Raw genomic sequence first — 144,179 nt, 5'->3', positions numbered from 1 at the left:
AGCCGACGAAGAGCAGGCTAAGAAGAGCGCATCAGGTGACCTTGCCAGGAGTTGTATCTCGAGACTCTCTGTGACCGCAAAGTCCCCTGGGGAATGTAGTTCTTCTTCTCTTCCAGGCAGGTACCCAGAGCTTGAGCACCAACAGTTAAACTCCCACTGCCCCACATGATGTTATGATGTGGAATACCGAAAACCAAAAATCACAAAACCATGACAGTTTCTCTCCAGAAAGTCTGCTGTCCAGAGCGAGAACACATACTAGAGCAAGGGAAAAGGCTGAAGAGAAATGAACTGCAGAGATGAGCTGTTATGGACTGACTGCAGAACTCTTAGAAAAGAGGAGGCAGAGTGTGATGTGGTGAGATAGGGAAGGAGAGCAGGATGACATTTTAGTTTCTGCCCAGTTGGTCATCATACTAATTTATTCTAATTAGTATGGAAATTCTAATTAGTATGGGAAAAAAAAAAAAAAAAAAAAAAAGTCATGCAGTCCAGAGAATCTGTGCACTCTCTGTTCATGGAGGTTTCCAGAACCTCTGGATAGAGACCCGAACAACCTGATCTGACCTCAGATGGCCTAGCTCTTATCATGAAATGGACTAGCTGTCCCTTGAACCTGAATTACTCTCTACTCCTATAAGTGATTAAAAGCAAAGACATCTCATTACAGATTGGTCTATTAGGTTATATATCATTTGCCACAAATAAACTTTCAGACATCCCCTCTTCTGGAACCATATTATAAGATTCCGTACCATATTATAAGATTCTGCCCTTCAAAGAAAGTATTTCATTTTCAAGCAGTATTTTTCTGAAACCTTTTTGAAAAGTGCATTTCAGTTCTCTTTTTTGTGCACTAAGCATGAAAGATAGCTTTTATTTAATTTTAGCACTCAGTGAGCTCCATGCAGTTTTTATCACTGGCTTAAAAAAAAAAAAAAAAAAAAAAAAAGGAAGCAAGCTTATTCTAAAGCTAATTTATTGTTTATGGAATTCTGTTATTCTGTTAGCAGTTGTTAGTCGTCCTTCACTGACTTGAAAAGGGGATAGTTAATGCATTTAAAATTGTACAGGGGAAAAAAAAAAAAAGGAAAAAAGTAAAGAAAGTAAATAAAAAAAGCTTGTCAAGACAGAATTCTCCAGTAATTTCACTTAGTTGAAACACAGTTGAAATTTTTCAATCAAAAATATTCTAAAATAAATTATTCAATCAAAAATAAATTCTAAAATAAATTTCTAAAAGAAATAAGTATTGTCTATTTAATTCATATACATAACACACAGTGTAAATGCTCTGGCACTTTCCAATTGTTTCTTGCCATTGCACTGGAGTCCTATTCAACTAACTAAAGGCAGCACTGAGGTAAAGGAAACAAATTCTGCCAACTCCTCTTGAACATCCCATTTATCATTACATTGCAGCTAAATTTCTCGTTTATATTTTTAATTCATTAAGATCAAAAGAAAAAAAAAGAAGAAGAAAAAAGGATATAGATAGTTTAGAACAATGCAGAAGCCTTCATTCTTTGCAGAACTCTCTGGTGGGTGCAGATTTATTTTGAATTTTGGAATGAATTATCTCAAATACTTTTTATGCTTCTGTCAATAAATTTCAAAAATCATACAACATTTCCCCAGCTTTAAAGCAGCTTTGTACTTTTGAAATCATTTGTGATTTGGATAATATGAAGTAAATCAACGGTGCTTTTTTTCCCCCATTCTTAGCAAATCTGACTTTTTTTTTTTTTTTTTTTTTTAACATAGATAAGTAGGAATTAATGACTTAATGAAATACAGAATATTTAAAGCTTCAGCACATTTGTGATATAGTATTCATTTAAACAAGAAAGTAAGGAGAAAAAATATATATTTGCTTGTCTGAGACTAACAGTCTTTGTTGTCTTGTGTACCATATATCAGCTGATAAAATGGAATGACTCTGTGTCTGTAGAATTAAATTGTTCCTTAGCCCTTTTTTTGTGAAAATTCTGCACCTGCCCTGAACAATGAAACCATTTCCATAAAGAATGAGGTTTTGGTGCCTTCTTGGAAGATCTCTCTGTATTAATCTACTTCTTATTCCACACAGCACATGGACTACTTCTTGGCTGTTCAAAGTTATTGCTTTTACGTTTTGAGCCATATTTTTCACTCAGCCTAGGACAAAGGTAAAAAGACCTTTCCTTTTTCAGGAATTAATATTCTACGTCTCATTACTTATTTCCATTAGGTGTTTTTTGAAGGTCTACTCTCCAGAAGTCTTTTTGGACATAAAACCTCAGGTATCTAGTAACATTTAACTCTGCCAGTTGTAAAATCAACATGTATGTTATAGGCAAATCTGGTTGCGTTAATTCATCCAGCATGGGTATCAGTGAACGTGGTCGTGTAAACTATTGAACTTATTCTCACATTTTTTGAAATTGAACAGCTGTTGGCAGACAGCATGCGTTGACATCAATCAAAAAGAATAGTATCCATTCGAGATACTATTATGCACTCTGCTCTTAGTACTCCATACATGATAACATACCATGCCTGAATATTATCAAAGTCAAACTTTCCTGGCACTTCTACAGCTTGTTGTCCTACCCAATCCCTCCTGGTACTGTTACCAGCGATGTTTTCATCTCACATTGCAATCTTGAATGAGTAGTATCTTTACCAATTTCATTTTTGAATGCAGTATGTGACCAGAGCTAAAACAAATCATAAACTTACTGAAAAAAAAGGTTATTAAAGTCTAAGGTGTGTGTGATTTTGCCTTTTGTCCGTAATTTTAGTGGAGTAAGTGCCATGTTTTGTGTGCCTGCTAGTTCAAGATCTTCGTGAACAGAGGACCACACAGGGTTTAAAACTGTGACCATGGAGAGATTTTTATTGCTTTTGCTTATTAATGAAAATCAGTAGTATGTTTATAAAAGCTTTTCTTTTTCCAATCAGAATTGGAAGTAGAACTTCATATATGTATTATGTCATAAAATAGAGTTTTATGTGTTACATTTATATGTTGCTAATATATTAGTTTTATTTAGAACTGAATAAATTTCACAGGAGTTAATTCTTCTGTGGCTCATTTTACAGTTCATAAATTACAACACGTGAGGTGCTAGTCTCCAATAACAGAGATGAATTTCATAACAGAGAAAAAACTGTTCTAGTTAACTGTGATAAGAAAAAGCAAGTCCTCTATTTCTAAATGTAAGTGCTCAAAGGGAGCAATTCTGTATCCCTGCTTCCTGTCTGCCTTTAAATGTCAACCAAATGTGAGCATTCCTTTTGCTTATAATATACAAATCCTCTCTTCAGGGGCTGTAGGAATTCCCAAATCAGAAGGTCAAATTGTCATATTGTATTGGCCTGCAACAATTCAGAGTGGCTACTGATGTTTTTCATCACTGCTCTGAGTGTCCAGGCTTTTTGGGATCAATGAGTCAGAAGGTCAGAATGCCACATTGCCTTGACAAGGTGCAATTCCTAGTAGTTTCTGATGATTTCTGCTGTTCGCTCTTTGAGTCTCTAACTCCTGAAATAGTTTGTCAGATTGTGAAGGTCATCCTGTCAGAAAGCGCTTATGATTTTAGAATTTCTGTACTTCATTGCAAGGCTTTTCCCTTGTGCCTAGATGAACTTGAACATCAGTGCAATCACTGAGCTTTGCAAAATGCTTTCTTTAGTGTCTCCTAAAAGCATCTGTGATCACAAGAGAAAAGTTGTTGTACTAAATGATTACATTTGTTCTAGCCCTCATTCCTTGTTAATGCCTTGTGAAAATGGATTCATTTTGTTCTATCTTCTGTACTCATTAGAGTTTGCCAATTGGGAAAGAGAACTGGGAAACAAGTATATTTTAGCCTTTAAGTTACATGAAAAAGGTCACAGACAAGTGGTTTCATAATGTATGTCAAACAGTTGAAGATAAATGTATGCCAAGGTTCTTAGAAATCATGTACTTAGTGTTCAAATCACTTTGGGTCCTCTTTCCAGATGCTGACCTTTTATAGCAAGAAAACACAGCACATTTGAGAGATGAAAAAATAAAATCTAAAAAAAAAAAATAAAAGCAATATTGCATGTGTGAAATACAGTCACAAAAATATATATGTAACTGGAAAAATATTTGCTGAATTCTACTTCACTTTTATAGTTGTATGATCTCCTTTGCAAAAACAACAATTTGTACAACAGATTTTTTTTCATTAGAGATGTGAATTATTATTGACATATAGTAATAAAATAATAAACAAGGAAACAGATACTAATTGTACTGTAGGATATCCATTATAACTGTTCATTTCATTTGGCTCACCAGTCAGAAAGCAGTCAGAAAATAGAACATGTTTACTGGACTAATAAAAACTTTCCAGATTGTATTGTCTTGGAGATATAGTTCTTTATGCGTATCCAGCCTGTCTGTTGTACTACAAGTTTAGATAAAAAGTATGTGACAGATACTCAGAATAGTGAAAAAAAAAAAAAAAAATTGTTTAATTAACATTCTGTTAATCTGCTGTTTAACCAAAGTCTCCTACATTATCTATTTAGGCTTCCTATTCTTAATGAAAGAAAAAAAAAAAAAAGAAAGTGATTTTAAATTGATATTAAGAGATATATATTAAGATCATATTAGTTTCCAGAAAACAAAACAAAACAACAATGAAAACAAACAAACAAAAAACATGTTGACAGCAGTGGCAACAGATCTTTTAAGGAATTTCATGAAGGGAGGATGAGAAGGGCAAATACTAGAGATCACAGAAGCTGTAGGTAGGTAGGTATATTGCATGACTTCGTACCAATGAAATTAAAGTGATGTTAGTACAATTAAAATCAAGATAATGTCAGAAAGGGTGATAATGTGCACTAATTAATTAGTTAATTAATAATATCTTCTTTACAAGAAGATATTTGGCCTGCCCAAATAAACAAAGGAAAAAGCCAGCCTAGGAACTCAAGTCATCCAGACTGAAGTTTTTCATTGAAGTGCATCAAAACTGTTCTCATGTGGGAGTTAAATGTACACCGAATTTTATTCTCAATTTTGGGCCAACATACCTTCAGAAAGGACACGGCTCTGCTCACAGCTGTCTGGCACCAGCATAAAACACAAACGATAGAAAGAAACTAGTGACCAAAATGACTTGCATTACCTCTCTTGCACAAACATTTGCATAATGAAGTGCTGGAAATCCCTGAAAACAGCTGTGCTACCAGACTGTGTCAAGGCTGTTTCCTACTCTAGTACAAATGGCAAATTAATGTAGCTCCTCAGAGAAGCATACTGAAATATAGCTAAAATACTATAGTTACCACTTTCTGCAAACTTTCAAGGTGAGATCTTGGAATAAATAAAATAAGACAAGGAAAACAAAATCAAATCATTTGTTTTCTGTTGATATCTTAAATTACTTCACCAAAGACAGGAACTCAAGAGAGAGTGAGCAGATGACATCTCAAATTCCTCCATGCACCTTCTGATACACTGTGGTTTCATAACACAAGTTTGTGCCTAAAAGCTACGACTGAATGACTGAACTCTGTATTGCTTTTCTACCATACTGCCAAAGTGATTGCAACTCCTTCCTGGAATTTATTGTTGTTAATTTACTCTAGTTTCTGAGAGTTCTGATTTCTCAGCTGAGTATGACCAAATAGAGATCTACCCAAATGGACAAAGGAAAAATTCATATATTAATAATTATGTAAAGCTCAACTGCTTAGTTATAGAGTAGTAAACCATTCCTCAGGTGTTACCTGTGTGGGTTTTGTCTGGAAACCAAAAAGGATAGTGTTGGCTAGTTGGTTGATTGGTAAATCTGTTCTTTTCTAGACAGATTCAATGTCTCTTTACTGACCTACACACAGACTGGGGTGCTATATATTGTAACAGTTATTCACAGAGGGACCATGCAGATGCAAAGAGCTTTATCGGTATGCAAATTTTACACAATCTGTCTCATTTTTAGTATGGAGATATAGGTCCTGTTTTCTATGCAATAACAGAATTTCAAAGACCAGATTTCTGTTGCTGAATTGTATGCCAGAAACTATGACCAGAGCAGCAGAAGTACTTATCTCAGGAAACTGGAAAGTTTGGTATCCCAATATTGATAATATGAATAATTCACCTTACTGCAAAGTTAGCTGCTGATAACTTGTGGTTAGAAAGTGGGGACCCTGGAATAATTTCTCTGTCTATAGTGTCACTGACACTATCAAGAAATAATGTAATTGGATGTATAACAAACAAAACAAAACGAGAGAGAGAGAGAGAGAGAGAGAGAGAGAGAGAAAGTGGTGATCATATGATATGTCATAGATTCTGCATTTAATTCCTTCTGCATCCCAGTGAATACTGAAGAGACTGGCATGTGTTGTGTATAGCAGATGGATGTGCCATGGCATACACAAATTCTTAGTGCACTTCTGTCACACATATTTTATGCAGAATTTTCTAGCTATCAAGGACTCCAGCAGCAGCTGTTTCATGGAAAATGTTCAGTGTCTCTATATTGAAATTAAGTAGGCCAGAATGAATCAATGAAATGAAATAAGAATTGAATAAAACTTACATCAAGTTGGGTTACTATTTTTGATACATATTTCCACACCTTGTTTGTGTTTTATTTTAATTGTTGATGTATTATTGACAGAAAGAAATTCAGTTCTTATCCTGAATCCACTACTAATGTACTTACCCAACAACTTACTCTCTTTGGAAATAGCTGTAGCATCCCTGATAGAATTTGCCCAAGTTGGAATGGCAGTAAACCCTCCTGGTAAATTCAAATAACTTTTCTCATTGTTGTGTCTTATCTATACTGAGTAATTTTTATTTTATTTTATTTTATTTTTTTCCTAGTCTAGACTATCACTAAGTGATTTAGCTTGACAGATCTTGTCTTATTTTCTTTTTTACACATACTGATTTGAAATCTCACGTTATGTTTTTACTTAGCATTACTAATATAATCAAAAAAGATAAGAGTGACATTTGCTGATATACACACATTCTTATTGAATAAAAAAAGTAAAAAATGAGTGGATACTGTGGGTGGTCTTTGATTTACCCCATCCTTTCTTGCTAAAAGTGGGTCAGTGTGGGGCAGATTAAAAAGACTAATTTCTTGTACTAAAACCTTTTGTTACTCCAATGTTATCTGAAAGGTAGATTGACTGAAATAGGAGCAGGTAGTAGATATATCTTCTCCCTTTATTTCCTTCCTCCTTACATGCAGTAACAGTCATCTAATTCTCTCTCATTAGATTGTAATATTTGTTTGGTTTTACAGTGTCATGGTTTTGCCTGGGATAGAGTTAATTTTCTTTGTAGATGCTCATATGTTGCTGTGCTTTGAAATTGTGATGAAAATTGCATTGATAACACACCAATGCTTTAGTTATTGAAGAGCAGTGCTTACACAGAGCCAAGGACATTTCAGCTCATCATGCAGCCCTCCCACTGAGGAACTGGGGGAGCTAGGAGGGGACTTAACCAGGACAACTGACCCAGACTGACCAAAGAGACATCCTATGCCATGCAGTGTTGTGCTTAGCAATAAAAGTGTGAGTGAAGAAGGAGGAAGTGGGGAGAGTGTTGTTTGGGCTTATGGGATTTGTTTTCCTAAGAAAATGTTACATGTGATAAGCCCTGCACTTCTGAAAATGGCTGAACCCCTGCAGGCTGATGGGAAGTAGTGAATTAATTCCTTATCGTGTTCTGCTGGCATGTGCAGCTTTTTCTTCACCTAGTAAACTGTCTCAATTTCAGTCCATGAGATCTCTCACACTTCTACCTTTCCCATTCCCTCCCCCATCCCTTCCTGGTTGTGTGGGATTTAACTGCTCACTGAGGTTAAACCACAACATGATCAAAGGTTAAAAGGATGTTAAAATTTCATCATCAGATGCAATGTAGCCCTATGTTTTTAACTTCAATTCATTACCACTGCAATTTCTCACTTGCAACATGTCAGGATTGACCCTCAGTTTAAATGCCTGCTATGCTGCTAATTTTCTGGATGATTAGCAGCCATGTACCAACTTCCTGACAGTAAATCATAGTAATAGTACAAGTTCACAGCTATTCTCTTAAACACTGATTTTTTTGAGATTTATTAAAAAGGAGATAAACATGATTGCTCTGGTGCTTGTTGAATAATATCTACTCATTAACTACAAAGATTTCAGGTTTAATTTCTTAATGAATATCAATAACCCCCCAAAATAACAAAGAAAATGAAAAAGTAAGTACTCTGAATTTAGGGTTAAAGACAAGCATTCCAGCATTAAAATTACTGCTATTAACAGTAGTTTCTGTAGTTTCTCAGTGATCTTTCTTTGATTTCTCTAGTTAATACCACTGCAGGCTTATTGCTTCTAGAACTGCTGATTGTCATACAAATGAAAGAATCTTTAATGCACCTGATATTCTCTTCTGTTCTTTTCTAATGGCAAGATTGAGATTGTACTTCTTATTCGAAGCTGACTTATTGACCTCACTATTATTTATGTACCTGTTACCTGTGTAAACATCTGCAAAGAAGTCTTGTTTATTATCTCATGAAATTGCAAATTAAAAATTCCACTTGTCAATGGCTTACGGACTGGTTCAGCCCAGTTCCGTGACTAGCGGGGCGGAGGGATTTCACAAAATCCGCGTCTCTGGAAAAAGGGAACAGGGGACCCCAAAATAATTAAAAACAGTGGCAACGATCTGAGGATAAACAAACTAATTTGCTAAATATATTATCAGAATGCAAGATAACACACTATAATACAATATAATTAAAATTGAAGCTAATAAATCAAATATAATGAGAGAATGTCCGAAAGGTGGATAGGCCTCACCATAACACTGAGGTGAGATGCGCAGTCCAGTTGAGCAGCAGGGAGACGGGAGGAGAGACGACGAAGACGAGCAGACGGAGAAGAACCCATCAGGTGACCTTGCCAGGAGTTATATATCCTCTCTGTGACCGCAAAGTCCCCTGAGGAATGTAGTTCTTCTCCTCCGGACAGGAACCCAGAACTTGAGCATTAACAGTTTAACTCCCAGTGCACTGCATGATGTTATGATGTGGAATACCGAAAACCAAAAATCACAAAACTACGACACCACTGCTTAGATTTGTCTTTATGGAGTCTACTTGTACTATAGTTCTGCACCAAAAAAAGTATTTCAGGATTTGACCTTATATATATTTCTTCTTTTGTTATGTCAAGAATACTTCATACTAAATATACTTTCCCTTAAGTACATATATTCAGTATGTTTATTTTTTCATACAAGGAAATGGGTAATAACCAGATTACTGATTTGCATTAATGCATTTATTATGAAAAAAAGATTCTAAGCTGTACAGAATTACTCATATTTTTGTTCTCTACTTCACTAATGAACACAGATTTGTTCCTTTATAAATGACTCTATGCTTAAATGAATTGCTTAAATGATTTGCTTTCTGTTGACCCCCACCTTGTGTGAAATTCTTTGAAAATCTGTAGTGGTATTAAATATTTCTAATATCAAGGTCTGTTTATTTGCAGCTGGTTGCTGGGCTGCTTGTATGTGAAGCTGTGCAGAAGAAATAGTATTGATTTGCACAAGCAGAATGATTTAATTTTCACCTAAATTAACATATCCATTTAAAAGACATTAGCACGAAGACCAGAAGGTGAAAGCTGTTAGTTCAGTAAGACTTAACAAAGCAATAACTTGATTAGCAGGTTCATACTTGACCTGAGTGAATTACTGTATATTATGGAGGCAAGAGGAGGCAGCTGCATGCAGGTTGGTAACTGAGTGAAAGAAAAAATTGGTTAACACTCCTCAAATGCAAACTAATCTCTGTAGCTATAGAACAAGATCTCCTTATCATTATGCAGATATTTCACTCTATATTATTTTTATATAGCAAAAAGTTGTCTTTTTTCATTGTTTTTCTTTTTGAAAACATGCAGAATGGCACCACAGATGGGGTAACTCACACTTCATCAGTTTGCTCCTTAAAAATTATTTCCCAGATCTGGATGCACATCAGTATTTCAGGAGCTATTGTAACTACTTATCACAACTGCCACAGCCTTGTAGCGTTAACTGAAGTACAACTACAGTACTAAAGTATAATTCCCACACTTGTCAAGATGAAACAAAATACTTTAAGATTGTAGTTGTCTACCTTCCTTTCAACAGCAGTGTATCCAGAGTTTAAAGAAGGCTTTGTGCATAAGATTTATGCCATATGACAAAGCAGACCATATTTTCCTAGGAGTTCTGTAAGCATAGCTAAGCACAGAAGCATTAAAGATAAAGAAAAATGCAGCTAGATGGCCCCAGGTGTAATAACAACTACATCTCTCAAGAAATAAATTATCTAAATGCCATAGCAGACTATGGGAAATGAATAGGAGAGAATATATATCAGTAAATCAGCAGAATTTCAAATGGCTTTATGCTGCGTATCTAGTAGAAACAAAAGTATCTGTCTCACCTATTTTCTACTCACCTCTATTTTCAGCTAGTGCCAAAATGATCAAAATGATCCCCTCTTTTTTTTTTGTTTTTTTTGGAGGTGGTGGTGATTTTTTTTTTTTTTTTTTTTTTACAGCAATATATCTTGTGTCATTAGAGTGACTTAATGGAAAGGTAAATAGAATTAGGGATGGGATGAGAAAGCAGTTTTACTCTTACCTCTGTAACAGGCTTCCAGTGTAACCTTGGTAAAACACCTTCCTGTTCCATAACTCACAATGTTCATCTGAAATCCTATCTGTTACCTTGGATGATTATGATAAATTAATTCTGCCCAGCTTAGCAATGGCACAGACAGCAAAGTTTAATTTCAGTAAGAATGTAGTCTTTGATGATTTCTAATTTATTAATTTCCAGAGTTTGTAAGTTACTTAGAATTTTTTCTCAAAAATGGTTTCATTATTTGGAGAGTATTTACAGAACTTCAGTTTTATGTCATAAAAATTTTGGAAAGTAAAATAAATTTGTTCTGGTTTTAGATATTTTACAACCACTATCTTATCTATAATTTTGAGATATATTCTAAAACTTTTAATTTACTCGTCTCTTGTAAAATCTGTTTCCAAGTGGATATATCTGTTAACTGCAAGGCTATTGCTGCACTTTCCCATTTGAAACAACAAAAAATTGCTGTAAATTTTCAACTAAGAACTCAGACAATTGATCTATAACTTATTTTGTGTTAATAAATTTAACATAACTTTTTATAATAATTTAATGTTACTGTATAGAGTTGCTGAGGTCTAGAAAAATTCCATTGATGTAATGCAAAATAGCTGTTCAAATTAGTCCATAAAAACAACAGCAAAAAACTCCAAAATCTTCCAATTGGAAGCATTTGATGAGAAGCAGGAATCTAATATAGACTTATCTTTTCTGATGAAAATAAATAAATAACAGCCTTGCTCTCAATATTTAATCTTTTAAGTTATCATGGTGGAAATGATTTTAAATTAACTATGTAGTAAGTGATTCCAACAGAAAAATGATATTTTTCTTACAATTTTCTAATTTGTTCATTTGCAATGTTTAATAAAAAAACAACTCAGAATTCATGAGTATTTCACTAAAACTGTCAATTGTCCTATCATATATGTAAGGGGAAAAAAAAAAAAAAAGAAAATACAATGATATCATCTACTTAGAAACCAGCTTCTCCAGTTGAGGGTACTTGTTAAAGCTACAGCCAATGTTTTGAACTTTACCCTCCAGGTTAGTATCATATAATCTGTGATTTTATGATCTTTCTGAGAAAATACTGCAGATAGTCTGACTTGAGCAAAATGGCATCGTCAGAATTTTCCTCTCACTAAGTGGCCTCAGCATGTCATTTCTATCCTGAAGGGAATAGACTGGCTCCCTGTCAAACATCAAATTGATTTTCAAATTGCTTTGATGGCTTATAAGGCAGTGCAGTTTGAGAAGTGTATATTTATCAGAATTGCTTTCTCTGCATGAGCCCAGTCTCTCTTTGAGATCATAAATAGCAAGTAAATTGGCAATTCTGGAATGTACAGTGGGGTAAAAACTCCGAAACACAAATTCAGCTGTTTCACAACTCAAATATGTAATTGATTCTTTGACCAGAGTCTGTTATGTGTCTAGATCCATTCATATTTATGTAGCATTTCACACAGCTGTAAGTGATCAGTAGCTCTTCTTTTTCTCTTCATATGTATAGTCATCTAGACTAGTACATAGGAACTGCCCCTGTAGCATACTTTTAAGGAAAAGAATTTGAATGGAAGGAGGCCTCATATCTGAAAAGGAGCAAACCGGCTGCTGTTTGCACTGGAGCTTCTACACCTAGAGTGATCTATGCATGTTCAGATGATTTTATATCATATCAGTAAGAAAAAAAAAGACCACGAGACATGTCATGCAGAGTTCTTCATATATATTTATAATGCTGTATTTTCAGGTAATCACTCCAGTTTAAAATAAAACCTTGATCTAAATAATCTCTTTTTGGTACCCTTCAGCTCACAGAATTAACGTCAAAGCAACTAACTTCAGCACTTATACACATTTGAGATGCAGAATGAACGAATAAGAAAACTTTTTTTCAAATAAATAAATAAATAAATAAATAAATACCCATATATATATATATGCATATTTTTAACATTGCAGCAACAGCTGAATAACTATTTGCTCTAACACACTACGCTAGAAATTGTTGGCTGTATAATAAATGATAACTCAAACATTAAAGAGTATAAAATAAATACAAGATTCAGAGAGCAATAATTGAAAATAAATTACTGACACTCTGTCAGAAGTTATAAAGCTAAAAGCATTTTCAAACATATGGCTTCCTCTCAACAGAACGAGTGGCTCTTCAAAAAACTTTTTCCAAGCCTTTTATCAAAGCAGCTATTTGCTTTCAGTTTTAGATCTTGTAGAACTAGAGCCCAAATTCTCCTAAAAGTATATATTTAATTTTTTTTTTCAAAAAAAAAAAAAAAAAAAAAAAATTATGCTCACAAATTCAGGGTTTAGGAAATTATAATGAAATACCAACTGTACCTACATTCGAAGAAAAATATCGGTGATACTAAGAGATTTTAGAGATGAAAAACTGATCATGTCTGTTGCCTAAAGGAGTATGAAGTGACTGAGAGAGAAAATATTGAATAAAAAATAAAAAGGAAACTAATATTTAGTTTGGACATGTGTTAAAATTTTGTCAGATACTGGAATCCAACTACTGTCTACTTTCATTTTTATTACACTGCTATTCATTTATTCCATAACTACACTGCTTTTTTTCTAAAAAACTTTCACAAACTCTAAACCATCCATCATACATCAAGTTATTTCAAGGCATCTTGGAAATATCTTTCTATAGAAAACATGCTATAGTATTTCATAGGAGTCAAAGAAAGTATATGATCAGTAAAATGAATCAGTAAAAATGAAATGTTTGTGCGTAATTTTACATGGTAAATACAGATTTCCCCATTTCTATGTTTTGCACCTGGATATGACTGGTAGCCTCTGCACCCATGTTTATTTTTTAAAGTGAATTTCAGCCAGTTCCAGATGGCACATATCTGATGTTATCACATAACTAGGTTAAACATAGATCAGACAACTTCTTATTATGTACCAGTGTGCTCACAGGTCAAATATATAGCAAACAAAGGGTAAAAATAATCATGTTTATTTTTAATACTACAAAGCAATATCTCAATTCTGCTGTTTTATTTGGACAAATAATGTAACTGTAACCTCAGAATGGATTTTATTTATTCCTTTTAAATTAGGACGCCCTGTTGACTATATATGAACATTAATTCAATTTTTAAGGTTATTACTTTATCTTTTTTGGATACCATTTATTCAAGGGAAGTATGTTTTGGTGAAGAGAGTTTAACATAGTCACTTTCATTCTTTGTGTCAAAATAAAGTTCTCAAAATAGAAAACCTCATGTTAAGTATTTAAAATGTGTTTAAAACTAAGGTTAAGTAAGTAAATTAATTGTAAAGAATTTAGAAAAACCTTGAAGAGTTAGATTTATGAATGAGATCATATACCATCTCAGCACTTATTCTCTCAACAGCACTGAAGTTCATGTGATCAAATATGTTGAATTCCTATAGTTTTGCAATTGGGCATCTCTGTTTTATAATTTCTTTTCCCTCTTTCATCTATCCATTTGGAGTTGAAGAATGTAAAAAAAAAAAAAACAATTACACAGCTAGCACTATAATTGCAAGGGCGTCCATTTTCGTAAGAAAGCTTTTCCTAGTCAAAGTACTGAAATGAGTTCATAATCTAAATGTGGGAAAATATTTAAAAGGAGCTGAAATGAGCACTGATAAAAAAAGTTGAACAAGACTGACTTTAGAACTGAGCTCTGGGAAAAACGACTATTGTCAGGCTGCCATCCAGATTCAGTCCATTCACTACAACTCTTTAAGCTCTACAGTCAAGGCAGCTCATCAGCCAGTATAGGGTGAATCTATCTCACAGCACGACAATTTGTCCAGAAGTGTGTCATGAGGGATAATATCCAGGACCTTACTGAAATACAGAAAGATTACATCCACCACCTTCCATTCATCCACCAAGCAGGTGACTTGCTATGGAAGATCAAATTACTACAGCTGGAGTTTCTCTTGAAACTATGTTGACTTTATCTGATAATAGCTTTGTTCTTTAATTGCCTTTCAATATCCTTCAGAACAATGATCACCATAACATTTGAAGAACTGAATTTAAGCAGCACAGCTCTATAATTTAAACAAAAATATCTCAGGGCCTTGGCTCCATGTCCAATCTTTTAAGAGAAATCTTTAAAGTCTGAAGAAATACCCATTTGCTAAAACTGTCTATAATTAAAATGTAAAAATATCTAAAAGTATCCTATCAAAATGAAAACAGTGAAACAGAATTTGAATAGCACAGATTAATAGATAAAAACTTAATATACATTTCTAAATTATTTTCAAAAGAAATTTCAAAATAGTAGTGTTACATTATTATTTGACAATACTAAATAACAAACAATCACATTATTTCCAATCCTTTAAATAAAAAAATCTGCAAGAATATCACAAAATGTGTTGCTTCTGGTGTCAAAGTACTACACTAAAAACACTAAGAAAAAAACAGAAAAACAGATTCTTTCCCTATTCAATCCAAATGTTGTCCTTACACCCTTAAATACATTAAGAATGCTGAAGTAAGCAGGAAGGATATAGTTAATTTTAATGATAAAGGACTTATTACTCAGAACATACTATATGTATATGTAATCAACCCCAAAAAAATATGATTATTATTTTTTTAAAACTTAACTGGATATCGTCTGCTCATTAATTCAGATTAACAAATGGGGGCTCATGGCATTTGTTTGAGGATGACATATCTAGGGCATTTTTGAAAACAATAGTACTATCAACAGAGTAGGCATATGTTGAGTGTTAAGAAGGCTGGAACTGTCCCATTTTAGGAATAACATGGGTCATAAAACTGCCTAGGGAAATAACAAAAGTAGGATTTTCTTCTAGATATGTACACTCATTATTGTTGTACATATTGCCTTTCTTCCTTAACAGAACACAGAAACATTTGGTGACCAAATATACAATTTTAGTTCCATGTACTCTGATAACAAAACTTCACTTGACTTTAGTGGGGGAAGTCTCTATCATGAACATAAAAATCTGATTTAAAATAGTAATAAATTAACTCTGATTAATAGTTATTTATATATATCTAACTATTTTCTTACTGCAAATATTGAATGAAATGCAAATATTAAAGTCATGCTGTACTTTCTTAGTCTTAATTTAGGTTTTAAACGCACTCTGAAATCTTAATAGTTATTTTCCTCATTTTTGCAGCAGATGTCCTTCAGAGGTCTCACAGCTTACTACATCCATAGTTTTGAGCAAATAGAAATATTTTCATATGTAATTTTAGGGGAAGATCAAATACCTAAAAGTAGAGGAAACAAAGTCAAATCTCTACCTAAAGAGCAATCTACTATAGGCAAATAGGCTTCAACAGAGGAAACTCTGAAGAAAGTTAAAAGACAGGTTAAGTGAATAGATTCATAAACAAACTGAATGCCTATAAATCCATGATTTCATCATGCACCCTTGAGTGCTGAGGGAGCTGGCTGATATCATTTCATGGATACTCTCAGTAAGCTTTGAACCATCATGATGAATAGGAGAGATGCTGGAGAAATCAAGGATCAAGGATCTTATCTGTGTTTTGAGAGGTTTAAGAAATGCCTTTATTGGTTTGTCCAATGTTCTTATTTAATATACTTAATATAAGATCTTGCTTATATTATCACTCTGCATGTTATGTTGGTTTTTTTGTTTGTTTTCTTTTTTGCTAAAAGTAACCTTATAATTTAGATAGGTCAGAATGCAATATATAATATTAACTTCACACTGATGATTCTCAGATCCTGAAAGTAATAGTTAATTTCATAAAACCATGCAAATTTATACTGAGACAATATCTCATTTGCCTTAAATGCCTACTTTCTTCACGTGTCCATATCCAGCTGAGTGGAGAAGGTTAACATGTTATTTTCTGGATCACTATTTTTTTTGCTGGCAGATTTTTTAATTCCCTTATGCATAAATGAACATGGCAATACAAACTTCTCAACTTCACAATTCAGAATCTTCTATAGAGAGTACCTGAAATCAGCATTTTGATTATCAATTTTTTTTCAAAATATACTTTCAAAACATTAATGGTTTCCCCAGGTAAATAAAGAAGGGAAAGTTTTTATTCTTTTCTTCATGAAAAGGTTTAATTTATTGTAAAATATATTTTTTTAACATATGTGGATCTGCAGTTTGATAAAATGGCTAACAGGCTACAAATAACTTCCATGCTCTTTAAGTCATTTTTGATGACTAATATCTATTCTTAAGAATATAGTCCTACCATGTATATTTTTCTTGTACTCAAATAATAGAATCTCAAAGCAGCTTCATATCCTCATACATTTTCTACAGATATCTGGCATTTTCTTCTACTTAATCCTGTTGTTGTCTGTTGTCTTGTAAACTATAGCAGGGCTATGAATCTGCATCCACGTACGCCAGCCTTCTGACAACAATTAAATTGGCATGTAGAAGCATTCTGAGATAAAATCTTATGACTGACAAACTAATGCACTAGCCAAAGGGGCATATGCTTGGGTGGTCCCTGAGCTGAAACACTGCTGGTTTCTCACCCTCTGAAATTATTGGCAATCTCACAGCCCATATCTAGCAGCTGAGAGGATGCTGTGCCAACTGGTGGCAGGCATTAATACATTTATAAAAAACATCAGTGTAATTGTTATCTTTAATACTGAAAAGCGCTTCAATGCCTTTATGATGTGATATAAACTGTGTGAACAGTAAAGAGTCAGAAGAGCCTCAGAAAAGGCTTATTATGTTACTATGGTTAGGTTACTATGCATTGCTCCTCTGTACTACCTTTAACTAGAATGTTTATAACAACAAACAAGTGATATTTCATCAAGTCCAAACCATAATAGGAAAGAACAGTGAATTGTTCTGATTCCTTGTCCCACATCACTTCAGATAACTAGGATGAAGTCAAGAGGTGGCAGAAGTTGCTAGGATATGCAGAGGGAAAACTAGAAAGGTGAAAGCCTAGCAAGAACTTAATCTGTCTACCATTGTTAAAGATAATAAAAAATGGTTTTAAAAATATCTTAGTATCAAGAGGAGGGTCAAAGAGAATTTCCATTCATTTATTGGATGCAGTGGGGAACATTATCACTGAAAATGAGGCTGAAATTTTCAATGACTTCTTTACATGTCCCTTTAAGAGTTAGGCCAGTTATCCTCAGGATACTAAGCCTCCTGAACTGGAATACAGGGATGGAGAGCAGAATAAACCTGCCAGAATTCAGGAGGAAACAGTTAGTGACCTAACTCCACCTGGACTGTCACAAGTCCACATGGCCAGATGGGAGCCACCAGTGGGATACTGAGGGAGCTGCCAAAAGTGATTACCAAGCTGCATTCTAACCTGGTCAACTGGGGAGATCCTAGACATCTGGAAAATTACCATTATGATGCTCATCTACAAGAAGGGTCAGAAGGATGTTCTGGGGATTTACAGACCTCTACTGGGGCAGGTCATGGAACAGATCATCTTGAGTGTGATAACGGGGGTATCAGGTCCAGACAAATTGGATTCATGAAAGGCAGGTCCTGCTTTACCACCCTGATCTTCTATGACAAGGTGACCCATCTAGTGGATGAGGAAAAGGCTGTGGATGTAATCTACCTAGACTTTAGCAAAGCCTTTGACGCTGTCTCCCACAGTGTTCTCCTGAAGATGCTGGAAACCCATGTCTTGGATAGGTGTATTCTTTGCTAGGAAAAAAAATGGCTGAATAGCTGGGCCCAGAAAGCAGTGGTGAATGAAGTTAAACCCAGCTGTTGACCAGTCATGAGACCTGGTCCGCAGAAGTCAGCATTGCAGCCAGTCCTGTTTAATATCCTTACTGATTTTCAGGATGAGTGGAATGAGTGCATCCCCAGTAAGTTTGCAGATGACACCAGGCTATGGGGATGTACTGATCTGCCTGAGTGCAGGAAGGCCTTACAGGGGGGTCTGGAGAGGCTGGATAAATGAGCTGAGACCAATTCTATGAGCTTTAATAAGACTAAGCTGGGGTCCTGCACTTTGATCACAGCTCCATGCAATGCTACAGGCTAGGGGCAGAGATGCTGAAATGCTATAAGGAGGAAAAAGACCTGGGGGTATTAGTCAACAGCTGGCTGAACATGAGCCAGAAGTGTGGCCATGTGTGCAAGAAGACCAGCAGCATCTTGGTTTGTATTAGAAATAATACAGTCATCAGGAGTAGAGAATCACTGTTGAGGCCACACCTCAAGAACTGTTATAAACTTACTGGAGTCTTTTGTACAATTGGTATCTTTCTTTACTATGAACTCGTGTTCTCAATGTTTTCTGTAATTCAGAATGTCTTCCAGTCAAGCACAGATGCACTAAAGCTATGGAAGTCAGGCTGCGTGATGTTAGGCTTATTTACATTAGGCATTTCCATAAAATAAAAAAAATATATTTGAAGCAACTTAAGGAAGATGCGAAGTGATTACTCAAGACTGATGGTTAGGTCTCTTCACCAGGAACCTGTGAAGACTTCTGTATTTGAAGATCCGCAGCTTGTTCAGAGCCTAATCCATCAGTCAGGGAAGTCCAACCAACACTGAAGCCTAATCAAAAATCCCTTATATATTGAATCTGCACACAGTTCTTGTACTTTTCTTTAAGCACCTAAATATACTGAGGTGATCTATAGAATAAAGAACAGAAGCAGGGCTTTTCCTTTCCTACACTACAAATGAAGGGTCCAAAACTGAGTGAGTACTTGTTACTAAAATAAAATAAAAATAAAAAATAATAAATAAATAAATAAATAAACCTTAGAAATCTCATGTACAGAAAACCTGCCTCATTAATGTATCTTCATAATGAATCATTTAGGAATTCACATTATTTAAAAAAAAAAAAAAAAAAAAAAAAAAAGTGAAATAGTAAAAAAAAAAAACAAGAACAAAAATAGAATGTGTAGTTTTTAGAGCATTTTCAGCACTGCTAAGGAAAGGATGTTGTAAGATGTTATTCTGTTAGCATAATTGTCTCAAAGCTTGCTGAGGACACAGATGAACAACTTCGGGCAAGTCCTGGGCAGGCGTTGAGAAATCCTTTGTCTGGAGAACTTTGATGGATAAGTCCTGGACAAGGCTTGAGAAATTGTTTGTCTGAGGGACACAGATGGACAAGGCCATGGGCAATGAGAGAGAGATAAGCTGCAGCTTAATGGCCGTGAAGTGGTCTTTTGTGTGGGCTTATCTCAAGGATGATGGCCATTTCAGGGAGTACTCACATGACTCTTGCTCAAGCACCCAGCGATGTCATGTAGGCAGAAAGAGAAGAAGGATAAAATGGGGACCTACAATCATAAATTAGTACGTGAGGTTTTCTGGCAACAGATTCCTCATGAAAAAGAAAAGGTTTCTGCCATGAGAAGCCTCACAACCTGCTTCTCTCCCTCTTGGACTTGCTCTACGCTCTACCATGATGCTGAAGAAGAACAAAGGTGTCTGCCATCAGATTCCTCGCTACGGGATTCCTGCATGCTGACAAACTCTCCTGGGCCTGCTACCTGAGTCCTGCTGCTTCCTCCCGGATTGGCTCTGCAACTTCTTCCTGTTATCTGCTTGCTGCCCAAGGCCGGCCACGCTGCTGCTCTCCTTCCTTGCTGCTTCTGCCTCGGACCTTCAAAACATCGTGCAGCGGAACTGCTGCTGGATCCTGGTGGTGACTATTCGTACTTTATGCAATTCTTGCTTCTTTCCTATCTTTTCTGTTGCCCTCCTTCTCTTCCCCATCTCCCTGATTAGGTTTTATAATAAACTGGTTGGACTAACATATGAACCATTGTTTCTTAATCTCACACCGGATATACAGATATTAAAAGAACCTCATCTCCCTCCTATAAATTGGAGCGAGACATGTATACTTAGCATTTGGAGCCCTGGTATGACTTCAGCACAGGGTACCCCTTCAACTTCTGCTAATATTGCAGATAGCTGCAGTAACTAAATCATAAGTGTCTTTTTAATCTGCTTGGTAAGAAAAGGAAAGACTTTTCTTTGTACTCGTGTTCTGCCATGTATTTACACAATAAATGAAGATGAACAAAAGCATTATTAAAGTATCTAATTAATAAAATAAGAATTCAAACACAGCTGATTATGCATCCCGATTCAGTAAATAAGATGCACACTTTGATTACTTGGGGAGGTAAAGCTCATGCAAAATATCTCCTATTTCCTCAGAAGTAATTGCCATCAAGCACTAAGTGGTCATTTGGTATACACTTCAAAACAATAAAATGTCTATGCTAATGAACATGCAAATAATGTTTTTCATTTGTATTCACTTATAGGAGGTACCTGTATTGTTTAGTGCTTGTACTGAAAAACTAAAGTAGCTGGAGATTAAATTAGCCACAGGAAAATACTACTATAAAAATAATCCTACAAATTGTACTATACCTTTCTTGGTTATAGTCTTGGCTGATTATTGTTCACTGAAGTTGATCAATTTAAACATGACTGTTTGCCACAGAATGCACTGAATGAAAAGGATGAGTGAGGTTAACGCTTTAAATTTGTATTCAATACTAGGGATACAAGGATAATCACTTATACACTAAGGGCAAGACTAAAAGAGTCCTTTTGGTAGGGCAGCCTGCACACAGAAAACCTGAATGTTTTTCTGCCATGTAAATATTCAATAATAGAATATTAACTAAGACCCATTAGTTTAAAGATTTTCTGACCCCACTTTAAAGATTTTCCGATCTGATTATGCTGCTTTTATCTCCAAAGGTAGTTCTTCTGAACTTAGGTAATTCCGCACAGAACAGCCAGGCTCTGATTTTCATTGCAAAAATCCGTAGAATTATGTGGAAAATATTTTTTTTAATGTCCTGTTAAAGATCTGAAGTGATCAAAATGGAATGGATGTAATTTTTTCAATGCTTTTCATAATCATTATTTAAAACATTTTTTCTTCTCTTTACTGAATTTTCCTGGACTTTTTTTTAATGGAAATACTTCCCCTTGTTTGATTATCTTAAGGAAAAACAAACAAACAAATAAAAACCCATGCTACTCATAATTTAAATATTAATATGAAACCATAATAAGAAATACAGCTGTTATTGCTCTTCTGGGAGGCCCTAAATACTTCTACTCCCTCCAAGTGGAGATCAAGACTTTCTCAATTTCTTTAGTAGAAATTAGTAACCAAATATACATGAGGGAATGCCTTAATATCCTGTGCTGCAATAAATCAAGAGTGATATTTTCCTCTCCACAGTTCTATTAATAACTAGTATTTCATTTGGAACTATAAGGCAAAAGCACTTAAAATGCATATAAATGTACTTGAGGTTTTTTTATATTTTTTCATGGGTGAACTTGTGACGTTATAAGGAGTCTAAAAAATTAAATTATCTTAGAAGAATTTTGGAGATGAACTCTTCAATAAAAATAAAATCACTTTGAAAGCGTAAGATCTTGATTTAAAAAAGAACATAATTCCTTGGTCATTTCAAGGATTTTTTTTCACATTTGAAAAAATCTTTCTATAATGTCCTCAAAATGCTCATTCCATCTCTAAATTTACTGCTGAATTTCTGTCCTTGTTAAACTCTTCCTAACATCAGTCTTCAGAGGTGAGTGCCATGAAAACAGAAGATACTGAGAAAAGAGAATTACTGAATGTCTTCTTCAGTCTTAACTACTAACACTGTCCCTCAGGAATCCCAGAACCTGGAAGTAAGAGAAAGCATGTGCAGAAAGGAAGATTTCCGCTTTGTCAGAAAGGATCTGGTGAGATATTAACTAGACAAACTTGATCAGCATCAAATCCATAGGTCCCAATAAAATGTACCCACAAATGATGAGGGAGCTGGCAGAAGTGATCACCAAGCAGCTCTCTACCATTTTTGAAAGGCCATGGAAGAGGTACCTGAGGACTAAAGAAAAGCCTGTGTCACTCCAATCTTCAAAAAGGACAAGAAGGACGATGAAGGAAACTGCAGTCATCTTCACATCTGTCCCCGGAACGTAATGGAACAGCTTATGCTGGATGCTATCTCCTAGTGAGTGGAAGAAGGTTGTTGAAAGCAGTCAATATGGATTCAGCAAGGAGACGTCATGCTTGACTGATCTGGTAGCCTTCTATGAAGTAATGATTTCACAGAATGGTGAGGTGCTGGAACAAGTTCTCCAGATAAGCTGTGGATGCCTCACCCCTGGAGATGTTCAAGGCCAGATTGGATGGGGCCCTGGGCAGTCTGATCTATTGCAACCATACCCATGGCATAGGGCTTGGAACTAGATTATCATAGAATCATAGAATCACAGAATCATTGAATGGCCTGGGTTGAAAAGAACCACAATGATCATCTAGTTTCAACCCCCCTGCTGTGTTCAGAGTCACCAACCACTAGACCAGGCTGCCCAGAGCCACACCCAGCCTGGCCTTGAATGCCTCCAGGGATGGGGCATCCACAACCTCCTTGGGCAACCTGTTCCAGTGTGTCACCATCCTCTGAGTGAAAAACTTCCTCCTAATATCTAACCTAAACCTCCTCTGTCTCAGTTTAAAACCATTCCCCCTTGTCCTACCACTATCCATCCTTGTAAACTGTCATTCTCCCTCCGGTTTATATGCTCCCTTCAAGTACTGGATGGCCACAATGAGGTCTCCCCAGAGCTTTGTCTTTTCCAAGATAAACAAGTCCAGTTCCCTCAACCTTTCTTCATAGGAGAGGTGCTCCAGCCCTTGATCATTTTAGCGGTCCTCCTCTGGACCCATTCAAGAGCTCCACATCCTTGAATGTGTATGTGTGAGTATGTATGTATATGTGTGAATACTTGTGTATACATATACATACATACACATATATATATGCAACCATACATATATGCTTACAAATGAAACTGCTACTCACTGCTCAGTTAATGTGGAGAGCACTCTTTCAAATGTCACAATGACTTTTTTTTTTAAATGTGATATGCCAAGGTGTTTTTTTTAAATGGATATATAGCAATGAATGAATGAATGGATAGAATGCACCCTCAGCAAGTTTGCTGATGATACAAAGCTGGGAGGAGTGACTGACACAGTGGCTGTGCTCCATTCAATAAGACCTGGACAGGTTAGAGATTTGGGCACAGAGGAATGATCAGTTTTAAATATTCTATGACATTCACAGGGATTTACGATTCTTTACAGTGAAGGACTTGGGTGTCTGAGTAGACAACAGGTTGTCCATGAGCGAGTAGTGTGCCCTTGTGACCAAGAAGCCATCCTGGTGTGAATTAAAATGAGTATGGCCAGCAGGTGAAGGAAGATGTACTACAGATGATTGCAGTGTTATATGTTAATAAGCAATATTAATTTGCATGTAAGCATGCAAATATTGCAAAAATTATGTGTGTGATTCTCTTCTCTCTAAATATCTCTAATTCAGTACCAAACTTTTCAATTTTTATTTTTCTTATTTTTGCAAAAAGATATTTCCTGTGTAGTCTAGTGTCTTAAATATGTATTCCACATTAGATTCTTAGAGAAAAGGATTGCAAAATGTTTTCTTGCCAGTTTGATATATTTGCTGCTTTCATATAGAAATTTCAGTAGTTGTTTGAAAACGAAAAATGTATTTTTAATCATAACTTTGTACAATTGATCTTATGAGTTATTGTTCTACTAATCAAAGATATTAAAAAAACCCCACATCTATATATTGCAATTTTACTTGGAGAAGAAAGTATGCTTGTAGTTAAATAGTTAACTACATGTGTATTTAACTATTTAGTATTTATTTATATTTTAAAACCTCTCTAATTGCCAGACTGCTCCATTTGAACAGAATAAATAGTTCATTTTCCAATAATTTACCTTTATGAATATCTAATTGTGCTGATAAATTCAGAGTGTATACAATGAGATTTTGACAAGAGCAGCACTTTAGGGAAAGGGTGGTAGAGAGAGAAGGTGGGAGAGTTGGACCGCTGAGCTGACAACAGCACATACAGTCTCAGGCTCTCAAATGTCTGCAGGTGAATGCAGTGGGTTCACAAGATCTTGTATCACAAAAGACAGGCAACTTCATCTGTAGTATTATGAGAGTCTTCAAAAGTATGGTAAAAGTCTAGTTAACTTGTAGATTTTCATAGGATAGACACTTTACTCCAGTCAGCCTTAGGCATATTACACATACTAAGCTTGCCTGTTTTTGGAGATACAATGCCCTGAGGGATTTTCTAGATCCTAGTTTGTGGGAAAAGTTCTATATTTTTACCTAGCGATGAAAGTAATGTTGTAGAATGTGGCAGGCAAATTCCAATAATGAGTTTGTTCCAGGTCCAACTGGAGAGCTATTAATTTGAAATTGCAAAGCATCCCAACAATGTCCAAAATTTTTAGATGATTATATCTTTTCATCACTTCTGAACTGATTGGAAGATATGTATTCAGAAGACTCAGGTTAGTTCAAAATCACATCCTATTGTCTCAAATTTTTGGTATCACCATGCAGATTTCAATTAAGGCATGTAAAAAATGTAAGCTACTTTGCAAATATAATTCTAGCATAAACATGCAGGAACTTCAGTAGAAACATTTTAAATACTTGTCAAAGGTTACCTTAGAAACCAGGAATACCCAGAATTGAAAATCAAATCTGCTTACAAATCTATTTCCTTTTCTAAATGAAAAGGTTTACTTCTGATATTCTTTCCTAGTGAAGTAATGTGCTACTCATTAATTTTAAATAAAAAATAAAAACTCTGTGCTCCTTCATACTGTGACACAGAAAAATACAATCTAGAAAGTGAACATAAGATTAGAAGTAATGCTTCAGCCGCAGGGCTTTCCTTGAGTTGTCGAAAATATTTGACAATATTAGATTAGTATTTCTTCTAATGTATTAATTTCTTTCTTTTTCCTTTTTTTTCTCCTTTTCAGGATTTTTTAAAATTCCACTTTTAAATGTTTTAGAGTCTTAGTCTTTTGTGTCTGACAAAGAGTTACAGTTCTTTTAATAATACTATGCCTCTAACCTTCTACTCAAAAGTAATTTTAGTTTACATTTCAGTGTTCTTACCAACAAATCACATCCGTCTGATTTTCTTAGTATTTATTCATTCATCCCCTAGAAAAAGAATGTAAATGCATGCTGAACTTTGATTTACATATTAAAAAAAAAAAAAAAGCAAAAAACTAATCACTGAACTTCAGTTATTTATATTTGCTTGCTTTTTTTCCCATTGAAATTGGTATCAGGGTGCTTTGCTGAAAAACCTTATGAGACCTGCTATAATGTAGACAAGACAGAAGCTCCTGCTAAATTTTTTTAAAATAATTACCTTATGACTATTTCTAACTGGAAAAATAGTCAGTGAAAAATTAAATGTAACAGGAAAACAGAAGAAATTGCATAACTGCTTAGTTTTTGTGAAGTTTATGGATGGAGACTGATTATATGTGTGTATATGTATATGCTTATCCCGCTGAACTACAGATAGCTTGATGAAGACAGACAGATCTCGAGTTTCAGTGAAAGTTTTGCTCACACTTCTTGTCTAACCGTACATGTGCTAAAAAGTCTTCCTCCCAGTTTCCCTATTATTTTTGAGATGCGTTATTAGGAATTCTCTCTTAATTAATAACTTTTGTTTCTGCAACCTATGTTGACAAAATTATGAATTGCTATTGCAAGGATTGATGTTTTACCACTGTTGTGGGACTCAAGAATTAAAAAAAAAAAAAAACAAAAACAACAACAACAAAAAAAAAAACCAAAAAACAAAACAAAAAAAAAAAAACAAAAAAAACAGGGCATCTAAATCATGTTAGAAAGAATCATAAAAATGCAAAGCACATTTCTACAAAGATCAGATTTTGATTATAATTTCTAAACTGCTAAGTGCAAAAGGAGCTCAGTCATGATTGGTCTTCTAGAAAATATGAAAACACATTTAAAAACACATTTATAACACCGAAATGCATCTCTGCAGATGTATCATGCAATTTCTGCTGCTGCCAAGAGCACACTGAATTGAGAGTAAAATATTGAAAGTAATGTCAAACATGGATTAAAAATCACAGCTGTCTATATAAAAGTGTCCTTTTCCCTGAAAAGAAAATAAAGTTTTTGATGAAGTTTTGTTTGATGGGTCTCAATTAGTCGATTCTGCAAATAAGATAAACAGGTTTATAATAAATATCGCATTTCAGAATGAACACTTTTAAAAGTAGAGAACAGAAAGATAGAAGTAAACTTACTGGACAGGATTGAAGCATCCTATGTAATGAGCTATGGAAGATTTTCTCATTTTATCATCTAATCACGCAAACAATATGTTTAAGGCAAATGTGGACAAACTGAATTTTGCAACATGACAACTGAAAAAAAAGTGGAGATATAGAGAGAGGATATTCTTTCAATTAAAGACTGTATATTATAAGACTGTGGCAACAACAAAAACAAACAAAGCCCCACAAAACCCACAAATTCTGCATCTGCTAAAAAGAACTGTACTGTTGATTGCAACAGTAGTAACTATAGTTTTACTTAAAAGCTGTGTGTCTTCTCTGAATTGAATTCCTTATTATGACTAAAAGAAGCAGAAGCAGTGGGAAGAAATTTTCAAATCAGGGATAAAAAAACATTGAGAAGGTGTTAATAGTAGAAAAGAAGTAGTCTTTTCACTTTTTCATAATTTGTTCTCGTATAGCTATAATGAAGGAACAAAGAGCAAAATATAGATGATGAAGCAAGCCTCTTTCATGATTTTAGATGCTATATAAGATATTCATTAAGATGAGTAGTGTTGAGGACACTATATGCATTGTTAGTCCTACATTCATTTGTTTAGCTGTGATTTCTGTATTAGATTTCAGAAGACACTTAGAAGGTTATGTATTATGATTTCTTCCCCACCCTTTTATGTATGTATGTACGGCATGATATATATGAAATATAAGGTGCTTATTTTCTGTCTTTTAAAAAATTCCAGAGAATATGCAGTAAACATGTAGCTCTCAAAAAAGTTTTTAATAACTATGCTGTTTTTTATGTTGATACATAACAAGTATCTTCTTCGTTTTACAAAATATATTTTTGACCTGAAATTGCTTAATCTAACAATAAATAGATAAATAAAGAAATGAATAAATAAATAAATAAATAAAAGAAGGAAGAAGAGGAAATAATACACAGCCATTTATTTCTCAGATAGATATGCTACTAACCATTACATGTTAATTTTAGATGAGCCAATGAGCGTAACTTTAGAGTAATAACTACTGCTACTCTACTCCTTACAAGTGTCAGATGTTATCTATTGCAAGCCAGAGAAATAAAATAACAACAGTAACAACAGCAAAAGCACTCATTATTCGTGATGGTGGATAGGCAAAGATGAAGCACTCAAAAATAGAAAATTTTAGCAGAAGCCAGTATTTTATATGAAAAGGGAACATTGACAAACCTTCCATCAAATTAATTATCTGAAATTCATAAGTAAATTGCTTGAAATTACACAGCTTCTCTCCAGATTAGTGATGTCACTCCTTGGTATTCATATTTAGAATGTGGGGGTAATGACTTACTGCCAACTTGAAGTTGGAAGATAGTCTATGAAATCGGTGTCTTTTTAAGTGACTGGAAAGTCCATTCAATGAATGCCAAGTCAGAGCTAATTACTTTTTCTTTGAAAACCTACAGTTTTTTCCTGAATACTGTTTAACTTAGAATATGACATTAATAATAGAGCATCTACAGAAAAGTATATTCTAAATATATAGACATTTTATATTATGTACCATTTTAGCACAATTTTATTCCAATTGAGCAATAAATTAGTTTATTTTAAACCTGGTAAAGACATGCGAGTTGTTTCAATATTTTAGATAATAATAATAATAATTTTTAAAAAGTAAAAAATACGTAGCAGATAAGAAATCATTTACCCAGGTTTACTGTTTTACAGTGTCTTGGTTGTGGCTATGATAGATGTGTTTCTCATCATTTAATGATGTCTTGTGTTTTGGAATTTGGTTAAAGTAGAGACAATAACACAAGACCACTGTTTTGACTTATTGCAGAACAGTGCTTACACAGAGACAAAGACTGTTCTGCTTCTTATTCTGCCCTGTCAGTGAAGGGCTGAAAGTACACAAGGAGCTGAGTGTGGACTTGGACAGGAGATAAACCAGACTGATATCCCATATTGTATAACATCATGTTCTGCAATAAAAGCTGGAGAAAAGGAGAAATGTGGGGAACGTTTGGAGTAGTGGTATGTGTCTTCCCCAGAAACCATTACATGTGATGTGCTATGCTCTCTTGGCAGTGCCTAAACATCTGTCTGTTGATGAAAATAAGTGAATGAATTCCTTGATATGCTTTGCTTGTATGCAGCATTTGTTCTACCTAGTAAACTGTCTTTATCTCAACCCAAGAGTTCTCATACTTTTACCTTTCCTATTCTCTCCTCTGTCCCACCTGGTGAATGTGAATGGGCATCTGTGAGGAATTTAGCTGTCTGTTTGGGTTAAACCATAACATACAGACAGCAGAATCACACACACAGAATCACACACAGAATGACCTGGGTTGGAGGGGACCTCAAGGATCATGTAGTTCCAACCCCCCTGCCTAGCAGGGCCACCAAACATACACCTTTACTAGATCAGGTTGCCCAGAGCCTCGTCCAACCTGGTCTTGAACACCTCCAAGGACGGGGCATCCACAACATCCCTGGGCAGCCTGTTCCAGGACCTAACCACCCTCCTAGTAAAAAACTTCCCCCTAACATCCAACCTAAATCTTCCCTCTTTTAACTTAAAACCATTTCCCCGTGTCCTGCTATTATCAGCCCTTATGAAGAGTTTACTCCCCTCCTGGGAGTAAGTTCCCTTCAGATATTGAAAGGCTGCAATGAGGTCGCCCCGCAACCTTCTCTTCTCCAGGCTGAACAAACCCAACTCCCTCAGCCTGTCCTCATAGGGGAGGTGCTCCAGCCCCCTGATCATCTTCGTGGCCCTCCTCTGGACCCTTTCCAAAATCTCCATGTCTTTTTTGTACTGAGGGCTCCACACCTGAACACAGTACTCCAGATGGGGCCTCACAAGAGCAGAGTAGAGAGGGACAATCACCTCCCTATCCCTGCTGACCACCCCTCTCCTGATGGAGCCCAGGATCCCATTTGCTTTCCGGGCTGCCAGAGCGCACTGCTGGCTCATGTTAAGTTTCTCATCTATCAGGACCCCTAGGTCTTTCTCTGCCGAGCTGCTCTCAAGGACAACTCCCCCCAGCCTGTACAGGTGCCTGGGGTTCTTCCGGCCCAAGTGCAAAACCTTGCACTTTGCCTTATTGAACCTCATTAGGTTCACCCGAGCCCAGCTTTCCTCAGGCACAAGTACTCCTACAGAAGTTTGAAAATTCTCTTGGATTAAAGATAGCTGGTACTCTTCAACTTGGAGAAGAGGAGATTCAAAGGGATAATATCAATATCTGAATGAAGGATGTAAAGAAGATGGAGAAAGGCTCTTTACACTTGTGTCCGTTGACAGGACAACAGACAGAAACTGGAGCTCCCTCTGAACACTAGGCAGCAGTGGCACAATCTGCCCAGAGGCTGTGGGATTTCCTCCTTGGTGATCTCCAGAGGCTGTCTGGATGTGGGCCTGGGCAGTTTGCTCTAGGTGGCTCTATTTGAGCAATGGATTTCAACCAATAATCTCTAGAGATGCATTCTTTCACCATTCTATTGATGTTGATTAGAGGTCACAGAAGTCCTTAATGATGGCTTATGAAGAACTGGAGTGAACCTAGAAACTTTTCCCATAAAACATTTGATATGACAATATAAATTAGTGGCTAAGTAGTATAAGTCTCACAAGCAGTGCTTTGCATGGTTTTTATTCTGATGAATTAATTAAATAAATTTTCAAGGATTTTTTTCTCCCATTCTTCTTAGTAATTTTTTAACAAACAAACAAAAATAAGCAGCAATATAAGAAATATTCAGTATATTACTTATATTTTGAAATGTTTGATATTTAAATATTTTGCTCTTAAAATGTAAGGTTACTTTTAAAATCTAATCTCTTTTAAAAAGAAAATGAAAGAATACCAACTGCTTCAGCTGCTTCACACAGATGGTTGATAATATATAGCTGACCAAAAATATTAATGTCTTTTAAAAGCAATGTTAATAAAGGTGATAGACAGTCATAAGGGAGGAAGTTAATATTTAAACCAGCATTTGAAAACTTATGCTGAGTGGGAGAGAGACATAGATAAACATAGATTGAGAATGACTTGCTCTTCTCTGACCTTGTTCTGTATTCCATCATACAAGAAAATTTGAATGTCATGTCATTGTCTCAGATTTTCCTTATGAGTATAAATACAAACGTGGACACACACACACATATTATATATATGGAGCGGATATGATAGCTGCAAAACTTCTCAAAAAGTAAACCTCTGCAAAGAGGATTCAATTCAGTGAAACCAGTCATTTCAGTGAAACCATGATTCAGTCCCATCATCTGTGATGGCAAGTGATATAAATCCTATCACATACTGAACAGCCACATTTGTCAGTCCTACCTGGTGCCAACTCTCTGTCCTGGGATGCTAGCCAAGCTACCTGATGGACTCAATGGACCTTTCATGTACAATTTTGTTAAACATATTAAGGGAATAGGATGCCAACCATGTAGCAGCCACAGCTAGAATTGCCTTACAAGGAATTTTGGAATATTATGCAGTACTTTTGAATTTTTTATTCTCCTTACGTGATCAGTTACAAAGTACAGACAAAGTTCATGACACTTAAGAGCAATTATTCTGGAACAATGTTCCTGCTTGATAACTTTTGGTGTATTAGGTTTGGTTGGCTTAGAGTTTTTTGTATTTGTTTTGTATTTGTATTTGTTTACTTGCTTTTTTCACATAAATCATCAAGTCTAGCTTACTGTTAGCCAGGCAAACAACTGTGTAGGCACTGGGATTTATTAAGAAGGCCACACAGTCTTCAGACAGCTTGCGGTCACTAAGGCTAAATAATCTCTGCTTTTTCTTTCTAAGTTTGCTCTCTCATAAAGACTAGAGTAAGCCTCCTTAATGGGCAAAATAATATGCAAAAAGAAGCACAAATCTCATTTTTTATCTGATAAATAGTAAAAATATATATATATTTTCACGTACTAGCTACAAGGAAAGATAAGCAGTGTTTTTCATACAGTGCACAAATATCAAAACATTAAAAAGTGGGTTTTTTTTACTTCTCCAATAAACGTGAAGTCTGTCACTTCATAATGAGTGGCAACGTGTTACTATCATGTGCCCCCTAGTGATGTAGAACTTGTATTTGCTTTCCAAACTGATGGTGCTGCCGAGGGTAAGACGTTGCATGTAAGATCAGACTTCATCACCATCGAAGAGGATGAGATGAGTACTTCTTGCCACTACTAAACACTGCCTCCTTTAAGAGGTTATCTTACCTGATTATTTCATCTACAGCTCACATTCTCTGGCCTCTGCCTCTTCTATAGAGATCACTGTGGTTCCACTTCAGGACAGCTGCTGTGGTGGAGAAGTTGCAGTGATGAAAGCTCATTCCATAACCTTATTTTATTTTATTTTATTTTATTTTATTTTATTTTATTTATTATTATTATTATTATAAGAATCTTTTTTTTTTTCCTCTTAGGTTTTTATTTATTTATTTATTTATTTTTAATAATACTTTCCCTTTGTTTGATTGCTCAATTTGTGCAGCATTTCAAAATTCTTCATTCATATCATTAACATTTCCCTATTGGCTTGCATCTCTTATTCTTCATTCTTGTTTATAACAACAATAGTGACAAAACAAAAGAAGCATCTACTTAGCTACAGTAAATAATCTGCCTTGACATGCTCTGTGCTGAGTAAAAATAGCTGAAGTTTATTTCATAAAGTGAATGTTTTCAGGCTATAGTCTATCCAATATAAGTACTGCACAAAGGTAGAATTTAACTTTAGTTCTTTTATGGCTGATTTGAAGTACTCAACTACTCTCCCATAATTTTCTGCAATTTGTGACCTCGAGTTTCTGCAAGCCTTTTATGACCAATTAATTAGAAAACAGAGCACCACTTGGAGAAACAAGTGATTTATAATGGAAGGTCCACTTCTCCAATTTGCAGTATTGTTGGATGTTCTTAAAATAGTTAACTCACAAAATACTTATGTCTGTTCCCTAGGGAACATTTTTTTGTTGTTTGTTTGTTTGTTTGTTTGTTTAAATTTGACTTCTAATAGTATGATAATCCTCACAGAATAAGTTAGGGATAGACTAAAGTTATTGTACCTCTCTACAGAAAAATGCAGGCAAGCAGGATAGATTTTTCAGGATGGCCACTTGTAAGTAAGTTACAGTTCTGAGGCTGTCCACTGTAGATGTGTTTAGACCAACTTAGCATATGTACTTAAATAAAAGTTTATTTTTATGCTAGAGCATCCTACAATATTCTTTGTGCTGCATTTGGTATAACTTTAAACCGCATTTTTTGGTGCACTTGTCAACCCTTCCCAGGCCCTTGCACAGAAGTCCTTATTGTCACAAATGCATTAAGGTAAATAATATCTAACTGTTGAAATGTGTGGATCAATATCTACAGGCCAAGAATTTGTTCTTGCACTTAGTTTTATCATGATCGTAATTTTAGTACTTGGTGGTGAAAGTAGCTCATGTGGTAGATGCAGGTGGCACTTGGATAGATAGAAAGAGGATGTGAGTTTGAGTAAGCTATAATTCAATCAAATGGATGAGTGTTTCTGAGACAGAATAACTTATCTAGGTGGAACAGTTTTGGAATACATAGGTCTTAAGAGCTCTACAGTAGACCTATATCTATTTCAGGGAGAATCTGAAAAAAGAAAGCTTCAAATACTTTAGCAAATCATAGTAATAAGAAGAAGAATAAAAAGTAAAATCACTGTTTCATAACCAGAGAGCTATCATGTTTTACAGACTGAATAACACAGGCAGTTGTTGGATGATGACTAATTGGTCTGCTTGGGATTCAAATGTTAACACTTAGAACTGGATAGGTAGGCTTTTTCTGAGCTTGATTGCTATTATTTCACTAATATCCCTAAATTAATAATAGGTTTTAAGCCAGCACGTTTCTAAAACTTTGACAAGACCTTTACTGTCTTTTAGGTCCTTGTTATTTATCATTTTGCTCCTCTTTCCCCCCAAGATGGACATATACAGAAAGAGCACAAACAGGCTTGATTTGTTTAACACTGGACAAAGCATTAACAGTTACGTGTGATTCAAGAGAAAATTCACTTGATGAGAAAATGAATTGTGAATACTGAAGTTTGAAATCCTTGGGTGAGTTTATTTTGGCATGAACCCTTTAACAAAGAGTAGGAAATATTCAAAGAATTGGTTTATGGGAATCTGAAAAAACAAGAAGATGTAGAATGAAGACATTTCATGTCGGAGCAGTGAATTTCAAACCAAAGCATTCAACTGATAACTGACATAAACTTATTAAAACCTAGAATTAAAAATCCCATCCTTCTGCCACTGAAAAGTTAATCGCAGTGTGAAGCTAATCCTGGATATCAGGACTTTCCCACCAATAAGCTCTGTGATATATAAAGCATATACTACAGTAGCACATTTATGCTTTACATGCTATGACTTGAACCCATATGAACCATCTTAAGGTAAAAAAAAATAAAAAAAGAAAAAAAGGAGAAGAAAAACTAAAGAAAGAAAATGAAAAAGAACTACAATAATCAGCATTTAAGTTAATATAGGAGCATGAAAGGATCTATATAATCATCTACTTAGTGGAAGCTGCTTGTGCAGTAAATCTCAGTAATCACTGGCTCTTCAGGTCTCTTGTAAAGCAATAAAAAGTCACTACTTAAGTAGATGAAAAAAAATGTTTTCTGCATTCAGCAGAAAACAAAACAAAACAAAATTTAAAAAAACCTCAGCAGATATAGTTTATTAGGATTGTTTCAATAACTTTGCAACATACATTCAGTCCATGAGAACTTTCAGTGCTGCAAATAAGCATAAGACAACAATGAGCAGAGGTTCAAAAAGCCAAGAGCTTAGTCTTAGGGCTTTACTTTGATGTTATGCAATGAGGTACAGAAAACTAATAGCCAACTAATAGGGTTCTCAATAAAGCTTTTAGGATAGTTCAGCAATGCAGAATGACATCAGAATGAAAGGGTTGGACAGATAATTTCAGATTTATATCAGTTGTGTAGCAGTCTATAAAACTACTTAGTATGGAAGAATGAATATAGTCCTAATGACCCCGTGTGCTTCTTAGATATTCAGAATTTCCAGTACTGTAACTATTTATTGTGGGTCTTTTTCCCACTCAATAATCTAAACAAACCTGCATGAAACATTACCACCAGTAATACTTTTTAAGGAAGTTAATACTTCCTTAAAAAATCATTTTAATATCCCTACAATTACATTATTTTAAGGACTTTCTTAATATGTTCCTTGTTGTATAGGTAATTAATTGTCCCTACCTGACAATCCTATTTTACTAAAAAGATAAGTACTTTCTAATCATTAGGAAGCTTATTACTATTATTATTATTGTTATTAATTTATATTTGTTTTGCATAGGATAGGACTAAGAATGCATTGGGACAGCAAATAAGTTTCAGATTATGCCATTTAGAACAAGTATTTAAAATATGTGTTGCAAACTGGATTATTAGCTTTTTAATGAGGATTTATATATGACTCAAAAAAAGAAAAAGAAAAAGAAAAAAGAAAAAAAAGAGGACATCTAAGACCAAAAGAATGAAGTTTTTGTAAGCTATAATGTCAAATCAAGATGAACTACTGCCTGGAATATGACACTGCTCAAAGATTAGCTTTAAAAAGAACCTGAAGATAGTATTAAAGAAAATTGTTGTCTATCAGAGAATGATGTTTTTCTACATCTCCGTGTACATACTTTTGAAAGCTTAGAATATGGGTCAGGGGTGTAGTATCATTTCAAAACAGTCACAGTCAAAAGGAAATTGATGTTTGTGTCTCAAATTCATCTCTAAAGCTTACCTTTGTGTTTTCCAGATCTGTAAAAGGTTCTTTGCTTGTTTATTTTTACTTTTTGTCCTCAAAAAAGGCTTATTACAATTTCTAGTTTTGTTTTTAAGTTGCATACATACCTTCTGTTCCTTTCATTTCTTTCTACGTTCCTCTCTAACATACAGGTTTTAGGGTTTCCCCTTAAATAGCTAATAAGGGATGCAGTGTTAAGAAGTAAGAGCACAAAAAGCCCTTCAGATATAGCTGGATCCAATCCAACTTTTTTTAAGGTATGCCAATTTCTGAAAAATGGCTGGAAGTATTAAATTCCCAGCAAATCAGGAAATTTACATGTTTTATTGCTTCTAACTGTGAAAAAAAAAAAAAAAAAAAAAAAAAAGCTAGAGTTGTTGGTTTTACGATGACATTTTTTATCTGTGAAAACAGTTTGTATACTTTATCTGTCTACGTATACATGCTATGGTGTTGGCAAAAAAAAAAATAAAATTGTTTGCACTTCTTAAAACAACAAAAAACAAAAAACAGAAAGCTAATACTTTGAGCCCATCTGTGTACTAACAGCTTTCTAGGTAAACAGATGGTTACGTTATTTATTGTGTACCTGTTCTTTCTCCAAGCTAGAATATTTCTGAATGTAACTATTTGGCAAATATTATCACAAAATTGTCTAAGGCATTACTTTTCTTACCTAGTTAGCTAAGCAAAAGAGATATCTGAAAATCATATTAGCATGAGAAACTCTACACTCAAACAGTTTTTGAAATTTGGAGATATTTGAAGATATCTACAAATCTGCTAGTGATATTTGCACACCTCTGGCGTTTTGTTTTGCTGTTTTGTTTTATTTTAATCTTTATGTCATTCTACTATTCATACGAATAAGTGATATTGTCATAGCAAGTCACCTACAGTCGTAGAGCAACATTTCCCTACTATTTCAACATAATGCAGAAGCTCAGTTGTACATCTGCCGATACCCCTATCTTTGTCAGGTGCCTTTTGAGGGCATTCCTTCCCCTCAGCATACTGACTGTTCTTCACAGTTTGCTGTTTTCCACTTTCTGAAGGTCCACTCTGTATCTTTTCCAGGGCATTGATGAAGATGATAAGCAATATGAGGCTCAGTAAGGACTCCTAAGGAACACCAGTAGAGTGTGTATAGTGTGCATACATATGTACACTATGAATAGTGTGTAATAACTCATTGAGTACAGTGAACCACTCAGTTTTTGACACAGAGTGTAGTTCACCACAATGATCTTTATCTTCTTGGAGAGAAATAGATGTCTCTCTCTCCAAAATCTGCCACTAAATCTAGTTTATTAGAAAGCCTGACTGCTGATCTTGCCTATGAAGAAGGCTTTAGGCAAACTGGTCATATGTATGTCCCTCAACACAGAACTGACTTCTCATTCTTCAGTGAACCCACATTTTAATTGTTTTACTTTTGTAATCAGTGTGCTACAAAAGGCATTCTTGTTGACTTTAACATCCTTCCTGAGTTTCAATTCTTCTTTTCTAATTACATTTGGGTACGCCTGAACAGTGGTTTTACATTCTTCCTACAGCATGTTTGTGCTTTCAACTTCTTCAAGGTTCTTTTTGTGGCAGGAGTTCTCCACTGAGCCAGCAGAGCCATCTACTATGTCTGATTTGTTTGATCTTTAGTTTTATTTATGAGACTATCCTTGATGATCAGCTAGCTCTTTGGGACCTAGTCTTCATAGACTAAAGAGAATTTCTCTTCAGAGAAATATCCCAGCATGTAACACTTACCATTGTACTGAATAAACAGACATCTACTCTCTCTGTCACTTGCTTGACTCATTTGCCCAGGAAACTTTGAGTCCTTAAATGGTGATATTAAAATGGTTTCCATGAATTAGCAGGTCTCTTCCCTATTAACAAATGCCTTATTTAGCACAGTATCTCTGTTACTGGTTCATCAACTTGTACATCAATGATTTGCCACATGGCATGCCAGAAATATAGATTGCTTTTGTAGCCTACTGTGTCAGAACAGGTGTTGGGGTAGTTGAGGAGCTTCCAATGAGAGCCAATAGGATTTCTGTCCTTTTAAATTTTTTATTTTTATTTCTTCTGTGCAAATTTATATAAACATTTGATTATCTTTTCCTTAAAATTTGCTCTTAGAAATTAAAAACAACAACAGCAACAACAAAAAAACTGTCAGAATTCAACTGAAAAATTGTTAAAATTATTAAAAGTGAAATAATCAAAAAACAGGTATGAGAGAACTGATCATCTGTATGTTAACATTCCGGTAATGTCTATCTTAGAAATATCTTTCTCATTGTCATCTCTCTGCTAAGGGTTACAAACTGAGCTTAAGAGAACAAGAAGATAGAAAACATCTCTGACGTTTTAGTCCTCTGTAACAGCTGGAAAATTTTCACATGTCTACGAAAGTACTTTGTTCTCCCTGCAAAAGGAGAATAAAGATTCAAATTCTTCCTTTATTCGAGCTTAAGTTGTAGAAATCTTGGTAAAAATCTATTTCATATCTAAAACAGAATTTTACAGTGGTATTTCTACCTGTTGGAAAATGCTCAGCTGTCAGAATCCTACAGTCTGGTAGTTCAGCAAGGAAAAGTAATCTGGAAAGCTAAACTTGTGCTGTGTGGTCTCTGGAGTAAACCTAAGAGTGAGAATTTCACAAGGCATTTCCAAAACAGATTTGTTTCCTAGATTCTGCAAGGGAAAATTAGAAAGTACAGACAGAATGGACTTCTCAATGTGCAAAAGTATTATTCCTATTCATTTAAACTGTTACTTGGTTTTCATCCATGACAGCAACATTACTAATTGCATCCAAATATCTGCTTCAACTCCAAATATTGATATGGGACTCCACAGTGGTCTGCTATAACAGATGCACTGTTCCCACAATGATTCATGTTGCAAAATTCTCTTCCTGAACAGTAAAAAAAGCAAACAAGAAGGAACTAAACCAGAAGAGTTTTCTCTGATTTCTCCTATTAAAAAAGAAACTGTAAATTTATAGCAGAAACATTCACTTTGTGGATAATTTTTAGAATATTTTCTCTATAACGATCAGACCTAATTAAATTTCTCTCCAATGGCAATGGAAAAATAACACAAACCAGATATACTAAGTATTGCTTGTGATAGTTTTTTTGTTTGTTTCATCATCTGATTTTTGATTTTTTCTTTGGTGTTGTTGGGTTTTGTTGTTGTTTTGTTTTGTTTGACAGTTGTCAATTGAGAATTTTGTGAATATTTAAACTATCTCATTCATTTTTGTTTTTCCATGATTAGCTCTGGAATCTTCGTTATGGATTGCTGTTTCCAAAGTATCTGTAAGAAAGAAGAGACACCTCCATATACTAAGGCTTTCTATTCCTTTTACAGCACAACAGGGGAAAAGTATAACTAGATAAGTTATACAAAATGGAGAGGACAAGAAAATGTTTACGTTAGCATGTTCAAGATTTTTTTTACTGAATGATGCCCTAAGTTTTTTGTCTTTAAGCCATTCATGTACTTCCATTTACTTCTGGGAAAAAAGAAAAAAAAAAACAAAAAAAAAAACAAAAAATAAACAAACAAACAAAAAATAAATAAACAAGAAAATAGCAGTTGCATTACTTTCTCCTTGTTTGTCAGCGGCCACATACAAAAAATTATTCCAAGTCATCTACACAAACAGAACAGGTGAACTCAAGTGTCCAGAGCATTTTATTTTAAATTATTATTCAAATTTATGAATAAGAAAGCACAAAAAGAAAAAGCTTCAAAAAGAAGCACAAGTAGAGCTGAAAAACAAAACAAACAATCAAAAACAAACAACAACAACAACAACAACAACAAACCAAAATAACAAAAGATAACCTAATACATGTAGTCCAGGGATTACAGCAGAGGACTGAATGAATATTTCAGAATTTACAGCTTGTTTCCAGCTCAGGTGATGACCAGGTACATGAATCACTTGACCTCTATTGGCCTTGAATTTTTTTCTCATTTTCTGCATTTCCTGATATATGTGATTGTGAAATAGCTATCTCTACCAGAGCTGACTTGGAAATATTTAGCTTTTAGGGGAATACTATAAAGAAATATTAATCATTTAAGGCTGACAGGCAGTATTGTCAAAGAAAAATATTTATTGGGTTGCTAAAAATAATCCCAGCCATATAGAAAGGCAAGAAGACAAAGCAAGAACCTTATATAACCATCAGACTGGGGAAAGCAGACAAAGCTTTGCAAGTGATTTATCATGGATTGGAGTCCTTAGTGATATGATAGAGATGTGTTCACAGGAGTTCTTCAGTGTATAATGTTTACTATGTGTAAGCTGTTTCCATAAGGAAGGATGCTGCAATCATCCTTTTCTGGAGTATGTCCAGCATGTCTAGCCTATCTCAAACTTCTGAGCTGTTGACAGGATTGGCATACTGAATTCACAGCAAAAAAAAAGGGAACACAAGATAGAAAAAAAGACTTTGAGCTTTAGTATTTTTCAGTCTTCTGCTCTAGTCAAAACTATTCAATACCATGAGTCTGGCAATTCCAGACAGAGATTATGAGCAGTAATTTTTAAATGATTCAAGTTAGGTGAGATTAAATGCAGTGGATGCAAACATTTTGAGATGATAATTAGGGTGCTTCTAGATTCAGTAATGGTGGTAATGGGATAAAATTTTTGTGAGGAAAAGCTGTTTTGAGAACTTCAGTGAAGTATTGCTGAAGTTGCAATAATTCTTAATGATTCACATAAAATTAATTCTCATTGATTAACATAAGTCTCAAGCTATTTGAAATGATATTTTGAATTCGAGTGTAATGTAAATAAAGTGTCATTTGTAACAAAATAAATGAATTAGACTATAAAAGGAGATGTTTAAGGATAGCATCTTGTATCTCTCTCTCTCTCTTTTTTTTTTTTTTTTTTACTGTTATCTTTTATTGGGCACCATGTTTGACTTTGCCAGAGAGTACTCTGAACACTTATTAACAATAACTAATATTAGAGCTAATATTTGGTTTTCTGTTTATGTGTGCGTGTGACTGTCAGAGACAATATTAGTGTGATTGGTCATTCAGACAAAAGAGAAGAATGAAATGTCAAATAATTGAAACATCAGATAATCAATCTTAATATAATTTCATGGTCTGCACTTTCTTTTGCCTATTTTATTTTTTATTACAGCTTTGGTATATATTTTATATTTTATATATTTCTTGAGTTGCATCTTTTTGGCTATTCATTGTAAGTTTAGGAGCTAAGATATCCTTTGTCATGCTTAATTAATCTAGATAAATGTCCAGTATAAAACTGATGTTTTTTAATAGCTATTACTAGAGTAGATGATCTCGTATTTTGTGCCATCAATTTGTATCTATTTTCTATTCTTCATTCTTCAAAACCATCTAGTTCTTGCCTTTATCTCATGCATCCTCAGAATATATGTGTTTTTTCTATCACATTGGTAAGGCTAACATACAGAATCAATACTGCAGCTCACAGGCTACCAAAACTGTTCATGATATCCTTTGTGAAATCAATAATTTTCTGTGGAATTTTAATGGCAGAAATGAATTTACTCATAACAATGTCAGAAGTGGTACATCATATATCTGTGCATAGATTTACATACTTCTATGTTTTAATCTAATAACTTGGGTTTTTTTTGTTTTGTTTTGTTTTGTTTTGTCATACGTATGCAAATATTGTTTCTCTATAAACCAGTGTTACTTGAATCCCTACATATAGAATGCTAATCAAATTGTAAACCTCAATATTATTAAAACACATTCTAAGTCACAATTAATCCGTCTGGGCATATATAAAACTGCCATTTCTTGAGTCATGCATGTTTTTGCCTATTGTTACAACCTATCTGCCATGGGTAAAGTGTTTCACACTTATCTAAGTAATTTGTCTGTACATATATTGTATCCTATCTATAGCTTACTGTTCTTTGGACTCTGTATGAGACATAGGGCTGATTTAGACATATATATGAAGATTATTATTTTTTTTTTAAGAGTAAAGCTACTGTTACAAAATGCATCAACTTTTTCAAAATATTTACCTATTTTATTTTACTTCATAAATTTCTGGTGGAGAAATCTTTGTAAGTAGCTACTGACATTCTTCGTATAATTTCTTCTATGTTTGTTTATATTCTGGATCAAGGATAAATATATCCTTTGCCAACATAATCACATAATCTCCTTCACCTTCTGCTCCTAAGAGAGCATACATTATATCTGACTTTAAACATAAAATTCACACTCTCTTGTCAAAAATATTTTATTCTCATCTGACAGGTTACTCCCTTACTCCCTACAGTTAAGAATGAGTGTTAACCACTTTTCCAATGTTAATTTTCAAAGCAAAGCAAGAAATGTAATGACAGTGTCTGTGAGAAGACTATAAAAAAATTATGAGAACTAAAGACTGAGGTTGTCTGGTGTGACAAGCAGGAGAGCTTCCAATGTTATAATAAAAAAAACCCTGCATCCTGATAAACAAAATGAAAATTAAAAGTAGCCATTATATTTTGGATGAACCAACAAACAAACCCTTCCTTTTCCAGTCACAGTAATAAGTATGAAACTGCAATCTGGTAGCAAGTGATTTTGGTTTTTTCTTACCATCAAACAGATGAACATTATTTATTAAAGTATGCATAAATTTCATTTCCTTTAAATAATAAAACTAATAACACATAATTAAACCCCTATGAATGAGGACTGAAAAAAAGGAAAATTATCTTTAGTCATGTATTTTACCTGCTCTTAACCTGTGACAGAAAAACAAAAAACAACAACAACCCCCACCCCACCAAAAAAAAAAACCAAAAAAAACCAGGAAAATTTCTCCAGAATATTTGTATAGAAGACAGTTTGTATGATCTTTATGTATGATCTTTGACCAGATAACACTTAGATAACACTTCTTTATATTTGCTCAGGCAGGTCAAGAACACAGAATATATATTTATCTTTTGTTACCACACTTTCACTCTTCACTTCAGCCCATATTGTGGCTAATCTTAGTTACTGGTGAATTTTAAACAGTAATGGAAGATTCCCCTAAGAACATAGTTTAATAGATCTCATCAAATACTCCAGATTATAACTTGTCCTTTATTAATTTCATACTAGTAATTGTTTGAATCTCTCAAATTTTTTATTTCCCATGAGTAATCAGAGACTTCTATACAACATTTCTGCAGATCTTTTTTCGGCTAAATTAAGTACAAAATATCAAATGAAATATGAAGTTACATATGATCCAATGATTCATTTCTCACAAGTGGAAAGAAATCAACAGGATTGACTTAGAATATCAGGAACCTAACAAGATGAGGCCCAGTAACAACTAAGAATATTTTCTTCAGAGACAAACTCCATTTCCCTGTCTTAGGGCTTTTTGGGTAATGATTATTTGAGAGCTATTGTAGGTCATCATTGTCTTTCATATAGAAGTCACTGGATTTGACAACAGTGTAGATTATTTACAAAAATTGTCTATTACAGTTCATTACAGTCAACAGAAGAAATCGTAATGTCAGACGAAACATGATTAGGTATTCAAAGTTACTTCCTCATCTAAACAGAGAAACTATCTGGATTGAGAAAGGATCAGACATTTTTATCCTATTTGTACTAAATACAGCATAAAAGTATGAGGAATTCTAGTAAGACCACTGTGGCCATCTGTGGATTTTTTTAGGGTAACATCTGTGTAAATCTATAAACCTAATACTAAAACTGTAGTTCTCACTATCTCCAAACAATAAGGGCACTCTCTTTCTCTTTGCTGCTTGGATCAAATAATTAATATGCACAATATTATATATTTATAAACAGAAAAAAAAAAAAAAAAAAAACACTCAAAATTGCAACTATTTGAGAGCTGAACACAAGTATTAGAATCATCAATACAGTGGTAGGTTTAGGTTGGATATCAGGAAAAATGTCTTTATAGAAAGGGTTGTTAAGCACTGGAATAGGCTCCCTAGGGAGGTGGCTGAGTCACCCATCCCCGAATGTGTTTAAAAGCCATTTGGATGTGGTGCTCAGGGACATGATTTAGCGGAGGGTTGTTAGATTTAGGGTAGTATGGTTAGGTTGTGGTTGGACTTCATGATCTTTAAGGTCTTTTCCAACCTGAGCAAGAAGGAAAACATTGATTAAACATCTGTAAAATAAGCAGCTAATAGAAGAGAAATAAATAAAAAACAAGTGGGTCCCTTTTTCCAGACAGAACATTTTGATTACATTTTATTATTCGATGACTCTTAGATTCAAAGCTGTTGCTGAGTAGCTGTGTATGTAAGAGCATGGAAATCGTCTGAGATATCTTTGTATTCACTGTAGACTATTTGCAAAAAACACAGTGGGAAATTAACTTTGAAGTTTTATTTGAGTCTAATAGAATGATACAGGATCATTTTCAGAAGGAACGGATCAACATTAGAACATTTTACTATCTTATCATCCAATGTTATACACAAAGTCTTATAATCATCAGCTTAGAATTTTAAAGATCCATGATAGTGTTATAGTAAAATTGATTACTTCAGATAATATTGTATTCCATAAAAAATAAAAATAATAATAATAATAATTAAAAAAAACTCTATGCTGGTATAACAGTCATATTTAAATTCTTAAAGATAAATACTTATGCTTTGATAATAATTTAAATACAGTAATATAACATGGTGAACTACAGTATTTATGTTTAATATTGATTCTAACCTGAACTAATTTCTTTTTTCTTTTTCCTATCTTATTTGCTAAAATAAGTATTGGTTTTATGTATTTCCCAATAGTTCCATTATAGAGATTAGTATGCTGGTGTTGTAACAGGTATTTATTTTTGTGTTTATAGGAAAGGAGATTTATATTAGTTTTATCATCTTACAAACAATAAATAGATTATAAAGCACTTCTGACAATTGTATTCTACTTTGTCACACAAGTGTATTTATATAATGAAGCATTATACAAATATGAATATTTAACTTTGCTTTATGAATATATTCAACTGTGAGAGCGAAAGTCTGTCAACTTTGGAAATAGTTTAAAGCTTGTGGATGACAGAATATTTACAATAACAATGGCTTATATTCCTCCATCTGTACTTGAAGACCCAGGTTTTCTGTGCACAAAATAGGGGTCTTGATATCCAAAGCAGCACAATCTTAGTTCTTTTCTTTCCTTTTCTTTCCTTTTCTTTTCTTTTCTTTTCTTTTCTTTTCTTTTCTTTTCTTTTCTTTTCTTTTCTTTTCTTTTCTTTTCTTTTCTTTTCTTTTCTTTTCTTTTCTTTTCTTTTCTTTTCTTTTCTTTTCTTTTCTTTTCTTTTCTTTTCTTTTCTTTTCTTTTCTTTTCTTTTCTTTTCTTTTCTTTTCTTTTCTTTTCTTTTCTTTTCTTTTCTTTTCTTTTCTTTTCTTTTCTTTTCTTTTCTTTTCTTTTCTTTTCTTTTCTTTTCTTTTCTTTTCTTTTCTTTTCTTTTCTTTTCTTTTCTTTTCTTTCTTTTTTCTTTTTCTTTTCTCTCTTTTTTTTTTTCTTTTTCTTTTCTTCTCTCTCTCTCTTTTTTTTTTTTTCTTTTCCCAAATGGAGAATGCCCATCCTCTCAAATAATGATAGGCCTGGTATGATTTTTCAGAAAATCTCCACATCCAAGACTTAGGTCTTTATTTTTATGCTTGAATGTGGTATGACCTCCTTTTTAAAAACTGAGTTGATTTTGGTTGTTGAGAATTTATGGAAAAAATAAGTGATCAAACAATAACTAATCTCTAGTACTCCTTTGGGAAGCATACATGCCTGCAAGCTGTTTAAAGTGAGGTCCCCAGCCTAAAAGGTAGTCATAATTTTGATCCACATCTGACATATTTGACCCTAAGGAGCTGAGAGATCCTGCTAAAGAGCCAGTCCCCTCAAATGCGTATGTCTGAAGTGAGTCATATGGAGGAGCACTAGGGTCTGTATTGGCTTCTTCAAGCTTTTCTGAAATGAATTGCCTGAAAATAGCACTGTCAGGACCAACCTGCAGAGACTGTCTGTAGAGGCTGTGGATTTCTGTGGTGACTTTCTTTCGAGGTTTGTGTGTTCTCAAGACAGTACGTGTCCTCAGTGCTGAAATATCAAAAGCTTCTGTGTCTTCCTCACCACCTCCTTCATCATCATACCTGACAATGTTCTCTCTGAATTCTTCCACTTTCTCTGGAAAGAGAGTCTTCTTCCTCTGCTGTCTTATGCCTATAATCGCCAAAAAGAACACTGACAAGACAAACAAACAAAACAAAACAAAAAGAAAGCAAGGGAAAATATAAACAAAGCCAAAGACTTTGAATGTGCCTGGAAAGCCTTTAAAAATAATAATGTTTCTTAATATCACTGCAATTGCAAAGTGAAGCTATCTTATCAAATTTATAGAACCGTGATTTTTACAGATTTTATGGTTTTGAACTGAGTATAGTATGTGGTGGAAAAACTGCTACAGAGGGACTTATAAAAGGGGTGAATGAAATGGAGCAATTCTTTGAGTAGATGAGAGTTTGAAGCAGTGATGGAAACAGATTATGTTTTTTGAAACTGCTTTGTTTTATCACATAATATATCAATTTTATATTCAAAATTTAAAGTTTTTAATCTCTCTTCCTTTCACATCAGAGACCCAGGAAGAACAGATGAAAAATGAGGCAGTGAGCTAAATATCCCCCTCAATTGGTCAAAAATAATTCAGTTCCATAGATCATGCAGGGTGTGGCTCAATTTTTTATACAACATTGATTTAGAAATTTGAGGAGTATAACTAAATTTTGTGTAATGCTGTAGCAGCGGAGGCTTATGAATAAGAACAGTTCCAATTTTAACATATGAGAATCTTTTTTTAAAAAAAATATTTTAAAGAGGTTTTTTTAAATCTTATACCATTTCATTTTTATCTGAACAATTCAGTTTAAATATTCTATGACATACAGAGAGATTAATGTTTCCCTGCAGAGAAGGATCAGTCTGTCACTTGTGGACAACAGGTTGGCCATGAGCCAGCAGTGTGCCCTTGTGGCCAAGAAGGCCAATGATATCCTGGGGTGCATTAAAAAGAATATAGCCAGTAGGTTGAGAGAGGTGATCCTTCCCCATCTGCCTTGTCCTAGTGAGGCCACATTTGAAGTGCTGTGTCCATGTTTGGGCTCCCCAATACAAGAAAGACAGGGAGCTACTGGAGAGAGTCCAGCTGAGGGTCACAGAGGTGATTTAGGGCCTGGAAGTATCTCCATTATGAGGAAAGGCTGTGAGACCTGGAGCTGTTCAGCCTGGAGAAGAAGACTGAGAGGAGATCTTATAAACTCTTATAAATATCTAAAAGGTGGATGTCAAGTGCTTAACTGTAAATTATGACACAGGATATAACATGATATAACTGCCAATCATGACAAGGTTTTATCTCACTTGGGGATATGAGGCATCTTATTTCCCCTCATTGTTTCATGAGATCTTGAGATACTAGCATAAAACTTGGAAGCACTGGAAACAAAAACTTTTACAATGTTATATATTTTTTAAAAAACAAACAACTTTGTAGTACTCCTAGTTCTCAAAGTCCTCTGCATAGTGAACAGTTACAACAGTAAATATCATAATATCAGCTAAAGTAAAAAATGAATAAATAAGATTTAATGCTCAGCTGTAAGTTGCAAATACATAATGTGTTCAGCCTTTTATTGTTCAATTTTGAATTGTCGTAAATATACATGAGAGGGTTTAATTCATTAATTAACTCATGGATATTAACTTCTGTCTAATTTTTTAGATCTATATTCTTACTTTAACTTCTATGATATTCATAGCCCCAGTAGACAGCAACTCTTTTCTTTAGAGAGAGGATCTGTCTGCAAGTGACTAAGATGGCCTTGACAAAGCAGTGGCAGTGACTACTTTGCATGGTCCTCAACTCTGTAAATGCATAGCACAAAGTGACCAGGTTTAGATGTCCTGCAACAATCCTTGAAATGCACTTTGGCCTATTTGTAAGCTTGCACAGACTAAAAGGTAAGTACATCAGTATAGGGAGCTGCATTTCAATTTTCAGCTCAGTCAAGTAAGGTGACTCTGGAAGTGCAGGGAAGTCTATATTATCTAGGGATAATATATTATCCCTATAATATATTCCTGTTTTCTCTGTTGGAAGCCTGGAGTGAGAAGTGGGGGATCTACTGTATTCTGGACCTCTCTGTGGAGTCAAGAATTGGCTTGTATCTGGCAAGATTTCTTCAATTTAGATATAACAATAACGAAGTACTCTTTCATTGTTTTAATAACCCTATCTACTCAAATTGTTTAGAGAGATTTATTTTTTTTTTAATAGAACTTTGTTTTTTCTCCATTTTCCTGCATGTCACATAATCCTAAGAGTTCGAAGACATATAAACTCCTTATTCATAACTCATAAGCGTGCTGCTGCTGTGCAATGCATGCCACTGTAGGACTATATTATGGGTACATTCTAGGAGAAATTTCAGTGAGTTCTCATGCAGAGATTCAGTTGGAAGATCAAAAGAAAAATAAGAGGAAATAATTAGATCCAATTTCTATGCCTTGTGCTAAGTTGCCATAAGCTTGTGGATAGAATGCATAATATGGGTGGGGTTCACTTGTTCAGTGTAACTTTTCAATAATCTAAATCTACGAAAGTCTATAAATATTAACACCGTATTTGCTCTCACTAGCAAGTACATTGAGATGTTTATCTCTGAAAATTTGTTTCATAAGACAATGAGACTTCTACTCTTATTCCTTTTTTCTAGACATTCTATTTGAGCAATCAGATAGTTTGTAGTTTGTTTCAGTTTTCCTGCTTATTTTGTTATTATATTTTTTTATATTTCTTAGAAGTTTCTGAAAAACTGGTTATGCTAGGTTTTTACAATTTAAAATGATGATTTGATACCAGTGAAATCTGTTTTTACCTTCATTTTCTGATGTTGGGTTTGTTTGTTTGTAGAATTGCACTATTGGTTGAAAAATTGTTTCCCTAAGATCTGTCAGTTATTTGGTGATATTTTTGGGTACGGTATTTCCTGTGATATTTTATTATAAAGCATAACATGGATATGCCATATTATTTCACTAGTAACAGAAGCTGAAGTTGGAGCTGGAAGTCTTTCCCTGCTGCTTTATTCTCATCAGTTTGAATGATAAAACAAACCTACCCAGTTTGATCATCTTTCTTTCCTGGCCTCAAACTACAGTATCTTAACCATAACTCAGGCATAGATTTGGGAAGAATAGTTAATCTTTGGTGAGTAATTTCTACAATGGGCCTGCTGTTATAGTATGTCAGTGTCAAGTCACTCATCAAACACTTCAGGGATATTGTCCCCTATTTCCTTCTGTTGAAAAAGAGAAAATGTAGTAGAGATCATTGTGTGCTTTCCAGGAAAAAAAAGCTGTTTCCCTGAGTAGTGTGACTCCACTGTGTCTTGCAGGGCTGAAAATGCCAGACTAGACTGTGCAGGTCTGGTTTTGTGAGTGTCATTTGCTGACTATGCATAATTGAGGCTTCACAAACACATCTCCTATTTGTTTACGGTGCTTCCTTTTCACATCCATACTTTGCAAGAGTAGCGGACGATAATTTTATGTCTCTTGAGAGGAAAAAGATGTTCAGCATCTGAATAAAATGTTATCTGAAGATGCAGTTATTACAGAATTGAAGAACAGCTGAGTTTGAAAGATTATCTCTGGAGGACAGCTAGCCCAACTCCTTCTCAAGCATGGGCCACCCAAAGCCATGTCCAGGCAGCTTCTGATAGATCTCCAAGGAGACCCCCCAACCCCCCAACAACCTCTCTGGACAACCTTTGTTAGTGTCAGACACCTGCATAGCACATAAGTTCTCCCCAGTGTACAGGGAGAACCTCCTGTGCTCCAATTTGTGCCCATTGCCTTTTGTCCTAGCACAGTGTATCACTGAAAAGAGCCTGGCTCCATCTTCTTTACACCTTTCCTTCAATTACTTTTAACACATTGATAAGATTGCCCCTAAGTGTTCTCTTTCCTAGGCTGAACAGACTGGACACAGGAACATCCTGCTTGTTTCTAGAGATAGGCTTTCTCTGAGAGGATTTTCTTTAATTAAATTGCATTTATCTTAGCCATGTATTTGGCGTAACTAAGGAAGAATGATCATTTCTCCACCAAAGGTATCTTTTACTAACCAATCTCCTTTCATAACTCTGTGTCAGCTTTAGCTGGGCTCTGTACAGACTTTGCCTTTCCAGATGTTTATTAATGTTACTGCTGGAGAAATAAATAGAATCATGGATCAACTAAAGCCAACTTTTATAGAATTGTGTTAGGAATTAAATTTTATGGAAAACTGGAAAAAAATAGTATTACTTTAGAAAGCAGAAAGGAAACAAAAGATCTACATTATCACATTTTTTCCTCAATAAGGCAGTATTTCTATTTTTCCCCAGTCAAGGAAATACCTTTGTCACATAATCTGAACTATTGGAGAAGAAAACATAACCATATATCTCACTTATACTTACCCAGGAGTATTAGTAGGCAAGCCAAAACAGCAACTAAAGCTTCTGTGCTGAGGCCTATGGAATACAGGAAAGCTCCATAACGACAGTATAAGGTGTTCACTTCAGTATCACAGTCACAGACAGTGACAGTGAGTGTATTTGTGCTTGTAAGTGGTGGAGATCCATTATCCAGAATTAAGATTGGCAAGAAGAAATAAAACTGCTCTTGTCTACTGAAGCCACTTACTGCTGTGAAAATTCCAGCTGTGTTATCTAGAAGATAAATTATATGTGATAAACATTTCGCATTTTGCAACAATAAATATGCAGTGGAATCCAACCTATTTAAAACAATGCTAAATATGACAGAAGTTAAGAAAGTAAGTCCAGTTATGGACATGTGTCCTTTGCTTGTGTGAAGTGTGAATAATGCATTTATTTTGTCATATATTTTCCAGTTTCACTAATAAAATGTGTTTTTAAAGCTGTGTTTTCAAAGCTAAAAAAAATCCCACAGCTCTGTCCAATTAGCTGATTCTTACAATGATGCTTTGTAAATAGTCCAGCAGTTTGCAGGTGAAATATAGAAAGTTTACCTGTGAAAGGTCTCCAAAAGTGTGCCTGACACACAGAGAGAGCATGTGGAAACTGAAAGAACAGAAAGCAAAGAAGTCCACTAAAAAAATCTTTTATTTCTTTCCCTAATTCAAAACTTGATCTAGCTGAGCTCTTATTATCTAAATGAAGGAAAAGCTGCTAGAGGCTCTCACTTTGCTTTGTATTTAACAATAAGCATTCAGAAATCAGTTCTGTATAAAGCCCAGTAAGCAGATTAAGTTCAGCTTCTGCTGCATATCAACGAACTTGAATCTGAAACTTAGCTTGGAAAACAAAATAACCTTAACTAAATCTGTGTAAAATGTAAAAAAGAAAAAAAGTAAAAAAAAAAAATCTGTGTGCATACATGTAGAAAGAAAAACAAACAAACAAAAAAACTACACGTTTTTGCAATTATCTCTACAAAAATATTTATACAAGCAATCTACTGAAGTTTTCACGTTTCTAAGTCAAATTTTAGGGAGATAAAATGCTCCAGATCTGTTGATTGTCTCTTGCTTCTGACTAAACCTCTTCCTCACCTAGATACTTGCGTGAAATGCAGTAGAAAGCTAAAAATTGTGGATTGAAAATATGGTGATTGAAAAGATTTTTTTTCCTCATCAATAGCTGGATGCACTGTCTTGTGCAATGCTTTGCTTGTTTTTTGGGCAGAATGAGCAAAGGAGGGAATGCCTTACTCTTCTTATAGAATTTGACCTTTATTTAGGAAGTTATCTCCTCCTGGCACTGAGTGAGACATTAATGAAGGTGGGAGATGAAAAGCATATTAAAACATTTTATTTAACTTTGGAGATAATGAGAAAAGTAGTTTGCCATTTAACATTGTCAAAACATTCCAGAGCTTATTTCCATTGATTTAGTCACCTAGACAGTCACCTAGCCAGTTTGATGACATCAGTAATGAAGGAATGTAGATTAAACTATTAGGAAAAGAGATCACATTTCTATTTATCATAGAATCCTACAATGACTTAAGTTGGAAGGGACCTTAAAGGTCCTTATGTGTACCAGTTTACCACCCACTAAATCAGGCTGCCCAGGGCTCCATCCAGTCTGGCCTTGAAGACCTCCAGGGATGGGGCATTCACAACTTTTCTGGGCAGCCTCTCCCAGTGCCTGACCACCTTCCCCTTGTTCTATCACTATTTAAAGACTGTTTAAAAAGTCAATCTCCCTCCTATTTAAAAGGTCACCACAAGGACTCGAAGGCTGAATTGAGGTCTCCCTAGAGCTTTCTCCTCTCTTCTTGCTGAAGTGTTGAAGTAACAGATTTGTACTAACAGCAATTTCTTCCTGGCAGTCTTGTTGCATAGATAAGTAGTAATGGGATGTACCAACTTTCTTGTTAAAATTTTCTCTTAGATTAAGAGTATAAACTTAAAGGAATAACTATATTTTTCATCTAAGATTTTTTTCTTTCCTTGACATGAAATCATCTTTTGCTATTTAGCTACAATAACATTTTCATTTTAAGTGAATAATTTTCTAATTGCTAATGTGAGGAGGGTTATGTCCATGCATCTTCATTAGAGTTTTTAATGACTCTACCTTGATTATCTTTGACAGTAAAATGCGAGTTGTTTGTGGCCTCCTGAGCCAATGAGAAGTAAAATTGGTGACTTTCTTCTGAGTCATCTTTATCCACTGCGCTGATGCTCTGAATTAGCTGGAAAGAGATAAGCACAATTGTTTAATAATTAAAGCGTCTAATGCTACTTTAAAGTTGTAAAAGAGCATATCAGATATGATGTTAAACTGTTAATGCTAGAAATTAGATTTGCAAATACATATTAAGTATTAAGTACATGTACAAGTACTTGTACAAGCATATGCAAATACATATTAAGTCCATATTATGTGTTCACAAATATCCAGCTCCTATACCCAAAAAGTCAAATCAAGACTGGTATTCTGCAAATATTTTACTTTGTGTTTTTTTTCCATCAGTTTGGGAGAGATGGGCATTAAAATCATCAGAAAATATAAGATTTCCCAGATCAAAAGACAAGTGGCAAATGAGATTTCCATAAATGAAAAGAAGCAGAAAAGAATCGTACACTTGAATGAATTCCTCTATACAAAATATATTCCTTTGAGCCCACAAACACATTGATCTGATATATTGTAGCAGCAGTAAGGGAGATGTTTACAAATTCCTGTGCTGAATTGTTGATTTTGAATATTATAACAGACTGATTATGGAATTTCTTGGCCTATTTTTGGTCAAGAATATAAAGTTGCTGTCATTTACAAACATGTCATGATCAAATAAAATCAAAACATCTAGTGTTCAACATATTTTATTTCTTAAATAAGTAAAAACATTATATTTAATAAATTCTAAATGTTTCTGCTAATAAAAAAATGTGTTTTTTGTAGTTACTTTTTTCCTTGTTTTTTTTTTTTTTTTTAAATTTCTTTACTTTTACCAGTAAATATTTATTTAACTGGGCATCCGCATATAGTAGTGAAAATAATCATTGATATCACTGATTATAAGGAAATCAAGCAGATGAAAAGCCAAAGAAACCATGTCTAATTTGAACTTAGTTTTATCAGTCATCTTGTGCCTTGCAGATATTTCTATCCAATAGTCTTGCACTTCCAACTTTCCCCAAATCAGAAATCACACAAATGCTACAAGCACTACTTTAAAAGTAGTAAGTCAGTGGAAGCGACGACAGCCTTCCATCTTTGCCTTTGAAGACTCCTTCCTGATTAAGATTTGTTTTAGTCAAAGAGTTAGGAATTCAATGTTTGTTTTCTTTTAAAGCAAGCTAAGTTTGAAATCCACAAAACAGTATAAAGAGTGGTGTATACCCCAGAAGCTTTGTATTCTTAATATTCTTCCTTTATTATATGTGAAATTTAATTCAAACCTATAATTTCAAAATATTTTATTGCTAATAATGAGAGGAGTGATTACACCTGGTGACAGTGTATAAAGGCTGTAGCTTAGAGTAATGCCAATCAGAATACATTGTGTTTACACAGATTTATCATGTTTTTGCATTCTAAGAGATGTCATTGAGGATATTGCCCCAACATTAGTCACGTACCCATAGAATTCAGGTAAAGATTTTCTTTTTTTTCTTCTATGAACATTTCAACATGTAGGAAAATCACAGAATCACAGAATTGCCAGGGTTGGAAGAGACCTCAAGGATCATGAATCTCCAACCCCCCTGCCACATGCAGGGCCACCAATCTCCTCTTTTAATGCTAGACCAGGCTGCCCAGGGCCCCATCTAATCTGGCCTTGAACACCTCCAGGGACAGGGCATCCACAACCTCTCTAGGCAGCCTGTTCCAGCACCTCACCACTCTCTCTGTAAAGAATTTCCCCCTGACGTACAACCCAAATCTTCCCTCCCTCAACTTAACACCATTTCCCTTCGTCCTGCAGTTATCTACCCTTTCAAAGAGTTGATTCTGCTTCTGTTTGTAGGCTCCCTTTAGGTACTGAAAGGCTGCAATGAGGTCAACCTGCAGCCTTCTTTTCTCCAGGCTGCACAAGCCCAGCTCCCTCAGCCTGTCCTCATAGGGGTGGTGCTACAGTCCCCTGATCATCTTTGTGGCCCTCCTCTGGACTCTCTCCAACAGCTCCCTGTCTTTTTTGTACTGGGGGCTCCATGCTTGGACGCAGTACTCCAGATGGGGCCTCACAGGAGCAGAGTAGAGAGGAACAATCACCCCCCTGTCCCTGCTGGCCACCCCTCTTTTGATTTTACTCTAACTGATGACTAATTTATTAAATGTAAAGGAGTAAGTAAATTAATGCTTTTTTTTCTTATCTCTAACTCAAAATGCTCTGCACACATAATTAGTAACAAAAATTACTAAGTAAGCTGCAACACTGAAGTAATTTCATATGTGATCTCCAAATAATATGAACTCAGAATTGACAGAATTAATATGTATTAGAGAAGCATTAATTCAGTTTGTAGGTGCATCCAGTGCAGCTTGTCTTCAGCTGAGTTCTGTTTCCTGCATAACAGAAATGCTATGGGGTTTAACCCAATATCCACAAAACATAAGTCTATTTCGGATGCTCAGCTTGCTTACTCAAGATGCGAGTTTTCTCATAGTTTACTTCTAATTTTTGTGCCACAAATTAAAAGTTAAATAACTAATGCCTTCACAATTAAGCTTTCTAGGAAATATATTTTTACTGAGATGTCTCTGGAATAGGTTTGGCTCATTTTACATCCCAATTGTTTTTATAGTTTATTGCTTTTAGAATTCAACCATTTGCAGCGATTGCAAACATCTAAGAAGAGGAAAATAAAGGGTTCTGGTCATCCTCTGCCAAGTTTACAAGAAGTTATAAATTCAAAGAGAATTTCAATTTTTAGATATCTTACTAATATTATTATATTGATTTGACACTAGTTGTAGCAGTAGTTGGAGCTATTCTTCATAGCTACATAGGCTCAAGTTATTTTGAGACTAATATATTTAATGCTGGTAGGGCAGATAAAGTGGTTTTGTTGTTGTTGTTGTTGTTTTGTTGTTTGTTTGGTTGGTTGGTTGTTGTTGTTTTTCCTTCAGTGAAAAAAAGAAAAAAACATGTTGTGGTCAATATATAACTGACTTATATGTTATAGGATATGACACTACTCTAACATGAAACAGATAGTGAAAAATACATTCAAAATATCTGATAAGTATGATGAGTGGATTTAGAATGTTGCCAAAATAAAACTATATTTTTTGCATTCATTTATATTGTAAAATTTCAGAAGACTCTCTCTCAGTCATAAAAAAAAAAAAAAAAAAAAAAAAAAAAACCACAAAATCTTTTTTTTTAATGTTTTTCAGAGGATAAACCAAAGTTGTCTGTGACTCTTGCAAAAATTCTTTACAAAGACAGGAAGGTTCCACAGTAAGTAAAGCTTATTTGAATCTTTCAGGAAACAAACAAACAAACAAACAAACAAACAAAACACAAACATTTTTCTTAGTTTTTAGGTATTCTTTACTGCCTCTAGGACTGGCTATTTAGGACATTACTAATTATTTATTTTTATTCATGATTTATTATATATTCTTTATTATAGCCATGTATACTCTGGGACTACACATTATGTCACTCTTTTACTGTGTATCAGGCAGGACCCAAGAAAAAGTCATTAAAATAAATTTTAACTTTTGACACTATCTTTCTTTCTCAGTGCTTTTCTTTTCTCTTCTTGAAGCTTTGTAAGTTGGGAGATGCAAATCTATTACAACATATCCCATGAAAACAGACACAAATCATCTGAGATCTGAGATCTGAGAAATTAGAATTCTGGAGGTATCCAGAATATCTCTCAGCATATCTTTTCTACCTAAATAGAATGAGAAAATTACTTTAAAAATTGAAATGAGATAGAATATCAATACAAGCTTTGACCTCAGCTCATATTCTGTAAGCAGGTTCCTGGAGTCTTTGTAGATGATTACAGAAATTTGGCTAAACAAAGGCATGTAACGTACTGATTAAGCTCCTCACTTGCTTAAACTTACTCTTCTGAAGTTGTGTTATTCAGAGAACAACCACTGCAACTTACAAAATCACTTTATAACCTCTAAGCTTCTAGCTGATGAAAAGAAATAAACATTTTAATACGGGTGCAAAAAAAAATAAAAATCAAAAGAAAAAAATAGCTGATTCTTATATGTCTCTTATATGCCTATCAGTTCAGTTTTAAGTAAACATTATGGATAATAACAGTCTCTAAGTGGTTAATTATGCACATCAGTAGCAACTTCCTGTTATTGCTCCTAAAATTATTTGCTAATGAGAAGGCAGTTTAACATTTCTCTTTGAATGGTCTCCACATGTCAAACTAAAGCCATCTGAGACTCTCACAAACTGTTATTGATGGGAAAAAAAAAAAAAAAAAAAATCACTAGTGGGCTAATATACAGATGTTATTTGTTAAAAAACAACTGGAGAGTAACAAAAGCCTTGGAAGATAAACAATCTGAGCTTTTCATATTGCAGACAAGTGCAGAAACAAATTAAAAATACAAATTTTATAGGTTTCCATGTTTTATTAATTGATACTGAGTTATATAATTTCAAGCATTAACAGAGCAAGACTGTTGACTTAAGAAATCTATATTGGTTTACTCTTATATTTTTTGTCACACAATTTTTTTGTCAAAAGTTAAGTCTGTGTTCTATGTATTGTGAAATTTTTTAGAACTATCAGTATTATTTTGTTTCAATTAAGGGGGGAAAATACATACCAGACTTCTGAAATTGGTATTTCACACTATATACATATCAACAGAATTGATTTTGAAATTAGATAAAATGCATGCTATGCTTGCAATACTGCAGTAGTCAATATTAGAGGAAACATTAATATCTTCAGTTAAATTTTCATAATAATGAGAAAAATGTCTGCTAACTCATTCACACTTACCTGACCTGGTACTGCATTTTCACAAACAAATGTTTCATAATACTTAGGAAATTCTGGTGCATGGTCATTTACATCAAGAACTTGGATATATACATTTGCTTCTGAAATTTTTTCAGGATTTCCTAATGATTAAAAAAGGCAGAAATTCAATGTTATGTATTAACTACTATATATTTTAAGGTAATGTAGACATTAGAAATCCTTATTACCTTTGATGGAGAAGAAAGTAGCCACTGAGACCTACAGACACTTTATATACTAAATTGGTTTTATTTATTTCGTTCAAATTTAACCTGTAAAATGATTTAGCATGTTCTTTTGAAGTTAAATTTAATCTTAATTGCTAAAACAGAACAGAAGGTGCTGAGATTTTTCTTTTTGTTTTAATAGAGTTCTATCTATAAAAAGATGTTTTGTTTTTTTTTGTTTTGTTTTGTTTTGTTTTAATTATCCAATATATCATGTTAAAAACAATAACATGTATTGAAATATGTAAGGATATTCCTCATAAAAGTTCGGATTTTTCACTCTTCCATTTACTGAGTTGGAAATGGAATTAAATGTAAAAATAAAATCTGATTTGGAGAAATTAGATGAGGTTTAGTTCATGCAGAACAGTTTGCTGTACTAATAAAGGATATTGTAGTGACCGGTCACAAGCTTTTAAGAAAATGATTTACATTTTCTTGCTGCCATTATTTACATGATCCTCTTTTACCATCCTGCATTCCTGTAATGGTATTTCAAGATTTTTACCTTTTTAGTGAAAACCACACCAAAATTTAGATACTTGCAAAATACTTCTGCCACTGTCAGCCATATACTATTTGCAATGGACACTGATAATTTATTCTAGTAAAGCCAGAAAAGTTGACTAGTCTCAGGCATATATTTGTAACGAAATCAGAGTTTACCTAGTCACTGGTAGACTTAATAGACTGAGATTACAATTTTGTTCTGAGTATTATTTGCACAACAGATTTAATTCTCAGGCATTTGGTACTTGTAAAAACTGTACTGCCTGTGTTACATGGGTTACTTTGCTACTGCAGCTTTAGATAAAAAATTATGTGTCTTCCCCTATGAAAAGGAAATTAAAATTTGTCTATATAAAGCACTTCTATTTCTGCTCTTACTGCATTTATATAAAGTTACATTGCTGTAACTATCTTAGATGAGGAAAAAACAAACTTAACTATAGTAGTATAGCACTATAAAATTGTGTGTGTATTAGGTCTAAACAAACTTTATGCATGCAATACAAGTGTTCTTAAGTGTCACCTAGTCCTGGTTTCAGCTGGGCTAGTGTCAATTTTATTTAGCTGGTATGGTGCTGCATCTTGGATTTAGGAAGAAAATAATGATAACACACTAATGTTTTAGTTGTTGCAGAACAATGCATACACTAAGTCAGGGATTTTCCTGCTTCTCATACTGCCTTGCCAGTGATAGAGCCGGAGGAGCTGAGAAGGGATGGAACCATTATAGAAGACTCAAACTGGCCAAAGGGATATTTCGCACCATATGATATCATGCTCATCTCTTGCGCTGGTATATGGGAACTGCTGAATTTTGGCCTGAATCTCCGATTGATCACCTGAGGTGAGCAATGAATCAGTCCTGGGAGCACAGGTGAAGGCACTTCACCTGTGCTACTGGAAGGGGTGGAGCCTGACCCCACCTCTCCTAAGCCCCATTTAAGTGCTGACTACCACTAGAAGGATCTCCTTTGGAGATCACTTCTCTTGGAGTCTTCTCAGTGAGTCCAGAACAAGGGTAAGTTTTCCATCAATTCTTCTTTAGTGTGATAACCTGTTTAGCTTAACTTTCCTGTATATTTCTTAATTATAGCATCTGTATATTCATTGATTACATAGCTGGTCATGCTCAACCTTTACATAGGACAGATAAGAAGTCTTATGTCCACATAAGGTGTGCCACTGTTTATGTCAATAACCAGCTGGAGTGCATGGAGTTCCTTATGGGGAGGGATAAGGACCTGACAGAGTTTATGAGTTGTGATTAAATAAAGAGAAGGGACAGGTGACATTATAGTGGGGGTCTGGTACAGGCCAACTGATCAAGAAGGATAAGTGGACTAGGCCCTTTACAGATGGATAGGACTGGTCTCAAATTCACAAGCCTTGGTAATCACAGGGGAATTTAACCACGCCTATACCTGCTGGAGAAACAACACAGCAGAGCATGTGCAATTAAGAAGGTTTCTGCAGTGCACTGCTGGTAGCTTCCTTCTCCAAGTGGCTGAGGAATTGATGAGAAGAGATGCTGTACTGGGCCTTATTCTCACCAATGAATTCTCACTAGGAATGTGAAAGTAGAAGGCAGCCTTGACTTCATTGATCTTTTATGAGGTCACTTAAGGCAGTGAGGAGAGTGCAAGCTCACAGTCCTGGAATTTGGGAGAACAGACATTGGCCTTTTCAAAGATCTGCTTGGTAGAGTATTTCAGGACAAAGCCCTAGATGAAAGAGAGGCTCAAGAAAGCTGGTTAATATTCAAAGATCACTTTCTCCAAGCTGATGATGAATAAAGAGAAAGTCAGGTGAAAATGCCAGTGGACCTGTGTGAAGGAACAAAGAGATCCTAGTAAAATTTAAACAAAAAAAGGGACTTTCTTAGGGTAGAAGAAAGTAACCTGGAATGAATACAGAGATGTTTTCTGAGTAGCCAGTAATCAAATTGGGAAAGACAAAACCTAGACAGAATAGAATCTTTCCAGGGAAAATGCAACAATAAAGACTTCTACAAGTACCTCAATAAAAATTGAGACTAGGGAAAAATGTGAGTGCATGCATAAATAAGGGAAAGAGAAGATCTCATTATGCAGGACAATGAAAAGACTGAAGTACTGAATGCCCTATTTGACTCAGTCTTTACCAGCAAGACTTCTTCAGGAATCCCAGATCTTAGCAGTCTGGCTGAATGGCTGGAGCTAGGAAGGCATGTCATTGGTGGAAGATTAAGTTGAGGAATACTTGAACAAATTGGATGTTCACAAGTCCATGATTCTTGGTGGAATGCACCCAGGAGTGCTGAGGGAGCTGGCAGCTGTGATTGCTAGGCTACACTTGTACAAGCTGGATGAGCAGACAGTGATGTGGATCAAAAACTAGTTGAACAACCAGATGCAGATGGTTGTGATCAGTGGCACAAAGCCTAGTTGGAGGCCTGGAACAAACGGAGGTCCTGTCCTGGTTAACATCTTTGTTAATTGTCTCAATAACATGATAGAGTGCATTCTTTGCATATTATGCACGTGACATGAAACAGGAGGAAATTACTTACCAGAGAGCCATGAAGCCATCTAGAAGGAACCTGACAGGCTGTAGAGTTGTGCTGAGAAAAAACTGCATGAAGTTCAACAAAAGTGCAGAATTTTGTACCTGGAGAATAACAACCCCAGGCACCAGTATACACTGAGTGCTACTCAACTCCAAAGCAGCTCTGCAGAAAAAGACCTGGGGGTGCTGGTGAACACCAAGTCAAGCATGAGTCACAAAGTCTGTGACTAACCCAGCTCCTTTCAGTTTTGGAAATGGTAGCAAAGCCTGTTCCTGAGAAATGATAGCCAACCTTGACTAACTCCCCCCGGTTTTATTGTTCAGCATGATGTCATATAGTATAGAATAATGTTTTGGTCAGTTTGGGTCAACTGTCATGGTTCTGTTCTCTCCCAGTTCCTGGTGGACCCTCAGACTTTTCGCTGGCAGGGAAGTATGAGAAGCAGGAATATATTGATGTATTATCAACGTTATTTTCAATCTAGATCTAAGACAGCACCATGCCAGCTACTGTGAAGAAAATTGACTCTATTTCTTCTGAAATCAGGACACACCTGAAATCAACGGGAAAAAAAGATCTGCACATACTGAATACTCTTGGAAGACTTTCATCTATCAGCAAATTTAATCCTCACTTAGATGGCACTAATCATCACTTAGCTCTTAGAAAGTTCTGCTTTCTCCCCAGTGTAATGCGTTACTGCAGGAGGCAAGAATTTTCATGGCGACAACATCATTCACATTAACTTAACTGTATTGTAGGATAAATGCTATATGGAAGTCATTTTCCAGTAAATAAAATTATCTTTAAAAATTCCACGAGCCCTAAATATCTGTTAGCCTAAATACCTGACAGTATCACAAACTGTTCTGTCTAAAACACAAGTGTGTTACTTGCAAGACTATTCATTATAGCACCTTATGATGTGTATTAGTATCACTGCTTCTGACCCATTCGGAAGACCTGAAGGAATTTTCTTAAAATATTGGGCATTAAAGAGAAAATCTTTCTTCCTTATCTGAAACTGTAGGATCTGGGTGGTTCTTACATTGCTTTTTAAATGTATAATTACCTCATTGCTTGCAGAAAATGTTTGGGTTTTTTTGATCTTATGGAGTTTGTGCTGAAACTTCTGAGTCTTTTGCCAAAGGAAATGGCAGCAAAAGCAACTAATACAGAGAAAAAGAGCTAGATGCTCAGCAGTTTCACATTGCTATTTCTCCTGTGAAATCATTAGATAATATAAGAGCAATGAAACAATGCTTGGTTTAGTTTTTAAATAAATATAAAAAGTAATGCACATCTCATTTAGTAATGACACACTGTAGGACTGAATCTGTTATATGTAAGTCAAAATTTCATGTATAAGGCAGAGATGTGGCTTGACTGATACCTAAAGGAAAGTTTTGTGATTCTTACTGGGAGCTGGGGAATACCTTTGGTGGCTTCGTGCATACACAAAGTGGCATGGAAAGAACGCAAATGCTTAGCCCAATTCCTAACTTGCATGCTCCCAAAATTCATATACTCTACATTGGATGCCTACTGTCAAATACTTGAACGTGCACAGCACCATGCAGAATGTAGCTGTCATTCCCGTCTGTTTTCTTTCACCAACTGATCTATACATCCTTTTCACATCATCACTATTTTTAGATTGTCTTTTTCTGTTTTGGACTTTTATTTTAACCTCAGTGTATGGTAAAATAACAAGAAAGATCATTCCCCACATTGCCGTTGGAAAATAACACTGTGGTAGAATTCTGTTTTTCATGGGAAGTGGGGAAAATGCTAGAAGCTAAAGGTAGTGCAATATTTGTGCTTCCTAACAGATCATTAGCTTTTTTACACTGAAAACTGATTAACAGTTCCTGCTCCATCCCTGGAAGTGTTCAAGGACAGGTTGAATGAGGGCCTGGGCAGTCTGATCTAGTAAGTGTCAGATCTGTCCACAGCAGGAGGTTGAAACTACATGATCTTTCAAGTCCCTCCCAGCCTAAACCATTTTGTGATTCAAATCCTTCTGAAATCATAGGAATTCAATACCAGGCAATACTGATTTTTCTTTTATTCTTTATACAGAAAAGTAGTTGTCAGATTCTCAATACAGTTGTTAATCCTACATTAATCTAAAGATCTCTGTCACAATCTCTGAGAGAGATCACAACTTGAAAATAAAATTATGTGAGAACAGTATCAGATGCAATAAGCTGGATCAGTGTCAAGAATGAATTTGGTGGTCTAATTACTAAGAATCAAATAATTTACCAACTATGAGGGGGGAAATAATAATAAAAAAAGCAGTAACAATCCAGAGGTACAAAATAGAACTCAATACTTGCAGGATATTAAAAAGTTTGGAATTAGTATCAGCCAGTAAAAGGGAACTTGAGTTAAAAAATAACTAAATAGCATTATTATTATTTTAGGTTTATTTAGTTCCTACTTCATAATATACAAAAATACACAAAATATTAAAAAAATATAAAAAAGAAAAAAAAGCAACAAATATAAAATGTAACAAGTTTATCAACAAAATTATTTGTGGTCAAATTAGAGTGAAAATTATATGCTCCAAGACTGAAACCTTCTAAGAGCTGCACATTCTGCAGTCATGCAGTAGTTTTGAAACACGCTGTAAATGAATATTTGCAGAACTCTATAGACAAATGGTTTATCTCTTTAGGGTGTGTGTAGATAAATCTAGCAGTTAACTTTAGCACAGACATATAAATGAAGATCACAGTAAGATCAAGGCAATTGCTGTCACTGAGAACTTTTGTCATTCACCTCTAGTTTGACTGAGAAGTTGTGACAGATATTACTCTTCCAAATAATAATAAAAAGTTTATCAATTATCATATGACATTAAATCATCATCAAGTAAATCTGATCGCTTAAGGATTTCTTGCTCTCATGCATGGCTAGAATGCTTCTATTTATGCTTTACCCTTGTATTCAGTGGAAGCTGAGTAAAAACCAAGAACACCTGATCAAATTTTACTTGATTTCTCTTGATCTGGAACCATCTTTTAGCATAAAGTAGAACAAGACTCTACATGTTGTAGGTTCCCACTGCTTAAGTGTAAGGTCCAGTGAATAAGGTCTGCTTCTGGGTACCTTTAAAATAATTTATCCCATCAGGATGAGAATAGGATGATGAAGACACAAATCTTGCAATAGAAGACAGATCTCTAATCTTTGATCCTTGTTATCACAATAGAGGCAGAAGGTTTGAGTCCTGTACAAATGCTAAGACATCAATAGGCCTCCAGAGATGCTACTTCCGTAGCAAAGTTATGAGATGTATCTCAACTGCAATTAATAGGTAGTGTGGATGAAGTCTAATGTCATTTTGATTTGACTTCAGTGGAGATACAATGTCATCCACAAATGTTTCGTGCACACAGCGTATTTTATGACTATACTTCAAGGAATAAAATGCTACTAGTTCATAATATAAATCATTTCAGGTATGACCATGCCAAGGTGACCTAACTTCAATGCTTTTGAATATGGTTTTATAGACAGTGATCTTATCATCATTAAAGAAAGAAGAATACGTATATAAAAATAATGAGGGCTCAGTTTCTCTACAATAACTTTTGTTGCTATGAAAGATCCACCTTCTCCTGCTGCTGAAGAGACATTCGTTTCTAACATTTGATTCTTTCCTTTTTTATTGTTTAGCTAAACAGAAAAATCCAGACCAAAGTCATCCTGCTGTGTTTCTATAGTGCTATTCAAGACATGATAAAAAAATATGCCAGAGATCAGTTTTATCATCACCTGTTAGCTGCCCAGCTACATGAAAAGTAAGATATATTTATGTTTTAAAAGTCCCAGAGAAGCTGAAAAGGAAGATAATACCATAAATTCCCAAATACAAAATGAAGACTTCAGTGAAAATTGCTACCAGCTCTGCTGCATTGAACTTCTAGCAGTACTAGCATAGATACAGTGGATGCTCCCTTTTGGGAAAAGTGCAACCAATTAATATATGTTTAAAGTAGATTTACCAATAAATATTTTTTTACTGAGATTCAGGAATAAACAAACATGCTAAAAATATTTAGAAAATCTGTCTAATCTATTGATTAGCCTCCAGTTTTGTATGTTTCTTCTCCTTAAGGATGAATGTGAAGAGTTATTAAATACTATCCCAATAATCCTGTTAAATCACTTTGTAAGTCAATAGTTGTTAATTTTCTGGGGCATTGTCTCAGAGTTAGGGCAAGCAGATAACCAGAAGTGCAAACACAGGCAATTTGCATTTGACTTTCAAACAGACAGGTGAATCCTATATAAAGGAAGTTTCAGAGATTAAATTGGCACTTGAAGTCTAGCTGATTTAAGCCTTACATTCAGAATTAATTTGAGCCATGGGTTTCTGCCTGGTGTTAAATTAGACCCTGGTTAATTTCATACTAGTCAAAAATCTGGTGTGAAATTAACCAGGGTCTAATTTAACATAAGTACTTTCACTACAGGAATTCATATGCTTCAGTCTAACTTGAAAGCATTACAGTTTCAATCCTATTACAATTTCTTTATATATATATATATGTGTGTGTGTGTGTGTATATACATGTGTGTGTATAATAAGGTCATCTTTTATGAAAGAGCAGAGGACCTCAGAGTTCAAATATATTCTGCTTCTATTTAACTAATCATTTTAATAATGCTTCTTCATGTAGCAAGCAATAGTAATATAAAGACAAGGAAGCATATGTTCTTCATTTAAAAGAAGGCATATTCAGAGGATAATTACAGTTTGCAGTATACAAAACACAGTGTTCCTTAAAATTCTCACTCACTAGTTTCTGTGGCTGTAACAGTTATGTTGTGCCAAGACGTTTTCTCTCGGTCCAGAGGTTCAGTAGTAATGATTGTTCCATTGTGTTCATTGATGCTAAACAATCTCTTTAAATGCATGCCTTGGACAATAGAATACCTGCATTAAAATAAAAATAAAATTAAATAAAAATTATATTAAAAAAAAAAGGTAGAGATTCCCTAATACTGAAAATCCCTATCAGAAACAGGGACATATAAGGCTACTGTCAGATGAAAAAAACAGACCGGTGCATATATACATATAAATGTGTGCAGCAACAACTCAGAAATAATAAAAAATGTACACTTATAAACATTTAAAATTCACTGCTGTCAAGATCAAAGCTCTTCTTTTTATAAAACTAAATATATCTCAGATCTATATTAATGTGAACTGAATCTGAATTCTATTATTCATTCTTCAGGCTCACAGCAGGTGAATGACTTTGCTGAAAAGAAACAGCGAAAGTGCCACTTGTGAAATGAATAACACTAACAGTTAAGTGGATGTATAATGGTAAATCTATTTTATCATTGTTGACATGCTCTGATGCTGAGGCAATGGGCATTATAAAGAAAGACAACTATCTATAATGAGGTGCCACCTGGGCAGGGTACAAAATCCTAAAGTAGAAGATGAATGCAAATCAGTCCACTGCTCCTGAGTTGTCACATAAAATGCTCTGCAGGCTACTTCCATATGCAGACATGCACATGCACATACACATACATACCATTCTAATTGTTAAAGTCTGGTCACAAGCCAGAGATGGACTGAAAAAAGATACCAAAAGTATTGGTTCAAATGGAAAGAGTATTTGTAGATATTATTCATGACATTAAAAAAGGACTATGTGTCACAGCTCCTAGTAGCCAATTTCAGAGAAGAAAAATCTGATTGAAGGATTGAAAGGTTCTTATCATTCCAATTTGGAGTTCACAAGTTTAATTGTTCCCTCTTTTTTTGCACTTTTAATTTTGCTTGATAAAATCTTTTTTTTTATCATAGAATCATATGTTTGTTTGAATTGGAAGGGGTCCTTAAAGATCTAGACCAACTCCCCAGCAATGAACAGGAACACTAACAGCTAGATCAGGTTGTTCAGAGCACCATCCAGCCTAACACTGAAGATCTCCAGGTCCGGTGCTTCTATCACCTCACTGGACAACATGTGCCAGTGCTTCACCATACTTATTGTAAAAATATCTTCCTTGTATTCAATCTAAATCTCCCCTTTTAACTCTTACTGGCACTTAAGACAGGCTCAGATTGTGTGTCAGCATTTTGATGAGTCTCTAACATTTTATTAACAGTTATTTTTAGCATGTTTGGAAAATGACTAAGAGAATAAATTAAGAAATCTCGTAATTAAGCCAATTATAGTATTTTTCATTTGAGTCAAAGGCTTACCTTTTGGAAACTTCTGTTTAGCAGCTCATAATTCAATATTCATTTTTTACATATATATATAGAATTTATAAGCATATTCCTCATCCTCTGCATCCAAAGCTTGTTGGAGGTTTTCTGATACAGTTTCTCTTTTGTGTTTTTTTTTTTTTTTGCTTTTTGTTTTGTTGTTGTTATTAATCTGATTAATCATTGATAATTGTTAGAAAATCAATGTTGGATGGATTTTAGTTATTTTTTTTTACAATTGATGTACTACTTTTATTACTGCATTTTTTGTGGCATACCTTTGCTTTCTTTATTTAAAAACTAGGGTCCTGATACAATGTAGCGAGTTTCCTATATTTTAAGTACCTGTCATCGCTTATAATAACAATGGTTATTAGATTCATGCCTATATGTTAGGTGCTGCATTTTAAAGTAATTCAGCAATGCAATGTATGTTTTGCTATACTGGGGCTACTCAGACACATCCACTTCATAGTGAGTTTCATTAAACTACTTCAGATTCAAAAGTTGCACTCTGTTTACATGCTACTGTAGATTCTGCAATATCATCTAAATGAATCATGCCTGATTTCTTTGAAGAAAAATATTTTTTATTACTCTAATTTAATGTAACTTGTTTAATAAGTAACAGTAAATTAATATGAAAATATAGCAAATGGCTTTGCATCGACAATTCTTCAGAATATATGTGTACTTGATTTTGCCATTCAGAACCTAATAAGTTAATCTACATGCCATAAATTATTTTGTATGTCATTCATTTGTCCCTTAATGCTAACTTCTTTAAACTGCTGAGTACAGTAATGTCAAGTAACTCAATAAGCAATTTTTAATTATAAACCCAATTTTAAAGATTAATTACCTGTTTTCTCCCTTAAGAAACAGCATAATTAATTTGTAAAATTAAAAGCCTGGAGGATTCTTTTTATATAATATCTCTTTGTGGTTACAGTAGCAGATGTAGGGAATTGGTAAATTTTGATCATGTTGAGGTGAGAAGATGCCAGTGGAGCTATTCTGTATCTTCTTCCCAGCAATGAAACCATCTCTAGACCTCTCCAAAATTTTGGAAAATAGACTGGAACACCTCCATGCACTTACAGGTTTGGTTGAGGTACCCTGTCTCTTCTGTAATGCACATCCTCTTCCAGGCCACTATTTAATCTATTGCTCTATCTCAAAATGCTCTTAAAATGCATGAAGCTATTTTATTTTTATTTTGGGTAGGGGTTAAGTTTTAATCTAGAATAACCCTGGTTATCACAATGAAAGCATGATGAACTGTAAACATGAGCCAAAGTAAGGAACACAAATAGCCTTGGTGGCCTTTGAAAATACTATGATTACATTTGAGACATGTTTAGATTTTGAATTAAGTACCTGACTGGGCTGTCATCATTGTCCAGATCTCTTGCAGATACAATTCCAACCAATGAGCCACTTACAGCTCCTTCAGCAATCTCCATCACATAGCTCTCCAAAGTGAAAACTGGAGATTCATCAGCATCTACCACACTGATTTGTACAATAGTTACATCTTCAAATGGTCCTTCTTTCAGGAAACGATCATCTATGTACCTATTTACAGCTTTTACTCTAACACTGTGTTTCCTCTTGCTCTCATAATCCACTCTCTGTAAAGAAAGAAAGAAAATGAGATGAAATATATTTCTTTTTTAACATATGAGTTAAAATACAAATCCACAAGCAGCATGAAAAGAAGTGCAAAATAATGCTTCTCCTTCTTTTTGGGAATGTTTTAAAAGTAGATAATTCTAAGATTTAATATATATATATTAATTTTATTAATTAATAGTTATTTTATTAATTAATAATTATTTTATTTGTGTTAATTTTATTACAATTAAACTTAACAATGCTGTTGTTTGGTTCAAATGTAGGCTAGTTTTAACATTACCATTGAACAACACTGTAAATAGGTCTTTCAATAGATAAGAAAAACACCCTCTATAACACATAGTTATATAACTATTTTTACTGTCAGTATATTCTGAAATCTGAACAAAGTAAAGGCAAACAAGTGACAACAAAAATCTTCCAAATCTCTTTTGGAAAAAAAAAAAAAAAATCCAGAATTTTAATGAACTAGAAAAAAAAAAAAAAAGCAGTAACAACAAAAAATGTTAAAACATTCAGTTCTTCACGCTCCTGAATTTCACTAGTGACTTTATTTCAGATGAAGTGCCAGGTGGCCTGGAATGTTTCCTCTGCAAAATAAATCACATCATATTAAACCTGTGAAGTATTTTACTTCATAAATAAGTATCACAGTAATGTATTTAGTGCATTTCTAAAGCTATGCAATTGCAAACAAAATCCACTTTCTACGTTCTTTCTATAGATTCTTTCTTCACTGAAGTTTAAGAGGAATTGATGGAAGTTCTTGTGTTTATTTTAATGATAAAGGTTTTACAGATGGTGCAAAGAAGAGATTGATTGATTGTCACAAATGGTACACTGTGTTGCACTGCAAGGAATAATATTAATATATTTTGGCTGCCAGTATTTTATTTAGTGCTTACATGAATGAGACAAAAAGAAAACAGAAGGAAAAAAGTTTTTTTTGTTTTGTCCCTCTAATATTCCAGTCAAACCACATTGCCTGAAGAAAGGAAAAAAAGAAAAAAAAAAGAAAAAATTGGTAGTATACGAAAGAATAGGCGTTTTATTAAATATATTTATTGTTTGAGGAAGATCTTCCCCATATTTAGGTATTTTTCAGATTGCTACTGAAATCTCACCTTTTTTAGTAAGATAATTCCTTCCTGAGTCTCCCTGTCAGTAATGATGCCAAAAACATCTGAACTATCTCCTTCAATGAAATAGTTCATGGCTGCATTCTTCCCTATGTCGCTGTCTTCTGCCAGGAGTCTGCCTACAGTAGTGCCCACAGGAGCTTCCTCGGAGACATTCATATAGTAGAGTCCTAAGGAAACAAATACTGACACAGCTCAGTGATCCATCACGGTTAATAGCTACTAAAGCTATGATGGCCTGGGGCTCAGAAAACCCGGGAAAGCCCTCAGCTTTTACTAGAGCAATGTACCTAGTCCAACAATGGATGGACCCCAGGGGCAAGGTGAGACAGCATTTCCTCCTACAAGTCTCTCACTTTGAGTTCCATTTTAGTTGTAAATAAAAGGCTTAGGAGAATCAGCTATAGCAAGGTGAAAAAACAGTGGAGGGCAGCATTTCCCAGCTACATTTTATTAGTTTCTCCCACTAGGCCATTTAAATGATTGTAAGAAACTACCTGGACAGACAGTCACATCATTTGTCAAAAAGGTTACAGTATCTGCTAGGATAAAATAAAATACAATAAAAATGAAGAGAGTAGAGAAAGAAGGTTCTTGAAAATTGTACTTGGAATCCTATTGCTTAGATATTAAGCACAGGTAAGAAATTATATGGAAAACAGATTAGTAATTAAGTAATTTGTCTCCAAAGCCTCATGAAAAATACATCAAAGCCTAAAGTCTTTTGATAGTGGTGGCTTTTTTCTTTTTCTTTTTCTTTGGTGTTTGATTATTTTTTGTCCTGTTGTTTTTTGTTTGCTTTTTAAATCTTTAATGCTGAAATCAAAGCACAGACTTGTGCAGAAAACAGTTCTAATTGAACTTAATAGGGCTATGGTAGATCTAAATTTTCCCATGCCTTCAACTGCTGTAGCATATACTCACTCTGCTGAAATTTGGGTGGATTGTCATTGACGTCAGAGAGGTTGATGGTAACAGTGGCCGTTGCTGAAAATGCTCCTGCTTGTCCAACCATATCTTTGGCTTGGATGACAACCAAATACTGATCTTTTGTTTCTCTGTCCATTTGGGAAGCCATTCTGATGACTCCTGAAAATGAAAAGTACATTTTTAGGTCCCTGACATATAATATAATACTCATGTTTTTCCCAGTAACTGTCCATATAATATAGGTTTAAAATCCATCTTTGGACACAGTCCAATTCTATATGTCCCAATCTAGGCTATGCTTATGGCAACATCTACAGAGTGTTAAAGATTCATTCTGTATGCTTAGATTTCTAGGGAACAGAACACACCATGTATCTTTTATATCATATGTAATAATCTTTCTTTCCCAGAAATCATGATTTTGAAGGGAATACCTGTGATTTTTCCAATACAGAGGTAGAAACAGTCATATAATGAATCTCGGTTCTGTTAACCCAGAAGTTTTCCTGGGTCCACTTGTTGGATGAGTATTCAGAATCCAGCTCTTTTCTTTAGCAAGGCAATTTCCTAACTAAATTGTTGATTCTCTAAAGAGATATAAATATTGTCTGCTTCCTTTGGGAAATGAAGTGTTCATTTTTTTTTAAAGTGTGGGAATTATGAAAAGATGTAAAAACAAGGTGGTATCAGTTGATATTTTTGCTGAAATGAGGAAAGAAATACTGGCTTTCATCCATTTTATGTTAGTTTATGATTTTTTGAGGTGACAAGATCATTCTCTAGTACCTGTCTTTGGCTCCACAGAGAAATAAGGCTGACCCTGAATGAGACTGTAAAGAAGCCGGGCATTATTCCCATAAGAAGAATCATCACCATCTGTAGCTGTTACCTGTGTAACAGAAGTACCTCAAATAAAAAATAAAAGATAAATAAATAAATAAATAAATAATGAAATAAAAAAAGAAAAAAGAAAAAAAAGAAAGAGAATAGATTATTCTCCATGTAAAAAGCACAGCAGAATCAATCTTCAAAGACTTCATCTTTGACTGAAAGCTGGCTATATCCTATACACAAGAATTAGAATGAACTTGTGGGGTCATTAGTAATGACTACCTTTCAAAAGCAAACATTCATTGTACTGTCACTTAAGGTAACCTTTACTTTCACCTCTTTTTTCGTCACATAACCTGCACAAGGACACAGATAATCAGTTATAATCATCAAACCCTAGAATGGCTTGAGCTGGAAGGGACCTCAAGTATCCCTAAATTCCAACTCCAATGCCACAGATACAAATGCCAGCTGCTGGATCAAGTACTAGATCAGATTGCCCAGGGTCCTGTCCAAACTAGCCTTAAACACCTTCTGGGATGGAGTACTCAAAACATCTCTGGGCAACCTGTTCCATTACCTCGCCACTCTCTCACTACAAAGCTTCTTATGAGGAAAACAGAAAATCAAGCTTTTTTCTAAAAATTTTCTAGCAGTCATTCATATACTTGTGTCTGCTTATAGCTGCAATATAGATGTACAGTTATGCTAGAGGAGAAAAGAAGAAATGATGGATTGCAAGGAAATAGATCTGAAGCACCTTTTTATGGCAAACTCAATTTTTTTTTTACCAGTAAAACATATATATTTAATTCTGAACTTACTATTATAGAATTGAATAAGATTTTCACATAGAAGGGTATGCTGAACATGGCAAATGAAATGTTTTTATTATTTTCAAAAGTATTCATACTTTGAATTTACTCTTAATTTAGTCAGCAGCATTTCGAGTGGCTCTGTAATGCGTGCTATCTTCCCTCAGAGTGGAGATACACTAAGATGTTATTCATACCCTAAGGTGTTCTTCATTCCTACCAACTTTTGGAGTAATATATCCTTCAAAATAGCTATAACACCAAACTTCTAACATGCATGTATTAGCTGTGTGTCATATATATGTATATCACTCTGTCTTGCTTTGTGGAAACATTAGAGTGTCAGACTGCTATTTAATTGAGAAACATACATACCTCAGAAATAGCAGTTTTTTAACAAAACCAACAGATAAAGTAAATAGAAGCACTCAGCTACACAGCTGTTATGTGGAAAACTATTCTAACTAATACCGGAAATTCAACCTCTCAGGCATGTTAGCATGACTATAATGAAGTTATTTTGAAAGACATGGATTGACAAGCACTGTGGATAATACAATAAATACAGCCTGTTATACAGCCTATAAATGCAGTTTTTCTGCTAAAGAAACCTAAGAACAAATGACTAAGTTCAGATATCTATTTGTTTACAGCACCATGTTTAACAAATTTTCTAATTTGTTAGAGAGATGGGACAAAATAAACAAGACTGAAAAGTTTATAATTACAGCTGTTTGTATCTCAATCATTTAAAGATAGATTTGCTTCCTATAGTTAGTATTCACAGAAATGTTGAAACTAAAATGGTTTTTGCTGCTTCTGTGAGCCCCAGACTACTTTTTTGCTTGCCTATTAACTCTTTGATAGTATCACAGAAGAGTGGTATTTCTTCAGGAGGGCTCAGGGAGCAGGAACCTAATGGAAAGTTGAAGCAGGGAAGGGCTGCCGGGTAAAGAATGAGCTGATTTGGAGGGAAGGAAGAAGATAGGTCTCCTGTATTAGGAGGAAGACTCCACACAATGATTTCTCATATTATCTGTGGACAAATACCTCGTAATCAGTACATAAAGATTTAAATATTGACTATGAAGTGACCATAACGAAAATGTTATTCCAAGCTTGAATTTTTTTTTTTTTCTAGTTTTTAATCTTTCACTACCATGAAGCCTGTATTGCTTTATGAAATTAACTTACATCAAACAAAGCCATTTGCTGAGTGGAGCTATGTTTTCACATAGACATTTGTATATGGATGACAGAAATTAAAGAATATTATCTCCCAATAACCATGGATGGGAGAAAAACAATTAATCAGAATAAATAATTTATTGGAAAAAAAAATCAGTTATCATTTTTTTTAATCTAAAAAATAAAAAATTCAACTCTTGACATTACAGATATAAAATTATATAAATGAGAATCTAATTATGATAAATATTATGAAAATGGATACTATGCCATAGACTAAATATACTTGAAAGTTTTCAAACATGCATTTTCTGAATATTTGGGTATAACACTGGTATAAAATTTAGCCCCAAATATATACTGTATGTACACATAAGTGTCTTAAGCTACATAGTAGACATATTTACACATTCTGCGCTTTTCATCAGGTTCTACCTGATGCAAGCAACATTTTTCCGATTGCTGTATAAGATTTTTCTTTCTATTCCTGCATCCTTGATTTTACTCCTTTTGCACAAAACAGAATTTTGCCACTAATACTTTGCAGCCTGTTAGATAAATTGGAGGGTATTCATATAGAATCATAGAATCATGTAATGGTTTGGAATGAAAAGGACCTTTAAGATCATCAGTTCTTACACCCTGCTATAGGCCGGGACACAATATTTACTCATTTTTTCTAACTAGAGCTTGAAATCTACAAAAACACTACGTAGTGATAAATGGCTGCATCTGACTCAACCATTCCATCAGACATACTGCATTTGTTCAAGTTTAACAGCTATGTGGGAGGCATTTAATGTAAAATTGTGCCAAACGCCTGAGGAAAACTGCAGATCTATACTCTCAGAAGGGAGTCCATTTGCTAACACACTGTTCATTTACAGTGATACTTGCATACAAAATCCTAATAAAATTTAGTGCTGAAGATAAAACAGAGGTAAGAAAGAAGTAAAATGTATTCTAATTTGTTGTCATTTGAGTACATGTACTGATATTTTTACCTAAATTTAGGTAAAATTATCCATGCCTGTTTTCTGTTTTTCTATGATTCTCTGCGGCAAGTAATACCCAGTCAGTTGTGAATTATTTTCTCACTGCTTTCTTCCAGACAAAATGCTCAGTAACTATGTACTGTTTTTCAAGTATTGTCTATGTTTTCTTCAAGTAAATCAGTAGGAGATTCCAGGTCAACTACCACTGATCTGAACAGCTGCTGGAGACCTCCACAACAGTGCAAAATCGAGCTCAATTTAAACTCTTTCCTAAGCCTATGTGCTTACTATACAAAAGAAGATTTTATTCTAAAGATGAGTGCCTTAGTATGCAAACCAAAACAGTTTCATTTCAGAAGTACAGCGACTGCGCTTAGGGAAGCAAGGAAACTGAGCTCACAGAGGATTTCATGACATGCCTCAACATTTCCACATATTGGATCTGACCACTGTTAAGGTGCATACATCACTCTACCTATACTCTCTGCTCTTGTGAGACCCCCTCTAGTTCTGGGGCCCCCAACACAAGAAGGACATGGAACTGTTGGATCAGGTCCAGAGGAGGGCCATGAAGATGATCAGAGGGCTGGAACACCTTCCTTATGAGGACAGGCTAAGAGAACCTGGGCTCTTCAGCCTGAAGAAGAGAAGGCTCTGAGCAGACATGATAGCGGCCTTCCAGTACCTGAAGGAGGCCTACAGGAAAGCCGGGGGAGGGACTTTTTCTAAGTGCATGTAGTGATAGGATGAGGTGAAATGGTTTTAAACTGGAAGATGGTAGACTAGATATTAGGAAGAAATTGTTTACTGTGAGGATGGTGAGACATTGGAACAGGTTGCCCAGAGAGGCTGTGGTTGCCCCCTCCCTGAAAGCATTGAAGGCTAGGCTGGATGGGGCTTTGGGCAACCTGGTCTAGAGGGCGTTGTCCCTGCCTATAGCAGGAGGTTGGAACTAGATGATCTTAAAGGTCCCTTCCAATCCAAACCATTTTATGATTCTATGATTTTATATGACAGATATGCACATTAATTCGTCATTGTCTTTGTTTAACCCGGATAGGTTGCTGAATACCTCACAGCTGCTTTCTCACTCCCCGATCTCAAAGGAACAAGGGAAGAAAATACAACTAAAAGAAGATAATGGGTTGAAATAAGGACAGGGAGATCACTCACTGTTTACCATCACAGGTAAAACAGATTCTGGGTAGAGAGATTAACGTAAATTATTGCCCAGCAGACTAGAGGAGTGAGAAACTAAAAGCAAATTAAAAACACTTGCTCCATCTACCTTCTTTTACCTCCTTTCCCCAGTTGGTGCAAATGGAGGCTGCAATCAGTCCATACATATCACTTTGTTTTAGTTGCTCCTCCATGGTCACTCTGCCTCCTCTTCATGTGGGTCCCACCCACAGCATGCCATCCCTCCTGAACTGATCCCATGTGGGTTTCCCACAGGCTGCAGTTCTTCCAGCATTGCTCCAACACAGCTCCATTACATGGGGCCCACCCTTCAGGCACTGCTCCATCCTGGGTTGGAGCAGGTACCCATGAGCTGTGCCTCCCTCTGGCCTCATCCATCTCTGCCCCGTGGGCTTCTCCATGGCTGCTCTGGCATATCTGTTCCACGCAGTGCCCACAGGCTGAAATGGGACAGCCTGCTCCTCCGTTGGCCGCTCCTAGGCTGCAGGGAGCTGCTGCTATGTGCCTGGAGCTCCTCCTGCCCTCCTTCTGCACTGACCTTGTTGCCTGCAGAGCTGTTCTCTCATATCTCTCACCCCTGTCTCCCAGCTGTTATTGCACAGCAGTTTTTCCCTTTCTGAAATCTGCTCTCCCAGAGCATACCCAGCATCGCTCACAGATCAGTTCTAGACAGTGCATCCCTTTTGGAGCAACTGGAGCTCTGATCTGACATGGGGCAAATGAACCTCCCTTGGCTTCAAAGATACATAAATGCAACAGGTATGCACTAGTGTCTAGATGGAAGAAGTAGATAAAAGAGTAACCTTGGAAATAACTATGGTACTAGTGCTAGAGGTCAAACACAAAAAGAGTGTAGAAATTATTTCAGGTTCCACAGGACTTAACTAAATTAATGCCATATAGTGGTTGATTGAAAATCTGTGAGTTTCAGTACAGGTTTTGGGATGCGGTAGGATGCTGTCTTATTTTTAACCCATTATGAGAAATTACGTAATATTACATTTCAGTTAAATCTTTGTTATAATCTTACAGAAATATTAAAAATAGAAAGGTTTTTGCAATTTAATTAGTCTTATGCTGAACTGACATAATACTTGTACTTTAGGAATTTAAACGTGGCAGATGATAGGAAATTAGCTAAATACTGCTGAACCTTCTATTTTTAGGTTTTCAGATTATAGGCAACTCAAGTCAATACAGACTGAGATGTTGTACCTGTAAACAGCTTATTGTTGATTTTAGGTGAAAAACAGAGGTGTATGTGAAAATATTACTGTTGTTCTTTGCCACACATACCATCCTGCCTGCCACCTTTTTTTCTTAATTTATTTTTCTCCCATATTATCATCCTTTCGTCATTTAGAGAGTAACTCTTCTGTAAGACAGGAAAGTAGCATAGAAGAATATCAGAATTGAATTCTTGATATACTTGTGTGAATAGTTACAGGTCTGGGTGAGTGTAAATTGAGCCATATTAAAGTATCAACTACTTTAAAATCATTTTTATAAAAGACAAAATGCCTTATAAATAACTCATTATCACTTAAAAAGAAAAAAAAAAAAAAAGGAAAGGAAAAAATTGTTATCAGAATCTTAAAATCTGTGTAATCCCAGATAAAAACACCCAGCTAATTCTAGCTAATTCTAGACAGTGAACTGACATGTTCCTTAATATCATAGAATCATGGAATGGCTTGGGTTTGAAGAGACCTCAAGGATCATTAGGTTCCATTCTGACTGCCACAGGTAGGGTTGCCAGCCTCTAGATCAAGTACTGGATTAGATTGCCCAAGGTCTCATCCAACCCACCCTGAAAACTTCAGAAACAGGGCACCCACAACCTGTTCTGACATCTCACCACTCACAGAAAAAATTTCTCCCTGACATCTAATCTAAATCTCCTTTCCCTTAGTTTAAAACCATTTCCTCTTGTCCTATCACTATCTACCCATGTAAAAAGTTGATTTCCCTCATGTTTATAAACACCCTTTAAATGTCGCTATGAGATTTCCCCACAAACTTTTCCAGGCTGAACAAGCCTGGTTCCCTCAGCATATCTTCATAGGAGAGGTGCTCCAGCCCTCTAATGGTCTTTGTGGACCTCCTCTGGACCCTCTCCAAAAGCTCTATGTCTTTCCTGTGTTGGAGGCATTCAAGAAATGTAGAGATGTGGCACTGAGGGACATGATCAGTGGGCAGTATTGGTGGTAGGTAGACAGTTGGACTAGATCTTAGAGGTCTTTTCTAACCTTAATGATTCTATGGTTCTATGGTTGAAGGCCTCAGACTTGGGTGAAGTACTCCAGCTGGGAGGGCAGAATAGAGGAGGGTTGCCACCTCTCTTGCTGTGCTGGCCACCTCTCTTCCAATGGAACCCAGGATATCATTGGCCTTCCAGACTGCAAGCAGATGGTGCTGGCTCATGTTAAGTTTTTCATATAAGAGGACCCCTAAGTCCTTCTCAGCAGGGATGCTCTCAAGGAGTTTCTTCTCTCAGTTCATATACATATCTGAGATTATCTTGAACCAAGCTGAAAACCTTGCACTCTGCTTTCTTGAACCTCATTAATTCACAAGGGCCCAACTTTCAACTTTATCAAGGTCCCTCTGGATGGCATACCTTCCTTCTGCTGTATCAACTGCACTTCTCAGCTTGATGTCATCAACAAACTGCTGAGGATACAATTTTACTGTGAGCACATAAAAAACTGCAAAGAATTCTGACAAAATGTCCATCTTCTTGCCTCTAATCTTGAGGCAACAAGGCCACAAGTGCCCTCTGAACCACTAACAAATTATGTTAGAAAATTATTTAAATACAGATGTCTTGAGAAAAAAAAAAACTATTCTGCCTGAATGGAAGTAAAGAAACAATGTAACAAATGGAAGTAAAGAAACAATGTAACAAATAGTACATTGTATAAAGGAGGGTTACCAGGAAATAAGTTGATTAAATGGACATCTTTTGCAGCTATTGCTGGTAGTAGCTGTGAACTACTGCTTTGTAGCAGGAATTAGGACATTAACCTCTCTTTTAATTAAACTCTAAAAGTGAGTATGCCTGACTTGCAAAAGCTATCCAAGATGACAGAAGATGATTAAGTTTACAGCTCTTTGTGAAAGATTCACTGAAACTATCATAAAAGATGGATAATGCTGAATGAAATGTCTTCTGTTACCCAATGCTATTAAGTTAACGTGCTCATTAGTTCATACAATTTTAAGTAACACAATATTAAAATTTCTTTTCAATTTTATTTGATTTTCTTTGTAATAGAAATAACCAAGAGATAGAAGTAGGAATTTAAAAGATTCTTTCAGTAAGTTTGAAGAAGACAGTTGGGACAGTTATATAATAACAATCTACTTGTATATGTCAGCTGCTTTCACACAAGTTTCCAGATACGTACTCCAGATCTTTTTGATGTGTAGATGTGTGGAAGATCTGATCCAGAGTTTAGGTCATTGCTTCTGACATCAAAATTTAATTATCTTGCTCATGAACTTGAAATACTAGTAAATTGTCCATCATCTAATCCAAACAAAGGGAAGCTTACCAATTGGGATAGAGGCTTGGCTGTGGAAATAGGTAGGCATCATACATGATACGAGGATGGTCATCACATCAGCCCACTTCATTCCTGTTCTGAACTCATTACTTACAGGAAGGAAACTATCCCTATATTTGGGGGAAAATCATGAGTGCTTTGATGTAAATTTGATTCTTCTCCAGTTACAATACAGTATGATTTATATTACACAGAGTATAATAAAGGTCTACTGTCTAATTGGCAAGCAAAATCAGAAGAGACTGAAGAAGTCTGCTGAGCGCATTTCAGTTCATCTGAGCTTATATTTATGTGCTCAAAGAGACAGGCAAGGTCAGAGGCCATTAAAGTTTAAGTGTATGCTTTTTTTCTATCACACTGGTAGAAGCCTGAAGAGCTGACAGGTTGTAACAATAGTCATACACTGAAGAATTGTATAGACACTAGGGTTTTATCTTGATTAAAAAAGTAGTGAAATCTGTCTGACTAAAATCTCTCCTGCAGTACCAACTGGCTACAGTATTCTACCTATTCTGAAGTGTGATGCAATTTTTATTTTTTATTTTTTTAAACAAGTATCTGTTTCAAGGCTGAATCATTATGGAAAATGCAACTTTTTATATTCAACACAAGTATGAATCCAAAATCTGTAAAACAACTCTGAAAGATGGAGGTACCTAAATATTTAAAGGCAACTATGTTAATTGGAATTATTCACAAAATTCAGTTTGAACATATATCTTTTTAAATTTGTAATGTTGTAAAATATCATGGCTTCCTTCTCATTGAAAAGTTGTCTATGCAATATTCTATTAAGATTTTAAATGAATATATTATTGAAATAATAGTAATCAGGAAATAAAATTTTAGTTTATAGCACGTCATACCTTCAGGTGACATCTCTGGAACAGTAGCCACATAAGGTCCATCTAAGAATTGTGGTTCATGATCATTGATATCTCGAACTTTGATAATAAATTCTGAATCAGGTTCAATAGGAAGACGAGTCTTCCTATTGATTACTTGTGCTCTAAGAATATAGAAGGATTTCTTTTCTCTATCCAGCTTTTGTCTCACATAAATTTTGCCATGTTCATTGATGAAAAAAATGCTGTCAGCTCCCTCCCCAGTCAAAATATATTGTAGGCTGCCATCCTCCTTGTCTAAATCTGATTTCAGCTGTAAGTGAAAAGCAGAAAAAATATTATTATTATTTAATTCTCACATTCAGGTGAAAATAAAATTTGGAAAATCAGTTTTCAGTTTTTTATGTTCTTATTCTACAGTGAGCTCTCTCACTTGTGAACCTTCATGGAAACAAATATTTGAAAGAGGGCATTGTCACATTTTTAGCCAGTTGCGTCTCAGTTTTAAAATATTGATAAAGCTGACATATAAACATATGGTAAACCTGAAAAAGGGTGCTTCAGCCACTTTGGAGATAAATGAATTAATGTTATGTATATGCCTTAGCTCATTGCTTTATCAGCTTCTGCTGAGAACAGTGCAAAGGTCCTTAAAAAATTATCTAAATTTTTTGTTATTACAAATGTTAAGTGTGTCTTATGATTATTACAGAAATATATATATATATATTATTTTTATACTCAGCAATACCAAGTGTAATCATCAAGAGGATTGCTGTTCCAATTTTATTGTAATATTAGAGAGATGCAAAGCCATTCTGAGGTATAGGTCTGTATTGTTCATTCTGAAATAAATTGACAGACATTTTCCATTTCGTTCCAGGATGATCTGCATCCTCTCTTATCTTGATAAGATGAACTTTATGATGATGATTCCTTTGATGAAGCTGAGCCCTGGAGACTAGTGTGGTCCAGCTGCATTTTTTTACATCAATAAAATTGTTCTATTAATGTTAATGATATGCAACAGCACTTTTGTGATGGCAGGGACTGAAACACTTAGTGTGCCAGTCACCTGCAGTTGATATTTTTCCCAACATCATTTTCCACCATATAATTATTTCCCTGTTTCTTTCTTGTTTTGTTTTATTTTGTTTGTTTGTTTTTCATTTATTTTGGGTTTTGAACAAAACGTCAAAATATCTAAGAGCAAGGATAAGTACTGAATAATTCAATGTAATATATATATATAAATATATTCAACTTGCTTCTCCTACAAAGTAGTGTGTTTTAAAAGTAAATTACATGTCTAGCTGTTCATTTAAATAACATTCCTGTTACTTTCTTATTGAACCTACAGCTCAGTGTAGACTACATGTTAGAAAAAAAAATAACTGTGGCACACGTCTCTATCAGATCTACTGAAAATATTTTGTGATAACTGCTGATGTTGTAAGTTTCTGCTTTTCTTTGGAAGCTGTATTTTGAATTGTATATTTGTTCAGTTTTATGCATTAAGTTGACGGTTTATCTAAAATGTGCCCAGGACACTTCTCTGAGATATGAGGGACACAGTGCTGAGTTCTTATATTGAGTTTTGTCTAAGTATTCAAGCCCTAAATTTTCAGTTAATTTCCCTTAAAAACATGAAATATCATTTTTAGGGTTATGATGTTTAAATTCTTTAACATACAAACATCTTAAACTCTAAAGTTTTCAATATATGTAGTTTATTCAAAACATGGGGCAGGTTCACATTTATGTGGTGAACCCAGAGGCAGGATCTCTCTATGAGTAGTCTGGTCCCACTTGTTAAATTTGAACATTGAGCTCTGAGTGGCTGCATAAGGAGTTATAATATGGAATAAGAATTAACAGAGACTGTCTATCACTATCATTTTGTTCATGGAGGTTCTTCTGGTCTTTATTTACTAAAAAGTCATATGTTGATCATAGATTTTCACTTTATTTACAGAAAATAGAGTTTATTGTACTCAACAGAAAGCCACAAATAAATGTCTGATCTACAGAGTGGTTAAACTGCAGTAAATTAACAATAGTTCTCAATTAAAATTCCCCATATTTTACCTGTGTTTCCCAGCTATGGGAAAAATAATAATGATAAAAAAATGAGTATTTCTATACATGTTTTTCTAGAAGTAAGACATTGCACTTCTGTAGCAGTTACTTCAGAGGGGCTGAGAGAAAGTAATTAATGAATTTTGAGCACTTCACCCTTTGGGCCCAATTAAATTTTAGTGCTAGTTAATTAGCAGTTAAACTTATTTTGGTTCATTCATCTAGAAAGTAGCTTAAAGAAATGAAACTAGATCTCAAGATTACAACTACTTCTAGCTTACAAAAATAAATAATAATAATAAATAATAATATGAAAGTAAGCAAAAAGGGAAAATAAGGAGTAGGTAAAGTCTCATTAATACAATTATCGTAAAGAACATTTTTAAAGGAGGGTGAAAAGTAATTGCTCATTGTACTAAAGCTACGTAAACCTAATGAACCATGCAGAATCCTGGAGTTTCTCAGTGGTAAAAGGATTTAGTATTAATCTGGTTCATTAAAAATTAATGAGGGATGAATCAGCTGCTACTTAGTGTAATAGAAGATCATGCTAAGTACTGTTTGTAAACTACACTGCAATCAGTATAGCTGCTTTGATGGAGAGCCAAAAATAGCACAAGCAAATTGCCAGATGTTGATAACTGATTCCTTAACTTTCATTCAGAAGATAGAAAGGATATTTTCATTTTGGTACCTCCACCTACTCCGCACAGTTTTAGTTTCAGTAACTGAGTGAGCATTGTGTTTCCTTGATTGTGGAGCCAGATGATAGAAAGCACTTGACTACTACCAAGACCTCTAGTGCCAGTAGTTCTTTGATCCCAAATCAGATCACAGTAATGTGATATAATAACAGCTACAATAACAATAACAGCTACCTTAGGTCATCTTCCTATTTTTCTTGATATTTCCTGGTCAGGTAATCAGCATGTTAGATATAACCTTGTATCATCCTGTCATCATGGCTTGTCATACCTGTCCAACATACATAGGCATCGTTGAAGTCTCTTCCTCAGTTACAAAAAGTGGCTCCCATACCCAGCCACGCTTCACTCTCTGAATTGTTGTGTAAGACTGATCTGTGTTTTGAGCACTGAAGTTCTGTGTGGTTGGAGAACAAAGTCGAAGTTGAACCAGTGCCAGCAAAAGAGAGGGGAAAGTGGAGCAATTCATGCTGAAATCTCTTTTCAAACAATTTTTATCTGTGGAAAAGGAGAAAAAAATAAAAATCTTTGACAAAGCATCAATTCTATCTTCCCACTTTTACGTATATATTCTGTGCTAATGGAAGAGCTGATTTGCAATCTTAAAACCTCCTCCCCTCCCAAAAAGGAAAGAGCTGAAACAAAGTCTGCTTCTGATTAAATTGGAGATTCCTTAAGATGCCCTGGCATGAACATCAAGTGTTCAACTTCCCTTTATGAATATTCCGCACAGGGACCTTTTAAGCAAAAAATGTTCTCCAATTAATTCATCTTCCAAATTAAGCTGGGCAACTGAATTGTAGCTCAGGAATAATTTGATTGGAATAATTGTATGTTTCTGCTTAGACAAGGCTCATTTTGAACTGCAGTCACAGTACTGCCTGAAGGTTGTAGAGTACTTTGTTTTGTTCTAGAATTGTCTCCAAGTTTAAACCTAACACCATTTGAAACTTAGATATTAATTTCAGGTGACCTGGTAGTCTGATTTGGTTTTGAATTCACTTTATTATAGTACAAATAATTTATTATAAATTTTGACAAGTTTGGTATATTATAAAATAGTACCTTTTGCTACCTAACAGTTTGTGAGTAATAATAGGTAGAGTAAGATGTTTAAAAAATTGGCTTCTGGAATTTAGTGCCATAAATTTTGCATTGATGGAAAAAACAAAAGACTAAGGAAAGGCAAAACAGCAATGTTATGAAGTATTTATCTATATATGGACAGAGATGATGAGGATAGTTTCTGTTCCAGTTTACATATCTGAAGAATAAGGACAAACAAACTTAATTTTGTAACAAATTAATAATAACAACAACACAACAACAACTTGAAATAAGCAAAGTCTTACAATTAGGGAGTTACATCATGCCAAAACATGATAACAAGGTAGATACTTCTTAAATAGGGGTTCTTAGGACCACCTCATATATTTACTTGAACTTTTTTTTATTGCAGGATTTTGAAAAAGTGACTCCTGAGGAAAACAGTTATCTCTGTTCTTTAAAATTCTGTGCAGAAAAAAGAAATACCAAAAAGAAATTCCTTTGGTGTAATTAGGTGATGTCTTTCTTGTGTTTATAGAATCAAGCAAACAATAACAGAAAAGTAGAACAATTCATGTGAGCCCATCAAATTCAGTAAGTGAATCTTCTGAAATACAATTCTTATCTTGATGGTTGGTGGCCCTGCATGTGGCAGTGGGGTTGGAGATTCATGATCCTTGAGGTCCCTTCCAACCCTGGTAATTCTGTGATTCTGTGATTCTATGTGAGTTTTGATTTGTGTGCTAGTGTTGTCGTGATTATCATGAAATTTGTCTCCCTTATAAGCTCCTATCTTTAATCTTCCCTTAAGGTAAAGAAACTGTATTTGTAATTAACAGCAATGCATTTCAGAGTGTTAGAAAAAGATTGATTAAACAGAAGCCTTCCTATTTTCAACTATACATATGTTTACTTGTAGTATATCTACTCTTTGTTCCACTTTATGTGACTGATTACTAGTAATACTAGTGGGTTACAGTGCTGCTGCTTTATATTCCTTCAAGAAAAGGTTGCAAATGAATTCATTTTTATTGCCAGTTCAAGCTTTACACAATGTGATAGACACTTGGTTACACTTTTTACACACAGTGAAATAATTGTATGCATGTATCTATATTATGTATATATGTATATTCATATATTATATGCATATAACATATTCTTCAATTATTCAGTGCAAATGTTTGTGGGTTTTTGTTTGTTTTTTTGATCCTGATACTTAAAACTTACTTACTGTTTTTTAAAAAAGGAAAGAACAGTGGTAAAATATTCCTATATTTGCATAATAGTGGAGTTAGTCCTATTCTTGCAACTTTTTACAGTTGCAGAATTTCACATCACTTTGGGCTACTACATCTAACAAATATGCCAAATGTAATTATACTCTGGTTACTAAAGCTAAACGTCTAAAATGTAATACCTTCAGTCAATTAATTAGAAATATATCAACAGTAGCCTCGCTAGTCTAATGCATGCCTAGCTATTTTAAAAGCTATTACTTGTCCTTGAGAAGTGCCTTCTTTAACATGTCATGATATGACATTTGACCAAATCATATTGACTTGTATTGCATATTAACGCATTAACAGCTTCATGTGTCTCTACTAGTCACCCAGCACTTCATTTACACGGAAAACAATTACTTAGATGTTATGAATGTGACATGAATTTCACTTTATTCTAACTGGGTCATTATTTTCTTCATTTTGTAAATATGCTATTGTACCATTAGGGAAAGACTTCAAACTGTTACATAGAATTGCCACAATAATTATCTGTCAGTTATATATGAACAAAATAGCTTTAGAAAAATTATTTTTTTAGTTGATTAGTGCCTTTACATCTCTGTATTTTAATCAATGTAGAGCTGACTGACTAGAAATCCAGCCATTGCTATTGTTTTATAATGGTGTACTGATTATTATTTTATGCAGTACATTAACACATATCAACAGATTTCAGCATTTTACTATGTATATACTGCACTATGTAAAAATCCCAAATGTCATTTAGATGACAAAAACCTGAGCTTCCTGGCAAGCTGTTGGCAGAAATCTATAGATACTAAAGAGATTAAACATCTTTTAAAGTATCACACTGTGATATTTGTTTCTCAAATGCTATCTCTAATATTAAAAGCATGTAGAAATATAGAGAAAGGTAGGACATTCATGTTTAATGAGAGGAAAGGTCAAAGTTGAATGATGAGATTTTCTACACTGACTGAATACTGCAAGTGGGGAGCCCTGTTAGCTCATAAGCCAAAGGAGATAAGACAGAGGTTGGAAAGACATATTCTGTTCAGTCTATTCAGTCTTAGGCTACAATGTATCTTTGATTCTCATTCTGTCACTGAAATTATACTAATCATCAAAAGTCATAAGTAAATGAATGTGGAGAAATACAACCAGACATCTTTCTGAATTTAAACTAGTGACTATTCATCCTCACATAATATGTTACATCTGAATTTTGTCACATGCAGCTGGCTACAAAATGCTTATTTGCTAGTGGCTGTGAACACACAAGATGAGACAGCCATCATTTGCCCTTTCACGTCCTGATCCACCAGTATTTTCAGAACTGAGCAATTGGTTATTGATCTGCAGTTTACCAGATACACATAAAATCAACAAGTCCAGTATTTCTAGGTCTGGTTAAACAAGCCTATTTATCTTCCCTTAGGGTGACTGCTGTGTGCTAAGAGTCTAAGAATTTTGGAAACATGAAATGATTATTTCACTCACTTCTGTCAGTTGAACTACATGGATCTGAACGTGTAGCTTCAAATACTTCAGTCATGTCTGTTGGAGAAAGATAACTAATTTTTTCATTTCCAGTTCTTTGGAGTTACTTTACAGCTAGTAGCAACATCTATCCCCAAAATCTCTGGAGGCAAAGAGAGCATCACCCACACCATTCCCTTCAACATAGCTCTTTCGGTAGGGACAAATTTCAGATTGCGGGACTCAGCCAGATTGCTTTCATTCTGTGGAAGAGACATTTTGGAGTGCTGGTTAAGATACAGTTGGATAATGTAAGATTTTTCATGTTTTTTTTCAGATGGAATCCGGAGAATATTAAAATTAAATCTGGAACATCAGAAAGGAATAAAGAAAATTTAAAAGAGTCTTTTGGAGTTTACTCAAATACTTAAGCAGTATCATGGATAATGTCATGCTGACACACACAAAGAAACTCCTGCAGATTCTCCGTAGGTGATTAATCCTTTAAAATTTATTCTAAGTTAGTGTGGCATCTTCTCCCCTTGTGAAAACATAACTTCTAAACATGTTATGGTATAGATATTCCTACTTCATTTTTCCTCCCTATTTATTGCAATAAATAAAATGGGAATATCTGTGTCTTGTTTTCTAAATATTGATGAATTATTATATTTTGTTCTATTTTACAAACTATCATGCTGTGCATTTACATCCTACTTCAGCTGCAATATTTCTAAGCTAAAGAAAACTTGAAATGTTCTGTCTGAGATATATTCACTTTCTGCAGTCTTTCGGGAACTTCAGCCTGTTTAGACAAATAAATAAATAATTAAATAAGCAAACAGCCAGGCTGAGATGCCAAAATATTGTTAGGCCGATAGTTGTGAGACACTGCTCTGTACACAAATAAATAAATAAATGCTTAGTTTTCATTATAGCTTTCTTTAACTATTACTACTATTCATTTTTAACATAGTTTACAGTACTGAAAATTGACTAATATAAATTATTTCTGCATAAAAATTTTGCTAACTAAAAAGACCAACATATGCATGCAGGAAAAAAACAAAAATATTTGTCTTCTCCAATTTGCTTTTTATTGTAGAGAGGTAGCAAATCTAATTACAAGATGTTTGATTCACTGGGCAAATCCTACTGGAACATTTTCTACTCTGCAGGATATCACTTGGTACTGAAAAACTACTTGTCAACGTAATGATGTGAAGGATCACATTCTGTGATTCACACTTGAATGTTTGCTAGATGATTTTCAAGAAGACAATTCATGAAATGTTCGAAAATTCTCTTTAGGTTTCTGGTTCCTTTTTTGCTTTCATTCATAATTATTTGTTATATGTATTAATAACTAAATGAATTCCCCCATCCCATATTTTTGAGAAGATTTAATGCCCTCAAATATGAAATACACAAGGATAAAAAGAAGTTTAGGCATTTCAGTTAAGCTGATGCTCTTTGCATGTTTTGAGATATTGCTAAACTTGTGGTTATGGCTCTGTAGTCAATTCTCCGCATAAAATGAGCAAAGCAGAAACATAATTCAATTCAAAAACGTCAAAAACACAATTCAATTCAAGGAACATTTGGATTCAAGGAATGTTTGAATTTTGTGTTGAGGGAAATGGTTCAGTGAGTACTACTGGTGATTGATGGTTAGACTGGATGATCTTGAAGGTCTTTTCCAACCTTGGTGATTCTGTGATTCTGTGATTCTGTGATATTTAAATGAAATCATCCAGGCTCTGTCAGTGGGTAAGTAGAACTAAATCAGATTCAAACATTTGTATTTGAGGAAAAATTCCAGGATGTATTTGTAAATAAAACAAATAATTCTGAAAACAATCCCCTACAAAAAATTAAATAACTATACATTTACATAGCTTTTTTTTCCAATAACTAATGTTGTGCTCTGCTTATTATTAAAATATTGACAAGGTAAATAAAGTAGTGAAGGTTCCCTTTTAACAGCATGAATACTTTTCAGTATAAACCAGCAAATTTGCTCTGATATATAACATAAATATAGAATTTAAATTCATGAACAGACAGATCTCTTCCACATCTATATGAAAAAAGAGAAAAGCCCACACTGTTCAGCACCCAGCAGGCCTACCCTGTGCACCACCAGAATGGATGTTATTTGGAAAAATGCTGCAAGAATGTTGAAAGAATGCACCTTTCCTCAGAAAAGTTAAGTAATATGAAGAGTATGAAGAACAGAATCTGCCCCCCTTTAAATAGAGGAAATAAATGGAAGAATATTTACACTTTTCAGAATCAGGATAAATTCAGACGGAAATGAATTAACTGAGAAACTTGCTAAAAAGATATTATTCTTTCTTAGGTTTTATTCTCTTTGTATAGTTTTCAGATGATGAATTTTCCATAACCAGCAGATTTGAAAATTGTGCAGAGATTTTCCCATGTAGTTCTTTAATGGAATAACGCTTCATGAGATTCACAGCAACACACATTAAAAAAAAAATCCTATAAAGAGATTGCCTTTTTGTCTATTGATATTTCACACTACAAACTACAAACTACATTTAAAGGGTTAGGGTGGAGGTGAGTTACTCCTCTGATAACACAGAGATTTAATTTTGACCATTATTTCTAAAAAAAGGAATTTCTGCTTTTCCATAAAATGAAGTCTCATTTTCTTGCTAGCTACTTAGTACAGGAAGAGGTACATCTTCCTGTAAACTGAGGGAAGAAATTACCATTTATGCTTCTGCAATCATTGAACATCGTTAATGCCTTACTTGGGATTGAATTAAAATATCTTCAGTCATTCTCATTAATTAAAACATCTTTTATAAAATCCATTAATCAGAAAGTCAGGAACACAGCTAGTATTTTTGTTGAAACTTGCAATTCTGAAAGTCATTGTTTGGGTTGTACTGTCTTGTTGCATTCTTTTTTTATTGGAGAATTTTAAAATTACCAAAGACTTCAAGAACACCATGAACATTCTGCTGATATTATTTAAGCTAATTACTGTTATTAGCTGACAAGGTTACTTATCTTCTGCACTAGTACTCTTTGTAGAAAAGATCTGGAAACACAACTGAAGATGGCAAAATATTCTTTTGTTTCACTATGTTTTCTGTTCTGCATTTTTAACTCGTCATTAATTTCTTTCTTCTTTTGAACAGTTTTTACCTTACTGTAACACAATTCTTCCTCCTCTTAGACTATTTAAATTTTTCTTTCTTAGGAAGGCACTGGGGCTCCCTACCCACTTTTTTCCTACTCTTCATTTAAAACCTATTCCTCAGTTTGTACCTAAAATTGATGAATTATGTAGTTACCCACCCATCAGTTCTGCCCCACAACTGCAACTCATCTGCAATATGTTTACTGCATCTTTAGGCAAGATTTTACCTCTCTTGAATCTTTGTGTGTTAGTATCACCCCTTCACCTGTGTGAAGAGCCCCTGTTGCTTCTCAGCCATACCTCTCTATGCAGATTATTTTGATATTTGATTTCAATGAAGCCTACTGTGAATAACTATCTGTTTTGTATTATGTTATTAAGCCAGAGTCCCTGTGGGTCATTCAGAAGGTAATTTTGTTTATTTCAATAATGCCTTAGCTTTTGTATTCCAAATTCAGAACTATTTATGTGATATGTTACTATAATGTCAAAATGCAGTAACTGAAATTTAGGAACTGTAGAAATTCAGTGCAAAAGTTGCATGTCTGGCAGAAAGTACTCTCAGTTGTTTCAAAAGAATATAAAACCTCTGGAAGACAGTGTTGATAATGTGACATTTGTACAGTTCATTGCAGGGTAAAAATATATTCTCCAGAGCAAAGGAAAAAAAAAAAAAAAGATTAAGAAAATTACAATCAGAATTGTGATCAGGCCTAGCTGACGAAGTGGCATAACACATATTATCAAAAGAAGTTTTGCTGTCAGGAAAGGAGCAGTTTGTGGAAGGCAGAAGCCATATGAGAAAATGTAAAAGATCCATGAAAATCTGTGTAGCAAATCAGGAGGCAGAAGGCTTGGGAATTAACCTTAGGAAGAAACATGAGGCCTTTGCAAATAGCAAACTTATCAACAGATGATGCATGTTTGAACAGGTAACAGTGCCTAGATTTCTGTGTTTCTTTTAAATAATTCCACAGATTGTGTAAAGGTGAAATACTATGTTCATGAATAACTTTTCTAATTAAAGAATGAAAGTAACAGGGAAAAGTAAAAAAAATAAAAAATAAAAGCCCTCTGAATGAAACTTAAAAATATGAATAAAAATGACTTTCTCTTACTGATTTTTCATTTCTTCTATAATTCTTTCTTATATGTATTTTCTTAGATGCAAATATGTGATAACCAATGCTTGACATTGAAAATTTACCTTTAAAACTAGAAAACTCTGTTTTTTAGCAGGCAAAATAGGAACAGGTCTATTTCTGTCGTAACAATTTCAGACAGCTTTATGCTTATTTAGGTTGGTGACTTTCATATGCCACTGCAATTTTGGCTAGAGATTCATAGAGAAAAGCAGGAAAAACAAGCAAGGATCTTATTTCCCATCCCTCAATGTATATGTTAGTATTTGTGAGATGATTCGAGCTGTTTCTGTCAGAAAGTAAAATTTTAAGAAAGTCCAAGGGTAGAAGAGTAAATATGAATAGCACTACAAATCAAATAACTTTTGTTTGGAATAGGCAAAAACTTTAATGTGGAATAAAATGTAATTTTCAAACATGGTTTTTATATTCATTAATTGACAGGAAAAAAAATTAAAATCAAGTAAAAAATGTTCTGAAACTCCTTAATGCCCCTTTAATTTTAGAGACTGTTCTTTATCTGTTTGTTTCCTTGCTTGCTTTTGATTACATAGATATTTCTTTCTGTGTATTTCGGTGTATTTAGCACATAATGATATGTGTGGACTTTCTGTGATGTCCTGTATGAGCTTAAGGTGCTGAGACCAAATTGTAAAAAGCAGGTAACTACACAACAAATCAGTGTTCCCTGTACTGATTAGAACGATACCTCTTTCATGGAGATAGCTATATATATTTCCATCTATGTGTGAAAATGATACATAAGACTTCTTTCAAAGTTCATTCCCTCACAATAGTTTGTGAAAATTGGTACCAAAGAAGTGCTTCCAGCCCCCTGAATTACAAGGATACTTTTCAGGGTACCTTTTTGTCCTGGCAACCAGCATACCTACTTTGTAGGCATTTCCTGTTCTTATTTAGACTTCCTCAGGTTACAGAGCATTCTCTGGTTCTTATGCAGTTGAGTGGATAACTTCAATCCATATAAACATATGCATGAGCCCTAAAAGATGCTCTGATTCACTATAACATATTGTATAAAACAGCCCCAAATTAAGTTCTTACTGAAATTTGTTTGTATGGATACCACCCTCCTTCAAACTTTATTTGCACAATTACCCTTCTCTCAGGATTCTGTCAGAGTTGCTGACTATTTAATTCATTACAAGCCAGCTGAAACTGGGAAGTCCATAGCATTGCCATAGTAACTGAACAGACAAAGACTTAATTCATTAGTTTATATAAGTGAAAACTCATATCCTGAAGACAGTAATGGTTATAAATTATGTATGTCTATGAAGTCCACTGCTAATGGATTATATGTATTTAATTAATAGGTGACAATTCCTTAATAGTGAAAAATGGGCTATGACTGTCCCAGACTCATTCAAAACCAGTTTTGTGTTGGACAGTAAGCCAATCAAGAAGCCAAGGGAAACAAAAAGAACAAGAAACTATAGTAACAGTAGTGCTTTCCATGTGTGCTTTTTGTGTTAAGAGAAGCTATGAATTATATTATTAACTTATTAACTGCTTATTTTGAAGAAGACTCTCAATCTCAGCAGCAAAACTCCATAAAATCTGTATAGATTTAGAGTAACATTTCATTTTGAATTTTGCAGACTGTTGAGAACAACTGACCTGAAGTTAACTGTCATTATTTCCAGTCTGCTAACATACTTTTCAGGGACATTGCTGGCATAACAAGAAAGAACTGAAGGAGCAAAACTGAAGGAAAAATCTCTTGAAGATTTTTTAATGCATCACATCACTATGTCATAGGCAGCATGAGTTACTTAGGGGCACTAAATTCTGTTGTATTAAAAAGAAAAGAAAGGTTAAATAGTCACCAGCAATACTCAGTGGTGTCAAGATGGACTTCAGGAATGAAAATCTGTTGCTTTAAATTGAATGGAGAACACCTTCCAACTCTGAGAATAATTGCAGTTTGCTCACATCTTCTGCTTTATGCAACATGTTTATGCAGATTAAAACCAGGCCTCTTGTACTGGAACTTCATAAGTAGCACAGGTAAATATTATAAATACCAGAAACATTCTCTGGGAACTTCAAGTAAATAGAACAGACATTTAATTCACTGAAAATATCTATAACTTCAATATTTTATAGAAGGTTTATACAATTTAATTTGCTAGATCAGTGGATTTTGTAGCTCCTTTCCATGAGATTCCTGAGTTAATCAGTTATTCATTTTAACCCCACAATTGTGAAAAGCCAAGATGCTAATTGATATTACAGTCTTATTTTATTCTATACCGCTTTCTTTCATTCTGTTCTTACATTTTAATTCCAGCACTAGCTTTCAGCAGAATGTTGAACCTGAACATTTTCCGTGCACATTTAATTCAAAGAGCAGACTAATGCATATATTTCTCCCTAGAGAAATCTTCCCTAGATGGAATTCAACTGCTTGTCATGTTTTCACATTTTATCTTGAGTCTGACGTTTTGTTTCATATCAGGTGGTTTGGATCCATTAATCAATACTTGCCCAGGTCTTGTGGTATATTTATTGAAGGTAATTTATTCAAATGTTCACCTCTTGAGAAAAGGTAAAACCTCAGGGCACTGGATCATCCATTCAATGATAGTTCCCTAAGTGATATGACCTGAAACCTTAGCTGTTAGTAAACATCAGGGGAACCTAGAAACATAGAATTACAAAATGGCTTGGATTGGAAGACCAGCTAGTTCCAACCCCTCTGCCATGGGCAGGGTGGCCAACCATAAGATCATGCCTATAATCTAGTATGCTGAATCTAATAGAGAGAAGAAAAAAAAAAAGAAAAAAAGAAAAAAGAAACATGGAATGATTAAATGTGGAGCAGTCCCGTGGCCAAACTCTGTGATCATATTGCAAGGATGGAGACTTGATCATACTATTGGAACCGATAAACAATTGTTTTCCTTAGCCAGCTATGAAACAGCAGTTAAAAATATGTTTTTGAGTTAACTTTGCAAGACAAAGTTACATTTGAATGGAGTCAGTCAAGCTCCACCTGAAAGTAAGAAAATAGTATAAAAATGGCTTAATAGAGAAAGAATTTGAGAGCAGAAGGATACTATCACAGACAAGCAATGAAGATATTGTCACAGGCAAGCTGGGATGAGTCAACGAGCAGAGCCTCTCTCCCCCATAATAAGGACATCTATTGGGTAAGATTCACACATTCAGTTATACTGAGTACTATCCTGGGAAACTTAGAAACCTCTCTAGATTTATTCCATAATTTCATGCAGTTGTAGTTGGATGTATTATTCACGTTCCTAGTTAACCTCACATGCTTTGCAGACAGCATATTTAACTCTGTCAATCCAAAAGAACCTGTAATCTGTTTCTTTAATAAACTGCACTATTCACTATTCTAGCCATGAGGGTTCTCACTGGGCACAAATTCTTTATGAGTGGTCATTAGAGCCAATTTGAATGTAATTAGACAAATTGGTCAGTAAGCTTTTTTGTGAATCTGTAATCGTGACAGTTCACATACTGAATGCAACTGGGCTTATAGCACTGAATGAGGCATCACTCAGAATCTAAGTTCAACCAGTCCCTCAGATATCTGAAGACAACTGGAACTTAAGGAATTTTGTTTTCTGCCAAATTTCTCTGCCCTTTTCACACAGCACTTCTAACAGTGTATCAGTGGGATGAGGGGGAACAGGATGTGGAAAGCTATTCAGAGAAATAAAAAGAATTTTAACAAAAGGGAAAGAAAACAGGAAATAGATATACCATCACCATAAATTTCTTTTGCTATCTCATAAAATAATATAAGTGTTTTCTGTTTTATGATTTGGGATTGGTGTTGTTTGGGGGTTTTTAGTTTATTATTATTATTATTATTGTTGTTGTTGTTGTTGTTGTTATTATTATTATTATTATTATTATTATATTGGGGTTTTTTTAATTATTATTTTTTTCCCTCCATGTGTGTGATTTTAGGTAAGTTCTGCTTTTTCCAGGAAGCTCTCATTAGCTATAAGATAACATAGGCAACTGCCTTAATAGTAATTTTCCTCTCATTTCCTTTCTCTGTCCTTCACAGTAAAGTACAATAATTTTTTACTTTTTAGAGATCTCTTCTGTAAAGTGTTTTTATTAAATGACATCCTGTAATAAAAGATTGCTGAAAGTTTCTTTTCTTTTCAAAAAGTTTGTTGAACATTGAATTAAGTATGTTAAACTCTCAACAACAGCTGATTTTAATAAAAGTATCTGGCCTGCAGAAGCTTAGACTTGAAAGATTGCTCTGCAAATCAGTGCTTAAATCCCAGGAATGTATTTAACTGCTTGTACAAAGCAATATACCAACATAATGAATGGAAATGCATTTTTCTATGCAGAGTATTTACTGAAGGAGAAATACTTTCAAAAAAAAAAAAGAAAGAAATGACTGTAAGAAACATGCACACACATTCTTTAAAGGAAAAGAGACAACATGCCAACTGGAACAGGGAGCAGATGGATCTTAGATCTTCTGAACTTGGCTTTCAAAATATCTTGCTATCCTGTCTACACAATATCAGCTAAGCTTTCCAAATGCACACAAATATTAAAAAAAAAAAAAAAAAAAATAGAGCAGTAATATTTTTTAAGATTAAAACTATCTTGGGAAAAATATTTTACCTTGAGAAAATGGGGAAAATCTGAACTGTTTCACAGTTGAGTTACTGCAAGTTGATCAAATTTTCTGAAATGACACAAAAAATATATATCTTCCTCTGTTAAGGAAAATAATTAAGAAAAAAAACAAACTTTATCTCATAGAAAAAAAAAATAGATAATATAAACAGAATAAGAGCAAATATTTAACTGCAGCTCATACCACTTTTTTTTTTTTTTTAATATTGATATTGTGGATGCTGAGATATTTACAGCAAAGATCAAATAGAGATCAAGAAGATTTTGTAGAAAAGCAATTTTAAAGAAAATATGGTATATTACCACATTTTAGCAATTTAATCTATTTGGATTTACTGTGTCACTATTGTGGAAACACCAATCAATTCAGTATACCAGCCACATAATTCATCTGCAATAAACGTCATTCACCTTGAATAAGACTTCCTTCACCAACTATCACTACAATATGTTTTTATATTAAAAAAAAATAATAATTTCTTTTTGTACTAAATGGTAAATGAATTGTAAACAATCTCCTTTTAATCCCACTATCTTGCCCATCCACAATCCTCTTAAATCTACCATTTAAAATATTTTTGATAACACCACAGTTTCTGACTACCTTTTTTTGCTCTTACATCACCCATTTTGCTGTCAGCCCCTCTTGTTTTTTTGCACGTATGAACTAACAATTTACTTGCTGTGAATTGAACACATGTAAAATAAACAAATAGATAGATAAACAGACAGATAATATAAAAACCCAGGGTAGTTTGTACTTGCTCCAGAACAACTGAGGAAAATGTTTGAAGTGAGAAAATGCATGTTAAGGTAAGAAAGAGACTGAGATGCTTATGGCATGTTTAAGGCTTCAGCTCCTTAGGCAGGTAGTTGCTTCTTTTTACAGCCAAGCTTAATCTCTTCATATTGCAGGGCTTTTTTTCTGTGTAGTGTTCAGTTTGTTGGGCACTCTAATACAATCTAAGAACTACTTCCAACTTTACTACATTAAAATCCAGAAGTTTGCACTTCATATCATTCGGAGAACGTGTTCCAAAACAATGTTTGTTTCCTGACTACGAAGCAAAGAGATGAAAAAGACTGAAAGAAACTATGTATTTCCAGATAATGTCTCCTGATTTTGGTACAATTTTCTAGCTGATACTTAAATATTGCAAATATTGGCTCAATATATGAACAAGCACAAACCAAACAAAGTATCAGAAATTTTTAACTAACATTCTTCATGGATTTTTCACACTTTATAGAAAGAATTCTTTGAATGGGTTGAGTTTAATATAGTAAATTAACTTCTATATGTTATTATCAGCAAATGGCAAATTAATTTCAAAACTGGTATTCCAGTAAAAAGATTTCCATTTTTCCATTCCATAAAAAGTTACGTTTGTAACTTGCAAGAAGACTACAAGAGAAAGCCTTATTTTTTTTAATTTAATTTAATTTTTTTTAATCATTTTTCCATTAACCATTGATTTAGAAGAGTTAGGAGACTATTATGACTACAGAAAAACAAAGCAGAAGCCAGCTAAAGTTACTGCATTTTAATAGTATTTTAGGAGTTTAATGTGTCAAATAACTTTTTGTGCTAACAAGTATGTTTCTTTAGCACATCATTAATATCACTGATGGAATATCACTGCATGTCCAGGTTGTAGTCTTACACATGAGTGACTAAGAGCCATTTGCCCAGAAAGGTTGTGAAGTCTCCTTGGAGTTCTTGAAAAGTAAACTGAATGTGGGCCTGAGTGTCATCAAATTCTGTTACCTTCTCATATTCGCAGTTTATAAATTCTAATATAGTTTTCTCCAATACATGATAAAGGATAAATAGTGGTATATGCATAGATCTTTGAGCAAAATTACTCAAAAGCTAGCTATCTACTAGTGAGGTTCTTCTAGTAAACTGCTGTTGAGGTATGTCCTCTAGAGGGTTGTAAGACACTGTGTCTGCATACTGGATCCCTGAATGACATTTTTATTTCAATTGATTAAGTAGAAAATAGAAATGGTGGAGGGTGGGTTTTTGTTTTTGTTTTTGTTTTTGTTTTGTACATAAAAACCACGTAGTGTAAATTTTAGTTTTATAAAACTCAAAGAAACTTTTTTTTTCTTTTTTTTTTTCTTTTTTTTTTTTTTTTTTTCTATTGGGAAAGGGATGAGATTATATATAACTTTAAATTTGAGATTTTGGACTGATTTGTAACTAATAATGAAATCATTTGAACCATTTTTTTAATCTAATGGTTAACTGGTTAACTTCATGAAGCAATACAGGGCAGGGCAGAAAAATGAACCTTCTGCAATTTGCCAGAAATGTAGAAGCAGCCTTCATGCCTGATCTTGGTGGTGTGACTGGCAGCAGGGATGGTCTGGCTCTCCCCCACTTATCTCCTTTGTCCAGCTGCAGGAGGCAGCAACCATCAGAGGCTGCTGAGACTGTCACCTATGGTTCTCCCTTGCATCAAGAAATCAATGTGTCTGACGGGCAAACACTTTATATTGTCTTTTACAGAAATGAACTTGCCACCGCTTGACAGCATTTCAACCTTTTGCACCTATTAAGGAAGGAAACATTAATTCTGTTCTCCTCTCTCTAGGTTTTTCTATATACTACCTCTGACCGTGTCCTAAATGAATCAAGAAATCAATTTGCAGCCCCTCTGCCTCAGTTAAACCAAGCTTATTCACAGTTTCTGCTGAGTAAAAAAAAAATTCAGCTCTTCTCCACAGGTATCTGCTGTCACTTTGACAAGGTCTATCAAAGCCTTGACCAAAGTTATGATGTCCAAAATGTACCATTTCCTTTATATTTTTTTTAGCCTTACTTGTAACACTTTTATTATTGCGTTGCTTTTATTAATAATATCTACATGAAATAACTTTTCTCCTAGAATCAGTGCCAGTTAAATACAACTACTAAATCAGATGGAAAAATTAATGCTATTACTAAAAGAAGAAAACATAATATGAAATAAAGTCCCAGAATGCTTCCTGCATGCAAGAAATTGCATATATTTGAGGGCATATTCTTGATTTGATTTTCCCTTTTCTGCTGAGACAATTGTTTCACTTGCAGGAAATTATTTATTATTTAATACTTTAAAGACTTTGTATAACAAGAATTGATTATTATTTTTGTGTTGTTTTCTTAATACCGAGTTACTGAGAGCAAACAGTCATTCATTTGAGTTGGTGGTAGTAGAAGAATGCCTGGTAGTGGTTTTTCAGTATTTAAAGAGGAGCTACAGGAAAGAAGGGGACAGACTCATTAGCAAGGTCTGTTGTGATAAAAACCAGGGGAAATGGTTTCAAGCTTAAAGATGATAGATTTAGGATATAAGCTTCCTGGATATAGGGGGAAAGTCTTTTACAGTGAGGATGGTGAGGCACTGGAACAGGTTGCGCAGAGATGTGGTAGATGCTCTGTCCCTGGAGACGCTCAAGGTCGGGGTGAACTAGATCCTGGGCAACCTGATGTAGCTATGGATGTCCCTGTTCATTGCAGGGAGATTGTACTAGATGACTTCTAAATGCTGCTTCCAACTCTAAGGATTCTAGGATTCTGTGATTCTATAAGAGCTAACAAACTCTGCTCATGAAGAAAAGGCCTCAGAATCTGACCTTGGACTAGGATGTGAGGAGGCTCATATTTCCATTGCAGATAGCATGCAGTATCACCCCATGTTAGCCTCTCCTATTGATGCACATTCTTCAATTTTTACTACCTATCCATATGTGTCAGCAGTGCTAGGATGTGAATCTCAGTTGGACCCACCATGCTGGAAAGAGCTGCCCTGTTACTACAACAGTGATTCATCCTGTGTGCAGTCACCCAGACAGATATGGCCACAGGCCCACTTGCATAAGAGTGGGAAGATCTAAGGGGGAATAAAAAGATCCCATAGACCCCAATGATGGCTCCATCTTGGACTCTGCACAACACAATGGGAGCAGCCATGCTTATCTACCTGATCTAAATTTCAATGGTGCGGTCTCTTGCAGCATGGGACAGAGGAGTCACATTGCTTGTAAAACTGCATTAATTGAATGACTAAAATTTTTGAGCATCTAAGCCCATTCAATTTCCACACTGAAGATCAAATTGATCTTAAGTCATGGCTGTCTTTGAGACTGTTTTCCTGTAATCGTAGAAATCTCTTCATGAGACTAAAAAATTGCTGATTTAAAGAGCTGAGTAGAATAATATTACATGTAAGGCACCAGAAAATGGTCTAATTTTATAACATTTGCACAATCCTGAAAATGCTCATATGAAAAGCTGAGCAATCAACACAGTTTATCTTTATATGACATTTCCAAATTCTATTTATGTATTTCATGGGTCAATCTTTTACAAAAATAGCTTTGTACATCAGCTATCTAATGATCTGGCATTTGAAACAATTCAATTTATAAGTTAAATTTGATTTGAGGGGAAAACCAATATACTTACCACTTTTTTGTGATGGAAGTCTGCATGTCATCTTAATTTGTCAGGAAACATCTTTCTATATTCCAGGGGTACAGCAAGGGATATAAAGTAACATAAATCATTCTGGCTCATCTACCATTGGGATTTACTGCTAAAGGTAAATTTTGACCCAGTCAGTATATATTGCAGAGATTCATAAACAAGAGTACTAGCAATCTCCTAATCTTCTCTGACAGTTATCTGCATCTCATGGAAGATGAAAGAGTGAGATATCAGTCATTGGAGGACAAATGGGGCAGTAAGTTAAACTAGCACTATTGTCCAATTTACTGGCAAAGGGGCTGCAAATCCTTGGACTAGAGCCTGTGCAGTAGCAGGGAAGCTAACAGCTTCATCAACTTCAGATTAAAGGAAGAGCATCACATTTCTATTAAAAACAAACAAACAAACAAACAAACAAATTGTAGATGTTTATGGCTTTAACAAGTTTCTATCTCTGCTGTCCAAAAGAAAACTGGCCACAGACTGTGCCTATTCCTATTGCTTGCAATACTGAAGGATAAAGATTCCAATTTCCACAGGTCTAGAAACATCCTCCGGTTAAAGATACCTAACACTGTCACAACAGCTGTGGAAAACAATCTTGTCTTTCAACATTCAACAGGGAAATCTCTCTTTTTGTAGTTTTATGTATTGAAATGTTAATTTATTGAGATGTTTTTTTTTAAAGTAATTCTTCCATCACTGAGATTGTTGTACTAACAGCTTAAATGAGAAGGACTTAAGGGACCCCTCTTAACTTTAAACAAACGGGTACATGATTCCTGTATCAATCAAACAAACAAATAACCAAAACCCACCAAAAATAACTCCAATCAATCAATCGATTAAAAAAAAAAAAACAGACAAACAAACAAAGAAAAAACACCTTGGCCGAATTCCATTAACTTCTCTCAGTTCTCTCATGCAATTTTCTCATTTTCCTTTTTACATACTCTCCTCACATTATTTATTTGTTGTATAATTATAGAATTTCTCTTGTAATTCTTTGTGTCAGGAAAACATAGTTTCACTACCAGAGCTGCATAAAAGTAATTTTTACAGTGATGATGGACTCTAGGAGAATATGGTAGTTTTCTGTATTCTTTGTGTAGGATGAAAGAGTCAGAATTTTCATCATTTAGAGAAAAAATACCATATAATAACCTCTCAATGTCATGAATAACAGACAAAAGACATATGATTGCTCCTGGGCTGTGCTTATAATCTCAAAAATGCGTGAGTAAGGATGATAGAGGGCTTCTGTTCCTGACTGCACATTCATGGAAATCCTCAAAGAAATACATAATGCAAATCACTATTTCCTGTGTAGATACATGGAATTTATACAATAAAGTTTCCAAATATAGTTTCAATAAAATTTCCAAAAATAGGCAAAGAATGTTTAGAGTATTCTAGATTATATAAACCTTAAGTGCTACTGCATTACAATTTCTCTATTCAGTTTATGGACATTTCTGGCAGCTTTCTTGAATTTTTTAGAGTGATTTTAGATATCTAGAAAGCATAGATTAATTATTTCACAGGGTTTTTGTTTGTTGGTTTGTTTTTCTTTTTTCTTTTTCTTTTTCTTTTTTTTTTTTTTTTTAACTAACAGGCTTAAATACTGTGTGTAATTGACTCCTAATAAGTCTATCTTGTTCACTTTGATCAAACCTAAATGAGAATGAGAGCAGGGTATTTTTAATACTTATACATAGAAGTATTTAATATATTTTAATACAGTTGCAAAACACTTTACACATAAAATTGTTAACCAGAATTAAACTTCAATTGTAATTTTCATTGATATCATGATATCATCTATTACTGTCTTAAAGATCTGTAAAACACTGAAGAAGTGTTTGTTCTCCAGGGAGATTTTATCCTTATTTTACTGAATCAGAATAAATACCTCAAGTCAGTGATCAGTCACAATGAATTCAATTATTTTTTTGCTAATTACATTTTACAATTTACTCTAGTAGGATTTGTTTTGGTCTTCACTGTGTTAGAATTCCTTGTAAAAGTAAACCAGGAAAACATCAAGTGACAATTCACACTTCCTCTAATTACTAATGTTAGTAATTTTGCCACTCAGAAATTGGAAAGTGACAATAGTAGGAATGCAAAATAAGTTTGTCCTTCACAAATTTAATATTGTAGCAGAATAAGATATTATCAGCAAGCTTAATTCAAGTATTACTGTGCTTTTATTTGTAGCATTATATTTGCAGACACAGTCTTTTACTGTGGTGCTAGGGTTGTGGGTTTTTTGTTTTGTTTTGTTTTGTTTTGTTTTGTTTTTCCAATTGAATATTGCTGTCGCTTATTTGAATGTCTCTTATTTCATTGACTTAAAAAGACTTTGACATAAAGGCTAGACCAGTGGTCTGAGAATTGGAGATTCTAATTTAATAACACTCTCCATCTACAAAATCTTCACTAAGTTTATGTCTCTGCTAGTAAGGCCGGGGAGTAATGTCCTTTTGCAAACACTTAACAGTTGCTGCTTGTTAGCACCAGCAATTGTAATTCTTTTTATACTGCAGGCAAAGAGGCTGTGGAGAAAAGGTTTGTGTGTCTTTGTATCCAAGCATAATTATGTACCCAGCTCTGTCCCATGTGGTCTTATTGACACTGCTCCATCCTCATTAACTTCTTCTGTAATGGATATCCACCTTTTCTGCTTAGTAGGGCTCAGAATGAAAGTTTCCACAATACTTATGGTACTTTTGGCCAGTATAACTGACCACACAGCACATGCTTACGTGTTCATCTTCAGAAACACACACTTTGCTGGGTATGTATGTTGAAAGGATGGATAAGGAAGATATTCTGTTATTTCTTCTGCTTAGCATTGTGTAGGCTCAGAAGCACTTATAAACATAGTTGATATAGAGAGAAGATTAAGAGATAGTGGTGGAATAAATTTTTACTGCCAGTGCTAGTGACTTTCCATGACTTGTAATATAAATACAACAAAAATAATGCTTTTTACCTACAATGGAACTAAAACTCTGAATTATGTATTGTATTGCTAGATTTGTTGGTAAAACTACAAGTTTATAATTAAACAGATTCTAAGTAGACAAGTTAGGATTAGTGCTGAACCAGAATTTCCCATGTGTAATTAAAATCGATGTGATTCAAAGGCCACAGAATGAAAAAAATAATGTCAAAGAGTTATAAAGTATCAAAGAAAAAAAAAAAAGGGGGGGGGGGGGAGGGAGGGGCTGAGGAGCCAATGATAAAAAGCTACAGGGAGCCTAGAAGATGAGCAGCATGAAAAATCTGCCCTGTAGCATGCTACATACTGCCTTATTAATTCAATATAAAAATATGCTGGTATTGCCTGATATTTAGTTTAGGATAGTAATTATAAATTATTCTGAAACAAGGAGGCAATGTCTTGAGTTCATTTTTAAATATTCAACGTTATACACATTCTGAATGTAAGATATGCATTAAAACATCATAAATTATCTGAAATAAGGTATAAATCATGACATTTGTGCTCATGTGCCCAAAATGTGTGTATTTCCATGGCAGGGGTGTAATTTTATTCTTTGATTTTAAACTTCTTTTCACACAATACTTTGCGGGCAAGCTGCTTTTTCTTTCTCCTCCTCTTTACTTAAAAATGAATCCAACAGTGGGTTTTCATTGTCTTCTAGTTCTTACGTCAATGTGTTTTTCAGACTGTAGAGAAGCATAAATTCCTAACTCCAGACACAGCCCTGTCTGTATTCATTTTATGTAACTGCTTGGTTCAACACTTATAACAGGAAAACACTGAACATTGAAAAGTATCTTTATAACTCTCAAAACTGAATCCACAGACCAATTTTTGCACCTTAGTGCAAATTTATCCTCCTACAATTCAGTAGTTTGTCTGAAATGAGTTTACAACTGCAACTGACTTTAAATTACAATTTATTAAAAAGTAATGACATAATCCAAATGTCATTTAATTCTATCAATTTCATAGCAAAATAATCTGTAAAAAATGAATGAATTGACAGATATTTAGCATTTTTATAACCAGTGAATAGCTATTAAATATTTCTGGGCTATATTTTAAGGCATGCATCTCAGATAGAGGCTAATCAAAGAGTTTAAACATGAAAAATAAATTATAACTATACATCCTAACAGCATACTTATGGAAGAAACATACAATATAAATATTTTGATGGTATATATATTGCAGTACTCTATGAAAATTTTATTGACAAATTGCCATTTTTCATTTCAGATCCAATAAAAGTAGAAGAATCCTTTTTTGTGTGTTCTGAAACATTTTGTAGTTACTAGATGTAGAAATATAAAGAGTAACAAAACTTAATGTAAATCTAGGGCTAAGCTGTATTTTAAGAAAATAGATTCTTATTGCTACAGTAAAATGGAGAATAGCAAAACAAGAAGTATTTCTAAGTATTCCTATAAGATAACAACAGTTTTCACTCTAAGCACTGTAAGCACATTTTAATGGCAATTACTGGCATGAGCGTAGATGAAGTCTTCACAAACAGTCTGTCAGAGGTGGGGCTCTTGCAGAAACAGCTTGATAACCAGCATGAACATTTTAATGTGCAAGTTGTGCAGGCATAGCAATGTTTTCACTTGGTAAATCCAACTTAGTTAAATTTCAGAAGGAAGAGGAGCTACACAACAAACTCAGAGGAAACAGAAAAAGTTGTTTTCTCCTTTTAGAAGTTTTGGGTGGCTTCTGGCTGTGTCTTTGTCTGTCATGGATTTTGTACTGAAGACACCCAAATAAATATTTTCAGTTTGATTTTTGAAGATAACAACAATAAAAAAATCTTACCTTGTAATCTCAGGGCCTTCAAGGTTTGGAGAAGTGAGTATCGTTGAAGTCAAATTAAACAACAGATGAAGAGAAGAAAGAAGTTCTTTTTAGCTTCACAGATCCTTGAAAAGCTTTAGGAGTTACAGCTTCCTGCCAGTATAAGTCACTCCTGCTTTTATTTTTGAAAACTCACAGTACGACACTGCATACTGCGTGCTATTTTGGGTGCCCTGAGTAAAACTATGAACACAGGCACTTTTGTGCAAAACATCATAAGGCCTCTCTGATGTTCATTCAGAGTTCAGAATTAAAATGCAGAAGGCTATAGCAAGCAAAATACAAGCTGATTTTCTTTTTCCTAGTGGAAAAATAAAGTACTCTCTGGCAAGTAACCAAGGTGGTGGGAAGGTAATTCATTTTGTGTGAGAGTATTTTGCAAGTGAAAAGGATATGCCCTCTGTTTAGAGATTAGTCAGGGAAACAAGTAATCAATTTAGAGTAGTCACAAAAGTTAGTGAAAGAAGAATTTATGAAATCCTTCTTTTTTTTTTTTTTTTTCTTTTTTTTTGCACTCTAGACTTTTAATTTTCCCCAAAATAATTTAGTTTCAAGAATCATAAAATCTCAACAATGAGAAGGAAACAAAAACAACAATGCCCAACATATCAACATATAGTTGAATGTATTTTCTTATGTATTTTGACAGCTTTTCTTGCAATTGTCTATAAAAGATGTTTTTCTATTATCTAGAATTGTTTCTTTCTTTTTTTTTTTTTAAACTACCTGAAAAAATAAGGTAATGGTATAAACATCATTAAAAATAATTTAAAAACATTCTTCAATAGGAATGCATTTCTTTCACTGAAATGAAATTTTATGTTAATTACATTTAGGAAATTTTGAACAACAGTTTATGTACTTCTTGTACACTCCTTGCACACTCAAAAAGACATTAAGGATACTTTGGGACGACACAAGAGATGTGAATTACAGTAACACTTCTGTAATGATTATAGTATATAGGTTTATGGTGAGATAATATTAGTGCTACACACGTGTTACGCTAGGCCAAGAGGCTTTCTGAGAAATTTAAAAAGTTAAAACAACAACCACGGTGTTTTTCCAGACTTAATGTATCCTGCTAATGATAAAACTAATCTAAGTAAATAAAAACAGGCAAGCACAAACAACATTCTAAAACAGTTTTGGAGCTGTTGGTGACTTCAGGAATGCCTTCTCTTTCTTACTTCTTCCTCACTCAAACAAAGAAGTTTTAGCATCTATTCCTCTGTGGAAATTTTATATGATTGTTTATCACATTTTTTACACATTTATTTCTAAAAAGGAATGAAAGCAAGTTCAGCTCTGCACATCTTACTCAAACATTCAGAAATCATGGCCAGAACACAAAAGACAGTATATAAGAAAACGTGATTCTTCAGTGTATGTAATACATTAGTCTCACTGACTTACTAGCGCTGCAGAATAGGTGACATTTCATTCTCTGGAGCAGGATTAAGTAGAAGTAGGTGAAGGAAAAGGATAAAAGCATTGCTGACAGTAGTTAAACAAGGTGTGTTCATTTGCTGAGCACGCTGTCTTTTCACAGGATGTAATGTAAGATGTGCCATCTGAAGGGAATAGAATAGAGCAGTAGGAAAGAAAGCAAAATGGAAGTGTTTGCTGAAGAGATTATGAGGCAAATCGACAGCATAAAGAAGGAGACTTTTAGCAGGGTGCAGTTAGTGTGCAACAGTAAGGGCAAAAGAAATGAGCTATGTAGTCTGCACCTTAAAAAAGGCATACAAGAAGGCAAATTCCAAAAATTATGACAGAAACATTTCTCAACCAAAAGCAAAACACATGCATACACACAAAGTAGCATTCTCATATGATAAACAGTCTCCACTTCTCTTTGCATAGGCATCTGTTTGCAATAGGCTTTTTTTATATTAACATTGAAGGGATATAATTTTGACTGTCACATACCAATGAAAACATTTACCCTGTTAGTGGCTTCTTTTTTTTCTTTTTTTTCCCTAGCCCCATAGACCATGTTGTTTCCTGCAGAGAAGAATCAGCAATATGACAGCTTTCAGCAACCAGCATCACTTTGGCTGGTGACACAGCTTCCATTTAAGGTATGTTAAAAGCTTTACGTCATCTCAATCTACTGGGAACATCTGTTGCTCATTGCCAGTGGAATTAGCAGTGCAATCAGAACAAATGGACAGTTGGGAGGGAACATGTGAGAGCTTTGTGATCACGTTGGTAAAATCTTGCTGGAGGTTTGGAAAAAGTTGAGTGAGCACTAATTTATCCAAATAAATAAATAACATAGAGCTATTGGAAATAAACTTTTCCCACAGATCTACAGAGAGGATGGCATCCACTTTATCTGAACATCATACAGACTGTGGGTCAGAATTCAGTCATAAATTATTATAAGATATGGTGAAGAACAAGATGTGTATTTTTTCCCATGTGGTTAACTGTGCAGCCCTCATACATTTTTTCACATATGTGGACAGCCCACTACAAGAGTTAAAAAAACTGTTCTATCTCTGCAGTATGTAGGTAGATATGTAGGTAAGTGTTCTTACACTCATTCACATGTAGAAAAAAATAAATAGCATGAAGGGAGAGAAATATTAGAAATGTTAACCATAAGTTCATGAAGGAATAATACAGAGACAAAATCTATAGTTATGACTGATCAAACTATTGTTCTGATTCATTATAATTTCTTGGAGAGCTGATATAGACATTGGTTTGAGAATTGGTCAATTCAACCTTGTTTGGAAAAGACATTTGTATATACATTACAGTGGCCAAAAAATAACCCTGCTGGGTTTGTTCTACAAAATGAAATTAAATATTCCAATTTCAGAAATGTCAAAGTGTTGCTGTTTTCATGTTTGTGTTTTATTTTTTAATTAATCCCTGTGACATTTTCATTCAAAAATGTATGACATTAAATTTAACAACAAAAAATAAAATAAAGAGTTTCTTGTCTGAAGAATCTGAAAATGTCAGTGCTTTATCCTAGTTTTACCAGCTAAGGATAAATCATAGGTTTGAAATTGATGGCTTGAAAGACAATTGTGTAAAAAGAAAAGCCTTTGAGATGAGCCACTGGGTGAAGAAAAGATCCAGCTGTCATCCCTGCTGCCAAGCAGAGCTGCATGGGAAGAAGAAAGCAAAAGGACAAAATATTTTCTTTTTGTCCATGGGAACTATGAAGCTTGCACAAGACAAAGTGCCCTTACTCTAATCTCTGTGAACCACCCTTAAAGTCTAAATTTCTTTGGCTTTCTAGGTATGGGAGAGGGGAAAATAATAAGACAATTTTTCTTGGAGAGCTCTTTTTTCTAGAATGAAAGCTAGAGTTTTCAATTATGGCCTGAGAAAAGGTCTTTCTCCTAGCAAAAAAGAAACTAAAATTACCATGCTTTCTTTGATGTGCCTTTTTTTAGTGGGAGGGGGGATGAAAATTCCTCTTTCTTTCTTTTTGTTGCTTTAATTCAGGGAGAGGGCAGTTGGGAAATTTTTTTTTTTTTTTTTTTTTTTTTTTTTTTTTTTTTTTTACTTTGCAACATGTGTTTTGCATTGAAATTCAATGGTAGAAATAAGAGAAGTTAATACAAATTTCATAGTTCCATTCCTGGGACAACAATTTAACCTGAACTTTCTTAAAATTAATCCTAGCTTGTTTTTGTTGTTGTTCATGACCATGATAATTGCTTTCACCTTATTCAAACCTATCACAAACTAAAAGAATTTCTTATTTTGGTGGGTTTGTTTGTTGTTTTTCTGTTGGTGGTCTTTTTGGTTCTTTTTTCTGTTTTGTTTTGTTTTGTTGTTTTTGAATATATGTGTAAATAAATAAAAGTAGACTTTAGAGCATTTAACCTGCCCATCCTCACAAAAAATAAAGCAAGAGGGCCAAATGAATTACTTCAGATGAAATGATCATTCTGTATTCTGTAAAGACAGGCTTACAACGTTATTTATTTTGCTGCAATTCTCCCAGTAATATCCATACTGACAGTCTCTTTTTTATGTCTGTGTATAAATGCAAATATTAACAGCATGTTCTGTCGAAAAGCTGCAGTGAAGTCAGTGGAACTCCTAAGGCAATCAGCAGATCAGTTTATGTGGGCTAAACTTCAGAATTCTAAATGGTATTCATAAACAATAACAACATTTACATTTTTTGTTTGTTTTGCTCTGTTTTAGGAAAAAAAAAATGCTACTGTAACTGTTAACATGGCACTATCTCTCACAGATTCATAGCTGGTATAAGATAAGTTCACTCTTCCTTTAAAAGGCAAAGACAGGTCAGTTAATACAGAATAACTGCTGGTTGTAAAATGCTCCTGTTTGATCTATGAGCGGGATGTGCAGAAGTAAAGCTTCATTGGTACGGTCTACACCAATCAGAACAGCTGAAGAATCTGACAGGAATATCACATGAAAAGCATAGGAATGTGTTATCCTCTAAGAGGCAGAGGCACAGTTCACCAACTAACAAGTATTTCTAAGATAAAATCTAAGAAAAATCAGCCTGCTCACGTTTTATTATTTTATAGTAAAATAAAAGTATCCACAGAGTCTGTTTAAACCATCAGTTATGTGTTTTACAATTTGGCACCAAGGATGTAAGATATTCTTGTAGAATTAGTTCTTGTTAATATGTGTTGTTAGGCTTTTTGCAACAGAGTAAGAAGAAAGAATATATGTGTAGTTGGTCGTGATATATCTAAAGGACAATAAAAATACAGTAAAGATACAAAGATTAAGCTGTTACTTTTTGTAACAGGTGTGGGAGAAGGTTATTTTTTACAAAGGAATAGAGAATAAATAGGAAAGTTGCATAAAAATGTAAAAATGATTTTGTGAGCAAAAATTTCTGAGCATCTTGGAAACATTCTGCTAGTTCCTGGCGAACAGAAAAGGACGGGGAAAAAAAAAAAAAAAAAAAGAGAGAGAGAGAGAGAGAGAGAGAGAGAAAGAAACAGCCAGACCTCCCTCCAGATTACAGAGAAATTAGTCAAAATTAAATATGTTGTAGATGCAGTAAGTAGGCTGAGGATACAGGGTAGTGAGAGATTTTGCATTCTAAATTAAGAATAGATAATTTGTCTTCCCAAGAATAAACCAGATGGAGAAACTGTGACTTGCACAGCTTGGTCACTAGCCAGGCAGAGGACCATCTTTTCTGGCAGTCAGGGGAAGGAGAAAGCAATGCTTGACTAGGACTCTGTCCCAGTCAAATGAAGACATGGGAAGCCCAGGAGCAAGGTCAGCCATGCCATGGGTGCTGGCCAGCTCACTTGCAGCCAGATGGAGAACAGCTCATACAGCAGTTGAGCAGCTGCCTTCAGGAGCCATCCCACCTCCCATGTAACCAGCAGGGTTGTGAGGTTTCACACAGAGAAGGAGGATGATAGGAAAAAGAATTATCCTTGTCATTCAATGAATCTGATCTTGGAAAGGGCTTAGAGATTCAGGAAGCTAAATCCAGTAAGGATACAAAACAGATGCTTGAATTCTGTTTGGTACAAAATGCAGAAGCTTTTCTCTTTTTGACCTTGGCTTAATACCTTGTCTCCCAAAATGGAAAAGAAATATAATACTATTTATTCCAGTTGCCCAATGTTTTTAGGGTCACTGGTAATATTTATAGGCTCAGACTCAAATCTTTATGTTCCTTAGAGTACTTAAAAGTCACATTCATAATATTATTGCTATTAGACTAATTAAAATGTTTAATCTTTATTTCACAACAATAAGAAAATATTCAATATTTACTTAAGATTAAGACTCTGACATAGCTTTCATTAGTACCATACTATAACTTAATGGTGCTACTCTTGTTTTAATACTAGTACAGCAGACTTAAATAATGCTTACATTGCAACCTTATAATAGTAATTTGGTGTTAGCCAAAACTTTTGTCTATGTCCTATTTTCATCTATAGGAACATGATCAGAATCAAACAATAATATGGACAGAATCAAACAAGACTATAAAGCCCTGGGAATGCAAATGAACAACACTGGAGCCCAAGTTATCTTCCCTTCAGTTTTTCCAGTTGGAGGAAAGAGGAAAGCCAGAAATAGACATATGATGCATAACTTCTGGTTATGTGGCTGGTGCTGGAGAGAGAGCTTTGGTTTTTATGACAGTGGGACTTTCTGTGAAGATTATAAGGGAAGGATGAGATCCACCTGTCTAGAAGAGATGGTTTAGTCTTTGGCAGCAGACTGGCTAACCTAGTAAGGTGGGCTTTAAACTGAAGGACTTTGGGGGTGAGTTCCAAAGTGGTAATGTTCATGCCATTGCAATTGATGTGGAAATAAGTCAGGCCAATCAGATGAGAGACAAATGTTAGTTGCCTCCTGTGATATGAGGCTGAAGGCCAGATGTCTCAGGAGTATAGCTATGGGGGATCCTTTTGCATTCCTGAAGGAAAACTGGCATCCTTTGCTACCTTTTATTCTCAGAAGTGTCTGTATACCAGTGCACACAGTGGGAAATAAACAGGGAGAACTAGAGATCTGTATGCATTTCACAGGGTCATGATCTCATTGTGACCATAGAGACATGATGGGACAACTCACATGACTGTAATGCTGTCATGGATAGCTACGTTGTTTTTAGGAAAGACAGGCTGGTGAGGCAAGGTGATGCTCTAAGCAACAGGAATATATCAAGCTCTGCTGAGATGCATGGCAAATGACTTGAGAGCATGTATGTGAGAATAAAGGGTCAAGCTAATACGGGTGATATATCTGATATATCTGTAGCTTCATTCACTGGTACCTAAATACCAAAAATAACAGGAAGGCAAAGCTTATTTTCTTGGGTACGTTTCTGACCTTGTGTGATTCCATGCACTCTGGTGGGATTGATCTTCTCTACATTAAAACAATAGACTTTGGAATAGTGATAGGTACAGCTCTTTATCTATCTGTCATCTCAACTTCAGTGATGAGCGCTGTGTGTGTTAGCAAGGAAAATGTTTCCTGATGTGCAGGGTCCCTCTTATGCTGTAGAGGCTGCTCTTAGTGATGAAGTTTATCTAGCTGAAGAATGAAAGATCACTGATACCAGTATGAAGAAAAATATTGTGGCTATTCTTAATAACTGATGTGTCCTTATCTTTATGGTTCTGCACTGCATAATATATAAAATTGTCAGCATGGTTTATTGCAAATTGGTGTCTTCATTTCGCCATCTCTATAGAATTTCAGTTTCCTAGTGAAGTAAAATCTTGAAACATTTGTTTAGATCTTTAATGTCATCAATCTTGTCTGCATTTCTTATGGAAAAAGTAGAAATTTTCAGAACTGTAGAATCCTAGAATCACAGAATCACTGAGGTTGGAAAATAAATGAGAGATTATCAAGTACAACTATCAACCCATCACTACCATTCCCAATAAATTCGAATCCCATTATTTTAAACTATATTACTGAAAACAATATGTAATAGCATATGATGTTCTAAATTCTGCTTTCAAATATGCTCTAGACCTGACCTGGAAACACAATTCTCAGCATAGTCCCCTGCATAGTTCTATGTTAATTGGAAAAATAGTCTCATCTACTGGAGTCTATCAATACAATCAATTAATCAGCTTTATTGTCAATGACCTATTGGCTTGACTTTGGAAAAATTAATGACTCAGTGTGTAATCCCATAAATTAACTTCAAACTTCTCAGGAACATCTTGAAAGCAAACAATCACAATCTTCTAGCTTAATAGAATGACATCATTCTATTCTATTTCTATAAGAAGTTTCATGTAGAAATAACACTCCATGTCTTTGGAATTGCCAGACTTTGTCTGGATTCACCTTGGCCTCCTTGAGTATCATTTTTATTTGTTTGCACATAAAAAAAATAATAATTGTATAATATATAATATCAGACGATTTTCTCAGTGGTCTGCAAAAGAGTATAAGGACACTGCCTGGATGTGTGGGGATGAGATTAAGGAAACCAAGACACAGTAAGAGAGAAACTTGGCAAGGAATGCAAAGAATAGAAGAATAAAAAAGAAGAATAAAAGAAAAGAAGAAGAAATACAGGGGAACAACCTTGAAAGAGAAAAGTAAATGGAAAAGCAACTACTCTGATAAATAAAATGAGAGAACAAAATGGAGAAAGCTGAGGTAATCAATTTTTTTTTTTTTTTTTTTTTTTGCCTCAGACTTCACTGTCGGTCATTATTCCCACAACACTCAAGTCTATCACGTCTTTGAAGAACCTCGAGGCAGGGAATGAGAGAATGAAGTCCCTTCCACAGTGAGTGAAGATCAGCTTTAAGACAACCTGATAATGAATTTATATTAGTCTATGGGACATGATGAGATGCATCACAAGATCCTGAGGAAACTGGCTTAGGTGGTTTCCAAGCCACTCTATCATATTTAAAAAATCGTGACAGTCAGAACAATCTCAAGGGACTGGAAAAAGGGAAATGTCACTCATTTAAAAACAAACAAACAAACAAACAAACAAACAAACAAAAAGCCTGTAGAAAGGAAGACCTGGGGAGCTACAGACCGGTTAGCCTAACTTCCATGTCTGAGAAGATTATGGAACTGATCTTACTGGGAGCTTTGTTAATGTAAATAATAGACAAGGAGCTGATTCAAGACAGTCAACATGACATGACCTAGGACAAATCATGCCTGATCAATCTGGTGGCCTTCTATGATGGAGTGACAGTAAGTGCAGGGAAGCAACTTACATCATCTGTAAGGCCTTTGGCACAGACCCACAGAAAGTTCTTGTCTCTAAAATGAAGAGATATGGATTTGAAGGGTGGACTCTTTGGTGAATGAAGAATTGGAGGAATGACCACATACAGAGAATGTGTAGAATGAGCTACCACCCAGGATTAAAATGCTGCATAGAGGAGAGGATGCATGGGATAATAGCAGAAGTCTTAATATTATTGGCATAAGATGATACCAGAAATGATCATTTCCAAAGGAATTTAACCTGTTAAGATGGAGAAGGATGAAATAATACTGTACATAGTGCATTTGGATGCAGTGTGGACATTCAGACCAATGAAGATAGAGGAAGGTACAACAAACATTAAAAAAGTAACAAAGTCCATCAGTGAGGAGGAAGACAAGATCTGCAACAACATCTTGCTCCTGTCAGTGAAGGGCTGGGGATGCTGAAGATTCACTGTAAAATTTCCTTTAACCCATACTGAAGCAATTGACTGCAGCAGTTTTGAGGGCACTGTGGACTGCTGAACACTACACCAATGAAAAGGGAAGCATACTATGAAGTCTGAGCATATTAATTTTAATTAATAGGATATATTTGAAATACAACTTCTAATAATTGTAACCAATTATTATATCATTAGATTGCCAAGACTTTAACTGGAGTAACAAATTTTGATTTTGAATAGATCTGTTTGTTTCCTTTTGTTTATAATAATATTTGGAAGTGGCAAATTTAGGGGGAATCCAAGAAGCCTACTCTTGAACTTGAATACATCAAATTGGTAGCACACATATTCATGTACCACAGACTTGAGATTTTCAGCTGAAAAATAATAAATGCTTATGAGTAGTTATTTATAATGTCCTGTTTGGTCTTCTGAACAAAGCAAAAAATGACTTCATGTACACAATATGGATATTAAATGAAATTTGTTTATGGTATTTGAGAAGAAAATTTAAGAAGATATATTTGATTTTGCATCTCTTGCTAAAGTAAAGTATGCAGTCTGCGTGTAAGAAAAAGTAAACTTTGTAAATGTAGTAAAGAATAAGTTGACAATGATAAAAAAAAACTAAGTTCTCTAAAGTACAGAATTCAAATAATACATTACAACAACAAGTTGAAAGAAAAATGATTTATTCCCGGTTCATAAAACCTACATGGTGGAAATATTAACAACATTAAAATATTCTTTAACACAGTAAATAAATTCAGCCTGTAGATTGGTAATGATATTTCAAGTAGAAGTTAGATGATTATGCCCCGAAAAGCCTAATGATTACATAATAGAAACATTCAAACATTAAACATTTCTTAATTAATTTCTCCAATTAAATATCTACGGTATGTAAAGTATACATCAATCAGACTATTTCAAAAAAAGCCATCTTCAACAAAATCAAAAAATAAAATTTACAGCATAATATCCTAAGATACATTAAACAAGATTGTAGTTCTTTCTCATCTTAATTTTCTAACGTTGCTATATAACCAAAAATTTGCATACCATAACTTAGTACATTTTTAACTTAAAATTTTAAAATTACTCTTAGAATAAGCAATATATAAAGGAATGTAGAATAATTAACAAAATAATTTGTGAGTATTAAAGTTAATGTATCCTATTACAAGGAATAATATTCATTCTCTAAAGGTCAATGATTGACATTTTATATTCAGTCACATTTGTCTTTATGCTCTTTTTGCTTCTGAGGCCAATATGTTGACACAGACCAACTCACTCTTTAATGGTGCTTCTTAACCACTTGATACTGTTTCATAAATCCTTCAATCTATTAGAAAAATATATGCAGTCCTGACATAATTCTGTTGAAATTAGGGGCACAGCTCAAGAAATAAATTCATCCATATGTGTTAACCACTAGGTTAATTATATTATTAGTTATGTGCAGTAATGTCTAGGAGACTCTAAAAGCAATTAATTGTGTTAGGAAATGTACAGAGAAAAGAGTAAGTTTCTTTATCATAAAAAGTATGTAATCTTAAAAAAAATAGAATTTTTCTTGCTCTTTTAAATGATTATATCTGATACTCATCAAAGAAGATTCATTATTTGTATCTGATCTGTTCACTTTAAGTATAATCAGGAGAATATCAGAAAATGGATTCTTCTATCAACAGTAATAAAAAGCTAGCAAAAGTCTTTACTTTCACAACAGAACACTTCAAGTACAATGTATTAACTTGTGAACTGTCCAGTAACTGTAAAAAGCTGGAGATTTTAAAAGAGCCTATATTTGTATAAGACTTTGAATCTTCTTAGTGACTCAAGCAGTTCAGGAACAGGAAAAAAATCTGAAATCTTTCCATTTTGCCAAACACAAAACAAAACAAAACAAAAACTAGATGCTTAAAGTTTCCTGGATTTTTTCAATTGAAAAAAGTATGTATATCTGTATTTACTTTGTGTTCAGTTCTTGGTTAATTCAAATGATTTTTCTTGTCTTTAAGGAAAAATAGAAATTAGCTAGGCCGGTTATACTTGCAGAATACCTGTAAAAAAAAAAAAAAAAAAAAAAAAAAAAAGTAAGACCTACTTAGTCTTAATAAGCAGTAAGAAGCAGTTAATTAGGAGAACTATTCGCTCCATCATATTTATCTAGAATGAGAGGAGTAAACAGTTATAACCGAGTCAAGAATACAAAAAAGAAACGAAATATGCTACTGAGTAAAATAGATTTTTATGAAATATAACTAGGTAGTAAACTGAGGGTTGAAAGCAGGAAATTATTTTTAAATATGGCACCAAATTAAGAAACAGTTGGTATTTCTAAAGAACAGATGTTAAAGATCATTATAGTAACCACTGGCGATATTGTATCTTATAATGAGCAATATATTAACACAAAATAGTGTAGGAGGAAAACTAAACCTATAGTGAAAATATTCTCAGTTTTTGGGGTGAAAAAGTATCTTGATTAATGTTGAGATCTTAAAAATACATTAATACCTTAAATCATCTAACAAAATCATGGTCTTCCCATTAAAAGAGAAAGTAGAAATTAGCACGCTTTGTGCAGAATATGAGCCTAAGTGGCTAAATCAGTAAGAAAGTTCATTATAGTTTGAATAAAGACTGAAGTGTACACAGTGGGAGTCAAGTTTTATTGTGGAGTGCTAAGTGGGAAGGAGCTTCTCACATTTACAATAGCGCAGATGACAAATGTCATTACTGTGATCAATATCAGCATGCAGGTTATATGCACATTTGAACAGTACAAACGTATCATAAGAGAGATGTCACAGCCTGCTGCTAGTCAACCAAAGAAAAGAACTACATTTCCTATACCCTACTGCAAACATATTGTTTTAGAATCGGTGGGCCATTCAATAGATATGTCAAAGAAACAACATGAAAAATTAAACTAGTTGATGATCTACCTCATAGTGCATATAATGAATGAAACAATAAGAAATTGCATGTCAGGAAAAAAAATGCACAAACAAAACATGCAGAAAAACTTCAGGAAAAAATTACAGTGTTCTTTCTCACCTCAGTTACACTGGAGTAGATCCAAGGATTATGTTGTTGTTGCTTCTTTCTCTGGAATTAAAAGCCAGCTAGAACACTATGACCATTTAAAACAAACTTATGAGAATGATTTATCTCAATTCTTCTTCCTGCTTCTCCTTTTTTATTTTATTTTTTACTTTTAGTACTGATGCTTAGTTGGTTGGCGTTTTTTTTTGTTTTGTTTTGTTTTGTTTTATTTTGTCTTTGTCTTTTTACCATCTGTTTACAAATTTCTGGGGGGAGAACATTGTTTTTCATGTTACTTTTAGTAGCAATAATTTAAATAGGTTAGGATGGCAGACAGACAAGGAGCCTGGGATGACCAGTTTCAAAACTAGAGGCTACTGCAACAAAATACACCCATGTAAAATAAAGCCACTGAACTACTCCCAGTTCACATGGACAACCCTATTAACATGCATTTTTGTGTAGGGTTTAGCCCATTTCTTTTCTCTGGGATTTAAAATAGCTTCTGCAGCCTGCACTTGACTTGGTAGTCAAGTTGACTTGGTTTGTGTTTTCATATTACTGCTTATTATATTTTATTTGTTTCTTTCCCACTTTCTATTAAAGAAATTGATTCTTCAAGGATAAAAAAAAGACAGAAGGGGAAAGACTTACATAATGCAATTCATACAAAAGTGCTGTAAGTGGCTCGTTTAGATATAGTTTTGACATATGGGCCAAATTAAGACTTTAAATAGTGCAATACATCTTTTAATGCAAAAGAAAGAGTAGAAATGGGACTCAATTAATGAATGGAGAATGTAAAAGACATACTGGAAAAGCTATAAATTGCTTACTAAAATAAACCAGCAAAATTAATAGGTAATGAATCTTGTAGCTCGCTGTCATGTTCTCTTAGCCATAACATCCATCAGAAAAAATACATGCTTACACCCAGTTATTTTACTTACTGAAGTCGCATGGGTGAACACTGATGAGGATAATTGTAAGGTTTTTCAAATTGCCAACAAAGAAATAAATCAGAACTTTGGATAAAAAGAATCTTGATTCTTCCATCCCAATGTATTCTTGTCTGGCTGCCTTCTTCTGAAACGGGGCATCTATTGATAAGCACTTGAACCCTCAAGGTGAGGGGATAGCTTCTGCAGATGGATGAGCAATGTCAAAGAAGACATCCCAACCATGGAGAAGAAAAAACATAGAGGAGAGGCAAAGGAGAAAGTCTCTGTTGCAATTCACTGGCACTGATTTTCTTTCCAGGGCACAAGGCAGTAGAAAGTGTTCTTTTCTTTCCTATAACTGTTGATGCTACTACATATTACTGTCTTGTAAGATAAATAATTCACTTTAGGCTTTATCAATATTATTTCTTAACTCTGTTGGTTTTGACCTACTAATATAAAGATATTTTTCTTGATACAACATTATTAATTTATTCTAAGGAAATCTAACCAAACTTTCATCCAAGACCCTATCAATTTCAATATAACCTTAGATTTAATAAATCTTTTATTTATTTATTTATTTTTAATCTGGTTTCTGCCATAACTACATTTCTGTTCATTTCTTCTACTTTCTTTCTTGATCATAGCATATACGTGGTACTTTCTGACTATTATTTTATGTGTCATTTAAGACAACACTGTTTTCAAGGTTGCTAAAATGCCCTCATGAAATGCCCTACAGAATACTTTCTCTATGTCCTCAAATATTTTCATCTTCTTTTCCCTGTGAATTCTTTTCTCTATTTGTGTGTTTTACAAACTTTTGAAAATGGTCATACACTGATATTTTAAAGGACGGGAGAAGAAGACAGAAATTAAATCAATTGAAATGAAACACTAATACAACCTATATTCAAACTGCAAACTATGATTGAAAGTCTAATATTCAGTAACTGATGGAGGAGGTCTCTACGGACAGGATCTGTGGACTCTGGTGTTCAGTAAGCTTCTGATGACAACAGACATTGATATCCTTCTTCAAAACATATCAAGTTTCATGAATAGATCTTTTTACTAAGATTCTCTAAAGCAAAATAGGGAAGATTGAGAAATCTGGCCACTTAGGTTTATTTCTTTTATTATAACTGCAGAAACCTGAAATGTTCTCTCTGTAGTTTATCATAACACATTTACTTGTGTTACCTTGTTTTGGTCACATTTTAACATATAAAGCAAAACTGCCTTTCTTTGTTTGTTCTGGCAGCAACCCAACCATAACAAAAAAATAGGTTTGGGCAATCACGCAATCTCAGGGATAAATAGTGTAACAATTTAGAAACAAGTTGGCAGCATGGAAAATATGACAGTGAGCAATCTTTAAATTGAGAGTGAGCTGTTTGAAATTTTTAATGAAATGAAAATATCATGATAAAGGCAACACTTCAGGAATATGATAGGTAAATAGGTAAAGAACATTATATCTGAATACTGTTAAATCACAAATGCAGTAAGAGCATATTATAGACAGGACAATCTTTCCACAGGGCTGATAAAAAGCTTATCGTATGGAATATTTTGAAACACCTACACAGCTATTGTGGTGTTTTCTAAAGACGTTAATTGTGGCAAGGCAGTATATTACAGTATATAATCTAAAAATGCATAATATTCTAAAATTTGCTACAATTGTAGGTAAAAACAAAATCTATACGTGAAAGAAAGTGAGTAAAGTGTTCACAGTGATCATCACGGTAGTAAAAAAATAAAAAATAAATAAACAAATAAATAAAAAAAGAACCTGATTCTAAGCCTTACAGTGTGAGGTCAGATACCAGGAGTATATACATATATTTTGTCCAACAGTGAGAATATGCAAGTAGTGTTTCTTTGCTATAAAATAAAAGTCAGTGGGATAGGAATGATTGACATAGTTAAAAATTTTATGTAATAAGAAAAGACTTGAGGGATATAGAGGTCTAGATATGAAACTGAAGTTTTACCATTTTAGAGCAGATTATTCAAACATCTGCCAGTGATGTTTTAAGTTCAATTGAGACTGTCTTTGTGCAAAGGAAAAACATAATAAGATGGCAAGGTCCAACTCAGTCCTCATTTCCTATGATTCCAGAGTTCTGGGATCTGATCAACATAATATCTTTTATTTTAATATCAGAATGTTGCCAAAACAATTTGTTTCAAAAACCAGTTTTCAAAACTACAATAATTATCCTCAGCCAGTTCTTCTACTTATTATCTTATTATCCACCACACTGACACTTAGAGATTGATTTACTCTGACTAGATGAAAATCCTTTCAGTTTTCAGCAGTTTTTAAATCCAATAATTGAAACATGGATCAAACTTTTTTTTTGTTTTGTTTTTACTTTATCTCTCTATTCTTCTCTGAAATCTTTTAAATCTTCTATTCTGTTCTTGTTCTTATCTCTTTGGAAGCTCTCATCAACATCAGATAGCCTGGCATCAAAGCTAGTAATGACAGTGATTTTGGTTGGCACTGTTGACTGTAGCAGCTGGACCTCATTTAAAAATCTGAGTTGATTACAACATCTTTTCTAGATCATGAAAATGGTCAAGCAATGGCTGACTTCCACTGTTATGTGTATATCCAATCTCTGTTTTTGAAATTCAGTGAAATAGAACAAGCAATAGCTTTTCTTCCTTCAGAGAATTTACTTGACTTCTGGATTAGTAGTAATTTATAAACACTCCTATGGCTTCAGTCCCTGCTCAGATAAAAAATTACACTTTTAGGAACCTGTCAATTAATATGACATTTACTTCTACACAGAATTAACTAACAATGTCAAGCCAACCAAACAAAAGAAGAAGCTGCAAAATTTGCACCACGTATTCTCATAAATACATATATTTTTACATTAAATATTTGAGAGTTAAGTACTGATGCCAGAATATGAGGCTAACTCTTAATATGCAGGTTTTTCAATATTAAATAAAAGACATTGCACAACTTCCAAATGCTTGTTTTTCTTGAAGATAAATTGATTGTTCCATTTATAGAATACCCAAAAGTGCTTTACATCAGCAAAAGTTACTGTCATAGACATCTGAGTGGATTTTTGCTTCACACTGGATTATTGTTTGTGTCATCCCAGTAGATATATAACTCCTCTACAACATGTTTTCATTAAGATTTAATAGTTCATTCCTAATTATTTAGAATCTTTTTTCTTTGCATTTTTTTCCAATACTAGTAGTTGCAAATATACTTAAAATCATATAATGCAGTGACACATACTGGAATGTTTCTGAACTCTTAGCAGAGAAATACTTAGGAAAGAATATCATACAGAGGTTGGAGTACTCTCTATTTTTCATGTGGTTGTATAATAAGAAGTAACATGACAGGCAAGGAGGAAGAACCTTGAAGTGGTAGCTACCTGCCTAGAAATGAAAAATTGAGGGAAACGAGTTGAGTGACCTTGCTCTGTCATACGTGTCATACTCCGAGATCAGTGATCAATTCTAGCAGGACACAGGCAATTGCCTTAGTGACCCCAACTTGCAGTTGCTGGTGGGTGTCAGTTAGTGCTGTAAAGAATAAAAAGAAGCAGTGGATTGGTGATAAATAGAAGAGACTGGAGGGGAGGAAAAAAAAAAAAGAAAGAAAACAGTTTGAAAGAAATCTCCAAACAGTATGAATCGTTGGAGAAGGACTGTTGGCACAGCATGTGCTATATTTCCCAATTTTATTTTCTTTCTCTGTGTATGTGTGTATGTGTGTACGTGTAACTTCATGAAACTTCAGCCTCATGCTGAAAAATATATTTCACATAAATGTATGATCTCCCGTGCTTTATGAATTGTAATAATAGGGATGATTCTGATGAAATATTGGATTCAGAACTTAAATATTTCTAACACAGAAGTCAAACAAATGAGCAGTGAATAAACAGCAATGCTGAGCAAAGAAAACCAATGTTGCTTTGCTAATTGAGAAGAGATCATATCAGATACAAGATGAAATAGCCAAACTATTTCATTGTGGGTTTGACTTGATTGTGTTCCTTTTTGTACTCCAAAAATCAGACAGAGAAGTGAATTACTAGCTTTATCTTGAGTTCCTTCATCATCTAATCCATTTTCTGTAGTTTTGATCAAAACCAGAAACCCTGACATATCTTTAATTTGTGTCCTATTTAAAAATCAAAATGGCAACTAAAGAACATCTAAAGGTATGCACATTTAATTGCTTCTTCTGTGAAAATTTAAAAGTACCACAAAATGAGTGATCCAGTTTAACAAATTCTACTGTGATGATAAAATTTTTTGCAAAGATATAAAGATGTAAATTTAGCTATAAATATGCATAAAAAGATGTGACATAACGATGAAAACACAAACCTCACGCTACTTCTATTACATAGAAATTTTTCTGTCCCATGTTTACTTGTGCAAAATCTCATGGGGCAAATTAGTAGAACTTAAAAGTCACAGATAAGCCATATTTTAATGTCCAAGATATTAATAGGTTAAGATCCTAAAATTCTCTTTATTTGCAGTTCTCTTTAACCTGAATCACAAATGTCTGTCTTTTTTCTCAGGCTTTTGAATACGATGTATGAAAAATTTTATTTCAACATAAAGAAAATCTTCCCACTTGAACATCTTATATTGAACAGAAAATCTATATAATTTTGCTTGCTCAATATAATAATAAAATACTGTAGATCCTTATTGGGTTTCTTAAACAAATAAATATGAATCAGTATGAATGAGTGCTGTAGTTCAATTCTAAAATGTTCTTATTGGTGATATGTACATTATGTTTGGTCACTGGCTCTCCTCTCTACTGGTTATTCCTTCTTTTTCTACTCTCACTGGATGCAGGCAGCATCATGCAGGAGTGTGAGATTATGCCCTCTGCTGAGCAATACATATGTGCCCTGAATCTATCTGAGCTAGCTATGGGAAAAGATCACAATCTATATTCTCATTGCATTGCCAATGGTACTTGCATCCTCACCAAGCAGGCACAGGATTTCTAATTTTTCCTCTTTTTTTTTAAATGACTTTTACTTGTGAGTATTATTATGACATCATGCTCTGTATTAAGTGCTGTGGCAAACCATATTTTGTCTTCTATAAATAAGAGTGATTGAAATAGATTAGCTGCCAAGACCTTGGAAATATATAAACACATAGACATGTACTTTCCATATACATACACATATGAACACCTATTTGCATCTATAAACTAATGCTCCCAAGCCCTATTACTTTTTCCTGTAAACAAGATTTTCAGATTTCCAGACAAACATCAGTTACTTAAAAACATAGTTTAAAGGCTAAGATCAGTGAATTACGTGAGAGCTGACTGTCTTTGTCATGAATACAGACTGTTATCAATGCAAGCAGGCATATGGCTGCATTCACTTTGATATACACTGCTGGGCTTTTGTACAAATGTAAACCTTTTTTTTTTCTCAAGACAAACTGAGTTGCAATTACAATAAACCAAACGCTCATTGTATGATACAAACAAATGGTGTCAGGATCTTGCTAAAGAACTAAAAGCCCCATACGGTATAGCTTTTACCTTCCCTGAAATATAGACTCCAAAAACTGAAGGGAAAAATAAAAACCTTTTTCTGGCTGAACAGAAGCATCAAAGGTGCAGCAAAGAAGAAGCAAAGGTGCAGGGGTGGGGGAAAGAGCAAGCCTGCTGCTGTGAAGGTTCATTCCCCCCATCCCCCCCATAAAAAAAAAAAAAAAAACCTCAACAAATAGTGGTAGGTGTCACCCTGACACGGAAAGTGGCAAGTGGCCATCTCGGTTCTGTTTGTAACTTCTTTCAGAAAAGTCAAGCTGTTTTTCCCACTCTATTCAGCTTGTTTGTGAGTGCTTGATTTGTTCAGAAGACAAAAACGAGCAAGAGCTCAGAATTCAATAGAAGGTCAGAATGGCAATGTCTTTTGCTGGGTCGGGCTTCCTTTTATACCATGACATCTGGTGCTAATACCAGAACAAATTAGAGCAATTCAAACCACCAGCAGGGGAAAGAGGGCTTTCTGTTTTTCATATAGCAGAGCTACAAATTTGAGGACAGAGTACTGGGGCTCCTAACAACTCAGCATAGCAATAGATTTGTTACACTTGTTTTACAGATTCCGACTACAACAAACATAATCAGTGCTTAAGTTAAAGATGTCCATCCTTCAGTACATCTCCCACAAAAGAAAGAGAAGAAATAATCATACTGATGAGTTTGTGCTTCGTTTTCAGCCTGTTAGAGCACAAAGCACTAATAGAATAGAGGAGGCTCCCTGCAGAAGGCATGGAGTGGCTCCCCTTCCCCCATCTTGCATTTTAATATCTGTGGCTAATGGAATTGCCTTTTTTTTTCTGTATTCCAGGAAGTAATCACACATATTTTCCTTATAGATAAGGGCATAGCCTCCTTGGTCTATCTGCCACATTAAGTAGTTACTAAAAGCAAGTAATTCTGAATATTTGGCCTTTTTTAGCTATATTGTTCATATTCCTCCCCATTTCCTTTTATACTTTAATAGAGGTAAATTCCTTCTATCCCCCATAAATGGGCGAGCCGCACAGTTAATACATTTTCTAGGTACACTAGCTGCAGGCAAAACAGGGTTTTAAACATGTAATCTGTATTTGTTAGTGGTACTCTCTTGAACAGTAAATAATTTGTTGTGTCAAATTAGACTGAATCTCACTTTCAGGGGAATTCTGCAGCTTTTATTATTAAAATATTTTCTCTGTAAGAATTCAGTTTTCATTTTGATCGTATAAGCTTGCTTTACAACACACACCTTGCTGTGATCTTTCATTCAAGCAGAAAAAATGGATCTTGATAAGGCTGAGCAAAATTTTATGTGCAATACCAGGATCTTTTCTCCTTTAGTAAGAACCACCAGTGTCTTAGTTTCTCATAAATTATGCAATACTAACTGTTAGCACAGCACTTGTGAAAATCTCCCCTTAGGGCATACATCTCACTTTCAGTCTGAGACCCTATGCTTGAGCCATATCTCTGACACTTAACTTCTGGGCTGATGACCTTCAGATGGTTCCTTTCACTTGTGGTACCATTACCTGGACATCAATCCATTGCAGATTCTCTCTCAAACTGTAGATTGTTTGACTAATTGTGCCACTGCTGTACACATATAGAGGGCTCTGTCAGAGATTTATTACATAAAAGTAAGCTCTTTAAAATAGTTATTTAAGAATACAATGAGTATCCTTTAAACAGGGCTAATGGCTTGATATAGAAAAACTGCACTCAGTGCACATTGAGGATTGAAGGACTAAAGGGTTGAAGGATTTAAACGCTGAGTTCCAGTGACACTGTAAAATTAATCCATCACAGATCTAAACTAACTGTCCTGACTCTACCACTAATAGCAACTTCTATATTTTCTGTGTGTGTTTTTTTTGTTGTTGTTGTTTTTAATTTTTGTCTTGTTGTTTTGTTTTGTTTTTTTAATTTTTGTCTTTCTTTTATAGCCTTGGAGCAATCCTTAATTTTCTAGAATTGTGATCTCATGAAAATAACATCTATCACTAACTTAGTTCATAGGAGCATGGGGAAAAATTTCTGCCCTCTGTGTATTAGCTATTATCCACTAGTGTTTTCTCATTACATCATCTGCTTGCAGACATGATGCTGTTTTGCCAGCACAACCCTTGATACTTCAGGGCATCAGTCATCAAAAAGATCAACAGCACTTTAAAAATCTTTTTGGATACTGAAATATGTTTCCCCATCATCTAGATGACTAGAAAAAAATATTTCAGCACTGGTTACCCGGAATTCAGATACCCTTTCAGATGGAGGCCACACTATGGAGAGATTATTACTTGTAGAAACTGCAATTTAAAACACTGTTATTTACACTATTATTTTGTTCTTATTGTTCTGCTTTGTTTATCTGCTTTTTATGAAAATGGAAAGAATTTCTAAAAAGATGAATGCAAGATTGTCCTGATGGAATTTTATTGTAAATCCCCACTTTATAGTATAATTTTAGGTGCTAACCTATAAAACTACCAGAGCAGATATATGAGACCTAATTAACAGAAATTGCATCCTTTTTTATACAAACAAACAGTAACAGCAAAATCCAATGCAAAAGTCAATGTCAGTAAAGCTAAACAAACACTTCTGCCTTTCAATACAATCTAATCATGCCAGGGTAGTATCTTGTCAGAATAAGTCATACTGAGCATGCTCTTGCAAACACAGAGATAAAACATAAACTTACACACATATGACCTTTTTATCCATTCATCCAATGCAAAAGGTCACACCACCAAGAGTACTTTAGAAGGCAACATATATATATTTCAACATATGGGATTAGTATAGTGAAATATCTTACTTATGGACAACTATGTAGTTTATTCAGAATCTGGCAAACACCAGTAGATTAATGAATTTTGAAAGTGTACTATGGTTTCAGCTTGGTAAAACTCTATGTTGAGGAGGTTGCACTTTATTTAGTCCAAGATTTACTATAACCAGAAGTTAATTTCAAATGAAATCTAAAAGCAAATGCTATGGGAGTCATCATCTCAAAATCATCTTAACGTAGTTCATATGGTATATTCATTCATTTACATATCTTACTTCTCTGGAAGTACTCATGTAACCTCAGTTTAGGATCAGTGTCAACAGAAATGTAAGTGGAGCTTTAAGAGAGTTGCATTTCACAGAACATATTTTTTACCTAGAGGCATTTACTTGATTCCTGGAAATAATTAATGTCAGTGGGTCCTAAGGAGAGAAACAAAACTATCTAGGGTCTTCTTCATGATAAATCATTTATGACTTTTGACAGTAGCATTTTCCTTGGAGAAACAATGTTTTAGGATACTTGTTTTGTGTATTTATTTCACATTATGAATGACATTGATTTTACTTCTGCTACAAAGAAACCTACCTCTTCCTGAACATGCTGACAGAATGTGAATCACATTCAAGGTTGATAGCGCACTTTTCTGTTAAAACATCTTGTCAACCAAGATAACATTTTATTGAGTTCTTTCATCCATCCATTCTCCTATCTATTCCCCTTTTAAAATGCTTTGTAATTAATGTAAAACTGGACTTAGGGCAGAGAAGGAGCTTGTAACATGATCAATATCATCACACTTTTTCTACAGAGATGAATCAAATTAACTATGAAAAGTACTTTCTACTTTCTCTTTCTATAGCCTTCCATCTTCAGATCTGAAGAGAATGAGCAGAAACTGTAATGTGGACTTAAAACAAAAGGGTATGACTGTCAATATTCAAGATTGTCAACCTGAGTAGTTTATTACAACTAGTAAAATTGAAGATGAGCCTAGGGGGACCATGCCAGTGTTGGGGGTAAGGCCAACAGCTCAGGTCAGCTCAAGTGCACCTACATCAATGGACACAGCATGGGCAAGAGAATTCTCTCTCACCAAATTCTCTCTAATTTGACTAGGACAGTCAAATTTTCTCATCTTTAGTGAAGGGAAACACATCTGCCTGAACAGGTTTTTCTAATCAGTTGCTGTAGACAATGACAATAATGGTTACTAAGCTGACTTTCACAGAGAAGAAAAAAAAATTATCTGTTATTCTTTGTTCTCCATGTGCAAAGTAGCAGTCATACACTGTCCTCACAACAGTAGTCTGGCACAAAAACAGCTTAGTTTTGCAGTAGGCTTACAGCCAAACATTTTGTGCAGGCTAACAATAGAAAATGATTTCATAGGCAGAGGGTCTGCCCTGAGCTCATCCAGAGGCTTGAAGTCATTCACGCAAGCTTTCTGTTCCACTCGGTCCTTTCTCTCTTGTGACCTTCATTAACATCCAGAACACAAATCTTCTTGACAAAATTTGATGCTTGTATGAAGCTCTGCCTCGCCTGCTGCTGACAGATTTCCAGTGTCTTTAAGTACTTAGCTAAAATCTCACTAACAAAAATTGGCATTCTGAGACATGATGTAATTAATATACCCTGCAATTGCAAAATGGGATAAAAATATGGTAAATACTTCAAAATAGACAAATTGATTTTCTGTGTTCAAGGCCATACTACATATTAATGATATAACTTTTAGATTTTAGGTGAATAGAATGGAAGTGCTGGGTGTCATAAAGATCACCACAAAAGTTTTAGTTTTCACCTGACAATACACAAAGGTAGAAGAAGTTGTCAGACAGCTTGTATTCCTCAGACCTGACTTGTGAGGTGCTATTGGAAGAGATTTTCTTGCTTACTCCAAGAAAACTAATATGAAAGCTATATTTCACAGCAGTTAAAGCACTTAGGCACTCTATATTCAAATGTGATACCTGAAAGAAACTGTTTCTTCCACATATCAGTAGACCTTTTTTTTTTTTTTTTTTTTTTTTTGCCTCTCCTAACACTCTGAGAGTTGTGCACTGCCTACCTCAAGACAAGGCTTCAAGGGAAATTTCTTATTGATTTTTTTGGGATATAGGCAGTCATTTGCTATGCCTGATGTGTTTAGGCCTCTCAAGTAAAAGGAGAATTTTTCCCAAATAATAAATAACAATAGTTAGAATGATAGATAAATAGATAGATAGATAGGTAGGTAGATAGATAGATAAATAGCAATGAAATTTTTTTTTTTGAGATTAACTGTTAAATAAAAGAGGTACGAAATAAACATTTTTTACTTCAAAGTTCTACATTCCTTTTATGGCCTCAAGTTGCGCCAGGGTAAGTTTAGGTTGGATATTGGGAAAACTTCTTTACAGAAAGGGTTGTTAAGCACTGGAATAGGCACCCCAGGGAGGTGTTTGTGTCACCATCCCTGAATGTGTTTAAAAATTTTTTGGATGTGGTGCTCAGGAACATGATTTAGCTGTCAGTTGTTACAGTTAGGGTAGTACAGTTAGGTTGCAGTTAGACATGATAATCTTGAAGGTCTTTTCCAGCCTGAGCGATTCTATGATTCTATGATTAAGTAGTTGCTTTATTTGTTTGTTTGTGGTTTTGTTGTTGTAGTTGTTTGGTTGGTTTGTTTCAACTCTACCTTTTCAATGAAGAGGAAGTATGATACATACCCTTTTAAGTAAGAAGTTGAACCTCCCCATATACTTCTAGTTGTAGTAGTTAAAGCTATGATAATTTTATAATAATATTTCAAAGATAACACTTTCTTTCAAATTTAATGTATTTGGCTAAATCTATAAAAAGAAGGAAGAGTTAGCAACAAACTGTAACACAGGATGTCACAGTAAATTGTATCTAATTTTTTTCCTGTCTGCTTCAGTATTGAAAGAAAGATTGAGACCATGACTAGCCATCTTAAATGTATTCCTAACTCAGACTTGATATTTTGTCTTGATATGTGGGTTTGTTTTTATCTCCTCAGATTTTCAGAACTATCCTGTAAGGCTCATTTGGAAATTCTGTCTCTTCTTTCTCTTTTCTTTATATTTCTCTTAAGAAGGAAAAGGCAAACTCCAATAGCATACTAGCTTTTCCTTTCTAAGTTTTCCTTTTACTATACTGCTTGTTTTTCTCTCCTCCATTTCTAAAATTTTTTTTTAGCTCAATCTCTTTTTCAAATTACTCAGCATGTTTTTTTTTTTTGCATATTCGTATTTCTTTTTACACAGTTAATTCAAAAGCATTTCTACTGTTATTCATAGAAACAATTCATGCTAAGTCTTTGGAATTACTGTGAAACAAACAGGTAGTGTTTTGTTTTTGTTTTTTTTTTTTTGTTTTGTTTTCCACAAATTACTTCATACAATGGCTGTTTGCCACTGAAAATCTAAATGATTTTTAAGATATAATGTCGCAGTTTACTCACTTTTATTGAACACTATCAGATGGAATCAGTGATGAACATATAGAATAGAAGGTACCAACTGTGATAACTAGCTTTAGGGACTTAGAAACACCCCTAAAGATATGTAATCTGGTCTCTGGTTTATCTCAGAGGAAAAAATAAATTCCAAGGTAAATGAAAAAGAAAATGAAAAAGAAGAGAGCTCTCTGGATGGCCCTTTTTACATCTGAATCACAGGTATTCTAAATAAATGAAGAAAGCATATGTGTTTTAATTCTATTAACAAGGAGAGGAAAAACTTGGTTTGAACACATTTTATTTAAAAGTTTTGTTCAAAGTAGGTTAGGTTCTCAGATATGGATATGATTCTTGGCACAAGAATGAAAAAAATGTCAAAATGTCATAGATCTAATTGATCACAGTTTCTTGAATACTGCAGGACCGTTGTGCAAGGTTTTATACTTTCATAAACAGCGAGCTTTCCAGTATTGCATACAGATATGTTCTCTCCCTGCACGAGGTGCATAACATGCGAACTTCTGCCAGTGACTCTGATGATTCTGATGTCCAGGCCCCCTATGTCTCGGAAATAAGGTTTATTGCCTTCCCCAGGCATCTTAAGAGACTCTGACTGAGAATTAAATTTTTTCATCTTCACATTTTATGATTTCAAGGGTATGTGGCAGATACGCATATTATACATATGGGCATTTTGGTCAGACTCTGCTGTCAGACTACGTGAGAAGTAGCAGACAAAAGCAGTATATAACAAAACACACTTCACTGCCTTAGTGATCCTGTTGCTCTGAAGTTCTCCAGGATACTTTTGGCAGCATACTCTGATGTATCCTCTGTATTTCAAGGGTTCTTTAAAGAAGCATTTCTTATACTTGTACTATCTCTCTTGTCATGGCTGGTCATATAGTTAAACCAGAGTAGCCTTCTATCTTCTCTGTACTTCAAGACCATAGCATCCAAAACACATAAATCAATCACTGTCTTTTATAAAGAAAGATTGTGAATTTTGCCCCTTTATCTTATTTCTACATTAATATGTGTTTTTGCCATTCTGAGTCTTATAGATTTTCACTTCTCAAGTTCTAGCCTTACAAAATATGTATTTCCTCTGAGACAGATACTGTAATTATCCCTTTGGGAGTAAACTGACACTCAAAGGCATCACCACTGCCTGATGGGAACACATGCGTGCTGGTTTCTTTGTTCCTGGCCAAAAAAGATTTGTTTCAGCTTCTGTTTGCCAATAGGGACTTCCAGATTTGAAGAAACATCCAATGATTTATCATAAAATCCACTAGCTGGAAGAGAAACTTAATGCTAGAAATTACATTCTCATTTTTTAAACTGACAATAATTAAACACAGGAATCCTATAATCGATGTTCTGTTGAACTCTGTCTCTGCAACTCTTTAAATTAAGACTAAGAATCTTTCCAAAATAAATTTTATAGCTCCACCAGATGCTATGTTCACATACTACAATACAAAGTGACAACATAAAGTTCTAAGATATATATAAGAACTGATGGAAAAAATGTCACCTTTGCAATTCAAAAGGTTAGATTAAGTGACTATAAAGTCTAATCCAATGGCTGGAAATTGATGACAGAATAAGTTGCCTTGCTATCTCCTTTTAACCTGCTCAGTCTTACCTTTAATGAGAGCTAGAAAAGAGACTGCAGAAGAAGCTGTACACACCACAGAAAGAAACATTTATTTGGAGATAATCCAAGCTGTTACTGAGATTGAAGTAGCTTTGCAGCAAGACAATAACTGTAATGCTGAGATATCATTTCTGAAAATATAGTGTATGTAAGAAGAAACGTTTTAAATTCATCCAAATTTCTTTCTACGGTTGATTTTTAGCTTGTTACAATTTTTAGTTGCATAAATTTATCTTAGTCCTTCCTGACTTCCATAAGTACCTGGGATTTCTTCTTTCAGGAAGGCATCATAGTTTTCTCTGTGCATGTGTCTTCTCTGTGTGTGTTTGTGCCTAAGAGTAAGCAATTGAAGTACTACTTATTTCTGCAAAGGATTGTCCTTTATAAAAAACAACTTTTATACAAGAGAAAATATATTTACATTGGAAATAGGAACCGCATTTGTACTCAATACATTCATCACTGCTTTTGCTGGTCATTTTGGCAAAGCTGAGAGAACACTGACCTTTTTTTCTATCCTCAAAGGGTAGAGGACCTCAGAAGGAGAACTCCCAGAGGACTCTGCAGAAAATCTCTTGGAAACCCATATTTCCCCTAAACCTGGGAAAAACAATTTTTAATGTGAATCTTGCTCTCGAGGAGAGTTAAAGCAAACAAAACGGTACAACTGCACATAATTCGTATGTTCAGAATGATTAATTTTCAGGAACAACATGATAACTGGCGAATCAGAATCACTATGCTGAGCTACTATTTTCATCACGTTTAAACAAGTAAAAGCAAAAAATGAGAGCAGTTGATGCAGTTGGAGCGCTGTTAGTGGAGAATGCAAATCTACTACTTATATTACTAATTTATTTTGTATTCATGATTTAGAATTTTCTAATGAATCTTTCTGTCACATCATCCATCACAGACTGTCACTAGAGAGAGAGAAGATAGAAAAATTAAAAACCTGCTTATTACTGTAAGCTAAACAGCGTGAACAACATCCATCAAAGACAGAAAGATGGTAAATAAAAAAGTGCTAGCCAGAATGAAGAGACTGGTGCTGCTTTTTTTTTTTTTAAAAAAAAAACATTTGTTAAAATGCTCTAATGCTTTCATTTGCTCAATATTTATTGTTATTTCTTTTGCTATGGACTGAAAACTGCAAATGCTGATAAATTAATTATAAAGGTCTGTAATTTTGCTCTTGCTTTTATAAATACATTTACATATACTGCTGAAATGCCATTTTTTATTTTTGAATCAGCAGAGATGCATCCTATATTGGCTGTTAAGAAACATGTCACAAGACAAGGTATCTGTAATTAGGAGAGGACAGATACTGCATGGAGGAACTGTTACAAGGCTAGATGCTGCCTGTGAAAGTCTTTTCATTGATTCAGTAGGCTTTAAATCACACTACAGATAATTTCTTGTATACCCTCAAATCATAAATAACTGAGCTCTTACAAACCAAAAAGTACAGCAATTTACTCATTAAGAAGTAGATTGAATACCAGTCTGTTTCCAAACTAGAGCTAATGCATTCACACCCCAAAATTATACAAAATCAAAATATACAGCAAAATCACTTTTCTTTGTAGATAAAATTGTAATATGTAACATTTACGATAGCCATCCTACTGAGCCTTAGAAGTGCAAGAAGTGGTAAGAATGTAAAGGCTGGACCCTGCAACATAACCATGGTGGAAATGTCTAACAAAGGCAACCCAGGTGTGTACAAAAAATTCAAAGGTCCTTGCTGAGAGGCAACTCATGTAGTTCTACCTAGCAATTACACCAATAAAGCTAAAGGGAATGGATAGGAGGACCTCTTTTAGCTACAGGGGAAGAAAAAAAGAAGCATTTTTGAGGAAATTCATGACAAAAGCATAGACGAAAGAGAGTTAGGAGGCTTGTGGAAAGTGAGTTAAAATCAAATAGTCTGTCAAAAGCTTAGCATGGGCAGATGTTAATGAAAAGCAGAGGGACTGCCTGAAAACAAAAAATTAAGAAACATGCCAGGCAATCCTCATTGTAGTCTAGAGCAACGCAATGTACCTACAAAGAGGAGAAAAACCAAATTCATGTGAAATAATATATTTCAAATTAGTTTTCACCTAGCAGGAAAAACATTTGTGTAACAGCACAAGCAGCACAATAAAGTTTACTTCTAAAGCTAAAGTGGTAGGAAAAAAAAAAAAAAAACACTAGTATTTCTTCTATCCCATTATGAGGGGATAGAAAATGATATAACTAAATGTTTTATTATAGGTTCAACCTGATTTTTAGTAGAGGGTTGATATGCACTGCATTATTCCAGTTTTGTGTCAGCAAAGCTCTGCTAAAATCCTGTATTATCATAGTATACAGATAGTCAGCCGGCTGTATTACATTTTGCTTGCAGCAAGAGTTCACCTCTCAGCAAAAGTATATTGGTTGCTGGCATAGCATTTTCAGACTCCTACCTCTGCAATTCTGTTTTCTGCAAGGTCAAAAATGATGCCTATGGCTTCTTCATACACTAAAAAACATGGACCCCGTGGGAAATCTCAAGATCCCTGTTTCTCCACTGGGCCATCAGGTTTAGAATGAATATTCATGTATTAACCCTATTTAATTTTGGTCATCTGATTTAGAAGTTGTCAGGCTTTTATGTTCTGAATTATTGAATGTTAAGTCATCTTTTGACAAATTTATTAATGTACTATTTTAGGTGCTTAAGCTGGATGTATAAAGTTAGACCTTGTGTTAGATAGGTATGTGGAAATTTCATTAAATTTCTCTGTATCACAGCTGTAGCAGACCAACTCCTCGTGGTGTAGCTATACAAGAAACTGAGATATTAATAGCTTGCTGCCTCCAATAGGGAAACAGCAATATCCTCTCTCCTAACCTCAGCTCCCTGCATACTCCTGCCTACACAGCTCCACCCAACCTTGAGACATTGCAAGCACTTACTGTGTGGTAGACCAATTTGATTAACTAAATTTGGAAAAAAAGGAGAAAACAAAAGACAGAAAAGCAAGTAATTTTCTGTTACTACAGCAAGTTGGATGGGCTTATCCACCCTCTTCTTCTACAGACTCTGATGAGAATTTTCCTTTAGCAGCAGACATGACAGAGCAGATGTGAGGGAAAAGGTGATATAGCAAAAAGAGAAATTGGGAAGAGGAGTTGGAGAGGAGAAGGAGAAGAGTATGAGTGGAAAGAGAGGAAAATACATCCTTGCAGCAGCAGAGAACAGTTAGGTCTTACTTGTCATCTTTAAACTGCATCCTGAAAAAGGATTAACTATTTTTGGATATCAAAATAAATGGCTGTTTTTTCCCCTTAATTTCAAGAGGTGACATGGAGCAATTCAGTTACATGAGGTAATTTTGGTTAAGTAACTACACAGGTCACACGTCAGATTTTCTGTTTAACAGTTCGCATTTCTCAATTTTTAAAACTCTAATCTGTCAATAGATAGATGTCTGCATTGTGCTTATGTTTACTCATTAATTCGCTTAAAGATAAATGTTCCACTGCTTCTCAAAATTAATGGAATTTGCTAGTTTTATTGGAAACTGAGTTTTAGTTCAGTTCTGTTACTGGGATTACACAAATCCCTAACCTAGTGAGACTGATATAGGCAGCCTGTAGCAAAGATATTCATATCATATCCATACACCAGTAAAATAGAAAATGTTTCATTTTGTTGCCTAAAAAAACTTCCCTTTCTATGTGAGGTTTGCTTTGTTCATTTCCCTTGTGACTTAGTTTAACTGTGAGAAATTTGGAGGGGCTTTTCTTCCTCTTCCTCTTCCTCTTCCTCTTCCTCTTCCTCTCTTCCTCTTCCTCTTCCTCTTCCTCTTCCTCTTCCTCTTCCTCTTCCTCTTCCTCCTTTTTTTTTTTTTTTTTTTTTAATTTCCTGCTTGAAGTGCAAACTCAGGCTTTATCTTTATGCATATTCACAGCTAGAGACACCTCACTAGAATTAACAAGAGCCTACAGCTGGAGTTAGCTGTTCCATGTCATGTTCTAGATTAAAAATTAAGAACTCAGTTATTGTGTGCTGCTATTGCAATTATTATTCGAGTTTGTAAAGGAGTTGGCTTAAATGTGTAAAACTTTTGTTGATATCAGAGTGAAGAGTCAAGATAGGTAAAGGACTGATTTTGGGATTGCCCTCAACTGTAGGATCTGCTGTAGGTTTCAGCAGGGCACTGCAATAACCAATGACCTCTAGATAACTTCATCAAAAGGCCTTAATCCAGATTCAAGCCTAACTCCAGAATAAACTTGTCCTGTGAATGTGTTTAATGCTCTGACTTTGATGAATTTCCCAAACAATGCTAGTTCTAGCAATGATTTTGCTATGGCATCAGCTGTTACAATCACTGCAGTCATTTTACATGTGTTATGGAAGAGAGATTAAGTGTGGAAAAATTAACTTCTTTTGATCTACAAATAAAAATCTTTCCATATCTTGGGACCAAGTGGAATTTTCATTCAAACATAATTAACTTTAAAAAAAAAATGCTATTATATTTAAGTATGTGTCTTATTTTTGCAAAGACCTTACAAAAAACTGGTATTGAGTTTCTAATATTGAATACAGCTAGTAGCCTCTTTTTTATTACCTCTTTAGTTGCATAAGTTGAAGGCTAAAATCTGTGCACAGTGGCAAGGGGATGTTTGGCAGTTTACTGTTCACTGTTTATAAGCAAACTACATTTGGTTATGCAGCTAGAAAGGTAGGTTTATAAGAATATAGTTGAGAAAACCCATTCCTGCTTTGGATATTGTTATGAATATTTGATGAAAACATAAAATGTGTCTGCGTGAGTACAGACCATTCTTCAAATTTCAAGAGGTGAATCAAAATCGAGCTTTCCAGCTTATAAAAGAAAAAGATATATGTTGGTGATGGATTTTGAATGTGAAGAACATCTTCCACCATTAACAGCATAGGAGTAAATAGAAAATTGGAGCATGGATCATATAAAAGATGATAAAACTGTAGAACAAAATACAAGGAAATGAGAATAAAGGAAAGAGTATAAATGAGTTCAAGAGATTTCTAGGGCACAATTGTATCTCAACAAGGAAGAGACTGATGGATATGATGAAAAGGTAAGTTGAAATGTGGGAATAAGATAAACCTGGGGGGTGGGGAGGAGTGGAAAGTACACACGCTGAGCTGCTTGGGCACTTTATATTTCAAAAGTGTCTCATGTTCACTAACCTCTGATAGAATTCTTTATCACTTTGATTTGATCTTACTGCAGGGTGCACTGTGGCAGACTTTTTCCAGAGCTGCCCATTGCTTCAATGAGAGCTGTTAACTAGAAAGTGTGATGCTGTCTTTAATTATTTCCCTTGAAATATGGTGCCCTATTGTGTGTGGTGCATATTATTTTTAAATAAGACTCTCGAGCCTCCAAGAAAACCACATGTGGACAAGTGGCAGTCCTGGGTTTTTGTATGCTATTTCAGGGGACATTTTCTCTTTTTCTTTTTACAGAAAGATTTATATGGCTTGATTTTCATTTTGGTAATCAAAGTGTCTATGATGTAGCAGCTATTACATACTTGTTTGTTCAAGTCATATCATCACCCTGAAAAAACAGTGTTTCAAAGCTCATTTTCACCATTTGTACGTTGGGACAGCTATTATGTGAAGAGAAAACTGCCAGTTTGATGGTTCAATGAGTTAGCACGCTAGCCTAAAAATAATGAACAAAATAAGAAAAAATGGTACAAAACACTTCTTGCTGCCACTGAGAACAGGTGACTGTAAATACAGTTTGTTCTCTGTCTTCTCACTTCCTTCCCTTTTTGAAAGGCAGCAAACCTGGGCCCTTTATTTTTTTTTTTTTCAGTAGACTCTAGGTGGGTTTCTATACTAGTAGGAGCCAAGGGAGGTTCAAAATTTCTGAATCAGACTATGAAGATAATAAGCTTAATATATAATACCTTGCTTTCACTTTGTTCCTAAGCTCTCTTTCCTGTTGTTTTCAACTGGAAAGCAGCAGACCCAACATACCACTTATATTTAATTAAATAAACTATTATCTGATTTCAATTGGCATGTGTTGTCTGAGGAGAACACATACACCCTTAAACTTAGAGACTTCTTGTTCTTTTCAGTTGAGGAAGTAACAGTTATTCTAAGGCTTGCAAGTCATCCCAGCCTTCTGAACCTGTTCGATCTGGCTATTACATGAACTTTGTTTCCTGAAAGGAGCTTGTATGTGGTTTGTGAGCTCTGTCTGGAAACACAGGGAGGAAGATGACCCTCTGAGATTGGACTTGCGTTCACCCGGCACTGAGAACTGTGGCTGTGATCCAGCAAAGCATTTAAGGTTAGTTTATCTTTAAGCTGTATCCCATTGAAATAAGTGGCATGACCCATATACTTAAACTCACAGTTGAGTGCTTTGCTGGATTGCTGCCAGTGGCCACAGTGCTCAGCACCTTGCAGTACTGAACTCTCATCTTCAATACTGGCCTAAGGCAAGATATACAAAGATGTGTGAATACCTGTTCTTTATAGATGGGGGGTTAAATAGAGTATTATTCTCAGGATTACTTCATATTCCATTCAGTAAAAGATATTCTCTTGCTTCTTATAACTCCTGCCAGTTGTACTGAAAGTGAGGATATTACAATTCCAAAAGAATCTCACTGAGCCTGTCATTCTTCTTTCTTTTTCTGATCATACTGAATTTCATAACTCAAGAGATTCAGGTCAAGCTGGTGTTCTGAATTAAGGTAATTTGTTAACACACATTTTTTAAATCTCTGCCATATTCTGCTGACAAAAGGTGATTTAATATTCAACAGATTCAACACATCTCTAGTGCCAGTATACATTTTAAATAAAAGTGTATTTTACAGCTTGGACTACCTTGAGCCATTTGGATCTGACTGAATGTCAAGAGCTTCAGGCAGACAAAGTTAAATATTTCTGAACAAGTCTTTTTTTTTTTTTTTTTTTTTTTTTTTTAAAGCTGTTTTGAATGGTGAGTCCTACTACTCTACTTGAAATACAGATATGTTTTGAACATTTTCAGAGCAGAAAACATATAGAAACAGTGGTTGAGGTCTGTTGAGGTGTGTTATTGATTTGGGAACATATTTAGAATTTGGAATATTCATAGCTGTAACAATATGAATTCAATTCAAATAGATAAAGAGAAAGCGGTTGCAAGTTTTCACAAAATCTGTTGCTTTATTTTTGTATAAATTACAAATATATGTCGAAGTCACCCAATGCTCTGTCTCTGTCAGGTAAAAACAACTGTAATGTCTGCAAATGAAGTGAAATTATTGATGCATTCATGTATATATATATGTACATATAATTTGGCCTTATCATAGTACATTTAAAGGTAATCTCAAATCAGACTACTGAGAGTAACTTTGGCTGTAAATGTGGATTCTTTTGAGAGATGCTTTTCTCCTTTTTTTCTTTATTTCCCTTAATCCTTGTGAAATTTGAAGTCCATATTTTTTATCTAAATATCAACCAATCTGACTTTTTTGCCTGCACAGACTAATGATACATTCCAAGTATTATTTACTTGATTATAAATTCTGGTTTGATGGGATACAATCACTTTTCTGTTCTCAATTACCCACTGAATGGTGACATTACTCAGAATTCCATTTAGATGATGCAAATGACCTAATCGGCTTGTCTTCTACCATGGCAATAACTGAACTCAAATGTCAAAGCAATCTTAGTAAACAAAATCTCTTTTATGTAACTGAAATTGTGCTACAAGAAGTGTAGGAATTTTTATTATAGAAATTGTTCTTTATATTATATATAGGTGTACAATTTCATACTCATGTTCTGTACTGACATTTCAGTATTTTGTATTCTAAGCAATGAGGAAAGAAAAAATACAGAAGAGGTAAATGAAAAGAGACTAAATTAAAGCCAAAGTACATTTATTTGTTTATGGCTTCTACGGTAAGCTATGCCTTTATTCAAAGTTTGAGCAAACTTTATATGAAACTAATATTTCTTTTTTCAACAGCTGATCATAATTGGTCTGTTTTCTCTATTTATTTTACCTCCAATAAAAAGCCTGAGCCAAACAAGCAATGAGTAAGCATTTAACAGAGCATTAGTAGAAATAGGCATAATAACTCTTTGAATTTTTTTTAGATGTTGTAATATGAGTCACATGGATACATCCAAATTTACTTTAAATTGTATAACTTGGTAACAGCATTCAGATTGCTGGGAAACCATTGCCTGTTTTCTGCTTAGAAGGCCTGTATATCTATGGCTGGGCTTGTTGTTGTAATAAGTATTAATTACGTGTCCTGTTTAATACATTGGTTACTATATAGGCTTTCAAAAAACTACTACGTAAAGGATGGACGCTGTCTTCTGATTTATATTAAGTACACAGCAATGCCTTTCCAAAAAACAATGCTTGAAACTGTCTGGTGATCAGCAAAATGAATCATACTTGAGAATCCTTTAGGGAAATCAAGAGTATTTAATACATTACATTTGTGGCATTGTTGTGATAGATTTGGGGGTGAGAGACAAAGATAATAAGCCTGCACATATCAGTGTCCATAAGAAATGTTTCAAATTCTTATTGATAAAATTCATGACTGCACAGTCTGTAGCTTAGATACACCAAGCTGGTGTTGCAGAGCTCTCTTGCTTGCAAAACATGATTTCACTGTAAGAAGTGAGAGATTCTTATAGACATCATATTATTTACTACACCCAACCATCTGAATCTAAGAGGGAGATGGAGGCATCAAATTTGAATTAATATTATTTCTTCATAGAATCATAGAATGGTCTGGGTTAAAAAGGACCATAATGATCAACTAGTTTCAATTCCCCTGCTATGTGCAGGGTCACCAACCACTAGACCAGGCTGCCCAGAGCCACATCCAGCCTGGCCTTGAATGCTTCTAGGAATGTGGGGCATCCACAACCTCCTTGTTCCAGTGCTTCACTACCTTCTGTGTGAAAAACTTCCTCCTAATATCTAACCTAAGCCTTCCCTGTCTTAGTTTAAAACCATTCACCCTTGTCCTATCACTATCCACCCAGCAGCTGCCCTTCTTGTTTATACATTCCCTTCAAATATTGGAAGGCCACAATGAGGTCTCCCTGGAGCCTTCTCTTCTCCCAAGTTAAACAATCCCACTTCCCTCAACCTTTCTTATAGTAGAGGTGCTCCAGTCCTCTGATCATCTTAGTGGCCCTCCTCTGGACTCGTTCCAAGAGCTCTTCATCTTTTTTGTGCAGAGCCCCAGACCTGAATGCAGTACTCCAGATGGTGCCTCTCAAGAGCAGAGTAGAGGGGGACAATCACCTCCCTCTCCCTGCTGGCCACTCCTCTTTTAATGCAGCCCAGAACACAGTTGGCCTTCTGGGCTGCAAGCGCATACTGCTGGCTCATGTCCAGCTTCTCATCTACCAGGACTCCCAGTCCTTCTCCACAGGACAGCCCCCAAGGGATTTTTTGCTCAGCCTTTATAAACATCTGGGATTGCCCTGGCCCAAGTGCAACACCTTGCACTTGACCTTGTTGAACCTCATTAGGTTCTCATAGACCCACTTCTCCAGCCTGTTCAGGACGGCTGGATGGCTTCCCTTCCTACCAATGTATGGACTGCACCACTCAGCTTTGTGTCATCTGCAAACTTGCTGAGGGTACACTTGATTCTTCAGTAAACTCAGTGAACCAGGCACATCCAGATGTCTGATTTTTACAGGAATCAAAATCTGAGATCTTCTTCAATAATGAATATTACAGAAAATAAGAGTAAATAGTGAGTATGGGATTCCTTAATGAAAATAAAAAAAAGAACTGTGTCAGCATTAGCTGTATTTGAATCACAGCAGTAACATGAAATTTGCATTTTTCATGCAGTTATACAAATCAAATATTAAATATTTAATAAAACCATTGATATTTTTTAATTAAATGTTATCCCCCGGCAGTATATGAGAATATTTTCTATATTCTGGCTTTATTCCATAAAATTAGGAGTTGTATGTTATTTTAAGTGCTGTATTTATATCTTTGATCTGACCATATTTTACAGGTACACCTAGCAGCCAAGATTGTTAACTGATATTTTATTCTCAGCAGCCCAAATTATATTTATGTCTAGAATAAAAAATTCTAGATACCTAGACATTCTGAAGCATGCAAAGCATGATAAAATCAACTAACGACAATTCACTTAAATTGTATTTTATAATCTACAGATGGAAACCAGCCTCAGTATTGTTTACTGTCTTTGCAGTCTTCTAATATGCATTTATCTTCTGGTCGTTTTTTCTTTCAGATTTATGTGAAATGGTAGTAATTTTAAACTTCCATTGTGCTTGCCACAACAACCCTTTCAATCAGGTCTTAAATGGCCTACAAGAGGTAAGCCGTGTCATCAACATTATTTTGCTGCAACCTGAGGCTTCTTTTAGCACTGTATTAAAGATCTCCATGTTTCACACACACAAAACTGTACTTATAATCAATCCTACACACTTCAGACTTCTTCCTCCACGTTTTATCATTCTGTAAAAAGAAGTAAAATTTTCAAATAAAGCCTTAAATACAGAAAGAAGAAATCAATTAATTTATGTCTACTTGCATAGCTGGATTTTCTACAGCTTTAATGAACGTTTCATGAATGTTTAGACTGCAAATCCCACAGCTTTTGGTTATCCATGTCATATTTGAAACTTAACAGAAGAGGAGAATATAAGGAACCTCTTTTCATTACTGAAATAGGTACATACAAGTATCTTCAAGACTATTCCCTATTTTTGCTAAGTGGAATATATCAAATTAAATGATAATGAGACCATTCATTAATCCAGTGTAGCAGAGAACAACAAACATGACACCATCTTTGAAACCTAGAATCTCAGAATGGTTCCAGGCATTTTGGTAAATCTGGGTTTGCTGAAATGGCAAAAAAATAAATAAAATAAAAATAAAAAAAATATATATGGTAACAGATTTTTTTTTTCCTTACACATTGAAGGTTTAGGAATAGATTAATTTTGACTGTTGCATTAAAACAATGTTTTAGGTGATAAGAATATTTACACACAGAATGTACACCTTTTTTAAAAAATTGAAGTTCTATTCAGGAATACTGTAGAATTATATAATTTTTGCCTGCCTGTGCAGGAGATATTTTTAACACTTTTAGAAAAATAAACTTTGCATTGAAAATGCAAAGATTCTTCTCTTTGTTAAAGGAATAGTTCACACTGCAAACTATTTTATTCATTATAATCTTCTCCATAACTGTGCTAGGTACTGAAAGGCTTGGCATCTCATTTGCTAGTTTAATGTGATCTTGGTTTTCCACTTTCCATAAACTTCATGAATGTGACCAAAAAAAAAAAAAAAAAGTCAGTGTTGATGACATTAGTCTCACTAGCAATCTGAAGAGATGGTTGCTTGAACAAAATTTTTGACTCAAAAATTAAAGCTTACAAGAATGGAACAAGTTAGGAGAGGTACTGCTGTAACTTTCTTTCCCTCCTGACATCATATTAAATTCAAATAGTACTGCTTAGTGTATCAGTTAGCAACCACTAACATTAAGTAATGCATGTACATGCTATTATATAGATTTACTCCTAATGTTTTGAGAAATCACACAAAACCAGTATTCCTTAAATGTTACTTCATATAACAAAATGAAAGTTCTGTTCTGTATACTAAGCAATGTCTATTCCAAGCCAATAAAAGAGACCTTTTAAACAATTTAGTATGTTGCCAATCCTGCCAAACCTTGGAAAGGTACTTAGCTCTATTGTATCTAAATCATTTAGGTCTTCCGTGCTTTTGTCATATTTGTCACATTATCTTCACACAGTCTATGTGAATTAGCAATGAATTGGTAAATTTTGATTAAGGAACAGACCACAAAAGACAAAATGGAAACTTACACAAAGAAAGGCACTTCTAATAGAGAAATGTGATTTTATGGTAAATTTGTATATAGAAGGTACCAGGGATAAATATAGTAAATGATATCAGTTAAAATTGGTTTTTGTTCTATGAAAGATCAATGATCATGTTTCTCAATGATGTTTTAATATGGGAAGATACCACATGAGGTCTATCAGCTGTATAAACAGTTTATTCATTTCTCTTTTGCAGCACACAAGAAAGGCTATAACTGTGGAAGAATGGATGAAAGATGATACTGCATTGTTAATGTGTTTGTGGACTTGTAGCAAAGATCTAAAAAGATTTTCTCAGTAAATTTTCATATCATTCAACCTCTGGGAATGTTATCACTAACATTCTAACAAAAACTGCCATTGAGAATAAGTCTGTATTCCATGTTGTCTACTTCTGATGTAGATGTGGATATACAGCTGTGCTTTTGTACGTGTGGTAAAATTGTATAGAGAAAATACCAAACTTCACTTTTCCAGAAGAAAAATCACGGGTAAATTTAATGAAAGACTATCTGATCTTAAGAGAAAGTTTTCTTTGTGTTTAAACTGGCTTGATTATCCACGACTGTACAAATCTGATTTATAGTAAATCATTCAAATAATTCAGTGTAAAATTTTAAATGTGTCTATATAAAAAATACATTTAATATTTAAAATT

At 34.5% G+C, this 144,179-nt stretch overlaps 1 protein-coding gene across 2 annotated transcripts; it reads right to left on the bottom strand.

Moving 5' to 3' along the window:
* Window positions 1-45,380: 45,380 nt before the first annotated feature.
* On the bottom strand, window positions 45,381-104,998 carry CDH19 (cadherin 19). 2 transcript variants are annotated; one of them, XM_090137333.1, is made up of 13 exons: window positions 104,891-104,998; window positions 95,571-95,634; window positions 83,102-83,328; window positions 80,069-80,360; window positions 71,391-71,510; window positions 70,599-70,763; window positions 69,660-69,844; window positions 68,278-68,531; window positions 65,462-65,598; window positions 57,342-57,463; window positions 52,474-52,591; window positions 50,326-50,577; window positions 45,381-46,045 (listed from the first exon to the last, which is right to left on the bottom strand). In XM_090137333.1, exons 3-13 carry the CDS (start codon window positions 83,297-83,299, stop codon window positions 45,555-45,557), a joined length of 2,334 nt encoding a protein of 777 aa, XP_089993459.1. In that variant the 5' UTR covers window positions 83,300-83,328; window positions 95,571-95,634; window positions 104,891-104,998; the 3' UTR covers window positions 45,381-45,554. The 2 variants fall into 2 exon arrangements, with proteins under 2 accessions (XP_089993459.1, XP_031444874.2); XM_031589014.2 differs by lacking the exon at window positions 95,571-95,634.
* Between the last annotated feature and the right edge of the window lie 39,181 nt (window positions 104,999-144,179).

Source organism: Phasianus colchicus, chromosome 3, assembly GCF_987193195.1.
Source record: "Phasianus colchicus chromosome 3, bPhaCol1.hap1.1, whole genome shotgun sequence".
NCBI lineage: Eukaryota > Metazoa > Chordata > Aves > Galliformes > Phasianidae > Phasianus > Phasianus colchicus.
The sequence above is the reverse complement of the archived record's forward strand: the minus strand, read 5'-3'. Positions and strand labels throughout refer to the sequence as shown.

Coding starts and splice junctions, on each gene's coding strand:
- CDH19 (XM_090137333.1), bottom strand. CDS start 83,299: ATGAATTGCTCCACTTTCCCCTCTCTTTTGCTGGCACTGGTTCAACTT. Junction 70,764..71,390: donor CTCTGTGGAGCCAAAGACAG/GTACTAGAGAAT, acceptor TTTCATTTTCAG/GAGTCATCAGAATGGCTTCC. Junction 50,578..52,473: donor TACTGTCAAAGATAATCAAG/GTAGAGTCATTA, acceptor TTTATCTTCTAG/ATAACACAGCTGGAATTTTC.